Source organism: Dryas octopetala, chromosome 8, assembly GCF_963921425.1.
Source record: "Dryas octopetala chromosome 8, drDryOcto1.1, whole genome shotgun sequence".
NCBI lineage: Eukaryota > Viridiplantae > Streptophyta > Magnoliopsida > Rosales > Rosaceae > Dryas > Dryas octopetala.
In genome coordinates, this window is record NC_141373.1 from 15,073,361 (window position 1) to 15,191,042 (window position 117,682).

Consider the following 117,682-nt stretch of genomic DNA (forward strand, 5'->3'; position numbering starts at 1 on the left):
CCCTCACTCCTCCCTTCTCTCTCCCTAATCTCTTCTCTCTCCTCTCTCTCCCTCTCCCTCTCCCTCTCCCTCTCCCTCTCCCTCCCCGATCTCCTTCTCTTCCGGATCCCTCTCCTCCTCGGATCTCCTCTCCCTTCGGCGATGGCGACCTCTTTCTTCCCGATCTCTTCTATCCTTCCGGCGACGGCGGCCCTCTCTTCCTTCGGTCTCTGCCTCCCCTTTTTCCCTTCGATCTCTACGCCAAATTTCAGCGAAATTTTTACGAAAAATAACGGATATGTGATAAAATTTCGAACCCCAAAAAATTGAAAATTTCGCCGAAATTTCATTCCTTGATTACTACAACCGGATGAAGATGGACTATGAGGGTCGTGTGTGATGGGGATCAAGTTTCGAACATAGCCACCAACTCAATTAGAACACGACACAAGAGTAAAGAACAAGGCAATCTTGCCTACAGCTAAAATAGCTATTGTATTTCTTTAATTATTCATCAAAAACTAAATAGAATGACTACAAAGCACGATTTAAATAGCCTCTTAACCCTACGATATTAGGAAATTAGTAAAAGGAAAATAATAAAATAAAGATTACAATATTCTTAATTAAGAAAATAATAATTAAATATTGACTTTTGTCATAGGTCTTCTTTGGGCCATTTTGGGCTGATTTCGATCTTGATTAGGCCCATTTGCTCCTGCATCAAACTCCCCTGGTTGGAAAGAATTCGTCCTTGAATTCGAGCCATTGATTGGAGAGAATCCTAGCAAAATCTTCCATTGTAATAAAGTCATTCATGATTTGGTTTGCGATTGAAATCTTCCTTTCCAAATAAACAAATATTTGGAATATCTGACATTGCTCGAATTGCGAAATTTATTTCTGCCATTAAATCTCGCCACCAAAACTTTCCTTTCAGCACTTTTTATTTGATTGACAAGATCAACTAATTGCTTAGGCGTCTGCAAACTTAAAATATTGGTCCTAATAAAATCAATTGAGCGAAAGCTATCATCCTCTTGATTATTCTCCTCAATTTCTTGCACTTGAAAGTTATCATCACAAATCTTACACTCACCTTGTGCACAACAATCATATCTTGGAGGTAGATCTAAATTCAATAAAGCTACCTCTCCAAAATTATCCAAGTCATACTGAAAAACTTCACAACTAAAATTTGTGTAATAAGAGCTAACCGTTTTTCCTTCTTGATAATTGAAAATATGTTCAATTGAATGAAATCTTTCATCCAATTGAAACTTTACTTCTACTAGCTCACACTATGGAGCACAATGACAAAAATAACCAACATCTCCCTCCCCGTCGGAACCCTCAACATCTTGGCTTGGAGTTTTGATGCGAGTGACACACTGATGAAAAAGGGTAACATCTCCCTCCCCATTGGAACCCTTACCGTCTCGACGTTGAGCTTCGATGCGAGTGACACAAACCGTAAGTTGTTGGATCTTCCTTTTGATCTCTTCCATGTCATTATTAAAGTTATTACAAGCCTCCATTCAGAAACCTCCCCAATCATGTCTGTTGCCAGCCATGGAGTTCAGTACGTACTACTTGAACGCCACCAGACATCAACCTGGCTCTAATACCAATGATAGGGATCATATAGCTACCAACTCAATTAGAACATGACACAAGAGTAAAGAACAAAGCAATCATGCTTACAGCTAAATTAGCTATTGTATTTCTTTAATTATTCATAAAAAACTAAATAGAATGACTACAAAGCATGACTTAAATAGCGTCTTAACCTTACGATATTAGGAAATTAGTAAAAGGAAAATAATAAAATAAAGATTACAATATTCTTAATTAAGAAAATAATAATTAAAAGTTGACTTTTGTCATAGGTCTTCTTTGGTCCATTTTGGGCTGATTTCGATCTTGATTAGGCCCCTATGCTTCTGCATCAGTGTGCCGACTACTCACTGCCATGCTATAAGTGTTACTCTTTCACATGGTACCTTAACTTGGTTTACTGATATTGATGCCAACTCTCATGATGCTCCAAAGTTGGGTAATTTAACTACGTACCCCAAGGGAGTATGGTGGAAATGAAACTGTTGGTGGTGTCCGTGGTGGCATATGGTTGAAAATTAATCACATTGGTTATAGTTTTATTTGAAATCATTCTTCTTCTTTCGTTCAACGGATTTGCTTCATTGTCCTCAAACCCCATCATCGTCGCCTCTCTCTCCCATCTTACTGCTCTCTGCCTCTTTGTCTTCCTGCCGGCGGTTCCATACCCGAAACCGACTTCCACCAAGCGAAACCGACTGACACTGAAAATAGTCAGGAACCGATAACCAGCGGTACAGTGGTGAGTCTGTTTTGTGCCATTCTGTTGGTGGCGATTCGGTTGGCTGTTTCGGCCAATCGGTTCGGTTACCAAATCGAACTCACCCCTATTCCCAGCACCCCCCATTTTTTCTTTCTTTTTCCTTTTTTCCATCATTTTTCTTTCTCTCTCTCGTGACACACTCTCTTCCTTTTCTCTCTCACCAGCCACCATCTCCGGCTAGAACCTGCTTGTCCAGCGGCTGATGACGATGGGAACACCACCATTCTCTCCCTTTCTTCCTCATCTCTCTCCCCATAACCTTTGATTTTCTAGAAACTTAGCCAAAACTGACACCTAGCCCCGGACCCGATTGTGCAGTCGCGGTGGCGATCGGCGTTTCCGGCCGAGTTGAGACATTGGACCACCTGGGTTCTCTTCCCCAAGTCACGGTGAGTTCAACCATGCCTCTTCCCTACCCCGATTATCACCCAAGAAGGTGAATCGAAGAGATGAAGCCGACGATGATTTACTAATTAGTATGATGGCTTTTCTTTCTGTTTATCTTCTTTTTGCTTGTTTTCCATTGGTTTATAACTCATAAAAATTGTTATAAAAGCCATATTGTGAACTGAATCAATTGAATTTTAATTTGAAAAGCCACATTTGATATGAATTTTTATTTTTGATGACATCCTTTAACTGGTACCAAATCAAACTGATCTAGGCGGTTTCGGTTTGATTCGGATGCAAATCCTAAAAATGGCAATACCGAACCATTCTATCCCGGTTACCTATTTCGGTTTTGGGATTGGTAAGTGGTCCATACTGAACCATCTTGTACCGTGCCCAGCCCTAGTTTTGTGTTGTGAAATCGTCCTAATCTGACCCGAGTGAAACGGGTTGGGCGGGTTGGGCGCCAACTCCTAATTGATAAGCTTCATGTTCGTGATTGACCCGTCAGTGGCTAATAGTTTTTGCTTTACTCTAGCTACTTCTTCTTTCTTAATTATCATGTATATTATTTCTGATAATTCTTATAAATATACTATATGTATTACTTTATGCAATCCATGTTAAACTCTTGTAAACTGATCATTCTTCTATAAATATAATCAATACCTAAGCAATTCAATCATATTCAAACTCAAATTGTTGCGCAATCTTTTTTTTTTTTTTTTTTTTGGTGAACAAAGAAAAAAAACATGGCAATAACAATATAAATCTTTTCCTACTTTTTTTTTTCCTTGGCTAATAACATATTAAATCATGTCATACGCCTGCTACCATAACTAGCTAACACATGTTTCATGTTTGTGGCTTTTCCTTTTAGCTTTTACCAATGAAAATTTGCAAGTGGCTCCAAAAGTGTCTAATCTTTCTCAGGTTAGTATAAGCACATGATTATCACGTAGAATGTTTCTATAGAATATTGGAAAAGAAATCGCACTTAGTGGAATCAATTCTGGGTACTAAACACTACTTATAGATGCTGCCAAATGGTTTAGAAAGAAAAAAACACATACAGTAACCACTACATAAAGAAACTTTTTTTGTGACAATTCTTGTTGTATGATTTTATTAATATAATAATTAAGTAAATTTTTATTTTATAAATTATGTGCAAATAATATGTTTGGTGCAAAAATAAAAGAAACATTTTAGCTCACAACATATGTGGGTTAATCTAATTAAACACTACATGGGTAATAATAAATAGATAGAGTTAATATGGAATTATTTGCATGTTAATTCTAATCAACTTTGTTTAATCAGAATCGACATGCAAATAATTTAATGTTATTTAACTCTATCTGTTTATTAGTAACCATGTAGTGCTTAATTAGATTAACCCACGCACATATGTTGTGAGCTAAAATGTTCCTTTTATTTGTGCACCAAACATATCATTTGCACATAATTTAGGGGGTAAAGTGAGATTTGAAGTTATTTTCAGGGGGTGAAATAGTAAATAAGCTTTTATAAAATAAAAATTCAATTAATTATGACCCCCTGTGAATACTCCACTGGTATGAAAAGTTCTTAATTTTAGTTGAGTGCCCAATTCTCTAATAGATTGACCCACAATAATACCTACAATTTCTCCCAATTCGACCAAGTTGCCATGAGTAGGGCTCCGGCCATAACATAATCTACAGATCCAAAATATACTCTTACGAGTAGAGGGGGTTCGAATAGATATTGGTTGTGTTTGAAAGGTTATGAATCGATTGACAAGTCCAATCCCAATATCTTGATTTCAAATGGAAATGCATCATGGGCTTAAAAAAATCATATAAAATAATCCTATATTATTTATTTAAGGCTTATTTATTATTTCATCCCCTGAAAGTAATTTCTAGTTTAACTTTATCTCCTAAGGTTTATTTTGTATCACATTATCCCTTGAAATTAATTCTCGTGTATCACTTTGTCCACTTGCTATGTTTACAAACTTTGGAAATTAATTAAAAATAGCTTCAGACTCAGAAAAATACACATAAAATTCCTACGGACTCGTCTTGACTTACTAATTTACTATGAGGTCAAATTACCAATTTTTCATCCGAGTGTTTCCAGAAAATTAAAATACTCTATACTCTTTGGAAATTCATAGGATAATATCTCGAACTCTAAAAAATACGAGGTTTGCATCATTGGTCTTCTAAACAATAACACTAACTTTCTTGTGAACACTTGTTACCCAAAAGACCTCTCAGTCTTAGAAGAAAATAAATTTCCCTCTATAAAATAAATTTGAGAAAAATTCTAGAATTTCTGTAAAGTCTCAGAAGAATTCTCTAAAACAGTTTTTAGTAATTTTCCAAAATATTTTTGAGAATTAATCTGAGACTTTAAAAAAATTTTAGAAATTTTATAGAAGGAAATTTATTTTAATTTTCTATAAATAAATTTGGACTTCCCAAATTTTCTAGAAACTCTCAAAGGAAAAATTGGTAATTTGACCACATAGTAAATTAGAACTAGTCAATACGAGTTCGTAGGAAATTTTCATGTATTTTTCTGAGTTTGAAGCTATTTTTAATTAATTTTTAAAGTTTGTAAAAATAAGAAGTAGGCAAAGTGATACTCGAGAATTAGTTTCAGAAGGTAATGTGATACAAAATAAACCTTAAGGGGTAAAGTGAGACTTAAAGTTACTTTTAAGGACAAACTAGTAAATAAGCCTTTATTTAATGGTTCATACAATACAATTTAAGAAATAGTAAAATTAATCATTTTCTTAATATATATAATAACAGTTGAACAAATTTATCATGTTTGATACTTGTTTTATTTATCATTTGTATTAATTAGTCGTGCTATATATATATATATCAGTAGTGCTAGATATACCACATTTTTATACCATAATTTCATACCACCTTATGTGGCAACTTACATGACATTCATACATTGGATACTAAAAAATAAAAAGAAAAACCCAAAAAGAAAAAGAAAAACTCTGTCCAATAAAGTAATGACACGTGTAATGGTATAAGAATGTGGTATAAGAAATGTGGTAAGTATAGCATTATTCAATAGATATATATATAGCATTATACAAAAGAAAAGAAACTAATAATGAAAACCGGTGGTGTTATTTAATAGTAATAGCTAATAATGAAAAGAAAGCCCTTGGTTAAAGAATGCATATAGCATTATACAAAAGAGAACCACCAAAGGGAGAGTGAACTACGTGTCAAACTTGTGTTAAATCAAACAAGGTGTGGAAAGAGACATGTGCTGTTTCCTTCGACTTTATAGCAGCCAATAGCCCTTGTTTCTTTCTCTCACTCTCAATGAAACACAATTAAGCTAGCAACCAAAGACAAAGCCATCTACAAATATCTGCAAGAAAAAGAGCTTCTTTATTAGCTCTGTTTGCTATAGAATCCTACCTAGTATTGAAAGCAGCTGCGAGAGTTGAGTTGTGTATTAGCTTGTTGTGGAGAAGAGGATCATCTGAAGAGCTAAAGTAGAAGCTAGAGTATTTAATTAAACCAAAGGTATGTCTATATTCACAATCCCATACACTCTTTTTCAATATCTATCTGTGTCTCTTTCTCTCCCTTTGTTTCTGTTTCAGATGTGCAATACTTACTTTCCCAGTCACCTATATATTTTTTTTATATATTATATGCTATTTGGGGATTGGGTTCTGAATCTCTTATATACCTTTGTTTCTTTCTTTTTCTGTTAGTAAATTGGTAAGTTCAGAAAGCTTAGACTTCTTTCCCTTTTGGGAAGACAAGACAAGGAATAAAATTAACAAAACCTCCACTATCATTCTATCTAGAAACAACAATTATGTCAATCAAGGCAAAAGATCAATTTTAATTCTCAATATTCTTTTTTTTGGCCAGTAATTATCAATATTCTTAATTACTACACGACTCCAAATATTATTAGCTTTCTTTCTTCCAGTAAATCTCACTTCATTTTGTTAGAGGGTTTACATAAGGAAGGATTCTAGATGGAAAGTTTACTCTTTTTTTTTTTTGGTCGGATTTTTACTCCTATACTTAAAGTCAGAGTTCGAAACTCGCTCTCCTATTTAGTCTTCTTTAGAATAGTTATTGTTTGATTTAAAAACAAACAAATTAGTAATTTCAGAACTTTTTTTTATTTTCTGATAAAAAGTAATTGATTTTCTTGTTGGTTTTTAAATTAATTCTTCTTTTTTTACTAGCCAGGTAAGATCTACCAAACCTGGGTCAGTGAGAAGTGTGTGTGATGACTTAAGGTGATACTTGTAAAGCTTGCTTATGACAACACCACACTTCTATATCATTATTTTTAAGATTTTAAGCAAATTAATAATATTATCCAAACTACACTCCTCAGTCCTCACCATTTTAAATAAAAAATTCAATATATATGAATTAACCAGAACTAGATGCAGTTGCATCATTAACCATGGTGCCTCCTGTAACACAGTGGTTAATTATGATCTACTGGGTTGTACTCAGTCATGACTCTTGATTCATGAGTCATGAATAAGATGGACCACCCTAGCTCCTAGTTAATTTATTGCATAATATTTGTTTTACTTTTATTACCAAAATGTTGATATGGTGATCAACTAGACATACCAAGCATGGTAAACTGGTAACTGTGTGAGCTAGGGGTAGATGTTGTGCCAATTTTTTGTTTCTTTTTCAAAAAAGCCTCTGATGAAGTTTTTTATTTTTAGTTTTTATTATTGGCTAATGTATTACTCTATGAAAAAATGGTGGGTTGATAATTAAGGACAGGAGACTTGGTCTTTCTTAAAAAAATAGGATATGCATGTTGTTAAAACCGATTCATTAGGATATCCTCTTGCCATGCACCATTTGATTTTGTCGGTGTCTGCTGTTTTGTTCTTCATTGTGATGATTCTGGTCGCATATATGGATGTGATCGACCTAATAAAGTTTGTGGCTCACCTGTGCCCACTGGTACTATGAATATGACCAAAAGCATGTGACCCAGAAGTTGTTTTGTCCAAATGTAGCTTGCAGACAATATTTTCTAATAATAATCATAGGCTTAAAAACAATCAGACAGTTTCAGTTTGGGACCTTCTACTTACAGGAAACAGATTCCAATCACATGCTCATATATCATTTATGAAATTAATTTGCAAACTGATAATAAAATAGCATCATCATCATCATCATCATCATCATCATCATATATATTCTATAAGGTGATCTATATTGTTTTCCTGATCACAACCACTTGATTTTGGGATTTAAAATTTTAAGTATTTAGAAAAAAATATAAAATCATCACAAAGAATAAATTAAATAAAAATTTGAAAGAAAGTCATGTTAATCATAAAGACAGAATTATCTAACCCAAAATAAAAATATATTATAAGTTATAATCGATATGTTGTGATGTAATATAACCAATTTAATGTGTAAGGGTATTATTAGACGATGTATTTATATTAGTAGGGTATAATATTAATAATATCCACTTATATTATAACATATAGACTAATTATATCACGTGTCAATATTTCGATTATACAGAATAATTTTTCATATGTATAACACTATAACATGCATGTAGCGTAGTCATTTTCCATGTTGCAAACATACTTTGATTAACTAATTCATTAATTTTCAGAATCTAAATTTAGATAAATGCAAAACAATTGCCCATCCTTTATTAAATTTATATTATTGTCTTAGAATTTTCAAACATTAAAACCATACTAGGTTCAAGCTCGGAAAAAAAAAAAAAAACCAAGTGGGTCCATGTTGCCTCTTTTTCCGGCTTAGCATGATGCAGTGTTGTGTTGCCCGTTCCAAGGGAGGACCCTGTTCATTGAATCTTGATAATTTCGGACAAGAATAATTATTATTTTTATATATTAGTTTTATTAGGTTCTTGTAGCCAATAATAATTTCAACTAAAAAATTAATTTTCATGTTAAATTTTTTTAATAGATTAAATACACAATAACTCAATCAAAATATATTCCAATGTATTATTAAACCAAACTTTTACGAATGGTTAATTTATCATAATTTTATAAGAAAAATGATAGTTTGCTTTTAAATGTTAAAAATTGTGGAAACGAGTTGATTTATGTTTTGTAGAATAATTAAAGTTTCGAATTAACTAATATATGTCAAATGATAGGTCAAGATGGTCAATTATCACTCAATGCACCCACCAACATTTTTAAAATACTCTTAAAATAGTTATCATATGTTTATACAAAAAGGGATGAAATAACATTTTAAAACAATAATAAAATCACATCTTCGAAACAAATGGAGTTAAATGTTTAATATTCATTCTAAAAGTCTTAAAAGGAAGAGATTTCCAACCTTGTCAACTACAAAAAGTTTGTTGAAGTGAAACAATCAAACAAATGAGGTGCCTAAAATTGAGAATTTGGTTAAGATTGGCGTCTCACCTAAACATTAATAGTTTAATATAGTCTAATAGTTCTTCTCCTTCTTAAAGTTCTGACAAATTTATATTGAGTCATACCCCCTTCCTTTATTAGGTTTGGAATTTGGTGAATATACTTAAAAAATCTTAAAAGCAATCTAACCTTCATATAAATTGTTGCTGTTGTGGGGGCCTTAATTATCACATTAATCCAAAAATTCATTAATTTACTAATTAAAGATTAACATCTATATTAAAGCTTATGTAATGTAAGAGGTATGACATGTCAGAATGTAATCAATTCTAAGACCCAAGGCCGGTGGTGGCATAAATGACATCATTTGGTAGCTCCTCAAGTACTTACTCACTATTGGTCCCCAAAAGTACCACATTCATTAGCTTTCTTCCAATATTTTTTGTGTGAATCATTTTGTCTAAGCCATTAATAGTTAATAAATGTTTTTCTTTTGATTGGTAGTTAAAACACTTTTTGGCTCATAGCTAAGAATTAAGATTCAAAGCAAAACAAGAAGATAGTGGAGGAAAAGAAAGAGAGAGTAAAGGGCGGTTAGTGAAAGGTCCTCTTTGATTTAAAAATAAAAAGTTTCGAACCAATGAATACTCCTACAATTATTATAATAAATTTAACTTCTACTTTTGATTATTATTATTTTTTAATGTAATAAGAATGAAATATGTTCTTATCATGGTTTGACAAAAAACATTTTTGTAATAATAGTACAGCCGATCATAATACTATTTCTTTTTTATTTGAAATACATAATTTAGTCACCGTTTGAGGGTGGCAGCACATGTAGGCTGTGGTGGTGACACATAGTTTTAGTTTTTTTTTTTTTTTTTTTTTTTTTTTCTTATAAGAATGTAACATATTTTTAGTTAACGAGTGAATGGCGCCACTGTCACCGGCCTTGCCCCTTATATTATTTTAATTAGATTTTTGTACACCTATAACTACCTTATAAGGTTGTTGATAAAAAATTCAAATGAAAGTTTATACACAAAATAATACACGTTTTCAAAGCACAACAATTTATTTAATTAATTAACTAACAATTACATGAGAGTTTATAGGCACGAAAAGAACATTTGAGCGCATTACTTCAAATTTGATCAGATTAAAAAAAGTTTAGAATATGAATTTTCTTTACCATTATAAATTACGGAATGGGTTTTACTAAAAATTAAAAGTGAAGTTTTGCATGTCATCGTTGGTATTTATTATTTAGGATCTTTAGCTAAAATCGGTGATAAATTTGTTTTAATGAATCTGTGTACTTGACATGAAACTCGACTTACAAATATAAATTCTATAATTCATAAAACAAAAAAATTATAATTAATGGAGACACATCCACCCTAATTTCATGAGTAACAATAATACTTATAAACAATTATTTATTACTGCAGAATTAATTCTCGAACAATATATAGTATATACAATGCCTCCTATTTATTTAGTATATTTAGTGCCTCTTTTTCTTTTATTCTTTGGTCAATTTTAGCACCTCTTTTTTAAATATGAGCTTTTAACATTCCAAGATATTAGGTGTATTAATTTAACTTTTTTTTTTCGCCCATATGTAAAATGGAGTGATTTATGATTTATGATTTACTGTTTTATTTAAGCTCATTATTCTTTTTTTGGCCAAGATTTAAGCTCATCATTAAATAGTGTAAAACAGTATAGAATTCTATGAGTAGGGAGTTAAATTATCTCTAACAACCAAAATATTCATTAGCTGCAACTTTTTGTATATTGGAAGTCAAAGTATGCAAATTTACATGTCCAACCTTCAACTGCATTTTCAACTGTGCTGGCGGTAGTAGTCAGCCGGCTGCTTCTTCGGTCTTCATTTGCTTCTTCCTTCACAGTTAATTTGCCAATTCTCTCTCTCTCTCTCCCTCCAAACTCCAAAGCTTTTACTTCATAATTGTTCTTATTTTGTACTTTGCTATGGTATGCTTTCCAACCATGCCTTCACAGATGAAGCCCCACTCAAAGAACCCACAGCAGGTACTCTCTCTCTCTCTCTCTCTCTCTCTCTCTCTCTCTCTCTCTCTCTCTATATATATATATAAATATTATGGAGATGGGTCATTGTGTTTTTGGTTAATTTTGGGAAACTGAGGGGAACTTTGCAGAGGAGTTGGGCTGAAATGTGTTGTTTGGGTTGGTCGTGCCTACAGCTCTTCTGGCCCAGAGTGGTCGTCCGCAAATGGCTCAACATCTCCGCCCAAGAGTCCGATTACAGCGCCGACACCGACGACGAAGACGACTGTGATGCTAACTCCGACACCCAAGGTCCATCTTTTTCTTCTTTCAACCGCAACTTCCACATTTGTTTTTTAAAAAAATTAAAATTTGGATAGTTTGTTCTTTGTGCTGTGATGCTTTTGCTTTCGGTTTTTGGAGTATCCATTTGACTGCGAACTGGGTTTTTGATATGGTTTTGTTTTGTGAAGATTGTGGGATTTTTGTTCCTTGTTTTCTTATGGGAATTTGAGTTTTGATGGTTTATGTGGGTGTTTATAGTAGTGCAAAGGTGGGATTAGTTTTGGGCCTTAATTTTATGTTTTAAGGAATACCCTTTTGGGGTTTTAGCCTGACTGTAACGAGGGTCTTTGCAGAATTTGGTCAACAGGGAAGAGAATTAAGGTTTAAAGGTATCAAAGAAGAAGAAGATGGTGCTGAGGTTGATCCTAATGGTAATGTTTCAATGACATTTCTTTTCTTCATTTTTTTAATGATTCTTGAAGACTGATAACCCTGTGTTTGGTTGCACATGCATCAGTAAAATTTAGTTTGCAATGATGATGAAATTCGATCATATTATTTTGAGTCTTTGAAAAGGCCACCTGGTTTTTCTTCTTTTGTTAGTTTTTAACCAATGACTTTTAGACAATTTATGGCATTGTTTAGCCTCAGAGGTCATATGCATTTCCAGTTCTGATATAAGTCTATCGAGTCTTCTATTTTTGACCTTGTGCCATGAGATATTCCATATTCCAATATATTGCATTTTTCCATTCATTTTCATAATTGTTTTTGCTCCTTCTTTTTCCTTTTTTCTGGGTTAAGCAGATGTTCTTCCAAGGGTACGAAGACGAAAATCAGAGACTTTTAGGCAACAGTATATAAACACAAAGGAACTCAGGTTTGATGCCCCTCGTATTTATGTAATGTCAAAGTAAACCACAGTTTTACCAATTTTAATTGCTTCAAAGGCATGGTTTATCAGGCTGCATTGATCAAGCCTTTGATTTTGATCTTTTTTTTGGTGTTTTCAGAATATGTGTTGGGACATGGAATGTTGGAGGAGAAACTCCACCTGATGACCTGGATATTGATGGATGGCTAGATATCAATGAGCCAGCTGACTTGTATGTGCTTGGGTAAGAGCTACCTTTTTTTCCCCCCAGAATTTTCTTGAATTACTGATTATGCATTTAGGGATCCTATGCTGTTTCTGTCATGACCTATTTATTATATAAGTTATCGTGTTTTAATTAATGCTTTAGAAAATGCCTTACATCACTTGAATCAGATTTTATATCTGTCATACTTGTCCTTCATAATTTTTGTATAAAATCAAAATCCCGCATGCTTTTTTCTGCCCTCTTTAATATCCGGTACCACTTTGACCTGTATTGTCTGAATCTGTTGTTCATGTTTAAGAGTTCATCTTAGAAAAATGAAAAATGCATTATTTCCAGTCTTCAGGAGATTGTACCATTAAATGCTGGGAATATCTTTGGTGCTGAAGATAGCCGCCCAGTTACTAAGTGGGAAAACATTATTCGTGATGCACTGGATAGAGTTCGACCTGCGGCAAGCAAGATTAAATCCTTTAGCGATCCTCCATCTCCATCAAAGTATAAGCCATCTGATGATGTCCCTGATATAGAAGAGGAGATGTTACTTGAAACTGATAGTGATGTTGGTGAGGAAGTCCATCCTTTGGATGATGAGCCCAAAGATTTGGGTGACAGCAAGGGTGGACCAGTCACAAGCGAAATTGTGAATATTGATTCTCAAGTTTCAGACTTTACTGATAGTACAAAAACAGACATGCAAACTGGACAGAATTTAAAGAGGCAATTTTCTTCTTCAAAGAGATTAGATAGGTTATATTGCTTTCGGACGGATGATAGTTCATTAGACGAAGAAACTTCTGGTGCCCAATGTAATGGCAAGTTAACCAAAATGCTTAGTGGGTCTGAAAGGATTGGTTTGAGCTGGCCAGAGCCTCCTCTAGACTTGCTATCTCAGCACTTATTAGATAGACGAAATTCCTTTAGACCAACGAAGTCTTTCAAGTCCTCAAAATCTTTCATGTCCTCAAACTCTTTCAGAACATACAGTTCTTTCAAGTTAGCTGCAAATGATGTGGCACCAGAAATAGCTTTGCTTGCAGACATTGATCTTGAATCTCTCATGAAACAGAAAAGAAGATCATCATATGTAAGGATAGTAAGTAAGCAGATGGTTGGGATTTTCCTCACTGTATGGGTTCGCAGGAGCTTGCGTAAACATATTCAGAATGTAAAGGTGTCTACTGTTGGTGTTGGTGTTATGGGATACATTGGTAACAAGGTTTGTTTCTTTTTCCAAACTTTTATCTCTGTTTTTATGAATTCGTTTTCATCATCACCAGTGTTGTTAGTGGTAGACTAACATATGTAATTCTTGTCTTTGTTGGTAATTATCTGATAATCTCACAGTTAGTTTTGTGTTTGCTAACATAATCTCCAGTTAGTTCTGAAATTACATCTTATGATGCATTCTTCCACTGGTGTATTCTAACTTCTGTATGGCTATCACATAATTGATAACTATACAAGCCATGGGTAAACGTTAGAATAAGTCTGGGGAAGCTGTTCTTTCCTCACTTAGCTACTAATTTAATATACTATTGATGCCTGTCCAATATGTTTTGATTATGGATAAGCAATAATATGATGGATACAACTGATACACTGTTTACCTTACTGGGAAGGCAAATGCACTTTTTCTGTTGCCTATTCCTTGATATTACTACTAAAGTTGAAGTAAATGTCCCATGATAGGGCTTGTCCAGATCATACTGTCAATGAAACACATTTTAGGGGATCACTGATGGCTGCCGTTGGTGGTTATAAGCATTGAATTTTCCATTGAAGACTCATTCAAAAGATCCATTTCTGTTAGGTCCTTAAGGATCCACAATATCCATCTTTGTTATTTTTGCCTTACTTCAACATTTTCTTCTTTCATTGACAAATAACTTTTTTTCCCTTCCTTTAACACATGATCAAACCATCTCAGGCAACTCTCTCTCTCTCTGTCTCTACCCCCTCTTATTTTCAACTGGTGCCATCTCTGCCTTAGAATTTATACCTATACTCTCTATTCTATCTTTCCTCCTATTTCTGCTCATTTATCTCCCATCATCTCAACTACACTTGTTCTACAGGCAATTCGTACACTTCCAGAGGGCCACCAATACAACCCACTTAATTGCACATAGACTAGCTTTCATATCAAGTTTTGGCTCATTGAAGACTTCTTTTATTATTTCAAGTTCTCATGAAGATTGGTTCAGGTATTCTAGAATCAGTACTGTGGAAATAATGAAAGTTTGAAAATTGTAAGTTAGAAAGTGTATTTTGGTTAGTGACAAAAATTTACTAAAAGAGAACAGCTGCCAAGGGGAATCACCCAAGTACATAAGCCATAAGGTGTATAAAGAAAATTGCAAATAAATATTATGCCATATTAGGATCCATGAGATTCTGGGATTGGACAAGTGTTCAACACATGAACTTTTTATTCCTTTGATTTTTTTTATTTTTTTATTTTGTGTTAAGAGTGTTCAACATGTGAATTTTGTAGCTTTGTAACATTACTATGAATTGGTATTAACTTTTGTTCTGTCTAGCGACTTGTTCCTTTGATTTTAAACTTGTAAAATGTAATCAGCTATTTGATGTATGCCTTTCGTTATTTGCTGAATTCCTGAGTAGAACTCCTAGTTAAGAGGCTTACCCTCATTTTGCTCAGATGATTTGTTCAAATCTGGGGAAAGCAGATATTTCCCCTGACTTGGTATTAACTTTCGTTCTGTCTAGCGACTTGTTCCCCTGATTTGACATTAACAAGAGTAGATATTTCCCCTGATTTGGTATTAATATAACTTTGTAACATTAATATGATTTGTTATTAAGATAACTTTGTAACATTAATATGATTTGGTATTAACTTTTGTTCTGTCTAGCGACTTGTTCCTTTGATTCCAAACCTGTAAAATGCAATCATCTGTTTGATGTATGCTTTTTGTTATTTGCTGAATTTCTGGATAGAACTCCTTGTATGGAGGCGTGCCCTCATTTTGCTCAGATGAATTGTTCAAATCCAGGGGAATAATCCAATGTTGGACCCTTTTTCCCCATGTCTCATGCCTTGATGTTCTGCACTAGACTAGACAATGACTCCTAAAGTAATTTGTAATGGTGTGCAATATTACCTCCTTGTATTCATTTATTTGATACTAAGACAGTTCCTCAATTTTACCAGGGATCTGTATCTGTCAGCATGTCCATATATCAGACGCTTTTTTGTTTTGTGTGCACTCACCTGACATCAGGTGAGAAAGATGGAGATGAACTAAAGAGAAATGCTGATGTTCATGAAATACATCGGAGAACTCACTTTCATTCGTTTTCTGATATTGGGCTTGCCAAAAGTATTCTTGACCATGAGTGAGTATATGGTACCTAATCACATTATGCAGAACTGATGCATACTTCCTCTTCCTCTTTTTCCTCTAAGATTATGTCTTTTTTTTTTTTTCTTTCTTTTATGTTAATTCTTGATGGAATTATTTATTGCTCATAAATCATCAATTGTGGGGAGAAATTTCTGGTAATGTAAAGAATGAAGTGTTTGCATGATATATTGACTATTCTCCAGTCCTTCTCTTCTAATTTAAACTTCCACTAGCCTTGCCCACACTTGTGTGGGATCTCTCTCTCTCTCTCCTCTTCTCTTTATTTTTTGAGAGGCTTCTCTTCTCTTTCTTTATTTTGAAAAACATGGGAGTTACTTTAAATACTCAGAAAATAAAAGTAATCATCTAATCAGACTCTAGAAAGGTACTAAATAATTAGAAGTAGTTATTTCAAAATAAACCTGATGGATATTTAGAAATAAATGGATAAGGCATTCAATTAGTAGGAAGTGTGAGTCAAGAACCCAGCCTCTGTCTTTATATAAGTATTAGATTATTTGACATAATATTCTCCAAACAGAGGTTGTCCTATACCCCAGCATCTAATATCTTACAAATGCTATAATACATAAGTTATACATAATTTTGATATAGGGGGTTGCAAATCTTGACTTGGTCACATTCTACTTCAACAGATTCATAACAATAGTTGTATTTGCTATTATACTATACGTCCAATTTACGAGTGTTTCCAAGGCTTTACGTGCCTGTCTTTAAGAAATTACACTAATAGTATTTCCTTTCCTGCAGAAAAATAATTTGGTTAGGTGATCTAAATTATCGTATTAACTTGTCATATGAGAAAACACGCGAACTTATCTCCAAAAAGGAGTGGTCCAAGTTGGTTGAGAAGGACCAGGTACATTTCTATTTTTCTTTATATAGTTTGTCTATTTGAAATTAATTAATTTTTTATCGATATTATTTGTCAGACCAGTAGCACTCTACACATCTGTTGTTCTTGTCCCTGCTTATCTCGAACTACCATTTGATTTACTGTGAATTTGTATTGTCCATGCTTACGGATTCTAGGTCAATCTTTAAGAAAGACAGATAAGTTGAGCCAATTGGTTGTTATAAGGGTTGAAGGTGAATGGAAGCTCATCAACTCTTACAGTGCTTTACATACCCTCTCTCTCACTCTCTCACTATGTATATATACAGTATATATATATATATATATACATATGTATATTGGCAATCTAATGAGGATCTAAGTTGAGGGCCCAACTTGCAATGTGGTCCCATATAATCCGAACCGTCCATTTTTATAACTCTTTTTATGATTATCCCTACAAAAGATAGCCAAATCGAGAATCATTTAGTCATTTAATTGTAATTAAATATATAGACAAAATATGTACAAAATGTTAAAGAACTTAGTACAGGTGGAGCTTTTTTGCTTTTGCTTTTGTTTTTTTCTTTCTGAGATATAGGTTAAAAAGCTATTAATATTGCACCTAAAAGTTATGTACGAAATTGGTTTCTTCATTTACTTGTCATTTGTCAAGCTGTGCCTTTTGCTGAAGCAATCTAGCAAAACTTCGTTCTACACCAAAAAGAAAAATTTGTTTGTGTGTGTGTGTAGTGTCTAAGTAATGTATATGTATTTATAGACATGCACACACATGTGTGTATATATAAGTATTTATTTGCATGCTTACAATCATACAATGATGTGAAAGAATGTCATTTATTTGTTTTTATAATGCTAGGCATAATAATAATAATATTATTATTATATTTTGGGAAATATTTAGCAATGCTTTGAACTATGGCCATTGTTCCACTTTTGTCCCTAAACTTTTTTTTTTGGGTGCCAAATTGCCTCTTAAAATGTCCCTACTGTAAATTTTGTTAGATTTTCTATTAATAATTGTCATGTGCCAAGTACATGATCCTTTTTTTAGGCTGTAATAGTCCTTTTACATGTTTGAAAAAAAATCCATTCCTTTCTCTATCCTTTTTTTTCTTTCTTTTCTCTCCTCTCCCTTGAATAATTATCTGTACTTAACATATAAATTATTGACACATTAATTTACATTGTTTTTTTTATTTAATTTTTAGCATTTTAGTTTATATGATCATAATCCATCCTACAATTATATAGTATTGGTCCTATTGAATGTGCTGAAAGCAGAGGAGCATAATTTAAATGTTATGTAGTCTATTTATCATTGCCTACTTTTTTTGGTTAAGTTTTACATTATTTCCACGATGCAAATTTGACTTAGAAAATAATATTTTGGAACATCCGTGTCCTATATGCAATAAACTACAGAGTCAATGGCCCTTGCAGAAAAAATCTTATTATTGTTTTGATGAAGTTCCTAGAGAATGCCTAGGCAGTTGGGCCTTTTGGGGACTCATAGATTATAGATTTGTTTGAAGATGCAAGATGTAGCAAGATAGATCATCTTAAGTTCATGTGTTGCACTTGTAACTCTTTAGAATTATGGAATCATAAAACAAATTCTTACAATGTGATTCTAAACTAAATCCAATAGTGAGTCTCTTGAAACTTATAACTCCAATGTGTGTGACCGATTGTTCATCCATCCATTAACAGAGTTGCGTGTTTTACTGCAAATTTTGGGGATGGGACATTACGGTGGAGATTGAACCAATGAATGTTTCCTAATTGATTGAATTTTAGGCTTTCAGTAAAGTTAAATGGGATTCCAAACATAGCTATTAAGCACATTGTCATTTGTCCTAACAGCTTGCACGACAATTTAAAAAAGGTCGCCCTTTTGATGGATGGTCGGAGGGAGTTTTAAATTTTCCGCCAACATATAAATATCAGATTAATTCAGGGAAGTACTATGGAGAGGATCCAAAAGCTGGGAGGCGGACTCCAGCATGGTAGGCTTACGTTGATCTCCATATCTGATTGTTTATTTTTTACAAATGCACCATATGTTCATGTCTGTATTTCATAATCATGTGGGTTGTTCTGTTTCAATGAGTACTTTGCACATATCCACCAATTTTCAATTCAGGCTGATTTTTGAAGTAGTTTTCGGGTATGTTTTTCCTGTAACCTTAATATAGTTAGAATGTTTGGTAAACTAGTACTTTAGCTTGTGACGTTATAACACTCCACAAAAGATTTCTTGATTCCTTTCATCTATCTTGTTTCTATTAGCATCGCGAGAGCCCTTATTATTGGGTACACAGCATTGAGTGGGTGCTAGTGACATTTTCTCAGTAACACTGAACAGCCCTTCACATTATGTACATTGCAAACAAAAAGGGAGATGCTGATGATATGAAATGTTTATTATTGAATATAATAGAGTTTGGAAAAGAATGTAATTGAAACATCAAAAGCTTGCAAAATATTTGTAAGACTTGATGACAGCACCATCATATGGAATCTATTGTCCGGAAAATTCCTACTGTAGATGACATTTTGACATTGAGTACTTTTTATGTTCTCCAACATTGCTTAACTATGTACCTAAATCAACCAATGGGCTATACATCTTTTTCCTTTTCTTAAATAGTTTTGGCATTACAAGTGCATAAGACTTTCATATTTTTGGCATTTTTCCTGTAATTACATGGTGCTTTAAAATTCTTTGCTTCTGTAACGGTAATAGTTAAAGGTCTTCAAAGTTTTCTTTTGCTTTGAGATTTTGACCGTACATGGGTGGTAGGTTTAGCGTTCAATCGCTTGTAAAATTTTACCAAATATGCATGAGTAATAGTTATGGAGGACCTGCATTCTGAGAGTCCTCTAGAGACTTATTTAAACTTGAGAATTAACGTAATTTATTACCCAGTAACATTAGGGTTAACTTTGATATTATTTTTTATTATTTTCTCCCAATAAGAAAGAGTGCTTGAATTCTTTTTGATGTTCATGGTAATCTATAGCATTTACTCTCTTTTTATTTGTATAACAATTCCTTGTACACAATTTATTATAGTGTGCCCCCATTTTTCAGGTGTGACCGCATTCTTTCATATGGCCGAGGAATGAGGTTACTGAGTTATAGAAGGACAGAACTTAAACTTTCTGATCATCGACCAGTGACTGCCACATACATGGCTGAGGTTGAGGTCTTTTCACCTAGGAAGCTTCAGCGGGCCCTCACATTCACTGATGCAGAGATTGAAAATGAGGAAGTCATTAACGATATGAGAATTGATGTTGGAGTGAACTGCTTAAAATTGGAACAGGTGAGTACTTTTCTAGGTCTGAATTTTACTGTTACTAGTGAAAAATAATGGAATAGCTAAAGGTTTCAATCTTTCACCCTACCTAGTACCTAACCAACTTGCTTTCCTTGGTTTGACTTGAATTTGATCCTTTGGTTGAGTTGATATATGAGTTTTCTCAGTTAGAATTCATCCAAGTTAGATTTGCGAAGTTTTTGGGCTCAGGCCTTGTGTTTACACTCCAGTTCTTGTAAGAACTATTTATCCTGTCACTTATATTTTGGGTACTAGATTGAGCAACAACTATCATTTTGTTTATGTCCAGACTCACATAATTTCAATTTGTACACCACTAGATGTTTGATTAACACTTCATCTTTAAATACCTTTTACTTTCAGCCCCAAAATTACAATTAATTTCCAAAAATGGGGTTGGGAACTTGGAGCAAGAACAACCAATATATGCATTAATCAATAAAATGTTTGTGCTTCTATTCCTAAACTTGCTTCCTGATGCAGGATATATCCGATCGGGAGCGTTAATGGGAGGGCTAACATGCTGTGGGTGGGAGTTGCCTCAACTCCTGAAATTTTTTACATTACATTTACAGCTTAAATCCATTCTTTTCTCTGGTTGATTTGTCACCACTCAATAATGATGTATATTGCAGTTAGAGTGTAAATGTTATAGAGGTTTCTGCCAATTGGTCTATAGATTATTTAAGTTGAGTTGAGTCATAGAGCATTTGAATTTGTAAGTTGGCTTTGTACATGTGTGTATGTATTGTATGATCAACGTTCTTGAGGTTGAGAGAAGCTTTCTTTATTTGTATGGAAACATAATATATCTCAAATAACAATTTAATGTATCTTTTTAGATGGTTTTCCATGTTCAGATATATGTTGTTTATTCCTTGCTTTTTCATTTCCTATATCTTTTTCATTGGCCACAAAACAAGAATTTTAGGAGATGGAAATTGAAAATCAAAATGAAAAAGACACCCTCATAGAGATGAGAAATAACAGTCGTATGCTTAAGCAACAAAATCATTGTCATCCTGAAAGCTGTTTGAGCACCTAAAGCTTCCCCCCCTTTAAGAATTATTGTTTCATGCCTTCATCTTTCTCTGAAGATGACGCACCAGTTGCATTGGCTGCTTGCCTGCTTTAGTGGATTTTATCTTTTTCGGTCATTGGATTTTAAGAAACTCGATCCTTATAAGCATTTATACAAGACTTATAAGTTTTCAATGAGGGATAACACATTCTACATTGTTACACGCTCTCGCACGTGGTGTGGAGCACTTGTGGCCACTCGGCATAACACACGTGGGTGAACTTGTTCTGATACCATGAGAAAATTGAACTTTTCAACCCAAACCAATTGGCAATGTGTAAGGAGGCCCAAACCCTTATAAACACTTACACAAGACTTATAATTTTGCAATGTAGAACAACACACTCCACATTCTCAAAAATTCTATGAGTGAATATTGTTCATACAATCACACTTTTATATATACATCTTCATGTATACATTGGAGCTCTTTGCTACCACAGTGCCACTCTGTCTTAGTAATGAGTCTGGCTTGATCCCGCAGTTTTTTGGAGCTCATTGAGCTTTCTCTTCTGCCACTCTGTCTTTATTACTTGCTGGTTATACTCTGTTCTAAGTGTTTGTGAAAAATTCACAGTGCCTATTCAAACCCCTTACTAGGCACATTCCATAGTCTATCTTACACTTTCAAAAAATATACCAACGTTTAAAAAAGCAAGGGGGTACAAAAATACATAAGAAATTAAAGACTTTATTATGTATAACCATAACATTACATAAATAGATAAACAGACAACCAAATTACAAAAAGAAACATACAGACAACGTAAAATGCATAAGCATCTCGAAAATGTAAAATAAACTATAATAAATGGTTCAAGGCTTGTAATAATCACCTTACACGAAATCGAGAAAGATAGATACGAGGCCTTTCACTGTTATATAATATATATATATATATATATATATATACACATAGACGACAAAGCTTCAAGTGAAAATGTCTTCATTTTTTCAGGATATCTATCCCCGATCGACAATTTAATAAGCGGAACCGTCCATATTTAAGACCTCCTTCGAAGTTCATCCTTACAAAAAAAAAATCAGCCAAATTAGAAAATTGTTTAGCCATTTAATTAAAATTAATATCATTTCAATTTTATCTGGCAGATTGCATTTGTTTTCATAGTTTGGATGACCAAAAAAGGATAACACAAAAGTTACCGATTTGACTAATTTTTTATAAGAATAACCCTCAAGGAGAAACATAAAAAGTGGATGGTTATGATCATTGAATGATATTATTGGGTGATTCCCATAGATGATGTTCTCACTAATCTTAAAATAAAGGCATTCACACTTGAAGTTCCCTTTATTTATTCATCCTTAAGGGATAGAAATAGAAGATGGGGGTCCATAGAAGTGTCTTTCGATCGAGTGTATAGGTTGTTTTTTCCATGTCCACCAAGGAACCTCATAGTGAAAAAATGAAAGTGAAGCAGTTGGCAGAGGCGACATCGCAACAGTGACCTTTGCAATGGTGACGGTAGGCAAGCTAGGAAGAGAAGTCATCATGTTGCTGCTGCTAGACGTAGCAGGCTGTGTAGCTTGTGGTTTGTTTGGCAATTTAGGAAGAGGCTGTGTTAAGACATTGTGTAAAAGTGCCAAGATTGGCTTTGCAAATGATAGTAAAGGTGGCAAAGGCAAACCAGGAATATTTGGCAAAGCTGGAGTTGTTTGTAAAAGATTACGAGCTCCTTGGCTAACATCAATGCTGATCATAAACGTAAAAGCAATAAAGAAGCCTAACATTGAGCACTTGTACGAAGTGATCATATCTGAAAGAAACTCTTACAACTTTTGAATGTGGCAATAAGGCTAACAATGAGTTTTGTATATATAGGCTAAAAAGCAAGGGGTACAACATCTACTACTGGCCATTGATCATTGTCAATGGTTTCGAGAAAACTGGAAAATCCACTGTAATTTTTTTTTACATGTGTTAAACCTATTCTGTTTCTTATTTTTTTATGAGACCTTTACCCTTTTTTAATTATATATAATATTGCTAATTAGCTACAACAGAATTCCAATCAACAGTGTTTTTATTCAAAAATAATGTCTTAGTTTTTTTTTTTTGAATTGAGTGCCTTTATAAGTTAATTTTTTAAATTTAATCCTTAGATAATGATTTATTTTGGTGGCTTTTAAGGGCTTCAACTTCACATTTGTTATATAATATGAAAACTACACTTATTGCATAGGATTTGGATCCTCTACTAATCTTTTATGTGCCGATCTCATACTAATCAATTAAAATTACGTCGTTTCACAGTATAAACTCATAATCGGAAGCGTTCATTTTTTAGATCATCATTTGAAGACCATCTTTGCAAAATATCAACCAAATTCAAATTACTTTGGTTATGTATAACTGTTATGGAATAATCATACAATGAGTCTTACTGTTATCAAAACTATATGTTTATTTAATAAAAGTTACATGATTAAATGATTTTCGATTTATTCAAATTAGCAAAACCATATGTTTATTTTTATAACAATTACACCTATCAGATAATGCATAAACCAATATGTGATAATAATAGCAACTTACGTGTGTGTATAACCACAATTTTACACAATTTATTCAAGTTTTTAAAATATCAAACTTCTATTAGGTCCCTTTCTTAAATAGTTTTTTTTTCTTTACAAAAACTTATACTTTGAATTATGTCAATCACATTTTTTGTGCTTCTTGTTTAAAGAGTAGGAAAAATTATTGTATGTGATCGTGATACCATATATATTACATGCATGCTATCATTAATGTGTCACTAATCCTCATAAATTATAACATGTGCACAATTGGTAAGGGTATAATTTAGGGTTTAAGATTTTAGATATTAATGATTGTATATATATGTGCTATAATTTAAGTAAATTGATAACTCCTTGTCAACATGTTATATAGTGTTACGGTTACACACAATAATTGGTCAAAGAGTTGCAACAATACTTTGGCTCGGGATGGATTTATGAGTCTTTGTGCCACTTAGTTGTTTTTACTCTTTCTCCGATAATGATTTTGTAATTTAGTTTGGTTTGCAATTGACAATAAATACTCAATTCTATCTAATTTTTTCACAAGGTGTTGATGTGGCAGCACATGAAACGAACTACTATGAAAATTAAGACAAATTACAAGGGCCCACAGTATAATATCGGACCAAATTAAAGGGTAATGTGCGTGCATATATGTCTATGCTGCAACGTCAACACCCTGCGAAAAATTTAAAGTGCCAATACTACGAATGATGTGAGTAGAACTTTTGTAACAAAGCTGCCATCCTCCCTTGGTCTTTTTAAAAATGTTAAAGCTTCAACATTTCATAGTTATATATATATATATATATATATGATGTGTTAATTAATTCGGGAGCGTTTGTAATTCTCTTTCCCTCCAGATTCATACAAACAAAGATAAAAAAGTCATTGAGTTTCTGTTTGCCCTTATCAGCTGGTCTGTATAATCTAACTATCTAAGCCTAAGTAAGTGCAATCTTGGGGATGGATATATCAATTCCCAACGATACGCATTTATGCCTAACTAGTCTCTTCCATGAAGGGATATAACCAAGAGGACTGTTTGTGCCATCTTACAAGAGTAGAGGAGATGAGTTATGGGTATAGGAAGCAATTTGAAATAAAGTGATGAGTATGTTAAAGGTTCCTATTTCTTACTTAGTGCATATCACTGTCTTGGTCTCCGAGTTTTTTGGAGCTTTTTTAGGCTTCCTTTTCTGCGTCAACAATTTTTTTTTTTTTTTTTGTATGCGTGATTGAATTTCTAAAAATAGCTGTTGTTTATTACGAGGCTGAAAGACTCAATCAGAGCCAATGTGCTAGTGGCGCATCTTGCATCCCTATCAGCGGAAATTGGGTTAGCATGTTTGTTTTGGGCATGAAATTTGTCTTAGCAACGAGAAAAATCTAACCAAATCAAATTATCACATGTTTCCTCTCCGTGTCGAGTGAGAAAAGAAATAAAGGGCTATGTTTTAATTGCGATGAACACGTACTTCAAGTCCGGGCATCAGTGCAAGGAGCTATATATATATATATATATATGTGATTTTGACAGGACCGCCCCCGGATTCCACCCTGAAACCCGAAGAGGTCCTGCGGGAATCCAAATTCAAGGAAAATCCTACCGAAATTTCGGCAGAACCTCCCCTGAAAATGGACTAACCCAGAATTCTTATACCTGTAAAAAAAACACTTCTATACAGCAACCACCTCTACCACAACCAAATAGGATCTCAGACCCAACAATTTCACAGAAATCCAACTTAAACCTTAGGAGTTGTTATCAAAGCCACTAATCATTTACAATTCAAGGAAAGGAACTTCCACAAAATGGAAGTGATGCCTACAAGATCCGGGAATGGAAAATGGATGCTATGCCTCGACGCGTTTGGCTCGACCTCCACCAACGCTACTACCTGGGGGGACAATTTAAGACAAAACAAGAAAACGGTGAGATAGGCTCAGTGAGTGGACAGTTAAGTGGAGATGAAAATCAAAGATTTAAATATCTTTTCAGAAAAACCCTATTACACACGTTTAACTCTAAAACCTTAGAATGTCCTTTGAAATCCCCCAGTTTTTAAAACCATTTCTCAGTAAAATAATAAAATTTGAAGCTGAAAATCCAACTTTGAAAATCCAAGTTCTTAAACTGAAATTGATACTGTCAATCTATAAATAAATAACTTAAACTGAAAACTTTCTTCTCAAACATTCTCAATATACTGAAAAATTTATAAAACTGTTCAACTGAAACCGTCATACTTAAAAACCTTTTGTTGCCATAAACTCATCACTTAAAATACTTAATAGCTGAAAACACACACCAGTCAGTTACCCATAGAATCTGTCATACATGCGCAGAGCCGAGGATCTGTCATACGCATGCAGAGCCATAAATAATCTGTCATACATGCGCAGAGCCGAGAATCTGTCATACGCATGCAGAGCCACAAATTTCTGTCGTACGTGCACGCAGAGCGGCCCCCAAAGGGCGAAGCATCCCGACACACGGCCCAAAGCCTATATGTGCATCGTGATGGGTCCCAAAGACCTATTAAATCTGATAACCTGGAGGGTACTGCAAAGGTGGTTTGAAAACCATTTTTTATATTTCAATGCCACGCAAAATAATTTCTTAAAAATGAAAAGTCCCAATGAGATTCTCACACCTTTTGCTATCAACTCAAGGCTTTCTCAAAACTTTGAAATCAATTTCCTTTCTATAAATTCTTGTATAAATCACGTTTGAAATCGTATATCTCTATCGACTCTTAAAACCACATTTATTCGTCAATTTCGTATGAAAAATCATTTAATAAAACTTAAAGTAAGAACATTAGTCAAACTAACGGAAATGTAACTTTGAAAATCATAATCACTTATAACAAATTCAACCCCAAATTATTTTAACTCAAATAAAACTCGGGATAAGCAAATAAATTCAATCATAAAGTAAATAAAAATGTTTTTTAAAACAAAAGTCCACTCACAGTGATATCTCTAGCTTCGATCCTCCTCCGGGTCGTCTCGAGCCACGATCGTCTCGCCTAAAATCAATTCGAACGGAGGCCAGAGGTGGCCGGAATCGCCAAAGGAAAGGGGCGGCAGTGGGCTGGCTTTCGATCGCGGTTCGTGTCGCAGTGGTGGCTGGCCGACGCAAGGAGGTGCTGGGCTGTGTTGCCGCCGGGCGAGGAGTCGACTGGTGAGCTTGGGTCGTCGGAAAGGTGGCCGGAATTAGACTGGGCAGGCTGGGTTGGTCGCGTGCAGTGGAAGAGTCGCGAGAGAGGGAGAGAGAGAGAGAGAGATATATTAGTGGAGGGTGGCCGGCGCCTGGGGGAAGCTCGCCGGAGCCAGAGGCCGGCAAGGGTGGCCGCTGATGGTGAGGGGTGGGGGCTGGGTTGGCTGCGAGCAGGGGAGAGGGTGTGGAGGAGAGGGAAAACCGAGAGAGAGGGTGCGGGGAGAGAGAATAAATAGAGGGAGAGAGAGAGTTCTAGAGAGAGAAATTTCTAGAAAAATCTAGAGAGAGGAAATCTGATTTTTAAAACCCACTTTTATAAATTTACAACATTGCCCCTCACTTTAAACGCCTATATCTTTCAAACCGTAACTCGGATTGGCGCGTGCCGCGTGTCTATGAAATCGTGAGTTCGAAACCTAGCCAACGGACCCGAAGTCAAAATCAAAAACCCATTCATTTTAAAAGTCAACTTTTGGTCAAGCTTAAATTAAAATAAATAAATCAAAACTTTAAATCAAAACCCTTTTTATTTTTCCAAATAAATCTCAAAATCTTTAAAATACAATTCAACATCTCTTTAAAAAATCTCTTTAAAGCATAGTTAAATAAAAATTTAAATTTCTAGTGAAAGTTTGGGTCGGGTCGTTACAGATTTCGCCTTATTGGGAAGAAAGCTGCTTGTTAAGGACATGGACCTTAAGGACAAAGCTGCTTGTTAAGGGGGGAGGAATGTCACCTTGTTTTTAATTTTAATTTTTTTTAAGTTTATATAAGATAGACTTCTAGCTAGTTAGATATATAAGACTTGTGTTAGTTCTTATGAGTTGGAAGATAGGACTAGAGGAGTTGGACTTCTACTATTTTTACTGCAAGTTGGCGTAAAAATAGTACTTGGGTTAGTTCTTAACTTCTTATTAGTTGCATGTTTTTTCACTTTTTTCTCTTATTCAGTTGTAATTATCACATATTTAAATGTGTCAACTAAATAAATAAATAAAAGCAGATAATTAAGGAAAATAATTATGTGATATACGTTATTTGAGGTCATCAACCTTAATTACTAGGTTTACAGTACTCTATCTTTCAGTTTTTCAACATAAGTTCAAAGAAAAAGACGTACCACAAATTCCCAATAAGTACCACAAGCTACACAAACCCGATCAAGTAAGGATCTATATAAACCTTCCACCTTTTCTTCTTCCTTATCTTCAACCCTTCGAACTCTAGAAGTTTCTCTGAACCTCTCACTAAAGCTTTTCACACCATTCTTTTACTAAAACCCTTTTCTTTATTTGAACCTTGGATTCTCCGGAGCTTTAATTTAATCGTTTTGCGTGTCTTTGCACCAATTTTCTAAGAATCTAAGTTTCCTTTCACTTTTATTGGGTTTCCTTGTCTTCTTCACCAATTTATCTTCAAACATTCGAAGCGTTCTTCGCATTTTCTCGCACTTTCTTGGAGTCCAAACACTTTGATCAATAAGATGACTTCTTGGGATCCAACATCCATGGCAAGCTTTGATTCGGCCAAATTTGATCATGCTCTTAAGGAGGCTAGGCCATAGGCTTTCATACCACAGCCTACCATGAGGTGGCGAACTTCCAAGAGGCCGACGCCAACCACAATGGCACCAAAGCGCTCTCAACTAATTAATCGGCCTGCAAGCGACCACCACTCAAGCCAGGAGCACTTACTCTTAGCCCTCTCTTTCTTAATTCCATGTCGAATTAAATATTTGCTTGGCGGCTTAATATCACTTTTGGCCCCCAAAGTGGAAGCTAACTTCCACGTTACCCCTGTAAGTTTGATTGTCCTACTTTACCATCCATAACTAACTCTCGTGTCCCACTTCACCCTTTTCTTTTCATTTCGTCAACCAATCCGTTAAAATTGGTGACCTGACATGGACATTTTTGTCTTTTCATCCTATTTCGTCTTCTTGGACTAAAAAATTAATTAAAAATTCTTATATTTTAAACTTTTAATTTCATTAAAAGACAAAAAAATTAAAAACTACAAAAAAAAAAAAAAACCCTTAAAAACAGAAAAAACAAAAAAAAAACTGAAAAATTGAAAGACAAAAAGACTTACCCCCTCCACGCCCCACCCCACCCCACCCCACCCCACCCCAACTTATGGGCATGATCTCATGGAGATGGTGGTCAAATCCTTGCGGGTTGCCCACTAAGAAAACTTAACACCAGAATAGTATACCCAAGCCAAGTTCTAAGAGCTTAAGGAGTTAGATGAATTGAGATTGAAAGTCTTGGACAACTTGAAAATTCAAAAACAATCCGTATTAAGGGAGTACAATAAGAGAATGAAGGCCAAAAGTTTTGGAGAAGGCGACTTAGTACAGATGATTGACAATTTGGAAAGTGATTATCCACTGGGAAGGGATAGTTCATCGTGGTTAAGTTCTTGGGCAAAGGGGGTGTATCAATTAATGGATTATGACGGCCAGCTTCATGACGCTTTAATTAATGGCCTATGCTTAAAATGGTATTACCCAAAGGCTTGGGAATTGATGGAAAAAAAAATACATGAAAGTCATAATCATACGTATGAGAATAAAGTCGACCAATATATATATATCGGAAACCATTAAGACATCTAATTGTGATAGAATAAATAAACGAAAATATGAATTACAATAACACTTGAAATGATGGCCCTTTAATCAAATGGTTAAACGATTTCCGATTTATCTAATTTTTTGCAAGAATGATTCTTGTATATAGACTTAAAAAATAGACGGCTTCAATTATCGAATTACAATGCGGAGTGGATCCCACAAGTCATACCTCATCATGTTTAAATTGAGGTATACCTCAACGGAAGGGACCTGTATATATATATATATATATATAGTGCTTCTCTAGGGCGGACGCTCGCAGTTTTTTTCTGACAGATTTCCAGCACCGAGTGCTCGGCAGTGCCATTTTCTTCTTCTCCCGAGTGCTCGGCACTGATTTGTCGGCTTTATGTTAGATTTTAACTCCGAGATTTTATGATAACATAAAAGTTAAGCAATGAGTGTATTTACTTATACATAATGGCAATAACATAAACCGAAACATAAACAATAATGTAGTGAATATAGATATCAAGATAATAAAATGTACACCAAATTGAATATTAATCAGATGATCGATATGTTTATAACAATGAAACAAAAATTACGGCACAAAGATTAAATAAGATATAGTCCAATCATTAGGTTCTAGGAAACATACCTTAAGTCTAACGTAGTTATTACTGATTATTCGTCAGGGTCTCTCAGGGACAGATCCAGGATCCCCAACCTGGGGGGTTATGGTCAGGTGGAGCCCAGCGCTATGAAGCGGCGACGAAATTCTTTAGGGATCGGGCAGGTGATCGGCTCCGGTGGTGTGAGCTGGGTTAGTGGGTTAGGTCTGTGTGGTGTGGGTTTCAGGAAGTTTAATTAAGGAAGGGAATGAGAGTGACTGAGTGAGGGGCACACTGCACACACACACGAGTTAGTAAGTTCTTGAGAGTTTTTTTTTTTTTTTTTTTTTTTTTTTTTTTCTAGTTCCTAGCTCAAAACGACATGAACTTAAAAAAAAAAAAAAAAAAAGGGAAGAAGGCTAGCTATTGAACTAGTTTGGACCAGTCTGGCGGGGGCCGGCTTCTCTCAGCCTGAGAGAAGTGAGGCCGTGAGGGTCTCCGTCCAGAGAGGGGGGTGGACGTCCAGACACCTGGGGGGCCGCCGTCCAAAGAGATGGGATATTGTGGGCTTCTCGACTGGATATCGGAGGGTCGCCTAGTCCCTGGGGTCTCTTGTTCCACTTTTGTGCAGCTTCTCTTCTCTCTTCTCTTCCCTGTTTCAGCTTTCCTTTCCTTTGTCTAGTGACTCAAACTACTGCTACAAGGGGTTTTAAATAAGAGAAAAGTAATGATTAGATTCCCTAAAGAAATTGTGATTTATCAGCTCTAGTGGCTTCTTCACCACACATACTTTGCTCCCTCATTATTGGTTAGAAAAATATATGAACTCTTAGGCCTCGTTTGTTTCACATGACTGTCTTGGCATGGACTAAGCTAGCTAAGAACTGCCTTTATGTTTGCTGCAGTGCAGGACTAACAACCTGGATAATGAAAATAGTAATGTCCTATGTTTGGTAAAGTGCAGGACTAACAAGTTGGATAATAATTATTAAAATTTTAAACAAGTAACTGCTATTAAAAAAAAAACAAGCAACAATAAAAATTCCCAAAAGATGCATACTTCATTCTTCATCAAAGTTTCCAACATACAATTTTCGTATAGGCACAATTCCTATATCATAGAGGCTATCCAACCTAAAAACAATGGGTTGGGTTGCAGTAAGTAGAAGAAATGGGTTGGGTTGCTGTAGAAGATAAAACAGCCACATACCCATATTATCAATGTCAAGAAAACCCAAAAAAATGTTACATGCAAGATTACCAGTCGTTGCTACCCAGTTCTTCTCTCCCTTTCTCTTTCTCTCTCTCTCTCTCTCTCTCTCTCTCTCGTTCAGTTTAGATTAGTCAAACAAAGCATCTGTGTTTTTTTTTTTTTGTAAGTTTGCGTCTTAGGTAGTACAAGCCAAGGAGGTTCTTAGCTAAACCTCCAATTTCTTATGGGTTTCACTAAGCCCACCTATGAAGGCTCATTTAAGTTAGAGAGGATTCACTAAACCCCATTTTTTTAAATCTCAAGCTCACCAAACATGGGCTTAAGGTCTTAATTAAGCCAATCCCTGTTAAGAAGGTGAAACAAACAGGGCCTTAAGGCTCTTCCTAAACACCACGTGCACAAGTTGATCATTCATAAATTAAGTTTTATTTTTTAAAATTGATTAGCTTTATTTAGATAAATTTGGTGATCAATATCTAGTTTCATATATATAAATATACCCTTAAATACTAGTTATTTAAAGACTTTCAATTAATATTACAATTTAACTTTAATATAAATTGTTAGATAATATTAGTACTATTATTAATAATAAAAAACGGGTTGTTACACATTACTGGCGTAGAGCGCGTATTTGCAGACATGTTTTGGGGGCCAACATTTATTGCCCCAGAAGAGGAAAGGGCCGAAGAATCAGCGGCCCGCTAATACAAGTATAAGGAAATTAGTAAGCTTCCCAAGAATCCCAAAAGAGTTTAAGTGGTAAACAATGTGTGTACTTGAGGCTTAAGGTTGTGTTTAGACTGTTTTTTGGGAGAGACGCTTTTTAAGAGTCTTCGTTCTCAATTGTTCTTATTTCAAGTATTAATGCAATTGTTATTTCCTTTGCTTTCAATCTAAATGCTACATGCCATATTCATAGTTGTTTTTAATCTTGAAGTTAGTTTAGTTGGTGAAAGTCGCATTAAATTTCATTATACCATTGTCATTCATAGTTTTTTTGTTTTGCTTGAACAATTGCATCAACTTAATCACATACTCATTTCGATCAAAGCCAAAATTGACTTAACGGTGGCAAGCTCCGCACTCACATCTAAACAGACCAAAGTTTTACTTTCGGTCAATCTTAGCTAAAAATAAGTGAATAAATTCATAATAAAATTGTTTGCGGTTTGAGGTTTGATGCTAAAAAAAAAAATTAGCACAATACATTAAAATAAGAATTCACTTGATCAATAGTACAAATTGATGGACAATCTAACCATATAATTAATATTCTAACAAGAGAATCATATTTCTGATCACATAATAGATGATTAATGTGTACTTATTAAATTAGTTATTATGAGCAACGTACTATTTTAATTACTTAATTAACACATCAATAATCTATCGATATTTTTTTTCAAGTCCAAAACAAAAAAAATACTCTGATCAGCAGGTCTACTTGCAAAAATACAGTGACAGGTCGATCCACTTTAATGAGGCGAGATCTTCGCACCTTCATCGAGCACTCAGTACAACCCACCGAGCGCTCAGTAAATTGCTACTGTGCACTCGAAAATTGCCACTGTCAGATAGTGACAATCATTGTTATTATGCAACTGTAGCTATTTAAATTGTAAAAATACCCTATAAATTGCCACTATCTAGCAATGATAATGATTGTCACCGTGTGATAGTGGCAACTTGTCCATTTAAAAAAAAAAAAAAAAAAAAAAAAAAAAAACTCACCAAACACTCGGAACAAAAAACACGGAACAAAATATAATGTGAGCTTTATTTGTATAAAGTAAATTTATTTATCATTCTAATTTTTTAAATGAGTTTGTTTATTATTAAAGATTGTAAAATAAAGTTTAGGGTAATTTTCTTTATTTCGATTGTCACACAATAATCTACTTGAGAAGTTGAGAAAATATGATCAACTCTCCAGCTCCTAAGTGGCAGTAGCAGAGACTGACAGACTGTCCCAGCTCTCCCAGTTCTATCTATGGAAATTATAAGAGGCAGTATTTGCTGCTACGTGGCATAGTAGCAGACCGTTAACTGTAAATTTTTTTTTTTTTTTTCTCTTTTTGCCAACGGCATCTGTCCCTCTAAAGACATTCCCACAACCCATGCGAGAGTTTCCGCCCAAAAAGGCCAAAGAGTTTCCGACTTTTAGACTTGAACTTCACATATCCCTCAGAGTGCTTACAATGTTCCTTCTCAAGGTACTCCCCTAATTTCTTTCTTTTTTCTCGATTTCATATTAAAATTTCTATTAAATTTTGTGCTCTCATTTACTGATTTTTTTTTTTTTTTTTTTTCCCATTACAGGCATGGAGACAAACGGCCTTTGCAACTTATGGGTACCTGAATTTCACCAAGTCTGGTTTCATGTAATGTCCAACTCATATGCTTTTCTCTTTTTTTACTGGGATCATATTGATTGGAGGAAAGATCATAAATTTATTATTTATAGACTTATAGTACTCAGTAAAAGCTGTCAATTTACTTTTTTTCATCTTATCTAGAAAGTATATGCTCTTCAACTGATAGAAGCAAAACAGATAAGTTTTTCCATGGTAGATGCTCAATTTCACCTTTTCTTTTCATGATATAAATTGGGTTTTAAGGAAATTTCCAATACTTAATCATCAACAACAATGACTTTAAAGTGTATAAATGGGTATTTCTTTTGTTTTCTGTAAATCTTAAGGAACTTGATGGAAAATGTGAGATTCAAATACTGTATTTTGTTATTCTTTCTTCAGAAAATTTTGCTGTTGCGTTCACAAAATATGGAAGAATACTCACTTTTTCTCCATGTTTTTGGATTCTTTTTTTCTGCTCGATAATATGGTGTAGTTGGCTTAGATGTCATCACATTGCATTCATTCACAATTCACCATGTTAGAGACACAGATAAAAACTTGAAATTCATGGCAATAGTCTCTTTACATTCCGTACTAATGTTGTATTGAAATATATGCATTATAGAGAACATTCAAAGAAATTCAGATCAGAGGATATGGAAACACGAATAGAAGGAAAAAATTGCATTGTAACAGGAGCTAATTCAGGCATAGGTTATGCGACTGCCGAGGGACTTGCATCACGGTACTTTCTTGCTTTAGTTGTTGTTAGTTTTTTATATATTTAACTTCAGTTGTTATTGGCCAAAAAAAAAACTTCAGTTGTTAGAAATATACCTTAAGGAACTAATTATTTGCTTTTGTCTTATTTTCTTCTTTTATATAATGTTCTACTATTTTTCAGTGGGGCAACTGTCTATATGGTATGTCGAAATAAGGAGAGGGGTGAAGCTGCACAATGTAAAATTCAGTCTGAAACAGGAAACCAAAATGTTCATTTGGAGGTATATGACATCCTTTTTATTGTTTTAATTATTTATCAGGGTTCCTTTCAAGTGTTTTATTAATAGTCAATGCTAAATTCCAGGTTATATTCTATCAAATTCTAGGGTAGTTTAATTGCTAAGCAACAACCTTTAATTATAAACTTTTGGTCATAAATGGTTTAATATATTTTAGTTTGCAGGTCTGTGATCTCTCATCTGTTAGTGATGTCAAGTCATTTGCATCCAAGTTTTCCTCAAAGAATGTGCCAGTTCATGTATTGGTAAACTATCCATTCTTATTCTGCTAGAAACATGATCCGTAGTTAAACATGATCCTTTCTCTTTGAATAGTTTTCTGGTTTTTGTAGCATTTTGAATTAAAAAGAAAACCCATTACATTAGTTTGCAATTCGGTAGCCTACTTGTGCCCTTCTGCATAATTTTTAGAAATCTAATATGGCATTTCTGCTGCCTTCAGGTTAATAATGCTGGCCTACTTGAGCATAACAGAGTTACCACATCAGAAGGGTGTGTCCTTGATACCTGTACATACAACTTAGTTTCAGACATTCTATCTGTTCTCTCTTGGGGTTTACAAAATGTTAGTCTTTTTTTATTTCAAATGCCAGGTTTGAGTTGAACTTTGCTGTAAATGTGTTAGGCACCTATGCCATGACAGAACTGATGTTGCCATTGCTGGAGAAAGCTGCACCTGATGCACGGGTTGTTACTGTTTGTTCTGGTGGAATGTACACGGTACCCTTGACCAAAGATTTACAGGTAATTTCTTTTATAAAATTCTGGTTACCAGCATAATTGTTTATCCTACTTATCAAATTCCAAAATATATGTCTTAATGCAGTTTAGTGATGGCAACTTTAATGGGGTGGAGCAGTATGCTCGAAACAAGCGAATTCAGGTTTGATGATCTGTAAGAGATATGATAAGTTTGCAGTTTTTTAGTGGAGTTTTACTATTTTATGATGATGCTTCAGAAAATGCCAAGATACAATTACATCTACCGTATATTTAAGGGGGAGTAAAACTAATGCATCCAACATAGCAACAAGTCCAAGAAAATGCTTTTGAACAAAACTTTCTGATATAAATGTCACATACAATGATTGCGAATGCAGTGCTCAGCACTTTAGGCTTGATTTTTGTTTTCTGAATTTACTTTTGTCCATCATGCTGTACAGATTTGAAAATATCCATAGTAGTAGATGTTTTCTGAATTTTGGTCGGATTTAGTAGTTTTGTATTAAGTGTAGAAAATGGAAAGGCATTCTTAGTATTTTTCATGAACATGCTAAATACACCGTTGTCAGTAACTATATATGTTATATATGTCAAATACACCGTTGTCAGTAACTACAATCTTGACCGTAGAAAGAGATCGAATGGTTTAGGATTAACTACGTATTTTAGATCTTTACTAGACCTTATATATAATATGTTTAGAAGATGATATTCTTTGAAACTATTTTTTTCATTGACTTGATATTCCTGGCTCAAATCCAGGATGAGCGCTTGGATTTTGGTGGATTTCGCCATCAGGCTGTCCCTATAGGGACATAGATGATAATTTCAACAAACAGACATACCAGATAATATTATTGATTATGTTTTAATAAAATCTATGATCATGTACTTTTTCCTCCAAGAAACAGGAAAAAGGAAAAGGAAAAAAAACCACAATTCTGTTTTTAATTCCCATGATATAAAGTTTTGGTCTACAGGTACAATACTAGGTTTCTAGATAAATGTAACTGCATAACTAAAGAAACTTATAATGTGTATGTGGAGCCGTGTGCCTGTAGAAACTTTCAATATCAGTCGTACCATTTTAAGGTAGTTTGTGGAGCTAAGATTCTTGTTTTTCAGGTGGCATTAACTGAGAAATGGGCTGAAATAAACAAAAACAAGGGGATTGGGTTCTATTCGATGCACCCTGGTTGGGCTGAGACACCAGGGGTTGCCAAGAGTTTGCCAAGTTTCTCTAAAGCGTACGGAACTTATCCTCTTTTCACATTCCAAATTCTTCCATCTGTTATTTACATCTGCAATCTGTTTCTTTTTCCTTTTTCTTTCTATGCTTATTTCTTACTCTTAAATTTGCTGTAGTCTTTCGGGGAAACTTAGAACAAACGAGGAAGGCGCAGATACCATTATTTGGTTGGCTTTACAGCCAAAAGAAAAATTGGTGTCGGGTGCATTTTATTTTGATAGAGCAGAAGCACCTAAACACCTGATGTTTGCAGCTACCAGTGGCTCTCATGCTGCAATCAACTCCATTTTTGACAGTCTACATAGCTTTATGTAGTACCTCTTAATAATGTTTTTTTCTTTTGGCTAATCACCTCTTAATAATGTTTAAGAAACCTATATTGTGACTTTCTATGCTGGGAAATAATTCATGTAAATTTAGTACGAAAAGTTGGAGGGAAAGGAACATAGTTTACCTTTGAGTTTCTTTGCATCACCATGATAGCATCAGTTACTTTGTACCATGGTCGTTGCTAATATTTGGTTTTTTAATGATTTTTTTCCTTTTTAGTAATTGTTTAAAGACAATTATAGTAAGTTCGTTTAAAAGGTGTGTTGAGTAAGGTTTGGATGCAAGTAAAAGTTCCTTTTCAATTCAATAATTGATTGCTTGGGAGTTAATTATATGGCATGTGTTGCATTTGAGTAGAGTATAATAGAATTATTAATTAGCCCGGAACATAAAAGCATATTGTTATACATGAAAGATGAAACAGAGATAGGGAGTGTTTGAGTTGAGATCTTAACGAATTGCTAGGGAAGGAACTATCTGGGGGTCACAGACTAGCAAAGCCACATGTAAGGAGGATGAATTCAGCGCAGAAGATTATAATTACAATCATTTTAATGCTTTAATCATAAATATTGTGTTTGTCCATTCATTTGTGATCATAAATGACTAAATAGTTTTTATTTCAAATTTATTTTACAACCTTTGATAAATAAATTTACCTAAAAGTTGCAATGACAAAGAGGTTTACTTTTTGACAAATAAACCAACGTTATAACAAATTGTCATGTTTTTACGGTATCTAGCTATCAGTGTGCTTGTTTTTACGGTATTGAGCTATAGGCGTGCCTTCTTTTTTTTTTTTTTTTTTAATTGGGCAGATTGTCACTGTCAAATAGTGACAATTAGTAATAGTCATTTTTACATTATAACGCGGGTAGATGTGATTTCATAAACTTGAATTTTGTGTTTTATGTTGGTTTCATTAGTTTTTGACATGTTTATGTAAGAAAAAACATAATGTATATTTACAAGTATCATTTTTATGCAGTTTCAAATAGCCAATATTGTATAGTGGCAATTGCTGAGTGCTCAGTTCATTAAAATAGATTTGTCTGTCACCGTGTTTTACAGGTGGACCTTCCAATCATGCACTTTTTTGTTTTGGACTTTAAAAAAAACATTTTTGATTTTATTTGATTTTCTGCAGCCAATGTCAACATTTGGTCCGAATCATTTTCAGGCTTGATTAAATTAAGGACACTAATTGGGTCACCCCTCTCTCCAAAATTGCAATTTTGGTAATGCTAGCGCATGATCGGAACTGTTCACTATGTAGATTACTTAGTATAGATCATCTCTGCAAAAAATTAAGTTAATCGAAAATCGTTTGGTTATATAAATGTTGTTAATTAAATAGAAAAAATCAATGGTTTGGTTAAAAAATCACTCTTTAATTGAAAACCATCAATTTTTTCTACTTAATTGACAACAGTTATATAACCAAACAATTTCTGATTGATTTGATTTTTTACAGAGATGATCTTTAATTGATTATCTAATAAGTGAACGGTTCCGATCATACATTGGCATTGCTGAAATTGAAATTTGGGGGGATGGGGTGACCTTGGAATACCCCATGGGAGTGACCCAAATATTGTCCTAAAATTAATAGCAAGCCAAGTCTAAGTAGGCAAGAAGTGATTTGGCTCATTAGCATCTCTGATTCAACTCCAATATGTAACTGACCCTTTTGATATAATTAATGTCGTTCTTTAAAATATATAAGATTGTAAAAAAAAAAAAAAAAAACCTTGGAGCCTATATATTATAGTTTACTCTTCAACTATGATGCATTGGTCCACTTTTCTCAAACTTTTCATAGTTTCATCAAGTCATTGCTCTAGATCTTCCTCATGAAAAGTTGGATTTTTCCTAGTATTTCCCTGTTTACATGAAGTACGTAATTGCTTCTGGCATTATTTCTTGATATGAACTGTGAAGACAACAACAAAAAAGGAAACCCATCCTCCATGATATGCGGGTATTCAAGAAGAAGCTTAGGCAAACTTCATAGTTGAGACTGATAAAACACAAGGTTTGGGATGATTTTCTTATTTTTTATTCTTCTCATTTTGAGGAATTATATAGGAATACAGATATACAAGTATGGTAAGTCAACTACACAAATTAAGCTACACAATCCCACAAATCTCTCTCTTACAAATCTCTATAATATCTGCACAATTGACTCACTTCAACACTCCCCCTCAAGTAGGTGAGTGGATATCGCACATACCCAACTTGACTAGTGAGTCATTAAATACCCTGCTGGTCACTGCTTTAGTAAGTACATCTGCTAATTGATCTTCGGACTTCACAAATGAAAAGTTAACAATTCTAGCTTCAAGCAGCTTCTCTTTGATAAAATGTCTATCAATCTCCATGTGTTTAGTCCGATCATGCTGAATCGGGTTATGTGCAATGTCTATGGCTGACTTATTATCACAATATAAATTCATAGCAGTTCTTGGTTTTAAACCCAAGTCCCTGAGTAAGTTCCGTAGCCAGAGTAACTCACATACTCCAAGTGCCATACCTCTATACTCAGCTTCAGCACTTGACCTTGCTACTACTGGTTGCTTTTTACTTCTCCAAGTTACAAGATTACCACCGACAAAGGTGAAGTACCCGGAGGTAGACCTTCTATCGTCAGCCGAACCTGCCCAATCAGCATCAGTGTAGCCTTCAACCTTCAGGTGACCATGATTAGAGAATAATAGACCTTTGCTTGGAGCAGATTTCAAATATCTCAGTAAGCGCTCTACAGCATCCATGTGGGGTTTACGTGGGTCATGCATGAACTGACTCACCACACTTACTGCATATGCAATATCAGGTCTGGTATGAGATAAATAAATCAATTTTCCTACAAGCCTCTGGTATCTCCCTTTGTCAGTAGATGATGCACTCAAACGTACACTCAAATAGCTTGTGGTTCTGTTCAATAGGAGTATCAGCTGGTTTACACCCAAGCATCCTTGTTTCAGATAACAAATTCAGGACATATTTTCGTTGGGATAAAAAAATACCATGCTTCGATCGAGCCACTTCAATCCCAAGAAAATATTTCAAGTCTCCAAGTTGCTTCATCTCAAACTCAGAAGCTAAATACTGCTGTAAACTAGACATCTCCTCATGATCATCTCCTGTGACCACCATATCATCAACATAGATAATCAAAGCAGTGATTTTACCTCTTCTTTGCTTCAAGAACAAAGTATGATCTGAATTACTTTGTTTGTAGCCAAAATTCCTCATAGCTTTGGTGAACCTACCAAACCAAGGCCTTGGTGACTGCTTCAATCCATACAGAGCCTTCTTCAGTCTACACACCATTCCTGTGTCTGAATACTCTGATATTCCTGGAGGAGGATCCATATATACTTCTTCAGTAAGGTCTCCATGCAAGAAAACATTTTTGACATCAAACTGGAGAAGTGGCCAATTCTGATTGGCAGCTAACGATAAAAGCACTCTGACTGTATTCAGCTTGGCAACTGGTGCAAAAGTCTCTTGATAGTCAACACCATAAGACTGAGTGTACCCTTTTGCAACCAACCGAGCTTTGAACCTTTCAATGGATCCATCTGCTCTATGTTTCACTGCAAATACCCATCTACATCCTACGGTTCTCTTTCCCTTTGGTAGGGGAACAAGTTCCCAAGTCCCATTTTTCTTCAATGCTTCCATTTCCTCTGTCATCGCTTTGGTCCACCTAGAATCTGCTAGAGCATCCTGCAATTTACTAGGGATAGATGCAGAAGATAATTGATGTACATAAGATGCATATGACTTGGATAACCTATGGGATGAAACGTGATTATTAATTGGATATTTGACTTTGGCTTTAGGATCAGGTTCATACATAACAGGAGGAATACCTCGAGTACTACGAGGTGGAAGTTGATATTTTGGAGAATTAGACACAGAATCAAACAAATCAGAAGAAGAAGAAGAAGGTAAATCAGAAGAAGAAGGAGGTACCTCAAGAGGCACATCTGGAGGTGATTGTCCAAAGGCTAACGAAACTCCAAAACACTAGACGGAGTTCGATTAATGAGATAAACAGCAGAACTAAGGGCAGCACCCCACAGATAAGTAGGTACACGACCACCAATCAACAATGCTCGAGCAACTTCCAACAAGTGTCTATTTTTCCTCTCAGCAACCCCATTTTGTTAGGGAGTGTGAGAGCATGAAGTCTGATGAAGGACGCCATGAGAATCAAAAAAATCACGTAACTCGTGATTGACAAATTCACCTCCATTATCAGAACGAAGAATTTGGATACGAGACTGAAATTGAGTTTGAACCATGTGATAAAAAGACTTAATTGCAGCACAAGCATCAGATTTATATCGGAGAAACTGAACCCACACCATTCTGGTACAATCATCAATGAAAGTAATAAACCAACGCATACCATGAGTAGTAGGCAGTGGAGCGGGTCCCCAAACATCAGAATGAACGAGTTGGAAAGGAGCAGTAGCCCGATGATCACTTGGAGTAAACGAAGTACGGTGACTTTTAGCCATCACACAAGTTGCACACCGAAAGTCTGAAGCACTACAACCAATGAACAAGGAGGGAAATAACCGTCGAAAATAAGAAAACGAAGGATGGCCTAATCGGCGATGCCACAACCAAACCAGCTTTTTATTCTCCAAGACCTTGTCATCAACTAAATGAGCATATATGTCCAAAACGGCCTAAATTTCCATCACTGTCCAGATAATACAAGCCCCCTCTTCTAGTACCACTACTAATTCTCTCCTGTGTGCGGATGTCCTGAAAAAATACAATGAGTGGGAAAAAAAGTTGCAACACAATTGAGGGACTTGGTTAGTTGACTAACAGAAATAAGATTGCAATTTAGCGACGGAACAAAGAGCGTATTAGATAAAGACAAAGATGGAGACAAGGACACAGTACCGACTCCTACAACGGGAGAGGACACACCATTGGCATTAGTAATAAAATGTGGAGAAATAGGTTTTGACAAAGACTGAATCACATACTGATTATTAGTCATATGGTCAGAAGCACCAAAATCAATTATCCAAGCATTATCACATGTAAATTGAGGAGTACTCAAAGCAGAATTAGGTGTACCTGACGTGGCAACAAAGCCGGAAGTAGAGACCAAATTTTGACTAGGAACCGACGTCTCCACCTTAGAGTCAGATCCATTTGATTTAGAGTCACCCAGCATGTTCTGTTCACTTCTCTCTTCTGCCATATAAACAGAGGGAAATAGACAAGCAACCAACAGCACACAAAAAACTGAAAAAAAAATAGACACGCAACCAACAGAATGGGCTGCGACAGAGAAGTCAGTCATGGGTGCTGGGCTATGGCGGAATCGCAGGGGCAGAGAGATCGCGGTGGTACTGGGCTGGGCGACACACTCGAGTAGGTGGACGAGCTCGCGGCGGCTGAGCGATGCGCAGTCGCGAAGGAGCAGGGCACACTCGCGGTGGCGGTGACTGGGCAATGCGCGATGGCTGGGCGATGCGCAGTGGGTCACAGAGGAGCAGTGCGACACCCCTCGCGGCGGCTGGGCGACGCGCGGTCAGTCACGGCGCGCGGTCAGTCACGGACAATCGCGGTCAGTCCAAGCAATGTTTGGGATGATTTTCTTATTTTTTATTCTTCTCATTTTGAGGAATTATATAGGAATACAGATATACAAGTATGGTAAGTCAACTACACAAATTAAGCTACACAATCCCACAAATCTCTCTCTTACAAATCTCTATAATATCTGCACAATTGACTCACTTCAACAGAGACCTCGATCTCGTTTGATAAAAATCCAGTAAGGATGAGATGGAGAAACTAACGAAAACAAGAAAAAGAAGACCAACAAATTAGGATCAACCCAGCTCTTGTTTTTTTTTTTTTTTTTTTTTTTTTTGAAGTTTATGGTTCTTAAAACAAGATTTTACAGCAAAAAACGAAAAAGAAAGGGATCCCAAAAAGAAAAATTGATTTTACTTTTAGTTGCAGATTCATTGGGCTTATTATGAATATTTTTAACGTTTTTCACCAGCTTGTTATGTAGTAAATATTTGTGCTACTAATTTCAAACCTAGCATGGGTCTCTTGGAGGAAAGCTATGAAGGTATGTAATGTTTACTCCCTACCATGCTCTTTAAGCACAGATCACATTCCAGTTGACAACTTGGATGGAGGATACAACCTTACTTCTTGTCGACTCTAGTACCTTATATGGTTCAGATCATTTCTCCATGCAAGTCTATGCTATTGCTGATCTATTTTGCTATCTAGTATCTTTTGCTCTACTACTGGTTGTTGACTTGTATATATTCCGGACATTTGCCATTTGTCCTTAGGTTGGTTGTTTTTGTTGTATGTTCATCAAGGTTACTTTTGTCTTACTCGTAACATTGGGTGGTTGGTTTATTAATAAATAAATATTTTATTTAAACTATTTATTTTCGTTAGCAATAAAAACTCTTGTCCAACTTGTTTTACTAAAATTTAAAAGACTTAACTTATTTTGGAAATGTTTGGAATTATAATACTCGGTGTTATAGTTTTAAGTGTTCTCAAGTAAGGGCCCGTTTGGCACTGCTTTTTAGAAGCACTTTTATTTAGTAGCGCTTTTATCAGAAGCGCGTATGTTAAGAAGCACATATAAATTTTTATAAAACTTCTAAATTATTTATGCAAAAGCACTTGAAAGTGCTTCTTGAGAAAGCACCTGTCAGGTGCTTCTCAAAAAACCTCTTAGAAGTGCTTGCTTTTATAACTCAAAAGCACTTCTAATTATTTTTGCCAAACGTTATCAAAAGTGCTTTTACTAATTTGAAAGCGCTTTTGACAATTTTAAAAGCAGTGCCAAACGAGCCCTAAGTGTCGATGTGCATACCCTGATTTTGGAGCGTCACATCCACTTCAAAATGTCTCATATGGACTCTCAAATTATAGTAAGTGTAAGACAACTAACAAACATTTAAAGTTTTAAAAAAGTTAGGAATAGTCATGTGTATTGCACATCACACATGACCACTTTTTCAAGATAATTTTGGTCACTAAAGCCCTAAAACTTGAGAATTTCTTAGAGATTGGGGCTAATTTTCCAAGATTTCTCTACTTTTTTAGAGTTTAGCGAACAAAATAATGTGCAAAGCAGATGGCCAGTTATGTTAACTTTTCAAGCATCCATCGATTTCTTGTCTTCAATTGAATAACTTTTTATAATTTGAGAACAGGAATAAAGGAGACGTTTTAAGGTTTATGGGACCAACATGCCAATATGTGACAAATGGTCAAAATCAAGGTACGAAATGAAAATTTACTTGACTTTATAGGAAGCAAAAAAAGACTTTTTTCCACTTTCTTTTTTGAAGTTTTGGTTCCATTTTCATTCATTTTTCTTCTAAAGACGGAAATAAAGTTACCAAACCTTTGTTTTTCTTCCACAATTCCCGACAATAAAAATAGAAAATATTAACAGGACAATAGATAGGCGATACAAACACCCAACACCTCTCATTTGATGAGCACTTGTTGTACAAGTCATAACAACCAGAAGAAAGGAAAGGCATTATTTACAAGTCTCATCAGTTTTGAATATTATGCGCTCTCAACCGCATTGACAGCTACATTTTACATGAACATCACAAAGTAGTAACAATCACAATGCCCTTTACGTAGTATTAGTATATATGCTACAAAGCCATCATTGTTTTATCACCAGGATTCACCTGAAGAACCCAACAATGCTGGCTTTCTCAACCAGTACTGCTGGAACCTCTGCCTTGCATACTCCATGTAGTCAAAATCAATTTTGTTCACATGACCCTGTAAAAATCGGAAGTGAACTTATCTCTGTTATACACACAAACATGCGCTCGATTCGCATACACACGCTATTGCGAATAAAACTGCAATTGGAACTTGAAAGTAGAAATTATTACCGAAATTATTCCCCATAAGCCCCAAAAGAGATGGTTAGCCAAAGTGTATTTCTCTGCTTTGTCAACTAGCTGATCCACCTCAGCATCACTGGGTTCGTACCCTATATGGAATAACGGAGATGATGCAAATAAATTTCATAGTCACCAAAAGTTTTAAAGCAAACATTTAACTTAGAAGAATTTGATGAATTATTTATCAATTATTATCTGTTTTCTCAATACCCACAAACCTTCTATAAGTCAGACTGTAACAACCCTGATTAATTTAAAGAAACTAATTGGTGTCATTCAAAGTGGCATTATAATTGTCTCAGTCAAAGCAATGAGCCAATGAGCTTGTTAAAAAAAGAGAGACCTTTCTTCTTTGGAACTTTTCTAAGTCAGAGTGCTAAATGTCAAGCATGACTAATCTGAGCATTAAGCATGCACAAGCCAAGCCCAACCCTTGTAGAAATCTTCCCCACACAATGCTTAACCAATAAACGATTTCAGATACTATGAGCCATATTTGATAAGGTGAACGTGAAGCTCATATAAATTAATGTTACTGTAGGCTTGTAGTATCATAAATGAGAAACTTAAACAATTAAATATAAGAATAATGACCAATATCAATACCCAGATAGACATGTACCACACGCAATCAACAGAGAAATCAGGAAACTATTAGGCTAACCTGCAGAGCTCAGATATACAAGGACAAATTTCTGACGTTCCTCCAGACCTGATGCAATGGAGTCAAACAAAACCAAAATACTTAACTTTTAACCAAAAACACAAACGAAAAAGAAAATACTTAAGTCCATGCTTGTGACTTGATTGAACTCTACAAGTTAAAGTAGGAGAAAATGCAATGAAGAACAAATCATTAACAGATTATCAGTACCTGGATATTTACTGTAGTCCAAAATGTGAGGTGAGTCAGAATGGTAGTTTGCTACCATTTCACAGAAATGATTCGCAAGGTCATAAGCAACAGGATTGTAACTGGCATATTCATAATCCTGGAAAATTTAACATATTTGAGCAACCAAAATATATACAAATTATAATATAGTCTTTTGCAATACAGGTCAATAACATTTTTTTGCATATACTTCTATTTGACCAGAACATGAAAAAAATCCCAAAATGCTTGCATTTGATAGCTTGAATCATGCATATTGAAGATTGTTGTTTGCATGAGAGGCTAGAGAACTTGCATCAAATACTACATGGAACTAAGGCATGTCCAGAAATGTCATTGGTGAGGGATTGCTAAATCATGACATACATTCCGGAAAGGGAATATCGGCAACTTTCTGACTTCAAAAATAGATATCATTGATATCATGACCCAGACTAAACAGATGGGTTCATTTTTTAAAATAGAAATGGTCTATGTTCATAATGTATAAGTAACCTCCTAGATGTTCATCAAAACAGAACATAGGAGAGTAATGAGTCCCCTTTGGCTTCAACGTTCTGTTTTTTTTTTTTTAAACAATTAATACAGAAGGGACAATCCTGAAATTCTTCAGATTATTGATTCCTGGGTTCTGATTCTGTTCAAAAATCATTTACATTTTTTTTTTGGTTTATAAGTATTAAAGGTAGAAATGTCCACTCTACGACCTTTGTATATGTTTTCAACAATTCAAGAAGTTGGCAACATTGAGTTAATAGAAAAGCATACACTAAATTAGTCAGTGTTCAAGTTAAAACAATTAAACTCTTGCTCAATGAACTAAGGTGTTTGACTTTTCCGGCCATCATAGGTCACAAGTGGAATCACGTAGAAGGACGTTTCTTGTAAACTAGAAGTTTCCGTGATTATGTGGTATATACAAGTAGAAATATTAAACCAAACAAAGAAACATGAAGAAAACTGGTAGAGATCAATAACTTTAAAGACCACAGACACAGTTAACAAGAACGGAATAAGAAACTCACTATTATAGTGATTGATCTGGTCTCTTCATCCATCATTATGTTACCGTATTGCAGGTCATTGTGACAGAACCCAATTTCTTGATCGTCCAATGACAGTTGCTTCTCCAACATACTTATTTCCTCCTCTAAAGTATCCAAGCCAAATTCCTTTGTGTCTTTTGTTGAACACATAGTTTTGGCCTTACTAAGCCAGTTCCTGTGGAACAAAGGTAAACTGCATTTAAAATCTTCAATTCTCAGGGGAAACTTTTAACTTTCAAAATAAATAGATTACCTCACTCTATCCCAAAGGACTACATTTTTCGAACCAGGCATTTCAAGATTATGGAATTCTCTCAGCTTAGCTGCTATGATGGCAGATGTTTCAGGATCACGGAGGTCAGCAGCAGATAGTGTCTGAGAATTTAAAAGAAAAATAAAAGATGGTATGAGAAAACGATCTTCTCCAGTAGGTTATATGAAATAATTATGCTGAACCTCATATATTCTTTTCTGACAACTACTTACAGTTTATCTTCATTTTGAAGACAAATGAAGACTTCAGATCTAAACTAAAGCAGAAGAACAAACAAAATTGACTGTTATCAACTACTTTAGGAGGACTACACTGAACTTTTGCTTCACAAATTAGCTGAAGAAAATTGAATTATAAAATATTTCTTTTTTTGTTCTGCTCATATTATTTATCACATAAAGAAAGTGTAAGATCATTAAAGTCTAATTCAAATAAATTGATCCATAAGTTTTACAGCTCAAACATTCAGATAACTGAAAGGTGAAACAGGACCTATTGCATCTTCAGCTTCTATCAGGATAGCTATATGATAGGCTGTTCAATGTACCCAAAGTATAGTCCGGTAAATATAATTCTGTAAACTTAGGCCTAAGAGTAAGAGTTTAAATTGTCCTTTTTTCCCATTGGTATGAGTTTAATCTCTATTCAAAATCTTCACAATCTCATACATAATATTGACTGATTCAGAATGATTGTTCAAGTGATTAACAGCTTCGTCCTTTGACAAAGAAATATAAGAAATCAGATACCCTTACCATCAACAAAAAGCTAAAGTACCTCTTTTTTTGGCCATGAAAAAAAGAGAGATCATGATTATTTTGAAGTACCAGAAATTAGATACCCTTCTTTTAAAGTACCTCTTTAAAAGAAAGATCTAGATTATTTTGACCGTACTGCCTGGCCCTCGTTGGTCTCTGTACCATTCAATTCAGTCCCAAAGTGCATATCGGACCTTATTCTTTTTCTTATTATTGGCAAGCAATAATATCAGTATGCCACTAACTTTGAGACCCTTAAATTAACATGGGAGAGAGAGAGAGAGAGAATAAAGAAAAGTAGTGACAATTATTGCAGCTGTAGTGAAAGTAATAGTATTCCAAAGAATATCATCATTAAGGACTTAAAGTAATTCATTCAAAAAGTAGATAGTAATAGTATTATGAAAGAGAAATTTGGAAAACTAATCCAAATCGAAGTCAATTAAAAATTTTTAACCTCTTTTTTAAATTTTTAGAAATTTGACCCTCCAATAGTGCTCGAGCTCCCCTCGAGAAGTGCTTGAACACCCCTCGAGCACTACTCGATAGGGTTCGAGTACCATTCGAAGGGTTTCGAGCACTTCTCGAGGGGAGTTCGAGCACTACTTGAGGGTTAAAATTCTAAATTTTTTTAAAAAGGGTTAAAAAGTTTTTAATGGCAACCAAAATGGATTAGTTTTCCAAATTTCTAATTATGAAATGATAACCAAACATAACAGTTCACATACTCTGGCATGAATGAACTCCTCAACCCGTCCTTCTGCAAACCGCCCAAGAAGACGTGGCCCCTGACCATGCTTGGAAATGCACTCAAACGTCCTAATTTCATCTTCCCTATTAAAAAAGACTTCAACCCCTTCTCCATAAACCCGAACCAAAACTTTTCGAGAAGAATCACCGTTCCTTGCAGGCCAATTTATTTGATAAACCTCATTAGTCATTGCCCCCTTCAATGGGATGACCTGCAAGGCATTCAGATCATCTAAAACATCCCCCCATTGAGAAGCTATAGATAGAAGTACCTTCTTTAATTCCTCTGGAAGACAACCTTTAACAAGACCAATTTTCTTTATGGCCATCGTGTATCAATACAAACAGAGTTAATTGTTTGTACCAAAGCTTGACCTGCATAGCAAAGTGGAAACTATTAGCTTCTGTCTTATATTGTTTTTGAAATCTTATCAAAATGCTTAATTGGGTTTTTAACAACAGTTTGAAAGTTCCAAAGAAACTAAAAGAAATCAACGAATTGAGCGGATTAATTACAACTGATAGAACAAAAAAAAAAAAAAAAACTTTTCAACAATAAACTTACCCAAGTATCAAACAGAAGAATTCAAAGAGAACAAAATAAGCTCAAAGCTGAAATGTTCGTTTCTAGTACTATCTGAAATGCTGATTTGACTAAACCTTGCTCTATTAAGCAGTATTTTTCAGCATTTAAAAGATCAGAAAGCATATGAATATTGCAAAACCCAACTGAAAGAAAAGAAGTACTAGGAAATTGAAAGAGCCTTAAGGTCAATCTAACGTATAGAAGCAGAACTCACCCAAGAAGAACAAGCCTGGCAAAAAGTCCAAGAAAGCTGCAGGTGGATGCCAAACTCTGGACACTTATTTCAAGCAATCTTTGGAACTTATAGATTCTTTAAAGAATAAACAAAAAACCCCCCTTGGCCCAAAAGAAAGAAACAAATGAGTAAACAAACAAAACCCAGAACCCGTCAAACCAACTATATAATAGGGGTGGGGGTTGGATGAGAGAAAAAAGAATCTCAAGAAATATTAATTAAAACTTTTCTCAGGGAAAAAAAGTCCAAAAACAGACTTTTCCTTTTGCTTCTCTGCCAGAAGCAAAGTACAGCAAATACTGTTTGGGGTGGTTTCTGCTGTAAAAAAAACTAAAAATGGGGGCAAGCAGTTGGAAATTTGGAATCTTGGTGTGGGGTGTAGATTCTGAGTCAAATTTAGTGCCCAACTCCAGCTGACCAATTCTACATATAATAGAGAGAGAGAGAGAGAGAGAGAGAGAGAGAGAGAGAGAGAGTAAAAAGCAAGCAAGACGGTGAATATAACAAGTCAAAGTCTTGCGGGAATCGGGATTCGGGAATGAGACATTTGGATTACGTACAACGGCGAATTGTGCTGCCTGCAAGGCCCCGTCCATTTATGTGAAAGTGAGAGTTGACAAATGACAACACTACAACATCTCGATATTTAGTATTATTATTTTCTTTATTTTATATTATTATTTCGTTTATATTATTATTATTTAGGATTGTTTCATTGTCTGTGTTGAAAACGTGTGCCGATGTTGGTCGGAACATAATTGGTCAGAAAAGAGTTATCCGATAAGGCTTTCCACAATAAGGTTGAGATTTCGATGTTGATACTCATTTATTGGACTCAAGAATTAGTGAGTATAATGTTACATAAGTTTCAAAAGATAATGTGTATATAATAAATCTCACTAATTGTGATGTTAATAGTGAAATAGGCCCAGCCCACATGGGAAATCAGAGAGGAGAGAGAAAGAGGAGTTGTGGTGGCTGATGATGGAGTCTGAGTCCAATACATTTGGGCATTTTTGAGTTTCACTGACACGTAGAGGAGTTTGTCTTGATTCTTTGGGTTGATTGGTCTAAAATACTATGGAGGCCACTGATCACATATTAGCAACGTGTTGGGTTAATGTTTCATGACTTTCATCAAAGTTATTTTTTGACTGACTTTCAACTTTTCAAGTGATATAGGAGATGATGGTGTTATTGCATGACTGAAAATAGATCAAGTTGGCATATTTGTTTCAACGACCAAAAGATGTACAAAATCATACAGGTAGTTTTATTTATAACATTGGGAGATATGGTTTTTCTGAAATTAAAAAAAGAAAAATAAGAAAAAATAAAAGTGAAACAAGATGGTGCCATTAGTGCCATACATAAAGAGAGGTTCTAACTTTAGATATACACTTAGTAACAAAAGAAAAGCATGAATGCTGAAGAAGCCTAGAACTGATAATAAGTGTCTTCTGTAATTATACAAGAAAGTTTTTTTTTTTTTTTTCCATTTGTTTTTACAAGGAATGACAAATTCTTCTTGGCACTATGCGGTCAAAACCTTTGACATTCATCAACAGAAACATTGCATTGAATAGTAGAAATTCCTAAAATATTTTCTCCAACTGGACTATTGTGGCTGTGGCAGACTGGCTGGGACCTCTCCTCTCTCTACCTTCCAAGGTCCTCCATAAAACTTTGGCTTCATGAGAGGCACTTGGTGCCCAGGATGATCTTCCCAGTATTTCTCCTGCACAATACCGATGGGAATAATTTTTATAAGCCTTCAAAAACTGGTATGATAAGATATATCTCCATTGAACTTTGGATACAAATAAGTAGACATGTATATCCAGTCAAACCAGAATATCAAAAAGATGTATATATAAAACTACTCACAATAATTTCCTTAAAGGGAAATGAAGAGAGCTTGCACAAGGAATTAAGATTAAGATTGGTGATCATCATATATAAGCAAACAACAAGGTATTTGGAGATCATCAAAACATTTGCAAGGAATTAATGCAGATTTTACTTAAGACTGTTACAAATGAACAACAAGGTATTTGGTGGCATACGATAGCCTGACAGAAAGATGAGACCCCAATTCTTTGCCAATCACTCAATAGACTCAAAAGAAAAAGAAAAAAAAAATGAATGTTGATGGCAACACCAAGAAATCCTCTCTTCAGGGCATAACTGAAAAATAGGCATCTTCCCAACTCTGTTCCCCCATTCTCTTTGATTAATTTCAGAGATCAGACCATATTAGTCTATCTTCGGATTGCAGCTCTATGATTAAAAGGCAGATGACAACAACAATAGACCATTCACGGTGAAGTGAATGAGAGCTATTGATCCAATCAATAAAGTGTTGTATGCAATTAAGCATCAATGCTTCTCCTTTCAGCTCCAAACCTGTTGATAGGTCTCACACTTCTCTCAGCTGTACATACAATATGAATTCATACAATATATCTATATATATATATCTTCAAGATGGAGAAACAATGTCATAAGCATTGTATTAAATGACCTCTCCTAAACAATACATTGTCAAAAAAGAGTTTATAACAACTAACATTTGATTTTGAAAAAGATGATAAGCAACTTTTGAGGATAGAGCTCAATCAAACAGGTTTTACACTTAAAAAACATACATGCACCATTTGATATTGAAAAAGAAAAAAGAAACAGAAAATCCAACTTTCTCTTCCTTTAAGTACACCACCAGAACTAAGAACCCATAATAAATTTTTGGTCTAAATCAAACAAATTAACCCACAATATTAATAATTACAGTAATAATAGTAAACCAAAACAAAAAAAAGACCCAGCAAAGTGATTACCTTGTATAGGTGCTCAGTGATAGCAGCACCAATGACCCCAGTGTAGAAAGCAGCTGTATAAATAGTGACCAAGGGTGTAAACGATTTGGGCCTGGTGTAAGGCTCAACCATGTTCCAAACAATCATTCTTTCCCACTTTGTGTACACATAGTCTGCGTATTTCCTCCATAGATAGCTCGACATTTCCACCAGATTTTCTTGCTCAGCTAAAATCTAGAGAGGCGACGGTGGTGAGACTGAGAGAGGGAGGCAACGGCGAGAGAGAGAGAGAGCTGGAACCGCAGAGAGAGGGAGGGGCGGGGAGAGTAGGGAGTATGACCGTTTCAAATTCATCAAATTTTAAAATTTGTAAGGGTTTAATACTTTTGATTTAAGCTTAGGGGATGAAGTCCTATAATCTAGAGACTAAACATTAAAGTTTAAGCTGTGCAAAGTAATAAAAAAGTTATGACTGTTAGACAGTCACAGCTTTGTATAATCATGTTTTTTAAAATTAGTATATAAACTGAAATTTGGTATCTAAATTGAAATACATAAATGTTTTGGTAGTTAAAATGAAAAAACATTGCAATTTGATACCTAAAGTCAACGGACCTAATTTTAAACTCCCTAACCACCCAAAAAATTTGCCTAAACCCCACTCATCTAGAAACTCTCTCAAAACCCTCTATAACTTATAATCATAAATTATCCTTATGACACACTAACGCTCGCTGACGTCACTGTAACTGAATTTTGGTCAAACTGAATTTTTGTGAAACTGATTTTTTCAAAAACTTTTTTTTTTTGCTGAAACTCAATATTTCGCTAAAACTAAAATCAAATACTGAAACTGAATTTCAATTACACTGAAACTAAATTGAAGAAATTCAGTTACACTAAATTGAAGAATTCAATTACGAATTCACTTACTGAAACTAAATTAAGTGATAAACTAACTCACTAAAATTGAATTCAGTTTAACTAAATTCTTGAAACTGAATTAATAGTCAAAGTCTATATCGTCCTTCATCGTCACATGCGTCGCCTAATACGCGACAACCATCGTTCACATTCGCTGCTTAAAAATAGTTTAATTACGGTGTCACACTGCTTAAAAATTCTATTACACCTAAAATAAAATTCAATTTCACCTATACACTAAATAAAATAATTAGATAGTTACAGAACATTGGGCATTTTTTCAGTTATAACTCTGAACAAAAATCTTCAGAATTTTAATCCTCAAATCTTCAAATTGTAATTGAAAGTGAACAATAAAACAATTTCAATCGAAAAAACATGAAATAAGACACTATAATCAAAGCAACATACCTATTCAAACTGAAACTGAATACGAACCGAAACTGAATATAAACTGAAACTGAATATGAACTGAAAATTTCTCTAAAGCATATAATCAGAGATCAACAACAAAACATATTATTATAATCAAAGCAACAAACTTATTCAAACTGAAATTGAATACGAACCGAAACTGAATATAAACTGAAACTTTCTCTAAAGCATATAATCAAAGATCAACAACAAAACAACAAGCAAGCTAATTCTCACAATATGTTTGCTTATCCGTTCTACAGTATTTGTTAATATGGTCATATGGTTTATTAATAATAAGTTAATCATCTTATTATTAATAGAATTTCTTATATAGCTAAAACAACTCTCACAAATTGCAAACATTAATTAATTAATTTGCTGATCCAAATAACTACATCAAAATTTGTAAAACCACCATCACATGTTTCTTTTTCCTTACCATTTAGCTAGATGCATATAGTGAAGAAAATGTTCATCATGTGGCTTATATGATTATTTAGAGATCAGCTAGTACTATTCGATCTATTCATTTTCTTTGTTTTTTCTCTTGTAAAGATTTGGTTCATAAAGTGAACATCAATAACAGCACCATAATACAAACCAAAAGGCACATATATACAAATACAAAATGAAGACAACCAAAATGCAAATTGAAAAATGCTCAGATCATGAAAAAGTAAAATTACATTAACAATCAGATCCAAAAGACATAAATTTGAGGAACATGGAGAGAGAAAAAACAGAGGGAGAAAGAGAAGACACTAACAAGTATGGAGGCATTCAGAGATGGTAGTGGCCTGGCTGAAGAGCTTTTTGTAGAGAGGTTGACGTTGGAATTTTAAGCATTCAGAGATGCTTAGGCAGACTATACTAAAGCCATGTTGATCAAAGAGAACTAGAAGTAAACAAACAACATTTAACCAAAAAAAAAATTGAGAAAATAGAACAAATGCAACATAGTACTTACAGTCCACCTATCATGACAACAAACATGGTGGCTATGGCAAGACCTCCATTGGTGGCCGGAGAAGTTGCGGCCTTTGTGGCTTCGATCCGCCGCCGTGGCTAATCGGATGGAGAATCCGAGCACACCATCGTGCTCAGACGTCGAGAGGAAGAAGACTTGGGTGGTTCGGCATTCCAACTCAGCCAGAAAAGGCAGATCGCCAGCGAGCACCACTGATCGGAGTCGTGGCGATCTGGGCTGTTTGGGCATGATTTGGGGCGAGTGATTTTTTCTTGTTGGGTACAAGGTACTTTTTTCTTGTTGTAAAATTCATATGGGTATGTTTTTTAGGGTTTAGAGGTGATTTTTAAGGCTTGTAAGATGATGGAATTTAAAGTCAGAGTCGTTGGGTACAATTAGTCAGAATAAATTTAAAATTTTTCCTATGGATCAGATAGATTAATCCCATAATTTTTTAGATATTAATTAGTAAATAAATATGAATTTATCTCCTTGTCACCCATCAACCTTTTTAAAATTTGTAATTTCTCTTAACACACACCTCACATTACCAAATTACCTCTATTACATTCAAACTAATTTCTCTCACCAAATTGTCTCACTACACACCCACCCCACACTCCCAAACCACCACATAGTGATAGCCATTGTTAAAACTTAGAGATATGCCCTAACTTCAAATTTTTTTATTCAAATCTAATTCTAAGAGGTTTTTCTATCTAATTTCAATTATTAAATCTGTCACAACGCCCTTTTTTGCCTTTGCTATTTGAGATGATTTGGAATGCGGGTGTTTAGGGTTTAAGATTGAAATTTCATATTTGGGGGTGAACGGGTTGTTTGGTATTGGTATGCCGAACCAATTGGGTTCATTCGGCAAATTGGCTTCCAGATTAGTGGTCGGCGGGACAGAAATGAGAGAGAAAGGGAGAGATGAGAGGGAGGGAAAGAGATAGAGGCCATAGGGAAGGAGAAAGGGTGATAAAGAGAGAAGGGAAGGTTTTGTTCGGCATTGGTCTGCCGAACAAATTGGGTTCATTCGGCAGCAATCTATCAAATAGTTTCTGTTGGTTTAGGGTTGCCGACGTTTGTAACAAACCGGACCAAGATGGACATAATAGATAGAGAAAAGGAGAGAGGAGACAGAGGGAAGGAGAGTGCGAAGAGAGAGATGAGGAAGGAAGCTAGAGAGAGAAAGAGATAGGGGAAGGGGCAGGTTGAACTGTCGACAACCTTGCCGGCAATGAGGGTGGCTAAGGGTGGGGTGTTCTATTGGTTTTTTTTTTTCTTTTGTCTTTTAATGTTTTTTCATATTGGGTTAAATTTGTAATTTCAAAAATTCAAAAGAAAAAGTGTGTAGTGAGAGAGAGTGAGGTGTGCATATAGGATCACTCTTGTTTAGGGGTGGGCATAATAACTGGCGCACCGAAACACCAAACCAAACCAACCGAATAAAAATAAAAAATACACCGAGTTGACCAAAAAAGTCAACACCATAAAGAAAACCGAACCAAACTGTATATGGACGGTTCCGGTTCCGGTTTCATGCTCACTTTGCCCGAACCGCACCGTGTAATTTTAAAAAATATAATTATATATTTTTATGCACATTTTATATATTTTTGTACACATTTTATACATTTTTATACACATTTTATAGATTTTTATTTTAGACCCTAAAATATATTTTATATAACCCTATGAGTTTAAAATTATATATATAATAATGTTTTAGTATATAATTTTAGTTATATCTTATATAATAAAATTAGTATATTCTATTTCTATATACTCTATGGTCTATATAATAATGTTTTATGTATATAGAGTTATATATAAACTTAATACATAACTATATAGTTAGTAACTTAGTATATAGTTGTATACATATTACAGTAGTTATATATAACTATATAAGTAATATATAATTAGTATACTAGTATATACTATAGTTATACTCATTACTCTATAGTAGTTATATATATATATATACTATAGTAGTATATAGTTATACTCAGAGGGCCCTTCCAATAAGGGATCCCTCATTTAACACTAAATGAGGGATCCCTTATTGGAAGGGCCCTCGTTATACTCATTACTCTATAGTAGTTATATATAATCTTATATATAGTTATAACTTATAACTTAAGCATGTTGTATTTATTTTAAAATTTTAAGTTCTAAGCAAGTTAAGCAAAGTTCAAAATTGTATTTGTATTTGTTTAATTGGTAGAATGGTAGTTCAAAAATCCAATTGTGTGGCCAAAAAGTTCAAAAACCAAATGTGAGTACTAACAAAATAATTGGGCTTAGGCCTAAACCTTTGGGCCCAAAACCGTGCATGTTGCACCGAACCAAACCGTCCCTACAATGGTCTGGTTTGGTTTGGTTTTTCTCCACTTTGTCCGATTTACAGCACCGAATCGCACCGAGAGAACACTTCTAACGCGGTACATAGTTCTCGGGGTGAATTGAGCCGAACCGCACCGGGGTGCTTATTAAATTGTTAAATGAATGATTGCATTCATTTAAGGCATAAATTCAATTCAGACACATAACTATATACCTCATTTCAACGAGGTTCACAAACTTTAAAATATTTCAAATACACACCCGATCTATTATCTAAATTGAAAAATGATTTTCCGTCCATCAATCTGTTAAGGGATCCATTAAATGCCAACGTGGCTTTGCTGATTGAGATTACTTGGTGACGTAGCGCCAACTCAGCAGACCCTTCCAGCTAAATAAGCGACACATGTCCACCTAATCCCTGACACAGGCCCACAAAGTCATCACTTCTTCCCGCTCGTCGTCGAACGCTCTCCAAGAAAACCCATCCCTTTAGTCTGCCAAAAGCTCAAACTTAGATCTTAAAATCAAAATCAAACACTCAACTCTCTCCATCTTTACTCCTCTCTGAAGCTTCGAATATTTCTGCCTGAAAAGCCTGGGTTTTCTGCTGTTGGTGTGATGGCATGGTACCCACGCGGGAGACGAGATGGTCCATCTATATACAGTAAGTTTCAAGGTTTTTTGGACATATGTGGATGTTTAAATGGGTATTTTGGTTAGATAATTAAAGTGTAGATTTTAGTTAAATAAAATGGGATTAGGGTTAGATAATATGAGGATTATGATTTTAAATGGTCAATGTTTTTATTTTACAGAGGGATTTGGATGTTTGTGGAGGGTTTATTTTATAGATGTGGGTTTGTTTGTTAGTGGTATATAAAGTAACAATATTTTGTTTGTTTGGTAAGAAAGTGAATATGGTTGATGGTGTGTGTGCGTTGTTATTTAATAATACCCCATCCTCCCATAAAGTTGTGTTTTTGTGTTAAAGGCTTCTTTGAAAACAGCTAATATTCTGTATATGGTACCATAGATTCTAGACAATGATGTCAGGTGTTAAAAGTGAGATAGGTGATGAAATTAACACAAAGTTTATCTGTTTTGTAGGTGACCCTGGTTTGTTCTCCATACGAATGCTTCATGGGGGTCAAATACGGTCAAACTACTATGTGAATGGTAGTGTGTATTTCTTTGACTTCTGTGTATAAAGACAAAATTTCTCTAATAGAGATTGACAAAATGGCACAGTACTTAGGGTATGAGAATGAAATCATTAACTATTGGTATAAGTGAGGTGGAGGATTAATGTTGCTTAAGACAGATAATGATGTCAGAGACATGTGTGCCCTTATAGACTGGGAAGTTTCTGAGATGGATATTTTTTTAGAGCATGTGGCAGTAGACTCAGTTGAGTACTTAAGACATCAAGCAAGGTCCTCTGGAATTAATGTGGAAGCAAATAGTGAGGGAATTAATGCTAGTACAGTTATGGAGGGAGTTAATGATGGTACAATTAATGTGGATATTAATGAGAATGCTGAAGATACTGCTGTGGACTTAAATAACGTGGAGTCTACTCCTATGAAGGCTGCCCAAGCTTCTCAGGTTGATGACATTGCTACTACTCAAGTTTCTCAAATAGATGACACAATTGCTACTAACAAGGCTTCCAATAGAGGCAGACGATATGAGAGAATACCAGCTAGGAGACCATGTACCATAAGTGGTGGGAATAGAACAAGTGCAGTAAGAATGCCATCTACTAGGGCAAGTGTGGGAAGAAGACCAAGTACCAGAAGTGGTGGGATTAGAACATCACCTATAATAGATGATGAGGCTGTAATAACTGAGGAAGAATCAAGTGATAGTGATAGTGATAGTGATAGTGATAGTGATAGTGATGATGAAAATATTGACTGTGAATATGTGGATAGTGATTATCTCATGGATGATGAAGACTTTGAGACAAATGTTGACTATGCAGAGGAGGGGGTTGGATCAACATCTCAGCCAAGGAATGAGAATATTGTGGTGGATGAAGTCCAAGAACTGGAGGTTGAGGAAGAGGAGCGTGACATGGCTTCTGATGATTAGCTAAGAAGTGTGCATGGCTCTGATGAAGATGAAGATGAGAGCAACACTCACTGGCCAGAGTTCAACTCTGCCACAGACATGAAAGATCCTAGATTCGAGCTAGGGATGCTATTCAGTGACTGTGATGTGGTGAGAAAAGCTATCAGACAGTATGCAATCATAAATGAGAAGAATATTACATTCTGGAAAAAAGAGAGGTTTAGGGTGGGATGTTACTGTGATGGAGAGGAAGGTCAGGAAAGAATTTGTCCATGGGAAATGTATGTGGCAAGGAGAAATATACTCAATAGCACTATGCAGATCAAGATTTATGAGGCAGACCATATGTACTCAAGGGTTCATAGAACAAGAATGCTACTGTTGAGTGGTTGACTAGGATGTTTATTGACAGGATTTAGTCCAATCCAGACGTACCCCCCAAGTAAATCGTAGATGCTGCCTCTAGTGAGTTCAAGGTAGGAGTTTCAATAATGAAAGCTTACAAGGCCAAGATGAAGGCTCTAGAATAGATCCAAGGGACGCAAAGGGAACAATATGCTCTGTTATGGAACTACTGTGAAGAGTTGAAAAGGACCAATCCTGGAACTACATGCAAGATTCAAGCTGATAATTCAAGGTTTCAACGACTTTATGTGTGTTTGGGTGCTTGCAAACAAGGCTTCAAAGATGGATGCAGACCACTTATAGGGTTAGATGGTTGCCATTTAAAAGGGGTTTGTGGTGGGCAGTTACTTACAGTAGTGGGGATAGATGCCAACAATGAGACATGGGTTGTGGCATATGCTGTGGTTGAGATGAAGACTAGAGATTTATGGACTTGGTTCTTACAACTATTGGTTGAGGATTTGGCTATTGAGAACCAATTTGGGTGGACCTTTATATCAAACAAGTAGAAGGGCTTACCTGGAGCATTTGCAGATGTGGTCCCCAATAGTGAGCACAGATTTTGTGCTAGACACTTGTTCACTAATTTTAGAAGGTTACATAAGGGAAAGATTTTGAGTGACCTTTTATGGAAAGCTGCTAAGTCAACCACTGTACCACACTTTGGGCGTGCTATGGATGAGTTAAAGGTCTTAGACTTGGAGGCATGGAAATGGCTTGTTGAGAAACCACCATCACAATGGTCAAGGTCTCACTTTACCACATATGTCAAGTGTGACATCATCATGAACAATCTCTGTGAAGCTTTTAACCAAAACATCTTGCAGGCTAGGTATAAACCAATTATCACCATGCTTGAAATGATTAGGGGTTTGTTGATGAAAATGATTCAGATGAGGAGAACAAAGATGATGAAGTGGCCACATGCAATATGCCCTAAGATATTCAACAAAATTCAAGACAGAAAGGTTGAGGCAAGGGGGTTACCTGTGATATGGTCTGGAGGCCCAAAGTATCAAGTGAATGGTGGTGGAGGAGAACAATACATAGTCAATCTTGATCTACACACATGTGAATGTAGAAAGTGGGACTTAAGTGGGGTTCCTTGCAAACATGCAACTACTGCCATTTTCTATAAGGGAGGGAAGCCTGTAGAAGAGTATGTGGATCGATACAATAAGGTTGACACATACATGAGGTGTTATAACAATTTAATATTGCCAATGAATGGCCAATCTATGTGGGATAGGATTGAATTTATCCCATTGCTACCACCTTCATATTCCAGGCAACCTGGAAGGCCAAAGAAAGTGAGAAAGAAAGGTCCTGAGGAAAAAGATGATGAGACCAAGAAGACCAGGCTAGGCAAAAAAGGAATGGTGATCACATGCAGGCACTGTGGAAAGTCAGGGCATAATACTCGTACATGCCACAGGCAGAAACCACCAAAACCTCCTGGCAGGAAAGGAAGACCACCAAAAGTAGTAGCCCTACTTGAGCAAGTGTCACATGAAGTTGAAATCACTCAGGTAATTTCATTACATATATGCCTTGGTCAGTTGGGTTTGGTATTACATATTCACATGTCTAATAATAATTGTGTATTGTCCATGTCTATTTGAACTTGGCCCTAACAGGGAAGTCATGAACCTACTGCACCATTTAAGAGTACTACCAGGCACAAAGCATTAGGACCCAAGGCTAGATATAGAGTAAGTACAATGTTGACAATTTGAGCAATATAACAAATATTCAAGTATGTGGATATAGTTGACCTTCACATATATTGCAGGCTTTTCAACATACAAACCAAGGGGCTAATGGACATGGAAATGAAGTGGTTTCAAACTCTGGACTTGACATGGCTTTATCTAATGGAAATGAAATGGAGCCTACATATGGAAATGAAGGGGCTGGTGATATTACCAATGAATGAATATGCATGATCGTAGAGAGACGTGCTAGATTGTCATTTTGAACTTGGAATGTTTTTTGTGTGAGAAAGGCTTAATTAGTATTTGTGTTAGGCTACATAAAATGGTTATTTTGGAACAATTATTGGCTGGATGTATTTGCATTCTTGGAGAAATGCTCTAAGAATATGCATGCATGCAATTACATCCACTAATATAGGTATCTTATTATTCTAGAACTTGTTTAGGTAATGGACCACTGCCTATGCATATTGGATGTTATTTTGGTATTTGGAGAACTTAGAAGAATGTAATTCCATCACTTGATATATTATGGATGTTTATTTCAGTTTATCTTATCAATGCTTTTATTAATATTCACTTTGTTGAATGGGTTAAGGATGTCTACCTTCATTTTAAGCACTTTCAATTATTTGGAGTAGGATAGATATGACTACTTTTCTTGATTTCCTTTGTTTTATCTCATGTTACTTGTGACAACAAGCCTTTGCATTATGTTTTTTCATCATTTTTTCGCTATGGCATGGATTTAGGGTGAGATTAGGCTGTGGGGAGTTCTTCTTTGTTTTATCATTATTTATTGAGGAATTCAACAGGCTGCTTTAGTTTAAAAATCAAGGAAAATGATGAAGGCTTTAAGTGAAAGATAAATGATTCCTTTTTCTAAGGTTATAAATGCATTCTTCCAATCTTCAAATTAATGTCAAAGCAAACCACCTTTCTCTTATCTCCTTATTAATTCTAATAAATGAGGATAACACTTATATAGTCCTGTATAGCCCTTGAAAGAAAAATGACACTCAAAACCAGAAAATCCAGAGCAAGTTTAAAACAATTCAATTGCATTCAAAATGCTAGAATCCAATGTTAGAAGAGGTCCTAAGTTCCAATCTCCCCTCCTCCAGAAAAAAACAAAATGTTAACATTCCCCCATTGGGATCAAGAACTCCATTTACTCATAATCATCTCCACCCACGACAGAGGGAGAAAAAGACCCATATTCATATTATTTAAAAAAATCACAGCAGTATTATATTATCATCATCATCGAACCAAGTTTACACTATTATATTATCATCATCATCCCCCATGTATTACCATTGCAAAGATAATCCAAAACTTGCATCAAAGTCATTAATAATTTACCAAAATAGCCCCTCCATAATCCTTTTAGAAACACTAATTATATAGCCCAGAAATCACCATCCTTCTCAATAGCCCAGGGATCACCATCCGTGCTCGTTGACAAATGGGTGGGTCACACCAAACAAAAAAGTCACAATCTTCAACTTTCTGCAAATCAAGCCACTCACTATTCATACCATATAAAAACTTCCCAAATTTTCAAACCCAAGACTGAAAAGCCAACCCAAACTCGAAAAAGAAAAAGCCAAAATAAACCAAAACCACAGAAAAAAAAAACCCCCAAGTCTCGGAAAAACTCAAATAGCCACCACCACTTACCCAATAATTTTCACAGCCAAAAAACCGTCGGCAAGGATTCGTATCCGTCCATGCTGTAACCACCTGGCATCTCTTTCCACAATAACAGTTGGGGGCTTTCCTTGACAAAAACAGAGAATACAGAGGTAAAGAACAAAGACCATAGGGTGAGGGATTTAAATTCGACTTTGGGAAAAAATCTGATGTTTTTGGGAAGGGTCTATTGAGTTGGCGCCACGTCACTAAATAATCCTAATCAATAAAGCCACGCTGGCATTTAACGGATCCTTTAACAGATTGATGGACGAAAAATTATTTTTCAATTTAGATAATAGATCGGGTGTATATTTGAAATATTTTAAAGTTTGTGGACCTGATTGAAATAACGTATATAATTATGTGTCTAAATTGAATTTATACCTTCATTTAATGTTAATCTAAAAACAAGACGGATGAAGTATCATATCCAAAAAAGTCAATTTTTTTTTTTTTTTTCGAGGAATTTAAAGTTACCCTTATTCGTTTCACTTATATATTTTGTTAAAGAAAACTCTGCCTTTTGGGCTAGTTTTTAAGAAAAACTCTCGTCTCACTCCTGAGTCCTGGATCATCAATCACTGCTACACTGGGAAGGCAAAGCTCAAAGCCTTAAACATTAATGGACCTTGTTAAAAATCCTCCTCCACTGGCAGATTCACCCGGTATTTATTTATTTTCTTTCCTTTTCCTCCATTCTCTCACTTGATCGTATTCGTATGTCCCTGAGAACTCTGTCGTAAAATAAATAATGATCGCTTTCCTCTCTTTTTCCCAACTCAGTTTTCTCAGAAGCAAAATGGGGCTTGACGTGGTTCTATTTCATTACCTAAAGCTATTGAAATCTTGTTAATTATCATAAAAAAAAGGTTGCAATTTCAGCTAACCCAAAAAAAAAAAACAAAATATGAAAAAGGAAAGAGAGAATGTAAGAAATTTTCTGTGAGACTGTGAGTGTGAGCTTTTTTGTTTTGGTTGCTAGGGCTTCTTCTAGCAGTAATATCCTTTCAATCCTTATTCCAATGCAATGTATCTTTTTTTAATTAAAGTTTTACTTTTTTTTTTCTTTGGAGTTATGTGTTTCATTTTGCTTTTATTTATGATTTCACTTTACAGATTTACTAACCTGCAAGATGAGTAGCTTTCAGAAGGACCCAAGTGACTGTTTGGCAACAGTCAGAGGAGGAGAAGATACACCATTCGATTTTTTACGTGTTTTTTACGGTATGGATTATAATTTATTGATTAAACTTGTGCTAAGTAAGTTGCATATAGTAATTAATGAAACTTTTGGTGATATATGTTGTTGATTCTTGTCCACAATTTGTAAGTTTTTTTTTTCAGATTGATCAATCAAATTTTGTTTCTTTTCAAAAACGAAAAAGATTCTGTCTGAATTGTGGTACATGTTATAAGCCAATGACTTTTGCATGTGTTATTTTATTCTACTGTTTGCATAACGGAGTGGGATGAACTTTTATGAACTGGGAAAAAGTTGTTCTGCCATAACCAACCACTTGCAGGCTGCAGCTATGAGTTGGGTTGGAAAAGCTGAACACAAATTGTGGTCACCTTTGACTTTCTTCTCCTGGTTTTTGTTTATGGACTGGAAAAGAACTATTTTATAACTAAATACTTTTGTGAACAAATGAAAATGTGTTATAAGATGAAAATCTCAGGGGAAAAAGTTAGCATCTTTGGCTTTCTTATGATTTTTGCAGATGGTGTCATAGCTGGTGGTGCTGCTGGTGTTGTTGTAGAAGCAGCTTTATACCCAATCGACACAATAAAAACTCGATTACAGGCATGTAAATAATACTGAAAACCTTTTTTATTTATCTGTTCGATTATATTTGGACTGTCTTTTAGGGAAAAGGAAATATTTCATTCATATGATATATTGGGTTGCTTGTAATTTCTGGTAGAAGAGTCGTCTCCTTCATTTATATATTAATATGCAGTCACTGCCTGATGCTACTTTGCTGATTTTTTATTGGCTTAAATTATCAAACATGATGGAGTGACAAGATTGTTGCAATGCCACCATATGTGGCTAGATAGTCTTGACTCAAGTCCGATGATCTTCACGAATATTTCTTCTTATGGGTTCTTAATTTATTGGTTGAGTGTATTTTCAGGTGATATGGTACACTTTGCTCAACAACACCTATACCATTGCATATGGTTTCTACAGTTTTCTATTTAGGGAATGAATAGAGCTGTTTTATAATTGCATGGTTCACTACTTGTACATTTTCTTTTTATGTAATTCTTGGTCCTCATTACTGTTTTTAAAATTGTTGTCATTTTCTTTTGATGTGTCCCATTCAGGCTGCCCATGCTGGAGGGAAAATTATGTTGAATGGTCTATATTCTGGATTGGCTGGAAACCTTGCTGGTGTCTTACCGTAAGTACACCTTTTTATTTATTTATTTATTTATTTCAAAAAAATTGGGCAGGAAGTACACTTGGTTATCAGATAGGCATTTCCTCAACTTCCCTATACGTACATGCAGATTGTGTATTTTGGTGTTGTCATATTCCTTTGATGTGATCTTTAATGCCAAACCTAACTTTTGGGCCTAAGCCATCTGAAACCTTGAGCATGATAAACTAAACAAGCTTTACATGCATCAATATATTGTATCCAATTTTTCTAAATATGAGAGTTCATTTAAATTTCAAAACCAGCTATGCTTCTTTTCTTTTTTGCTTGCATGAGGATTTGAACATAAGATCTCTGCACTTACCCATCCCATGCCACTTCACCTAAGGTTCATGGGCCAAACATCCATTTTCCTTTACTTTTGATACATTATTTATTTTTCTGTGGAACCTATTAAGAAATTTTTAAAACAACATTCTTTCTTAACTTTTGTGTATAGATATTTGTTGTGATATTTATATTTTTTCCTTCTTTGCAGGGTGCATTATTGTTTTTTGTTCTTTGTTCTGTTTTTTTTTTTTTTTTTTTTTTTTTTTTTTTTTTTTTCTTTTTTTCTTTTGTTGCAAATTACTTTTCCTTATGAAGTTGTCTTCCTCCTGTAATTCAATGGGGGGTTTATTGAGTCTGCATCTTATTTTCTGGCTTGAAGAGTCATATTTGATTATTTACTTTTACATTTTGGCCTAATACATGAGAAAATCCTCCATATTATTGCTGTTGGCACAAGACTTCTGTCAATCATTCTCAATTCTGTGGACACTAACTGAGAAATAGCATTGCAAATGGAAATGAATAGTCATGAGGATTCGGTGCCCTTCTTTTTGTTTATAAACATTTACATGGTAATCATATGCATAGTTGAATCTAAATCTATGGCTTTTTTCCATTCAAACAAGCATCCAATCATGGGGAAATAGTGCCGATCATGAAAATACACATATATAGCAGTGTCTTGTTCCATTGGAACAAAATGCAGATTTTAATTTTGAGAAGTTATATTATAGGTTTTCAAGTTATTTCCACTATCCTGACTTATATTTTCTTATTGTGTGTCATGTGGTTGATGAATTTTCTTTTCTTTACAGGGCTTCAGCCATATTCATTGGTGTATATGAACCGACAAAGCAAAAACTGCTGAAGTCATTCCCAGAAAACCTTAGTGCTTTAGCTCATTTGGTATGCAACCTGCTTTTGCATTTATGTTGACAGAATTTTCTTGATGCTAGGAAAATGCTTCTTCAATAATGTAATAGTTATGTGCTGCACATATATGCAATGTCCTAGTAAACACATTCATCCTCCTTCATTTTCTCTTTTTTCCCCATTCCTCATTTGAATCCTCTCTCTCATTGTGGCATAAATTACTTCAAAGGGGGCACATGAGTGAAGGTTGTCTGATGAGGGTTTATTAACAAGCTACTAAAAGAGTTTTGTTTTATCACAGAAAAATTAATATAATCCTGTCATCGTGGCATAAATAACTTCACAGAGGTTAAAAATATTTATATTAGTAGCCTATGCAATGAGATCTGATACTCACCTTTCATGGATTAGCCTAAAAGGCACTAATGGGTGTTCTCATTAATGCTTAAGGAGACTGATGGTTTGGTAGTAAAACTATTTTGCCTCACTTAAACATCACCTCTCACTCTACTAGTGATGATAGGGAGAAGTTAACCTTCAATGTACTGGATGAGGCCATTGTTATTTTAAGAGGTATTCAGACTTCAATCAGACTGCAGGTGCTATTGGAGGTGCTGCTTCTTCTGTTGTACGAGTGCCAACAGAGGTAGTTAAGTTCAATATTTTTCAATTTTTAATTTTTTTTTCCTATTCTTTATTGCACTCTTGTGTTTGTTAACATTTCGTCTCTTTAGGTTGTCAAGACAAGGATGCAAACTGCACAATTTTCTTCAGCCCCAGATGCTGTGCGCCTTATTCTTGCTAAGGAGGGTTTCAAAGGTCTTTATGCGGTACATTACACTCACTGTTCTCCATTCTAAATTTCTCATCTGAGTCAACTTTTCAGTCTGATGTTTCACTGTTTAGTTTAACCTAACAAATATCTCCTCATAAAAAACAATGGATTACTTATTCTGAAATAAATTTCTGATGTTGTGACAGCAATTTTTACAATCAGATTATTGCGTTTTCTTTCATCATAAGCTATCTAGATTCTAGATACATTTATGCATGTGAAATTATTTGCTATTAATTTTTGAAATGTTTTTGGTGCTTATGCCTTGACCTCCTTTTGAGATTGCAGGGGTACGGGTCATTCCTGTTGCGAGATTTACCATTTGATGCCATTCAGTTTTGCATCTACGAGCAGCTTCGAATAGGATTTAAACTAGCGGTAGGAGAGGAGTATTTATATCATTATTGATGGAGATATTCTAGGAATTGGTGAAATAAATACAAATGTCCTTGTTCAAAATTGAAGCCTCATTTTCCATATAAAATATCAAACTTTAATTATTTATAACTCACAGCTAGAAGCCATTGGAATGCTGCCTACAAAGCTTTCTGCAGCTTCACTATTTCCTCTCAAATATATATATATATATATATTTTATCTGCATGGAATATATGGATCATACATAGATACATACAAACATGTGTGTATGTGTGTGCATGTGTCGGAAAATCATTTAAGGCAAAATTACATGTTGTCCTTCTAATTTGGACTCGATACCACTTTGGTCCCAATAGTTTCGATTTTTGCAATTCTACTCTTATAGTTTATTATGATTGCAATTGGGTTGAAAATAATATTTCCATTAATAGACTTTCATGTTGCTGCTCACAAAGGTTGCATATTACTTTTTTGCTGGTAAAGTGACTATAATAACCTTTCACATGCAACACGTGGCATTTTAAAAAAATTGACACGAAAAAGAATGCAGTGTAATCAGGTCCAAAGTACAAGGGCCAAAAATGTAATTGAGCCATGATTTAATTATGTTAACTCACAGCTAGAAGCCATCGAAATGCTGCCTAAATATGTTTCAGCAGTTTCATTTCTTCGACTAAAATATTTTGTTAGTTGACACGGGAATACTTGGATACATACTTACATGTGTATGCGTATGTGTGTGTTTGAGTGTGTCAGCGAGTGTGTGTTGGAAAAATGACTGAATTCTGTCTTTCCTGTAGGCACGAAGAGATCTGAATGACCCTGAGATTGCTATAATTGGTGCTTTTGCTGGTAACTTAAAATGCCATACAACTTCTGAATTTATCTTGGGTTCTTTAATTATTAACCATGCTGTCTGTAATTTGTTTCCTGTTATACTAAGATATTTATCTTGGGTTCTTTATGTATATATGAATGTATGTATACATTGATATATACATTATACATATACACGTAATTGTTGTATTTTAAAATTCTAGCCTGCCTCCTTGCATTGGGGTCTCTAAAGTAGCTCTGAGTCAAACTTTCTCTGTTTTCTCATTTAGGATTCACTACCTAGTCTGGCTACAAAATCAATGTGGCTAGCCATAGTCTTGACCTTCAACATATATAACTGTCAAAAATGCATACCATGAATACCATTCTAATGATAGGTTCCTAATCCAAAATTCTGATGTCTTCGTAGTTATATAAACAAACTTTTTGAAAGAAGAAAGAAATACAAAATTTGTAGTCAAGATATCATTTTGCACGTCGACATGTATTCTGTAATGAGTGCACCAATAAACTTCAGGCAGCATTTGTGTAACAGTAGAAACAGAAGATAAAATTGCAAAACCCCTTGTTGCAGCATTATTCTGTACAGCTCAAGGATGTGGACATTTATGTAAATGCAGTTAAATTCTCATACTGAGTGAAAAATGACTTCCTTTTTTTCATGGTTGTCACTTTCCAGATGGATAGTTTGATGTATAGCCCTCATTTGATCTGTTTGAATACCATACAGGCCTGAGGCCACTACCAGCATTTTTTTCTCAAGAAATGAAGCTGTGCATGTTTGCTTTGATTGCCCAAGATTTCTCATTTTACAACTACTTAGTACCTTATATGTGTTAAGTGAATCATGCATATATAATGCACTGTTTAAGAAAAGCTCTTCAGTCTACTTTGACTAACTTGCAGGTGCAATAACTGGAGCTGTAACTACCCCTCTTGATGTGATAAAAACGAGATTAATGGTTCAGGTAGTGATTCCTTCTTCCTCTTCTTCTTTTGGAGGAATTCTTTTATAAATATTTTCTTTCCATCATTTTCTCTTCTAAACCATTGCAGGGATCAGAAAACCAGTACCAAGGAATTTGTGATTGTGTTAGGACCATAATGAGAGAAGAAGGAAGTCCTGCTTTTTGGAAGGTTTGACCATTCCTTGTTTCTGTTCTACTTGATAATTGTCATGTCAAAGTGGAATTGTGTTTCTCTTCTCTTCTTTCATATTTGAGGCAACTAAAATGTATGCTAAGAAATTTGATTTCTTTTAGGGCTCTATTTTCTAGGATTTCGACGAACACCTCCCCTCTCAGTTCAAAAACATCATATATTTATTCATTATATTGAATTCTATTTGGTTTGCATTTTCTTTCCCTTCCCCCTTCTCATTTGTTCTTTTGTTATTTATTCCAATAACCAAAAAAATATTGCTTCCCAAATATTTGTACAATTTCAGCCAGTTATGAAAAACAAGAGTCCTTGACTTATAATGGCCTCACAACCTTCAAATGTACTTAAGAGGACAACATGACACTCACGCTGAGCATCGTGCGTTCAAACACTCATCCAGTTTCTGGTGCAAGTTGTGCAACTGCAACTGTACCAAAAAAAAAAAAAAGGCAATTTCGAAAAACTATAAAATAAACCAAAAAATGTGGTAAACCATGCTAAAACACATCCTCACACATCCAAATCACCTATAATAACCCAAAAATACCATTGTAATTGTACTTTTTAGCCATTGCAACTGCAATGGAAAAAAATTAAATAAACAAAGCGTTGCATGAGCGTTTGAGTGTGTGACAGAAAATTGAAAACCAACGTATTTTTGTCCTTAAAGTTATGCAATAATATCCTTATTGTCCTTATAGTTAGGAAATGAACTCTTAGTCCTTTTGGGTATTTTTTGAAGGTTTTCAGGGTCCTTTGAGTAGTTTGGGTGAAATTGCACTTTGGCCCCCCGAGTTATGACCTTTGAGATATTGCAATGTCAGACCTAAAGTATTGCAGACATTGCAACATGTTTACCTCCTTTAGGTCTTGGGTCAAGTGTGTCTATGTGTCATTGTGTTCTCCCTTTTCCTATTTCTTGGTTCTACAATGCGTTGCACCAATTTAAGAGTATGAGACTATTAGATATATGTTACCCCATTCTTCCCATGCCCTAGCACAGAAACGCACTACTACTCTCATAGCTTGTTAGAATATCAAATTAATTGTTGAATGCTATTTTTACTTTTTTAGTGCACTGTTGGTGCCTTGGAGGATCAAATGGAAAGGAAATATGCGAAAAAAATATATAATTTTCTATATTGACTTGAGGAAGCAAACATACTATTATTTGTAGGGAGGCGCCATTCACACTCCAGATTTGTCTTCCTACACTCTCTTCTTATTTTTATTATTTTAATATCTTTTCATTAATTTAATTTCTAACTCTATCCTTAACATCTTTCTCACATTCTAGAATTGTGGGTTTCATTGTTTACTTCATTTTTTTGCCTATGATACCTACATTCTCAACTGTGTGGAAGAGTTCATCTTTTTGTGATCTTTTTAACAGAATCCCTTTTGGTTTCTTCCATTTTCATCCACAATTGTTACTGGGAATGACTGAATGACCAATACCCATCATTAGAGCATACCACAGTAACCTCTGGCCCCACCACATTGAAATTTGAAACTCTTTAAACTGGCCAAATTTACACAACATTCAATCATGGTTTTATTATTTTGAAGTAATTAGTATGAACTAGAAGTTAATAGCCCAGCTCTGATTATATATCTCTGTATTAAGCAAATGAAGGTTAAGGCAAATGAATATACATAATATTCAATCTCGGTCTACAAGTTAATGGTGTCATATTGGGATAAAACAAATGAGCTCCTAAACCCAGATTCGACTCAGATTGGGATAATGGTGTCTGATTATTATTCCATTGTCGTTATTTGCATATGAGCTCCCAAACCCAGGTCAAAACAAATGAAGGGAGTAATTTCTGTATGTTGGGATATTTGAGTGGCCGAGATTATGATCCTCCATTGAAAACATTGCTTTGAATTGGAGGTATCATAGGCTAAAGAGAAAGGAACTAAACAATGAAACCACCGTTCTAGAAAGTGAAAAAGATGTTAGGGGTAATTTGGAAAATTAAATTAATAATAAAAAATATTAAAATAATAAAATTAAAAAGAGGAGTGCAGAAAGACAAATGAGGAGTGGGAATAGTGCCCCCCTTTTTGTATTGTGCAAGGCTAGTTCAATTGTTTCTTTGATTATATATTTGTAGAGAAAAACTTGCACTTTTAAAGTTCTGGCCTTCTGGCCAAATACAGTGAAACATTTGAAAACAATCATCTAAAACTCAATACTTAATATGGTATCTGCTAAAAAATTAAAACATATAGTATTTGCCTATGCAAAATACTAATGTCAAACATGCATAAAGAAGATTTCATCTTATGAATAGCTTGCAAAATGGTGAGCTTCTCTTCTGCCATTTGCTGCAGGGTATTGGGCCAAGGGTACTGTGGATAGGTATTGGAGGTTCAATTTTCTTTGGCGTTCTGGAAAGGGCAAAGCAAATACTCGAGCAAAGGCGCGCCAGGGATCAGGAGTCAACCTCTTCCAAGCGGCACTGACTTTATGCAATCCATAAAGATCGAGTTGTATTCCTATACAATCCTTACTTTTATAGTCTTTCTTTAGTATATGAAGTGTACGTTATGCATATATATTGAACTAATTAATTTAATAGAGGAAAAAAAAAATTGACAGAAGATATTAGATATCAGTCTGTGTTGTGGTTTCTGCACCTTGTTGCTTCTGCTTTGTGTTGTGGTCACTGTATTTTGCTAGGGTTTCCACTTTTATTCCCGTAGTTCCAATTTTGACAATACTACCCATGTGCTAACCTGATGTTGCAATTCGAGGACAATTTTAGAGTTCTCTATTTTCGTGATGTGCGCTCATTGAGGCTTTTTTCTGAGTGATTATATTAGTTGTTTGCTGAGATAGTGCCATTATCCTTGAAATGAGAATAATTTTGATTTTTGAGTGGTCGAATGACGTAAATTTTGTAAACCGAAAATAGATGAAATCCTAAACTTGTCCTCGAATTGTAACATTAAGTTCAGGACTATTATTGCTAAAATTAAAATTATAGGGACAAAAATGAAACCCCTAGCAAATTACCATGACCAAATTTGTCATTCGGCCTTTTTTCTATACAGCCTGAGTTGATAAGCTAATGTTCTATCATATTGCAACGTTTGTCATTAGTGATTGTTGCGGATTTGTTGACATGGCTCTGATACAGTGTCACAAATGAAACACCATTATGTTAGTTGAAATTTGTTTGGTGTTAGTAGCATTACTCAAATATGAATCTAAACCATCGGTTGGACAAACTGAAATGGTGTTCGATTGCTTAAATGGTGTTAGTAGCATTACTCAAACATGAATCTATAAACCGTCCAGTTGATGATCCTAACCCATAGAGAAGTTGATTGAGATTTATCATTGGACTATGACAGTAACTTACTCCCATGGAGAGTGCAATTATAAAATTCAGATCTCAATTCATCAATCAAAAACCCAAATCTATACTCAATACTTCTACAGGGCAAATGAATCACAATGTGTTTTGATTGTTCTAATTTTGTTTTTAAACATAATTTTATATTCATCCTAAATCTTGTTTGATAAATCTCGAATATTGCTCTTTTTAAACATACAAATGTTAAAAGAAAATAACATGGATAATATTATGAAGAAAAGCTTTTCAAATAAAAGGATGTAATTTGAAAATTTTGTGGAAAATGCTAGTTGCATTTATTTGTTAGTCCAAATAGCAAAATAAGAGAACAAAACATGGCACACGCTGCAAAAACAATTTAAACAATTCCACTTTTAAATTGCCGATTGATCCGCTACTAATGTTGATCATCTGTACAGCCATATATCATTTGACAATGTTACTGTGATTGTTGCTCGGTGCCAACTGAAAAATCGCGCAAAAATGATACTTATAACAAATGTACATTGTCTTTTTATTACACTTATTTGTGAAAATTAATACACTAACATAACACAAAAGTATAAGAAAAAGGAACTCAAATTTTATAATTTTTTATTAGTTAGTTGGAAAAAACATGCATGTTAATCAATCCACCAAGCAAAACTATTATTTTAAAATATTTGTTATTCGATTTATTTTAGGGTTTCGGATCTAGTATCCTACTGATCAAACTATTTTCAACTTTTTTTTTTCTTATTTCATTTATAGACACAATATAAAAGATTTCCCGGAAGGACACCAAACTGGGTTTAGTATTCTTTGGTGTCCATTTTCTCCCTCTGTGCTAATATAAAAGTCAAAACGATATCACAATTGTTATCATCATGGACTTTTACGTACCCATTCAAGAATCAAATGTTGAACTTCTTTCTTTAAACCCTGTAATTATCACGTTGGTTAAGACTTTAGCTAATATTTGTTAATTTGAAAAGTATGCATTATATTATATATGCAATGTATATTTCTGAAAGCTACCTCCTCGAATACCAACTTAAGCTTATGAAAAGTAGTTTCCGTGACAAACAAGGTATCAGAGTTTTGTTGATTTGAAAACTTTTACCAGTATAGATTAGAGTCATTAGACTATTCAAAGTCATCACATAAATATGCCAAAATTGACAAATAAATGGAAAACAAAACAAAGATGATATCAAACTCTATTTTGGTACTTATCTTTCTTTCATAAACAAATATTATTTTTCTTTCATAATCTTAAACCAAAGAAAGAGAAAAAAAACAAAAAGTGGTCTAGTATGTTAAATGGGAATTACGTGTTGCAGAGTTTCATGGCACAAATATATGTGTTGTAAGTCATTGATTTTATAAATGGAAAAATACATTTTTAGTCCATGTGTTTTACCTTGTAATCAGTTTTGGTCCTTGTGTTTTCAAAATTGCCAATTTGGTCCCTATGTTTATGTTTGCAAGCAATTTTAGTCCACCACCACCAAAATTATCCCTCTATTCCCTACCACCACCGACAGCAACACACCACCACCATCCTCACCCTCCCTTCATCCCTCTCTCCCCCATCAGCTTTTTTTTTTTCTCTCTCTCTCTCTCTATTGGGCATAATAGGTGAAATCCACCACAAACCCGCCTCCATAATTGGTGGTGGTAGACAAAAATTGCTTGCAAACATAAACACAGGGACCAAATTGACAATTTTGAAAACACAAGGATTAAAATTGATTGCAAGCTAAAACACAGGGACTAAAAATGCATTTTTTCCTTTTATAAATATAAAAAGGTTCATATTTGAGGACAATATTTTGTATCTATTAATCAAACTTGATATTATTGTTGTATGTAGGTCCTATATATATATCATATAAAAGTCATCTTTTATATATATAATTTTTCTCTAGGGCGGACGCATCTATCTCTTTTTTTGTTTTGTTTTTTTTTTGTTTTTACAGATTCTCGTCGTCTCGGTAGTGAATTTTATAATAATCGAGCGCTGCAACAAGCGCTCAGCACTGCTTCCTTCATCGATTTTTTAGGGTATTTCTCCGATGGTTCACCTCATATCCTCTTAAAGTATAGAATAAGGCTTGTGGAGACTGCATGTTAGGTTTTAATTCCGGGATAAAATCTAATATAAAACTGACAAACCAGTGCCGAGCGCTTGGGAGAAGAAGAAAATGACTGTACCAAGCGCTTGGCGCAAGAAATCCGTGAAAAAAAAAAATTTCGGGTGTCCTCTCTAGAGAAGGACTATATATATATATATAATTTACAAGGATTAAACTAATGTCCTCCAATATTAGTTCAAGTCGATCAGCACCAGAAAATTTTAACAAGTTGAGGAAATTCATTGATTTAACTAATATTGAAATGCCGGGAGGGGACATTTGCAAAGGTTTTAACTGTATCATTAAATTAACTTGATCAATTAATAAAAGAGGATGCCTCTGTTAATAAACTCTTAACCGCTCTGTTAATAATTTTTTCTAACCGCTCTGATAACAGTGGTATGATCAACCAGAAATCTCCCCACAGTTCCCCCTTTGGCACACAGATAATTTGTTATGATACTCAATCTGTACTCTTACATTATCCATTAAACTGTCGTAGAACCAGCTTTGACTAATAATGCGGATGATGTCAAGTGTTGACTGTTTCAGTTTCTTGCTTACCAAATATATATATATATATGGAGAATGATCCTTATATGACATCATATTTTTTATATAAGTTTTTTAATTGGGCCCACTCTATATAGAATTTTAATGATCCAAACCGTTTATTTTTTAAGACTTCATTAAGAGATCATCTTTGTAAAAAATTAAGTAAATCGAAAACCATTTAACATATAAAATTAAATGGTCAACATTTCAAGTGTTTATTTTGTTGACCATTTAATCTTTGTAGGTAAATGATTTCTCATTTACCTAATTTTTTGCAAGAATGATCCTTTAATGGAGACCTACAAAATAGACAGTTCGGATCGTTGAAATCCTATATGGAATGGGCCTTATTGAAAATTTGTGTCAAAAATAGAATGTCACAGATCCGCCCTCTATATATATATATATATATATATATATACTGTGGAATAGAGAATATTATATGTAACCGTCACATATATACCATAAATTTTTTATTATTGATCACATAAAATGAAAGTGAGACCTAAGATCTTATATAGGTGAGTTTAACTTTTATTAGAGAGATAGTTAGCAAAATATCGAATAATATTGTCCTATAAAAAATTTTTATATAGAAGATGCTATTTGCTCCAACTTTTTTTCTTACAACTTAAATGACACACATATATATATACACTGGACTCTACAAAAAGAATAATAAAACTTAAAAAAAAAAAAATTAAACCTGTAAAGTAAATTGATGACATGTAAGTTGAGAGACAAAAGTTGGGCAAAATAATTGGGGCATTAAGCACTTTCCAAATTTGTATATAAGAGTACGGTTGATGTTATTGGTATATATAACTTTCAAACTGTTAAACTAATTTATTTAATTTGTACTAAAAATTCCTTCACGTCCCTATAGCTAGATCAACAATATTAATTTTGAATCCGTCAAGCCTCATAACGTATAAAATTTGTCCTTCTTGTCCTCAAAATATATGTATATAAAGGCTCTATTAATTATATGTATGGAATAAGAGAACTAGGAAAGAACGAACTGAAAATGGCTAAGGCACAAAGCTCCTACTATGTGTTCCTCGCATTTTCTGTACTTGTTAATCTATTGTTGATCTTCAGATTGTATGTGGATGGAGAGTGGGAGCTGAGTTGGAGCAGAAGAGCAGCAGAAGAAGCTGAGCATGTGGCAGCCATACCATGCTCAGGGCATGGAAGAGCCTACTTGGATGGCTTGGTTCTTGATGGGAAGGAACCTGTTTGTGAGTGCAATTCTTGCTATGGAGGCCCAGACTGCTCTGAATTTTCAACTGGTTGTGCAGCAAATGCTGAAAGGTTCTCTCTCTCTCTCTCTCTCTCTCTCTCTCTCTCTCTCTCTCTCTCTCTCTCATGGTGCTAACCACTTTTTGGGCCTACTATATCACGTGATTTTATAATCCGAACCGTTTATTTTTTAGTTTTCTTTTCAAATATCAACCTTGCAAAAAATTAACTAAATAAATAGCCATTTGATTATCGTTACAATTATTTTAATATTTTATCAAAAAATTGTGTTCGTCTATTTATTTAACCACAATTAACTTATTAATAGTTGATTACTGATCAAGTTTTGTAGTGGACCCAAAAGAGTGATTAATTAGCACCGTAGAATCTTACTAACCAGTTAACTCTAAAGCGCTACTGTGAATATATGCTTATTTTTTTTGTGTGTTGATATTATGTTTATAATCAATGTGGTTTTTGTTACTTAAGCATGCATGGTTAATTAGTTTATTTTTTGACAATTTAAATTTTGGAATTCAACAGTTGTCTGACGTGGTATTAATATCAGAGCTCTTGTTGTAGGAAGCATCCCTCATCCCTCAATTATTTTAACTAATTTCCTGCACGAAGTCTCGTGGCAACATGCATATTGGTCATTTAAAAGTGCTTAATTAATTAATTAATTATCTTTCACATGTATAATGAGGTAGTACGCCAGGGAAAATGTTGGCTCAATATGCATTATTAATGTATACTAAGTATATACCATCCCATGACTCATGACTAATTTAATTATGTACGATCTATATGTTGCTAATTTGCAGTGGGGATCCATATTTCTTAGAGCCTTTTTGGAGGCAACATGCAGCTAAAAGTGCAGTTGTAGTATCAGGATGGCATCGAATGGGCTATACCTACTCTGATAGTTCTTACATCTCAGGAGAGCTTGAGAGGCACATTCGTAAATTACATGCCACTGTTGGTAATGCAATCACACAAGGAAGATACATTGTTTTTGGTGCTGGCTCAACCCAACTTCTCAATGCTGCAGTTCATGCACTGTCTTCCCTCAATTCCTCATATCCTTCAAGTGTTGTGGCTTCAATTCCTTATTACAAGGTCAGATCTCTTACTTCTGAAATTTACTAAATTTCATGCAACTTATTAACTAAACTCGGATCCGTGACATCCTATTTTTGATACAATTTTGACACAATATTTCAATGGGGCTTACTCTATATAGGATTTTAACGATGTCAACAATCTATTTTTTAGGTCTCCAAGGATTATTCTTGTAAAAAATTAAGTAAATCAGAAATCATTTACCTACAAAGATTAAATAGTCAACAAAATATAAACACTTGAAATGTTGACCATTTAATCTTTGTAGATAAATGATCTTCAATTTATCTAATTTTTTGCAAAGATAATTCTTTAATAGAGACCTATAAAATAGACGGTTCGGATCGTAAAAATTATATATATATGGAGTGGACCCTATTTAAATATTGTGTCAAAAATAGAATGACATGATCGAATCATTCTCCATGAACAAATGACACTAATAAAATTTGTTGCTTTACCACTATTTTTAAATGTCTAAGTTATTATAATGAGGGCAAACAATTGTTTTATATTCTAGCACTACTCTCGGTCGCAAGTTTGTCTTCTTCCACAGCTAGAGCTCCAACACATGCAATTAAACTCATATTAAGAGGATGCAATTGTAAGGATTCAAATTCAGAATTTGCTGCCTTGATACCATATATATAAAATTTGTTGGCTTATTACTCTTCCCATGGCCGGAACTACTTGAAAGACCCACTTTTGCACACCCGTCAAAAAAATTCAGCTCATCCCACTTTCAAGTTATCTCCCTCACTAGTAGTGACGGAGCTACTTGAAATTAAGGCTGGCTGGACTATAGTCCGGCTTAGACAAGAAAAAAAGAACAAAAACAAAATAAGAAACCAATATTCCTAAGTATTATTATTCTAAGCCAAAATTCCACAGTCCACAAGAAAAATTCAGCACATTTGACTTTCACGTAAGCTAATAAATGCTTTATATATATATTAACATGGTCTGATGTTGAACTTTTACAGCTTTACAAAACGCAAACAGAATTTTACCGATCAATGGACTATAAGTTTGAAGGAGATGCATCCTTAATATTGCAGAACATTTCAAATGTTATTGAGTTTGTAACCTCACCAAACAATCCCGATGGGTATCTGAATGTGGCAGTTCTTCATGGACCCAATTCCAAGGCAATTTATGATCGGGTGTATTATTGGCCACATTTTACAGCCATTCCAACTCGAGCAGATGATGATCTCATGATATTTTCACTTTCCAAGCTCACTGGCCATGCTGGTACTCGATTTGGGTACGTAACAACCAAACTATCATTTTATTCTTGCACTTCTTTTGACTTGGGAAAACTCAAGGTCGCCCAAGTAGGTAGTAGGTCCTACCTTCGTGAGAGATATTTATCCGATACTTAGAAAAAAAAATATTAATAATAATTATTGGTACAAATATTTTTGTTTTTACAAAATTTATTAAATTCTAGAGACCAAAATGGAATACAAATTTAAGGGTATTAGAGAAATTTGGGGGGAGTATGATATTTGACAATTATACACCTAAAATGATCAAATACTTGACATGTAATTAACCATCTTTAATGGAAGAATAAACAGGCAATATATATATATATATATATATCAATGACCTTAATTTCAAAATACTAATTAATAAAAGTTTTGGGGCAAAGTGAGTCATTATAACAAAATGTTAACATTATTATTTGTCTTAGTTATCGAGTTGAATCATGTAATCCTATTTCGATGCTACATTGTCGTGGCTTGTGCAGGTGGGCAGTGATAAAGGATGAATCTGTGTACCAAAGAATGATGGAGTATATGAGCATAAGTATTATGGGTGTTTCTCGTGATGCACAATTAAGAGCTTTGAAGCTTCTAAATGTAGTCGTTGAAGGGGGAGGAAAGGAAATATTTGAATTCGGATACAACACTATGAAGAATCGCTGGGAAAAATTGAGCAACACCCTTTCTGTGTCAAACCGCTTTACTCTACAGAAAATCGCACCACAATACTGTTCCTTTTTCAAGAAAACTAGAAGACCTTCACCAGGTAACATCCTCACTTTTTTTTTTTTTTTCAAGAGAATAAAGGAATAACATTGTTAGGCTCACTCTCCAATATAGTCTAATGATCTAAACTATGTGACTTATATTCCATTTAATTAAAAATCATTCAAGTGAAAAATTAATTAAATTAGAAATCGTTTTTCATTTTATTATGATCACGATAATTTCAATGTCTTACAAATATTGCATTCAATCTTCTGGTTATTTAACCATAACTAGATGATTAAATTATTTCCAATTTCATCAATTTGATATTCTCATATGCTGGTATATATTGCTTGTACTCATATGATCGATAAAGTTGTCAATTTGCATTACTTATGGTTTTATCTCAAGTAATATAGAATTGTTAGAATACCTGTTCACGAACGCAACTACTAAATTAAAGGTTTAATATACTTGGGGCTCAAACGAGCTTAGCTAGTTCCGAAAATTAGCCTATTTGTTATATAAACAAGGGGATACATTGAATGTAGAATTAGAGTTTGGTACAATAGTTTATAAAAAATACTATTTATCCCAACTTTCCCCTCAATATAAAACAAAAAATATTAATAATGAAGGTTTAAAAAACCCATTACACTTAAAAGATTTTTTTCTTTGAACTTGTATGTATTATTTCTTAATTATATATATTGGTGTATCAACATTTCTAACCAGAAATCTCCCCACAGTTCCCCCTTTGGCACACATATAATTTGTTATGATACTCAATCTGTACTCTTACATTATCCATTAAACTGTCGTAGAACCAGCTTTGACTAATAATGCGGATGATGTCAAGTGTTGACTGTTTCAGTTTCTTGCTTACCAAATATATATATATATATATGGAGAATGATCCATATATGACATTATATTTTTTATATAAGTTTTTCAATGGGGCCCACTCTATATAGAATTTTAATGATCCAAACCGTTTATTTTTTAAGACTCCATTAAGAGATCATCTTTGTAAAAATTAAGTAAATCGAAAATCATTTAACATATAAAATTAAATGGTCAACATTTCAAGTGTTTATTTTGTTGACCATTTAATCTTTGTAGGTAAATGATTTCTCATTTACCTAATTTTTTGCAAGAATGATCCTTTAATGGAGACCTACAAAATAGACAGTTCGGATCGTTGAAATCTTATATGGAGTGGGCCCTATTAAAAATTTGTGTCAAAAATAGAATGTCACAGATCCGCCCCCTATATATATATTGTGGAATAGATAATATTATATGTAACCGTCACATATATACCATAAATTTTTTATTATTGATCACATAAAATGAAACTGAGACCTAAGATCTTATATAGGTGAGTTTAACTTTTATTAGAGAGATAGTTAGCAAAATATCGAATAATATTGTCCTATAAAAAATTTTTATATAGAAGATGCTATTTGCTCCAACTTTTTTTCTTACAACTTAAATGACATATATATATATATACTGGACTCTACAAAAAGAATAATAAAACTTAAGAAAGAAAAAATTAAACCTGTAAAGTAAATTGATGACATGTAAGTTGAGAGACAAAAGTTGGGCAAAATAATTGGGGCATTAAGCACTTTCCAAATTTGTATATAAGAGTACGGTTGATGTTATTGGTATATATAACTTTCAAACTGTTAACTAATTTATTTAATTTGTACTAAAATTTCCTTCACGTCCCTATAGCTAGATCAACAATATTAATTTTGAATCCGTCAAGCCTCATAACGTATAAAATTTGTCCTTCTTGTCCTCAAAATATATGTATATAAAGGCTCTATTAATTATATGCATGGAATAAGAGAACTAGGAAAGAACGAACTGAAAATGGCCAAGGCACAAAGCTCCTACTATGTGTTCCTCGCATTTTCTGTAGTTGTTAATCTATTGTTGATCTTCAGATTGTATGTGGATGGAGAGTGGGAGCTGAGTTGGAGTAGAAGAGCAGCAGAAGAAGCTGAGCATGTGGCAGCCATACCATGCTCAGGGCATGGAAGAGCCTACTTGGATGGCTTGGTTCTTGATGGGAAGGAACCTGTTTGTGAGTGCAATTCTTGCTATGGAGGCCCAGACTGCTCTGAATTTTCAACTGGTTGTGCAGCAAATGCTGAAAGGTTCTCTCTCTCTCTCTCTCTCTCTCTCTCTCTCTCTCTCTCTCTCTCTCTCTCTCTCTCTCTCTCTCTCTCTCATGGTGCTAACCACTTTTTGGGCCTACTATACTACGTAATTTCATAATCTGAACCGTTTTTTTTTTAGTTATCTTTTCAAATATTAACCTTGCAAAAAATCAACTAAATAAAAAATTATTTAGCTATTTGATTATCGTTACAATTATTTTAATATTTTATCAAAAAATTGTATTCGTCTATTTATTTGATCACAATTAACTTATTAATAGTTGATTACTGATCAAGTTTTGTAGTGGACTCAAAAGAGTGATTAATTAGCACCGTAGAATCTTACTAACCAGTTAACTCTAAAGCGTTACTGTGAATATATGCTTATTTTTTGTGTGTGTTGATATTATGTTTATAATCAATGTGGTTTTTGTTACTTAAGCATGCATGGTTAATTAGTTTATTTTTTGACAATTTAAATTTTGGAATTCAACAGTTGTCTGACGTGGTATTAATATCAGAGTTCTTGTTGTAGGAAGCATCCCTCATCCCTCAATTATTTTAACTAATTTCCTGCACGAAGTCTCGTGGCAACATGCATATTGGTCATTTAAAAGTGCTTAATTAATTAATTAATTATCTTTTCACATGTGTAATGGGGTAGTACGCCAGGGAAAATGTTGGCTTAATATGCATTATTAATGTATACTGAATATATACCATCCCATGACTCATGACTAATTTAATTATGTACGTATGATCTATATGTTGCTAATTTGCAGTGGGGATCCATATTTCTTGGAGCCTTTTTGGAGGCAACATGCAGCTAAAAGTGCAGTTGTAGTATCAGGATGGCATCGAATGGGCTATACCTACTCTGATAGTTCTTACATCTCAGGAGAGCTTGAGAGGCACATTCGTAAATTACATGCCACTGTTGGTAATGCAATCACACAAGGAAGATACATTGTTTTTGGTGCTGGCTCAACCCAACTTCTCAATGCTGCAGTTCATGCACTGTCTTCCCTCAATTCCTCATATCCTTCAAGTGTTGTGGCTTCAATTCCTTATTACAAGGTCAGATCTCTTACTTCTGAAATTTACTAAATTTCATGCAACTTATTAACTAAACTCGGATCCGTGACATCCTATTTTTGACACAATATTTCAATGGGGTTTACTCTATATAGGATTTCAACGATCTCAACAGTCTATTTTTTAGGTCTCCAAGGATTATCCTTGTAAAAAATTAAGTAAATCGGAAACCATTTACCTACAAAGATTAAATAGTCAACAAAATATAAACACTTGAAATGTTGACCATTTAATATTTGTAGGTAAATGATTTTCAATTTATTTAATTTTTTGCAAATATAGTCTTTTAATTGAGACTTAAAAAATAAACGGTTCGGATCGTAAAAATTATATATATATATATATATGGAGTGGACCCTATTTAAATATTGTGTCAAAAATAGAATGACATGGATCATTCTCCATGAACAAATACCACTAATAAAATTTGTTGCTTTACCACTATTTTTAAAGGTCTAAGTTATTATACTGAGGGCAAACAATTGTTTTATATTCTAGCACTACTCTTGGTCGCAAGTAGGTCTTCTTCCACCGCTAGAGCTCAAACACATGCAATTAAACTCATATTAAGAGGATGCAATTGTAAGGATTCAAATTCAGAATTTGCTGCCTTGATACCATATATATAAAATTTGTTGGCTTATTACTCTTCCCATGGCCGGAACTACTTGAAAGACCCACTTTTTCACACCCCTCAAAAAAATTCAGCTCATCCCACTTTCAAGTTATTTCCCTCACTAGTAGTGATGGCGCTACTTGAAAGGCTGGCTGGACTATAGTCCGGCTTAGACAAGAAAAAAAGAACAAAAACAAAATAAGAAACCAATATTCCTAAGTATTATTATTCTAAGCCAAAATTCCACGGTCCACAAGAAAAATTCAGCACATTTGACTTTCACGTAAGCTAATAAATGCTTTATATATATATATTAACATGGTCTGATGTTGAACTTTTACAGCTTTACAAAACGCAAACAGAATTTTACCGATCAATGGACTATAAGTTTGAAGGAGATGCATCCTTAATATTGCAGAACATTTCAAATGTTATTGAGTTTGTAACCTCACCAAACAATCCCGATGGGTATCTGAATGAGGCAGTTCTTCATGGACCCAATTCCAAGGCAATTTATGATCGGGTGTATTATTGGCCACATTTTACAGCCATTCCAACTCCAGCAGATGATGATCTCATGATATTTTCACTTTCCAAGCTCACTGGCCATGCTGGTACTAGATTTGGGTACGTAACAACCAAACTATCATTTTATTCAATTCTTGCACTTCTTTTGACTTGGGAAAACTGAAGGTCGCCCAAGTAGGTAGGTCCTACCTTCGTGAAAGATATTTATCCAACAAGACAAGAGAGGTTTCAAGTTTGAATCCCGACACCATCTTAGATAACAAAATATTAATAATAATTATTGGTATGAATAGTTTTGTTTTTACAAAATTTATTAAATTCTAGAGACCAAAATGGAATACAAATATTTAAGGGTATTAGAGAAATTTGGGTGGGGGGGGGGGGGGGGGGGGGTTATGATATATGACAATTAGACACCTAAAATGATCAAATACTTGACATGTAACCATCTTTAATGGAAGAATAAACAGGCAATATATATATATATATATATATATATCAATGACCTTAACTTCAAAATACTAATTAATAAAAGTTTTGGGGCAAAGTGAGTCATTATAACAAAATGTTAACATTATTATTTGAATCCTTTCAAATTTTTTGCATCGATTTTCTTGGATTAGAAATTCGAATCGGGACATTTGAGAGTAAAGCTCCAATGCTCGCGCGTGTTCCACACTACACAAATGTCGTAGTTGTGGAAGCCAAATCAAAATCGAAGAACCCATTTATTTTAAACTTTTGTCTTAGTTATCGAGTACAATCATGTAATCCTATTTCGATGCTACATTGTTGTGGCTTGTGCAGGTGGGCAGTGATAAAGGATGAATCTGTGTACCAAAGAATGATGGAGTATATGAGCATAAGTATTATGGGTGTTTCTCGTGATGCACAATTAAGAGCTTTGAAGGGGGAGGAAAGGAAATATTTGAATTCGGATACAACACTATGAGGATTCGCTGGGAAAAATTGAGCAACACCCTCTCTGCGTCAAACCGCTTTACTCTACAAAAAATCGCACCACAATACTGTTCCTTTTTCAAGAAAACTAGAAGACCTTCACCAGGTAACATCCTCACTTTTTTTAAGAGAATAAATGAATAACATTGTTAGGCTCACTCCGCAATGTGGTCTAATGATTTGAAGTTTTGAACTATCGATCTGAATTATATTCCATTTAATTAAGAATCATTCAAGCGAAAAATCAATTAAATTAGAAATTATTTTTCATTTTATTATGATCACCATACTTTCAATGTCTTACAAATATTGCATTCTTTTGGTTATTTAATCATAACTAAATGATTAAATGATTTCCAATTTCATCAATCAGATATGTTCATTTTCTAGTATATATCGCTTGTACTCCTATGATTGATAAAGTTGTCAATTTGCATTACTTATGGTTTTATCTCAAGTAATATAGAATTGTTAGAATACCATTATTCACGAACGCAACTTTTAAATTAAAGGGTTAATATACTTTGGGGCTCAAACGAGCTTAGTTCCGAAAATTAGCCTATTTGGAATATAAACAAGGGGATACATTAATTGAATGTAGAATTAGAATTTGGTACAATAGTTTATAAAAAATACTATTTATCCCAACTTTCCCCTCAATATAAAACAAAAATTATTAATAATGAAGGTTTAAAAAACCCATTACACTTAAAAGATTTTTTTCTTTGAACTTGTATGTATTATTTCTTAATTATATACATTGGTGTATCAACATTTCACAAGAATATTTATTTTTGGATTTAAAGGATTCCTTTAGATATTTTATTTATTTATTTATGTAACAACCTGAGTGTTGGAACGCTATTATAATTGTCAATTAGTAATTAACAACGTGTTATTGAGTGAGAGTCACAATAAGTTTTTTTTTTTTTTTAAAGATTTTTAAGGTTATTTTTCTTTTGAACTTGTGTGTTGTAATTTCTTATAATCTAGTGGTAAAAACCATGTAGATGACTATTGTTTTGTATATTTGTCGGTTGTAACTACATGGACAATTACAAACTGAACACTAAACATTAGACAAATCTATCTGAACAGGGGATATGGTATGTGTTGTAGTGTTGTTCTATTTTGTGAATGGACAACGTACTCTCCCATTTTGTCCTCATCAATTATTAACCTTAAATTTTATATACCAATTTTATTATTGTGAATGGCAGCTTATGCATGGGTGAAGTGCGAGAGGGAAGAGGATAAAGATTGCTATGAAGTCCTGAAAGAAGCCAAAGTCAATGGGCGCAGAGGTAGCGATTTTGCTGCCGAAGATCGTTATGTACGTCTCAGCCTCATAAGGAGCCAAGATGATTTTGACATATTGCTTCACCGACTCAACCAATTGGTCTCCGCACAGAACGATTTGTTAGAGCTCAAGAAGCCATTGATGAACGATAGCTCATCAAGAAGGAGTCTTGTCCTTTGAATTCACTACTCACTAGCTACTCAAATAAAGAAGCCTCATTTCTTGGTTTTAGTTCTTTAAATATTAAACACCTCTATATTCTTTTACGTTCAAATTTAGGAGGTGTAGAGTCATTCTACATTGCAACATTTTGAAAGCTAGGATACTATAAAGTCTGGAATTTTATTTTTTCAAGGGGCAAAGTCACGTAAGTGAAAATTTTGAGTTATCTAACTGTTTGTGCCAAACTCTCTATTGAGCAGAATAACAAGTCACATAGACTCAACAATAAGTCATATGGGCTCGAACGGGGACCCATTCGATAGCTTAGGTCCAAGCCTAATGGACCAAGTCGCGATTTATGCTCGAACCCCCAAAATGTGCTCTGACCACCAACGCATTCTTGGACCCCCTAACTTGTGCTCAGACTCCTGACATGAGCTCAGAACCCGACTCATGCTCGGTTTCCTGACTAAGGCTCAGAGTCCCGACACTGGCCTGTGTATGGGCACCGCCGCTGGCGCTCGACATTCTCCCTTGCTCGCCTATGGTCAACCACATTTTACCTACATTGGAGCCCCTCCACACATATAGCTAGGTTGCATGGAAGGAGCCTTCACCCGCGGGTGTTCCCTCCCCCTGGGTGACATGTGGCGCCTCCTCATGCAAAGAGTGTTGCAAGGGACGCATGTCAACATTGAATTAGTTTGCTTTCTCCCCAAATTAAACTAATGACGTCACCATGAATAGTACTGTAAAAGGAAGTCGCTGCCATTATTGAACTAGGCTTATGCATACGCTTTACTAGTTGGACTTACATGAGAGATTGACAAACTCTCTAAGCTATCATGAGATAAAAAGAAAGGACCACTTAGCTATTGTGACTGAAAACGTTTTCTCTAATGAGTTTTGATCAATCAGTGATCATTCGCCAATTGATTGACCACCAAACACTGTGGGCTATTAGCACTTTATACCAGACAATAGTTGATTAATTTCGAACTTGTAATGATTCTGATTGGTTTCATACATGCGTAGGTTCTTTAAATTTTTTAAATTATAAGGAAATATGTTAGGATTTCTTTTGGTCTTGCACATGCATAGGTTCCCAACAATTTTGAATATATTGAAATTTTTTTTTAAGAGTCGAAGCAAATTCATTGAAAAAAAATTAAGAGAGTTTGTCCCATAAAACTTATTACTGTGCATACATAAAAGGTTTGTTTAAAGAAATAATAATTTATTTGAAGAAAGTTCCTCAATTTGACTTCTCATAAAATAAATTATAGCATCAATGTGAATTTTTTATATATTCTCTTGCGCATGCCATTGTAAATTATAGTCACACATAGCTTATAAATATTGTAAATTAAATTAAATATTGGGTTCAATATGGGAAAAATTAAGTGTTTCAAGTTACATACATTGATGAATAAAAAGTTGATTCTAATTAACAAACTTATGAAATATATACCATGATGAACTTATTGCACAAACAAACATTGATATTTTGGCACGTATTTTATGCTTCACTAAAACTTGTTCAAATGGTAGATACAAAAAACCTTATACAAACAATATTTTCGTCCTAGGTTTCAAACATCAATCTTATTAGGTTTCAAACACCAATCTTATTAAGACCAGTTAGTTTTCAATTGCATGCCCATGTTCAATGGTATAGTGGTTGTGTTTAGTTTGTCTTTGTATTTGTCTTGTTTCACTAGAGTCAATATTTGGTATGATTTTATAAATGACATGCATGTTTGTATGGACAAGTCAAAGATGGATAAGTCATGGATGTATGCGGATAGAAGATCAAGGGCATATGAGTTAGGGATTCAAGAATTCTTCAAGTTTGCATTACAGCATGCTAGAAACCCAAACCTCATTCATTGTCCTTGCCAAAAATGTGGAAATATGAGACAATTTGGGATTGGAGTTATAAGGGATCATCTATATTTTAATGGAGTTGACCAAAGTTACCAAAATTGGATATGGCACGGAGAAGTTTCTAGTACATTTGCGAATGCAGCTAGAAGTGTGGAGGAACAAGAATATAATTTTGTCTCCGAAATAGTGGATATGGGAGATAATGAAGAGGAAGAATTTTCAAATGATTCTAACGATTTCATTAATTTGGTTGGGGATGGCGATGAACCTTTGTATCCTGGTTGTGATAAATTCACTAAGTTGGAAACACTGGTAAGATTGTACAATTTGAAAGCGAAGCATGGATTGAGTGATGCAAGTTTCACTGACTACTTGATTGCCTTTGGAGATTTTCTTCCATCAGGTAATAACATACCCACATCTATGTACAAGGCAAAGAAGATTTTGTGTGCTTTAGGGATGGACTATGAGAAAATACATGCATGCCCTAATGACTGCATCTTGTATAGAAATGAGTATACGGATGAGATTAATTGCCCTAACTGTAGTGTGTCAAGGTGGAAGTTAAGTAGGTATTCAACTGTTAAGGAGGGGGTGCCTACGAAAATGTTGTGATACTTTCCCATTATCCCAAGGGATAAACAGTTGAATTAAAAAACTTGGAGGTACTTGCCCTATCTGAATTTTTTTGTTACCCTTGGAGGTAATTAAAAAACTTCATAAGGATATATTAAGCTCAAGGGATAAACACATACAAGCTAAAATTGGAGAATCATCAAACCTTGAAGGATGCTGCATATAAGGTTCTTGTATTCCTTTTTGTATTGTGATAATACTAATATGCTAACCATAAGTTTGCAGTTTATTATTATTAATTTTTTTTTTCATGTATAAATCTAGATTCAATTAATCTAAAAGCACTAAAACCAAGTAAATTTGATTTTTTCATGCTAGGGCATACTAACTCCTTTACACTAAATGTATATTGGCTTCTATTTCTTCCAATATGACTTTAATTCTATATAATTTGATTTTTTCCTTTATGACAAGGCAATCCGAATATGGTTATGGCACTAGCTGAGAATAAAGTAGATAGGCAAAGAAAGTGGCAGCAGAGGTAAGTTTATTATTTTCTGCTTCATATGAATGAGTACTGACTGGAGATATCTTAGGCATACTTGTATAAAAGTGTTTGGTTTTGATTTTTTTATTTTCAAATTTTGTAGGATCCAAATATGGCAGTCTTAATTAGCAACTGAGTCTTTTTTTTTTTTGGTTTGCTAAATATGGTTCATAAGTTGGTTGCAGAACATATTATGATACCATGATGTTCTAGTTGATTCCCTGTTTAGCAATTCTAGTGATGACATTAATTTGTGTGCCCACCCAAATATACTCACTCAAGATATTGGCTTTGGGCTGCTTATTGGTCTCGTTCATCATTTGGTGAGGTAGTATTGCTTTCGTTCTTTTCCCTTTCTTGTCTTTCAGTGAATTTTTTTTTTCCATTCATCTAATACATATTGTTTACCTTTTCTCTAAATTTGAAGCTTTTGCTGACAGGAAAATATAGCATGTGAATCATTACATTTGAACTGGTTCATCTTTGTGAGTATCAATCTGCTATTGTTACTCTTAAGTTTCACATTGTTTAAATTCTGTAAATATATATACAAAATTATCAAGGATTATAATAGTGTTTTCAATTCTTCTATTTAGAGCTTGCATATGACTTTCCTATTGCTTTGTACTGCATTGGTATCCTATTAGCTTTGTTTTGATTGTAGTTGGCAGTAAGAAGCTGACAGATATGGATGCATATGCTTGTGACTTAGGGGGCTCAAGTTGGAAGGAAGTACAGGTGTTATGTTAAGCTAGGTGTTTTTTTTTTTTTTTTTTTTTTTTTTTTTTTTTTGTGCCTCTTCTTTTATGCTAGTTTGACTGAATGTATTTTTTGTACAACTGATCACACTTATGGAACCTATCATGTAATATAATCTTACATATATATATGAAGTATCTTTTGGTTTAATTTTGAGCATGAGCGTGCATTGGTATATTATAACTAAGTGCTGTATTGCAATGGTTTTCAATAGAAACCGATGTACCAAAGCATTATATACATCAAAATCAAATTGAAATTATTATCTTACACAACGGTTAAATGGTTAAAACCATTGTACTAAGTGTCGTCCTACAACGGTTTTTAATAGAAACCGATGTACCAAAACATTATATACATCAAAAGCAAATTGAAATTATTATCTTACACAACGGTTATTATACATCAATCGTTGTCTTAATGGCAATTTCACCTTATGTTTATACTTAAAATAGTTGTAAAATACATGCATTAGGGTATAAAAACTGTTGTCTCATCTATTAGTACACATCGGTCTTTAAATAAAAACTGATGTCTAGATAGGTACGCAACAACGGTATCTCCTAAACCATTAGTTTTTAAGGGTGTATATACAACGGTTTTAAATTAAAACCATTGTGTAAATGTTTACAAGACAACAGATACTAACCATTGCCTATTGGTACCCCAATAGACGTCGGTCGATTAGACGACGGTATTTGGGCACACTAGACAACGGTTTTTACCCGTTGTCTATTAGCTTTTTTGTAGTAGTGCATGCACCAATGATCAACTAAGAAATAAAGAAAATTAAAACACATTAATGGGGTAGGATTTGGTTTGATGAAGGCAAATATTCTGCTTTAATTTCCATGCATGCATCAATCCTTCAATCATCACTATATTTTGGTTTCTATTGAAATCATCATAAGACTCCTGAATCCTTGACAAGATAATGGCATCACGAAAATTTCAATTTGTCATCCTTCTTCTTTCTCTTTCTCGATCTTGATTTGTTTGCTCAAAACTTAGGAACAATCTCTCTCTCTCTCTCTCTCTCTCTCTCTCTCTCTCCTTATATTAACTTCTTTAATATAACAAATGTGCCAATTTGGTTTTGTTAACTTTGATGGTGTTTGATGCAGGAACCAATGATGTTCCTAGTGCTTGTGACTGGGCTGGTGGTCCATGCAAGACCAAGGCAGCCAAAACCCCGCACCCTACAATCAGCCGCGCCACCGCCATCCACATTAATTTTTACAAAGTCTTGTGCCGGCCATTCCCATCTCTGACCATGCTGCAAAGGGACATTGATAGTGAGGGAAGCACAATTAGCAGCTCGAAAGTCCGCAGCCTGTTGAGTTAGTCTAGAAAAGGAGCTCAGAGCCGGCTCATGCACATCATTGTGGACAAACTCATTTCGCAAAGCCCAGATACAAAAATTGCCAATTCTTCCATGCACAACACCCACTGTGCATATTGAAAAAAGTCCACCACGGTTCCACCCATTGGCCAACCAACGACATCCCTGAAAACAGAGTATTGCCAGATGTCCTTCGCAAACTTACAACTCCAAATCGCATGCATAATTGTCTTAGGTTTCCTGCACCGAGGGCAGTGAGGGTGTTGAGCAATCCTGCGTTGAAAAAGAGGAGCAAAACATGGGAGAATATTATGGTAGCAGCGCCATAAGAACAATTTGATTATAGCCATTAATCCACTGCCAGATCCACCGCCTAAACCACCGCCTTCAAAAGAACTTCTCACCTAGCCTTCGAAAGAAAAGTTTCATTCCAGCCATTAATCCACTGCCAGATCTGGTCTTTAACCGATTGGAATAATTTCTTCTTTTCCCTCCCAGCCACCTTAGGAAGCCCCATATATTTTTCATGACAAGCAACAACTGGAACCCCCAGAACCTGGGAAGAAATGATACGAATGAGAGAATCAATATTCTTACTAAAACATATAGCAAACTTTGTAAAATTTACTTGTTGGGCGGAAAACTGTGCATAAATCTATAGAATCCGTCTTACTTCATGGGCTGCATGTGTAGTAGCATCCAAAAATAGAAGGCTATCGTCCGCATAAAAAAGATGAGTGATAATTTTGAGTTTAGATCATATAAATTTTAGTTAGTCCCCCACCCTCCAACCAAAAAACACTAAGTCTACATGAGCATTAAGCTTCAGTTTGAGTTCCCTTGGAAAATATGATTTTTTTTTGTTTTTTTGTTTTTAAAGAAAAATAACCCAAACATTGAGGCTTTGTTTTTTAAGTGGGGGTAATTGTGGGGTTTTTGACCTTACTCCCCCTACTCTCTTTATTTATATTAGCATCTTGCCATGCGCTCCGCATGTGTCAATTTGTATTTCTACTTTGTTTGTTTTTTATTTTATTTTTATTTTGTTCTTATTGTTATTCTTACCACTCTCTCCACGTTTTAAGGTAGTGGGCCAGTGGGGTGTGTTTTTTATTTTTTAAATTTTATTTTAATTGTTGTATTTTACAACTATACCCTCATTTATTAGGTTGTTTTAAAATGACTATTTTGTTGAATAAAAGGTATTTTAGGCAATACTATTTTTGGTGAAGCCTCTAACACCAAACTCTTCTCCTGAATCAAATAAGAAATTACCATAAACCATCATAAGAAATCAAATCCCTAAATCAAATGTTAGCTAGATATATGGTCACCAGTGCTCCCTATGTATTGGTTGGCCACTCGAGGAGTTGTCGTTTCTCTTCCTCGACTCAAATCTTCCAATGGTGCATCAAAGAATGAAACTTTTTTTGTTTCTCTTTTGTGCTCTCAAATGCATGTTTCTGTAGAGAAACTACTTTTCTGATATACTATTGTGTGTAAAAGAGTATCATACCATTCCCTTTTTGTATGAGATTTGAACGTGGGATGAATACTTATCTATTCCCACATTCTTGTTTATCCTCTTATTTATCTTTGATTTTCAATTTTAATTTTGTGTTTAGTTGTTAGGTAGTTTTTTTACAATTTTGGTCTTTTTAATATAATTAGCTTGTTTCAAAATTGAATTTAAAAAAGGATATTTATGCCAATTCAAAAATTGGCGAAGCCGATACAAGATGAGAATAAAAGTTGTATACCTAAACTTAAGCTTTAACATCGTTGGTGTTGCAATTGGTGAAGCCCAAATTTTTAATACTATTCACACAAAAGTAGAAGAGGCCCAAACAACGTCGAAAAGCTCAGCTTATTTTTCCTTGGCAATTTGACACAGAGTTTTCAGAAAAAAACTGTGATAAAGGAAAAGGAGTCACCTGAAAACAGTTTCAGAGACAAAGAAATAGAGAAAGAGGGAGATAGAGCGAAGATGATGACAAACGCAGCCTCAGCTTCAAGCCCTCTGTGCTTTAACAATAGCGTATCAAAAACCCAAGCGCCGATTTTACCCATTCTGAAGAGCACTGGTCCTAATAGGAGTAGCACTGGTATCAGTTGTGATAGAAGAATAAAAGGCGTGGGTGCGATTAAGGCCTTGAAAAGCTCGTCGCCTACAAGACAGACCTTGTCAAGCAATTGGGATTTCTACTCAGCAACTACTTCAGCTCCACGGGTTCCCAGATTCGAAGAGCTCGATACCACCAATATGCTTCTGCGTCAGAGAATTATTTTTCTGGGTTCTCAGGTTTTTCCTCTCTCTTTCTCTCTTTATTCGTGAGTATTTTCTTTTTGTTTGATTTGTTTTCCTATATATCAATATTTTCTGGTTTTCATGCTTCAGCATTGAATTTTTTGACATGGGTTTTTTCTGTTTCTTGTTAATTTGCACTCTTTCCTGTTTGTTGAAAGTTCATAGTAAGTGAAAATTTTGAATGGATTACTCTGTGTGTGTGTGTGGTGTTTGTTTGTTTATTGATTTTTCTTCTTGTGAGATGACTAAATTCATAAAAAGGAAAGATTGCTTTGCTAAACTTTGCTTCTTTTGTCACTGATGATGGGCAGGTAGATGACATGACAGCGGATTTGATCATAAGCCAACTTCTATTTCTAGATGCTGAAGACCCAAAAAAAGACATTAAATTGTTTATCAATTCCCCTGGTGGCTCTGTTACTGCTGGTAGGTTTAAAAATATATTCAATATGTTTGATCCTGGCTCCTCTATTTATTGTTCGTTGTTCTTACACTTCCTTGATCTTGGAGCTAACAAAATTTACAACTGAACTACATATTTTTATTACATAATAGGTAAACCAATTTACATTTGTAATGAAATGTGAAGTATGGGTGTGCAAGATAAATAGTAAACAGGGAAAACAGCATGCCATGAAGCCATGCTTTGGTATCAAGCACAAAGGTCATGATTATCCATTGTTGTTGCAACATGCTGCATGAATAAAAACTAAGAAGAGAGCACTGTAAGAATTTTTATCCATGTAAAGCAAGTAATATATGGAATTGAGTAAGCTTTGATGTATGTTCTACTTGCATGTATCTATTGATCAATTTGGTTATAACTCTTGGGTTGAGCTTTACTAGGTTTGATGCTTTGGCTATCAACAGCAACTTTGAAAAATGTCTCCACATGGTAAGTTCAGGTTGTGGTACCTTTATCACCATCTCTGAACATGTCAAACTTGGATGGATATATGGTTAGCTTAGGTCAATGTTGAAACCAGCTTGGTGGATTTGCAAACCTTAAAGTTACAGGTTACTCCAAGCTTTTTGAATATCATCAATGAAAATCGTTTAGGGAAGTTGAATCAACTGTATTCTTGTGTTAACTTTTCAGATGACTGAGAACCTAATCTTTTTCAGTAATAGGCCGCTTTAGTACCAGCTAAGCTTGATAGTACAGCAATGTTGGGTGATAGAGAAATAACATTTTAATAAAATGAGTTTAGCTGAAATGCATATGTTATGAAACTTATGATGGTGTGACAAATTACCAGGAAAGTAAACAGTTAGGAATTAGAAATTTCATTTTAGGGTGGAGGTAGCACTGATTGAAGAGAAGATAGTAATTGAAGATGATTCATTCATGTGCATGGAAGAACCTAGACTGCACCAGCACTAAAGATTGAGTTTATTCAAGTTGATGCAGTAATGGGAACGGATATGATTATTAGAGAACACTCCAAGTAGTTCTTGGAACAATTCTTATAGGCAAACCACTTTCTTATTTCCCTGGGGGGATAACAGCTCAGGTACGTTGATTTTTTCCCAAACCAGCCTTTTAGTAACTACACAAATATTCAAATAGAACATGGGTTCTGATGGAAAAATCTTGTAAAGTCTATCAAATTCCCCACCCTAAAAGGTCTTAGCTCTATCAAGCAGAAAAAGAAAGGAAAAAAGAAAACCCTTATCTTAACAGTGTTAGAGTACAAGTGCTCCTAGGACTTCACTCATCTTTATAGATAGGTATCACAGAACCGGAATATGTAAGGTTCAATTCTTCGTGTGGATAAGAATAGGACACACTTTCTAGAGAAAATTTAATATGTTTGAATTCACCTCCTTGGTGTTGTACTAAATGCCTTCTAGACTGCAAATAGATCCTGACCTGATCACCAACTTCATGTTCTGGCTCTTTAATTCATTTCTCATTATCATTTGTTAGTTAAGTCAATACTTAAAGGTGTGAGTTGTAGTTTTGGTTTTTTGGGCGTGTTGGGAGAGGCGGAGAGGGAAACCGGTCATGGTAAACTAAAAGTGGTGCAGAAGCATTTCAAACTGTGTGTACATGAAATCATACGGCCATGCACAAAAATTAAATTATGTGAATGTCTTCTAATCCTATCCTATCAAAAAAATAATACATATATATATATATATATATATATATATAGATATATGATGTGAATGCCTTTTAGATGCAGAAAGCATTCACATCAAATCCAAGCAACAACTTAAGTGCCCTTGTCTGCATTTGTTTAAGTTAGGATTGTGGATATGGGTGATGCAGACTTATGATGATTCAGTTGGGAATATTGATTGAAGTGAAAGAAACTGAAGAGAGTTCAATGGGAAGAGAATCAATTATGGTTCTATGTGTGATTGTTGATTTTGGTTATGGCCTATAGAATCAATCATTTTCCAGAATGAAGAAATAGAGTGATTGCATGCTTCATAAAATTTTCTTTGACTTTGATTTTAGAACTTTCTACTATTTTTTTCTCTTAAATTTTCTGCCATATGATAGTTCCATGAGAGTATAGGGTGATATGTATGACTTATCCAAAAGAAGGCATTATTATAACATTTTGCTAATGTGTGAATACATTTTTGTGTGCGTTTGGAAGATAACTTTTGACTGTGTGATCGTTTGTAGGATTCTCAATTTCCGTTTTATTTAATTTTCACTTCTTCTACTTGGGATATGACAAACACACTTAAAAGAATTGGCCCCTTTTGAAGTTGAGGCTCTCTTTAAATGCAGCAGCAACTTCATAATTAAACCTAGGTTATGAATAGTTCTGCTTCTCTAATTTCTTTAATTATTAATTCTTTTCATTTTCCAATTTTGTATTGAATCAACATCCATAATCTTTTTTATATAACTCAGTTGAGAACTTCGAGGATGTGTGTGCATGGTCATTGATTCTGCAAAACCATTTAACTAGCACCAACTTTGAAATACTGGGACAGAAATTGAACGAGCACAAATTTCATACTAGGATTTGTATTAGATTCTTTCTTAATTTTTCTAATTTTCCAAGAAACTTTTATGTTGAAGCTGCAGGATCTTCTCTGAATTTTGCCAACTCATTTGAGGAACTTCAAGGATGCGTCATGCATAGTCTTTAGTTTCTACAAATCACTTAAATAGCACCTAGCCCTGAGGAAGGAGGATTTTGTTTAGTAGATAGCTTGCTTAGTGAAATTGATGTATGGGTATAGAATTTTGAAATTTTGCAATCCAACTCTTCCTAGTGTCCTGACCACAAGAGAGGCTTTGCAAATCTGTAATTGCCCGAGTTAGAAGTAAATGGTACAAAAGATTTATGTAGGTGATGCAAGTTATTAAGCAGGGGCTGGCTAGCATTTGATTTTAGATGGGCCAAACTGAATTTTGTTTATTTAGTAGAAATTTTTAGCAATGCACATATGGCTGGGGAACATCATCAACCTTATCCCTCAACTGCATATTCTTTAAGAAAAAAAAAAAACTGAAAAAAGAAGAAGATGATAATAAAACAAGAAATAGACGTGCAAAGGATATACAAAGAAAGAGGAAAATAGATGATTGGCGAGGGTAGAATGGGTCTTTCCGGAAATGCATAAGGCATATTCTATTCAAAAGCAAAAACTGAGAAAACAAAAATCAAAGCATAAACAAATATGTGATGCAAATATGAAGAAAGAGAAACAAAGTTGATTAGTGTGAGGGACAAGGATTTGTATGGTTTGATTTTGGGTGTTTCATTTCGAGTCCACATGGTTCATTGATCTGAAAGTCTATCTCTTTATCAATTACTATACTTTTTTATATTTGTGAACAGTTATTATGCATTTTGAATGACATTGAGAGTGAGAAATTAACCGTGTGGGAAGGGAAGGAGTAAGGCAGAGGGCTGACTGGGGTAATATCAGTGAAAAGAGTGAACGAGGTTATGACTTTTTGTTGGATCAAAGTTTTTTTTTTACTAAAAAGTTGGTCTCTTTCTTCTTTGTTCTTACCAGTTTGCGGCTGCATGTAGGAATGGGGATATATGATGCAATGAAAATGTGTAAAGCAGATGTTTCAACTGTTTGCCTGGGGCTTGCTGCTTCTATGGGTGCATTTCTCCTTGCTTCTGGTACAAAAGGAAAGAGGTTCTGCATGCCCAATGCAAGAGTGATGATCCATCAACCTCTTGGAACTGCTGGAGGCAAAGTAAGTGCTTGTTTTCTGGTTATCTTTGTGGATTTTCATCTTCAATGATGGTAGTTGTAAATCCTAATTACATGTCTATTTCATGCATTATTGATTATTTTAAACTTTCCTAAAGTATCATTCAAAATTTCATGTTTTAAAGTGAATTTCAGGTGATTCTGTAATTTTTACCAATATTTCCGTAAATCTGCTTTTCCACGTTACTATTTTTTATCCTTGGTTCCTTTGAATGTATTAATATTAGTGCTATTTTGTGTTTCTGGTATTCAGTTATTAATAATCATTTAAATTTTTGGGATGAATTTTAAAACATAGCTCACCTGAGGCTGAGCTATGGTTTGAGGCATGGTCTCAGAGTGTAGTTCAAACATCTTTCATGACTTTTCAAAAAGAATTTCAAGACATATGGAGAACGAGACAATTCTTATTGCTACTTAGAGTGAGATGTAAAACCGTTGATATAATATTCGGACAGAGAGTCAACTAATTTGTCCTAGAAATTAGCACTAGAAATTAGCTACATCAAATTCTGGTGATTAGCTTTCAAATAAGATGTCAGCCTTAACATCCTATATCAACAACACCTCCCCCTCAAGCTAGAGAGTAGATGTCAACTGCTCCCAGTTTGCTACAAATAGAACTGAGACGAGATCTGAGAAGAGATCTTAGCGAGACAAGAAACGAGAAGAGATCTCAGCAAGACAAGAACTGAGACATGATCCAAGATGAAATCTCAGCGAGAGACAAGTACTGAGACGAGATCTCAACAAGACAAGAACGGAGATGAGAATATTTAATGATATCCATTGCATAGTAGCGACAGATAAATTGTCTACACTTTTATTTTTGAAAAAGAATATCAAGACACTGGGGGAAGAATATAACTCTTATTGCTATTTAGAGTGACATATGTACACTGTTTATATAATATTCAGACAGAGAGTCAATTAATTAGCCTTAAAAATTAGCTAAATCAAATGCTAGTGATTAGCCTTCAAATAAGCTGTTAGCCTTAACACATGCTAATAGCCTACCAACAGTAACTTCATTGCATAGTTTGACTTTTATAAGAATGCACGGTTGCCTTTTTATTTGAGATTTGTAACTTTCTGTTTTACAGTTGTAATTTATACATTTTTATTTTATATGGCAATATAGGATTAACCACTGTAAGGGGAAATCTATCTATCTTTGAGGTTACCGGAATTCAATGATCTGTTCATTCTTTATATGTTCTCTTGGAGATGGTTTCATCCTATTAGAACTTCCACGGCAATGTGTAATTATTTGACAGATGTTAGTGGAAAGAGCTGTATTTAAGAATAGCCTGACTTGTTTACTTTTTGTTATACGTTTATCTTGTTCCCATCAAAATCTCACGTCGTTAGGTGGTAGCATTTCCTACCTGAGTCTGGCTAGGTGCTTGTATACACTTGTCTTTGGCTCTCTTCTTTCTATTGAATAGGATTCACTTGTTATTTGTAGCCCTCTGTCCCCAAGTAAGAATGTAACTAGATAAGAGAATGGCACACCATTTTCATGCCTATGTATGCTTTGTCATGCTTATGAGAGATTTCCTCTATCTGCTAATTTTTTTTTTCTTTTTTACCCCTTTGAGAAATAAAGTACAATTAAAAGGGTGTGCATCCCAAGTACAGGGAGCATAAAGGGGTTTAAAAACAAATTAAAAATGTAAAGAAGGAACAAAATCAATATAATAAAAAAAGTGCTTGGTTAGGTGCTTGTATACACTTGTCTTTGGCTCTCTTCTTTTTATTGAATAGGTTTCACTTGTTATTTGTAGCCCTCTGTCCCCAAGTAAGATTATCTGTGCCAGTAAGTGATACATGAAGAATCTAACTAGATAAGAGAATGGCTCACCATTTTCATGCCTATGTATGCTTTGTCATGCTTACGAGAGATTTCCTCTATCTGTTAATTTATTTTTTTTCTTTTTTACCCCTTTGAGAAATAAAGTACAATTAAAAGGGTGTGCATCCCGAGTACACAGGGAGCATAAAGGGGTTTAAAAACAAATTAAAAATATAAAGAAGAAACAAAATCAATATAATAAAAAAAGTGGGACAAAAACGTCATCCAAGAGAACAGAAAATTCCAAAAAGTAGCCTTAATATCAAACACTGTTTCTTACAAAAGTTTCTCTGCCTCCATAAACACCAGAAAACACAAACAAATAGCATACCTAATGTCCCTTTCCTACATAACCTACAACCAAGATCCCAAAAGTGCCATAACAGCCCACAGAAAAACCCATGTTAGATCAGCAATGAGAAAACAGAACTCCACAAACCCCTTGCTGTACGACAATGCAGTAAAAGATGTTTAAAGATTCCATAGAACCTTAACACATACATCACCAACTAACAAACACTCCTCCCTTCTAGTAAATTATCGTTCATCTAAATTTTCCAATGAGCAGCTGTCCAAACAACAAAGCCACTCTAGGAGGAACCTTCAAACACCAAATTCCCTGCCAAAGGAAACAGGAATTCTTCAAACCCCAAAAGTACCCAGCAAAAGGATTTCACTCTAAAGTTCTGGCCACTAGCTATTCTCCACTTGCTAGAATCCTCCCCAGTCCATGCCATCTCTATAGCTAGAATTTCTCTTGCGGTTGGTGGTTTTGATAAAATGCTTAATAATGTTTTGTTTGACTAGTAAAGTCCTCGTGCTCCAGAAAAAAAGTCAAGCTCTCCCGGATTTTGCAGTTTGTTTACAAGTTCACATGCTTAGTGGATGACCATTTATTGCTTTGTTGTGAGCCTTTGGACCTGTGAGTAGTGAGTCCTCATGTTTGCTCTGCTAGGAGTCAGTTTGGATCAGCCCTGGTTGCATTGATGTTTCTCTCCCTGGTGCAACAAAAAATATTAAAGCAGAATGCCCATTTCTTGCTTTGTTGTGAGGATTTGGCTTGTGAGTGGTGAGCTTTTCCCCTTGCTCTAGTTAATCAGGTGATGCCTCGACCATAGAGTGGAAAATATCAAGGTGTTGAACATTTTCGTCTATAAATATATGGTTATTGTTTCCATAATTTTAGATGTCTATTCAAATAAAAAATAAAAAGATGTATTATACCAGCACAGATACTTTCATATATATGGTTATACCAGAAAAGGTATGCTCAGATGTTTGTGGATGTATAGATTAAAAAAATACAAAGATATATTGGCATGTCCTCATATTTGTTATTTTGGAAGTTGACATGTCGAACATAATGTGTACATGTTGATAGACAACACTCGTGTCCATATTCTCAATTCATAGTATACAGATCATGACATTCTAATTATGGTGGATACAAGGTTCTTGTCGCCAAAATGGTTATTGTTGGGTCAGCTAAAGCCCTTGTCTGGTTTTCATTTTGTTACATTTTAGACTTCTAATTGAAGGTTTGCTTTTTTCCCGTGGGTAACTTTAAATACTGGATTGTCTGTTAACCCTGTACTTTTGTTTTCTTTGCTATCCACGCTCAGTATTTTTATTCATTGAAATGTAGGGAGAAACAGTTTCGCTTAAAGTAATTTTCAAGTACGCACTATTTGTAAGCGGAATGACTTTTGTTAGTTGTTCAACTTAGGTAGCCTTGTGTTGTGATAAGTATTTTTATATTGCCATTTTTTCCCCTCTGAGGGCTGATGAGTGCATTAGTTGTTTCCAAATCTAACTATAATACATTGGTTGACTTTCCTCCTCCATCAAAGAAAAGTGTACTTGAAATCAATTTTCATCAAGTCATACAAAGTAATCTATGTCTTAGATTATGTATCTGACGAGTTCTGGTGTCTTTAACGATGGTTAAACTTTTGGATTTAACGCATACATTAATTATGTCATGGAGGAGTTCAGTCGCTCTTTTTTGTTTTTTCCTTCTTCTTCCTGGCTAGAACACATGCAATGTTGAAAATAAAACTAGAAAAATACTAATTTTTGTTCACAAGGCTGACACATTTATTGGTGGTTCATAATCATGACTTACCTTTTCATTTTTACATGTGACTCCAGGCAACAGAAATGGGTATACGAATTAGAGAAATGGTGTACCACAAGATTAAATTGAACAAAATATTGTCAAGAATCACAGGAAAGCCTGAAGAGCAGGTTAGGCATTAATTACTATTTCTTTCATTGTCAATATTACAAGTTTATTTTTATTTTATTAAAAATATTTTGCTATTTCAGCTTGAAATGGACACAGACCGTGATAATTTCATGAATCCTTGGGAAGCTAAGGATTATGGGTTAATTGATGTAGTTATTGATGATGGGAAGCCAGGCTTAGTTGCACCAATTGGAGATTCCACACCTCCACCCAGAACAAAAGTGTGGGATATGTGGAAAGTTGAAGGTAGCAAGAAAGCAAGAAATAATAGGCCTCAGAGTATAAAATTTTGGATAATGGAAATAAAGAGAGTGAGGGAAGCGACAATGAGAGAGGTGCCGAGAGGTAAAAGGAATCACCTGCTGCTCTATGAGACATGAGGTAGAGACTCGTCTGTTTTTTTTTTTTTTTTCCTTTGGTTAATTTTCTTTTTGGTCCATTTGGTCCATTTTGTGCATTGGATGAAACCAAACCCATGCTCTATCCTAATTCTAACAATTTCTCCTAGTTTATTTGACTATGTTGTACTGTTCACCTGTCAGGATAGTCTTGTTCTGTAAATTACTTGTAATTAAAGCTCTGTTAGGGGATTTTCATATTTCTCATTTGTACCGGTTGGGAAGGGCACTGAATTTGCTTTCTGGCCCCTTATCTTATCATTGCCTTATACACCTGTATCTGTAGAGTTGGCTAAGGAAAAGGGGTTTCAGTAAAATATTTGGCCAGAGGATTCAATCATGGGTTAGTTGTAGTCATGTCCTTTCATATTCCCTTGGTTAATTTTTTTGGGTCCATTAGATGAAAATCAATGTTTTAGGCATCAATGTTTTTGACCTGTTTTAAATTTATGAAAATCAAGGAATTATTACACTCTCAAACTAACTCTTAAAGGAAGCAGCAGGTCATTGTAGCTTCACTTGACTTTTTGGGTTTAGAGATTGATATTCATGCCATCACATTCATCTTGTTTTTGAATGTTTTCAGGCAAGAACAATTATGTGCAAATGAAAAAGAGCATGAACAATAAACCCAACTAAATACAGCTAACAGCTGCAACAAACAAACCAGTTTTTCGACTAAAGGAATAAATCCAGTTATTTCTTGGCCAAAAGAAAAAAAACGGATGAAAGAATCCAAATTCATAAGCAAAATAAGGTGTATAAACAAAATAACAGAGGTGAGAGACATCCAGTAACCAATCACCAAACCAGAAGTAGAGAGCTCTAAGCTCTCGGAACCATAACAAAGCACCAGCACCAGCAGGACCAAAGCAATGCACACTCAGGAGAGCTCCAAAGCCTCCAATAAAAATCACACTTTTCTTTATTTCCTTGTTTTTCTTGTCTTTTTTTTTTTCTTTTTTTTTTTCTTTTGCTACCAGACAGAAAATCACACTTGCAACACAAGACAATTACACGCAAATAAACATAAGCATAAACACTTGGAATGCACCCTTAACACACCAGTAACACAAATCACACAAGCATTTCCCAAACACAGTGACATACTAAGTTCCCAAATACAGGTACATGCCTTCTGGACTTGTCCCTTGAGGCGGCAGCTTGCAAGCTTATCCCAAACCAGTGAAGATCCGAGTTCAACATGCTGAAGGTGGAACAATGAATTGTGAGAACAAGTAACTAATAATGCCTAAGGTAAAATCTGTTAAGAGAGAAATTTCATATTGATTTTAAAATGGATGCCCAATCATTTTTTAGACAGGATGACGTGATTCTATACATGTCCTATAAAGATACTATATAAGAAGCACATCATCCTATACCCATTCGCCAAAAAAAAAAAAAGTATGGATCATCCTCAAGGGAGAAATATATACTTACAGTGAAATCAATAAATGTCCTCTAGCAATATTTCACTGACAATTTCATATAAATATGAGAAGTAATGACTGAATTATGAGAGTTATTATTATTGAGTTGATATTGATACGCATGTATAGGAACTAAAATGAATAAGTGTTTGTTGTGATAGTGTATTGACTAATGGATCAGTGTGCATTGTGAATTGTGATAGTGTCCTTGCATAGTGGACGCTAGCTAGCTTCAAGAAACTGAAATGACCAAAGAAGTTGTTGGCTGAAAAAATTAAAAACTTACAATTGCTTTTTAATTATATATCATCGTTCTCATCCACCTCGTCGTTATCATCATCATCATCATTATCATTGTCACCCACTGCATACTTATTATGATAAAAAGCATCTTCACTGTCTCTGTTAATTATCTTTAATCTTTCTAGTTCAGGGGAAATCTTCAACTTGAGGCAGCCAGTTACGGATAAAGTTTGTAAGGATGGGAATTCGACCAAGCAATTTTCTGAGCAAAAGCCTTCCAGACTTGGTAGAGAACCAAGGCTCAAATGCTGCAATCGGCTGAAAGAAATCTCATTTCCTGCATCTTCTTCGTTGCTTGCCACTATTCCTTTCATTCTATTACAACACAGAATTTTCATTCTTGTGAGTTGCATTAAACTTTTGGCTATCGAATATGTTGTTAAATATTCCAATCCGTGACAACCAAATACTTGCAAAGTTGTTAGATTCTTGAATGATATTGCGGATGACTCTACAATCTTTAATCTGGGACAATCTTCCACCTTTAGAAATTCCAAGCTTGCAAAAACTGGGCCTGCTGCTTGGGAGTTCCAACTCCCTACATGAACCAACTTGTGCATATTAAAAAGCACCAAAAATCTTACACGTGGAACGGTGATCCCCCCCCCAACTGCATGTATTTCCTCGTTTTCGTCATTGACAAATATTTCTTTGGACCAACCAAAGAAAAGAAGTGTTTCAAGATTATGCAATTTCTGAAGGAAAATAGCTGCTTGCTTGGAGAAGGATGCATTAAATTGAAAAGATTTTAGTTTGCTCAGGAACTCTGCTATGGGTGGCCCATTCCAAATCTCTATGGGGCGCCCTAATGCCAATCGTTCCAAGTTGGGGAATGAATCCTGAAGTAAAATATCAAACGTGTGGATGTTAAATAGCATATAGAGTAAGATATATTAATTTTTACCTCAAAAGTTTTGAGATGAATATATTTCTAAATGACATTTTTTTTTTTTTTTTTTTGATATTTAGGGGGAGGGGAATTGAACTTGGGTGTAGAGGGGCAAATTCTACGACCCTTCCAATTGGACAACCCACCAAATGTACCAAATGACTTAAAAACAGTGCTAGCTTTTTTGATATATACACACACATATATATATAAAAATATTTAGATATTTTCAAGTCTTTATGCATGTGAGTGCGAATTTCATTTTTTGAACAAGATTGAATAATTGCATAAATAATTTAGTTGTACATGACGGAAAAATAACAAAAACAGGATGATATATAGCTGTGGGAAAACTAATATTTCTACCCTGTAATATTGTTTTCATGGATATGTTTAAGAAAATTTGAAAAAAATAATGAACCAAGTGATCATTTTAATGAATAAATAATTTAGTACTTATCAGAAAAAATATTTAACAAAGGAAATACATAAATTTCATATAAGACAAATGTGTAGATGTGCTCTTACCTTCTCAATTAGAAAGAAAGATTCTTTAGCCAGAGACAAACCATTTCGATCATGTTCTTCCTGAAAGATTGAAAGTTCCGTGGCAAATATTTCCACTTTATCACAATGATATATTCCCAAGTATTTGAGTACCGGCCACTTGGTAGTATGCATTCCCGAACAAAAACTCCTAAGTTTGGACATATATTGAAATCTCAAAAATGTTACTTTTGGGAACTCAAACTCGAGAGTTGTTTCTAGTCCCATTTCCCTTGCCACGATTTCCTCCACTTCATCACAATTCGACACATTCAGCTTTTGTAGCTGAGAAAGACAGCTGGCCACTGTAGCTGGAAAAATATTTTTTAACCTTGAGCACTCACTTATGACTATTGAATCAAGATTTTGACAGTTGAAAAATTGATCAGTGTCTAGAGCATTCAATCCTCCAATGATAGGCACAAAGATATTTATTAGATTGTTGCAACTAGAAACTTCAACTGTTCTGAGTTTGCAAAACGAGTATGGAGCAAGTTGATTGTGCCATATTGTCGTCAATTTACTTAGGCCCTTGATTACCAATATCTCCAAGCAAAGAAATCTTACCTGCACATATATTCATCTCATGGACTTTAAAACAAAAAAGAATATTTTTAGGAAATATGGAAATAGAATGATGAAAGAAAGAAATTCAGAGATATACGTTACCTTTTCATTAAAAAGAGAGTATTGTATAGTAATCTCAATATCAATGTTCTCCTTGGAGTCCCTCTTTTCCATTTCTTTGCAGATTGTAGTATTTTTACTCGTAGGGTCAATGATGAATGCCCCTAGCTTAGGACAATCTACTAATTCCAATTTCTTCAAGGACAAAAATTCAATATAACTTATTGTGCAAAATCTAGTAAGGTTTGGAAGATTATTTAATCTCAAACCTTCTAGATTACGAAACATATCATCCATATTTTCTTCACCGTATTTTTTTGTTGATACTATCTCTTCCATGAATTCACATGCAGATATCTCAAGATGTTTGAGGTTTGCTAGACTTTTAGCCATAGAAGATGACAACAAGAATCTTGAATCACCATCTCCATGCAGACTCAAGGTTGCTAGATTGGGCAACACAACCTGTAGTACAATTCATGATACTGTACAAAGTTAATTATTACGCATATATATTACAAATATGTAGACTTTTGTAATATCATGTATTAAATATGGTAGTAAAAGGCAAATATGCATGACACACAAACTAAACCTACTAGATAGGTACTATAGCATCCTGATTCTCTGATCCGATACTATATATGTTTTTGTACGGTAAGAGATTTGAAGGTGAATTGCTCATCTAATAATCAAGCGAAACTAATTTGAACTTCACATATCAAATAAGGCATAAACTAATTAGTTTATGCCAATATAAGAAGGATATATTGGTGCCATATATTAATTACAAACTTGATATATATTTAATTATATTCAATGTTTTTAAATGACCAAACAGAAAAATGCAACAACTAGCAATCAAGATTTGGTGTGGCCAAATTCTACCTATATATATATATATATATATATCTATTTTTGTTTTGAAGTTATACATAGGAATTAAAACTCTTAAAATGATGGATATTAGGAAATATATACGTCTTAATATGTATCTCCAATTGAAATTCAAAATTTAGAAAATTAAATAAATTATTTTTTAAATTATTAAACCACTTAAGTGATAGCAGTACGAAGCCCTTCTTTCCCCTTTTGGATCTATTTACCTTTTATAGTTTATACCAAGCCCTCCCTTTTTTACTGATACTGTTTTTTTTTTTTTTTTTAATCTTGGGGAGGGGATATTTGAACTTGGGATCTCTTCCACATTGAAAAGAGAAATTCAACTAGATCACAAGCTAGTTGGTGTACTAATATTATGTTTATATTTATACCACATCGTTTACAACTAAAATATATGTAGGGAAACATAATCTTTGAAAAGCATAAGTACCTTTTAGTTTGCTTAAAATAAAGAATTTGTAATTCCCTGGCCAAAAAAAAGAATTTGTAATTCAAAGAATGAAATTAGAATGTGCAAGCAAAGGACTTTCATTTCTTCAGTAAATAAATTATTTTCTCCACGTACGCTCAAAGGTCACAAATAAATTAATGCAATACAGCAATCATGCATTAATTTGTAAGAAAAAGACAATAACATATCCTAAATGAAAGAAAAGCACGACAAAATAAAACATTGAACGTACCTTCGTATTAATGATATATGTAAAATTAAGATTGTTTTGGAGATGGAGATGCTCCAGTTTCTGAAAATCTTCACTATCTAATTGATAGACAATGTCATTAACACCCTCTGCCCCATCCAAGTACAAATCTTCACATCTCTTCAACAACATTTTTAGACCAGCTTTGTCTAATTTATTGTTGCTAGTGAGCTTGAGCTTTAGTCTGTTGAGAGTCGTTTTGTTCATTGGACCCCACACATCTCCGATAAAGATTTGGTATCTTTCTAACCTATCAGAGAACAAGTTTTCTGGAAGAGTGTTAGCATCTGGAATACATATTTCTAATGCTGTTAGCTGAGACAAGTGTTTCAGCTCTGAAATGCTGGCATTACTTCTTTCATTGACTACTTCGGCCTCCCATTTGTTAAAACTGTTTCTCAAGCTCAAGTCTTCTAGTCTTTGCAAGCTTGATATAACATTAGGTGAAATCACTTCAAGTTTAGAGGAATTGGACAAATCCAACAACCGCAATTGAGTCAATTGCCCTATTTCTTTGGGCAAATGTTCAAGCTCGGAATCCATAAAGCTAAGAATTTGTAAGTTTGTTAATTGTCCAACTAGAGCTATGTCTCCCAACAAGCATCCATCTAAACACAACGTCTGAAGATTCTTTAGAAACTGAAAAGATGAAGGCAGAGACGGAAAATGACGATTGGTTAAATCCAACACTTTGAGTTTTTTCATTTCTTTAAAAAAGTTGCATGAGATTTCCATTGAGTCATCATCTTTCCTACAAAAGCGTAACATTTCTAGTTCTTGGCATTCCAAAACTTCAGGAAGCATGGGTATATTGCCATAAAGCAAAGAGATCTTAGTGCACTTTTTCAAGAAATTCTTATTTGGCCATTTTTTCAATTCACCTCCATATTCGATTGATAAGACATGTTGAACTCTGAATGCAATCCGGTTAGCAACATCGCGTACAAGATCATGCATTCTGACACCGAGATTATTATTAGTGGGCAACAAGAGACAAGAATCTTTAAGTTTTTCAACCATTGAATGTAACGCATCCCATGCTGCTTCCACTGTATCCATACTTTTAAACAAATCCAAACCCATACCATATTTCAACAAGTCGTTCAAATAGATATAGTTCCCCCGTATAACACTTATTCCACAAAGCAAGAACAATGGCTTAAGCTCCCTATCATCCAATTGGTCGTAACTCCACTCTAGAGCCTTGTATGCTCTTTCTGTCAATTCTTCTTCTTTGTCGAACTCTTTTAGTCTTCTCAAGGCATCATTCCATGCATGTGGCTTGTTTCTATTTTTTAAAGCCCTTGCAACTGTGACAACTAAAACTGGCAAGCCTCCACATTTTTGGGCTACTTTGGTTGCTACTTCTTGTATTGCGGGATGTTTAACTACATCCCCTGACATCTTCTCAAATAAACGCCAAGTTTCTTCTTCGTTTAAAACTTGCAAAGGAAACTCTTGTTGTGTGCCCATATCAGAGGATAATACATTTCGAATTCTAGATGTTAACAATATTTTGCAAGTCGCCAAACGGGGAAGTCCCAGAGACTCCAAATCAATTTTTTCCAGAACGTCATCTAAAATTACAAGAATATTTTTGCCTTTTACCCTTTCACATAAACGAGCTCTTAAAGGTATACTCGCATCCTTAGGAACGTCCAGACCTAACTGTTGAGCAATCTCTTGTTGAATTCTTTCCAAGTTTGAATTTTTCACATCTAGAACCATGACCACATCATCAAATAACTTTGTATCTGCTTTTGCTTGCCTATAAACTTCTTTGACGAGTGTTGTCTTGCCCACACCCCCAATACCGTACAACCCAATCATGTCAGCAGTAGGATTTCTCAGTTCATCCATGATGTTCTTCAGAATTAGATCCCTTGAATGAAAGGCCTCGTAATCTTTGGTAGATACGGTCCAGACCTCTTGTGGGGAAACATCGCTTGCAATATTGGTAAAATCTCTTTTTGCAAAATTGAGTTCAACAACCCTGCGTACCAATTTTGTTGATTTCCTGCTTAGCTGATAACGGAGCTTCAGATTAGGACAAAATCCATGGAGACACTTCATCTTTCCTTGGCCTTCAGCTTCAAAGATCCGGTTTGCCTCTCCAATGATCTTTTCCACATCTTCCAACCAGTTGTTGACGTCGGCTCCAACTTTTCTACCTTTTCTTTCTTCTTCAACAATCTTACGCTGCAAATTCACTCTGTCAGCAGCCAAGTCGCGCACTTGACTCTGTAGATTCTGGAAGTTGCTTTTGTAGTGAAACAGATAACCCACTTGGCGTCCAACTGGTTCAACAGTGTACTCGGCAATTTTTCCAACAATCCCAGTACCAATTGCAATAAGACACTCCATATATTCAAGAAGAGGATGACAACAAAGCTGCAATGAGATTCGAATACTGTTGATAAAGTCTATTACTTGTGTGGTAAGGTAGGATGGAATACTGCCTTCGATATATATTTCAATTGTTTGGGAAATTTGCAATATATATATAATTATATATGTGTATATAATTCAATTGTTTGGAATTGGATGTAGTTCGAAAATTATATAATATAAAAAAATAGAAAACATAGCAATTAATGAAATCAAGCAAGAAAATTAAAGGCCGTACCTTATCTCTCTTGTGGTTAATTATGATTGAATGATCGAAGCTAGTAACTGCTCTTCAAATTCCTTCGCGAACTTAGAATGAACAGAGTGCGAGCTTAAAGAACTGAGAGCGGGTAACCTTTTTTTTTTTTTTTTTTTTTCCTTAATTATAAGGTTCTTTTGTAGACAAATGCAAAGTAAACTTAAACAAACAGAAGGTGGAAATAACAGGCAGAGTAGAAATGCAGGAAATATAAGTGCTTTTTTTTTTTTTTTTTGATGGGTTGGTTTTCTTAATAAATTTGAAAAGTACGAACGTAGAGAACAAACAATGAACAGAGTGCGAGTTTAAAGAACTGAGAGCGGGTAACTTTTTTTTTTTCCTTAAGTATAAGGTTCTTTTGTAGACAAATGCAAAGTAAACTTTTTTTTTTTTTTTTGGCCAATAAATGCAAAGTAAACTTAAACAAACAGAAGGTGGAAATAACAGGCAGAGTAGGAATGCAGGAAATATAAGTGCTTTTTTTTTTTTCTTTTTTTTGTTTTTTTTGTTTTCTTTTATGGGTTGGTTTTCTTAATAAATTTGAAAAGTACGAACGTAGAGAACAAACAATGAAAACAGGAAGTAAAAGCAAAAGAAGAAGGTTGCTGCAACGTCGAACAAACTGCAATCAAGTGAGCAGAGAGAAGGTACTTAAATTAGAGGAAAAACTAATTAATGAAAACATTATTCAATTAATTAATGAAATCTAGTTCATGCTTAATAAGGATCAATATATATATATATATATATATATATCAGTTGTTCTTAAATTCTGCAGTAGCTAGTTACGTACCTTGGCTTAGAGCACAGGAGGAAGAATGTCGATCAAGATGGAGATTCAATGCCTGAGTATTGACTTCAAGTCTTCGACTTCAATTATTTAGACAACGACTTCAACTCCAACATTATTACAAAGTTTATTTATTTAAATAAGCATGTGTATTATTTTATCGAAGGCATCTTTAGGGTGTATTATTTTATCGAAAGGCATCTTTAGGGTGTATTATTTTATGAAAGGCATCTTTAGGGTGTATTATTTTATGGAAGGCATCTTTAGGGTGTATTATTTTATCAAAAGGCATCTTTAGGGTGTATTATTTTATGGAAGGCATCTTTAGGGTGTATTATTTTATCGAAAGGCATCTTTAGGGTGTATTATTTTATGAAAGGCATCTTTAGGGTGTATTATACTATTTTTTAGATGCTACCTAACCTAATCATTTTGTCACCACTGCTACCAGCTTCTTCCGTAGATAATAATATAAAGGAAAATTTTCTAAAATAATCCTTTTAAATACCAAACTTACTTTTTTTACTCTCAGCTCTAAAACTATTTTTTTTTTTACTCTTTTGACACTTTTTAGAACAAAACAGTTGGCATATGGTCAACATGTTAATACTCCGACCAAAAAATTGATTTTAACATAAATGTACAAAAAAAATTTGACATTATTAAAATTTTAAAGTCTCAATCCAAATATTTTTTTTTTTTGTTGGTCAATAATGAATACAAGCATTAAGGAGATGGTCTAAGCTTTCATTATGAGCTTCCATTAGGAAAATTTTATGAAATAACTCATTTTAATACCGAACTTACTTTTTTGACTCTCACTTCAAAATTAATCTTTTTTTTTTTTTTTAACTCTTTTGACACTTTTGAGACCAAACTACCTTATATATATTGTGTCAACACAATTTTTCAAAATTCCTCTCACAAACCCTCTCTCTCTCTCTCTCTCTCTCTCTCTCTCTCTCTCTCTCTCTCTCTCTCCTTCTGGCCGACGACGTCAAGAATCCAAAACCAGAGCACGAAGACCCTGATGGCTCTGGGCATGACGCTGCATCAGTTGCCAAGCAACCACCTAATGTCGGTAGAGCGACCAATGATCAGATTTTCAAGTGGGGTTTTGTAATCTCCATTCTTGGCTTGGATTTTTCCAAATTGAATATGCAATCTTCATTCTAGGTTTTCAACAAACTAAATCAGATCCGTAATTTCTGGGATTTTAGTTTACTTGGGCTTCAAATTGGCTTGGAGTTTTGATTTTATATAGAGAAACTTCCATTTAGGTCTTTTAATTTAACAATTTACTGAATAAAGCCTTATGACTTTTAAAATTCTAACTAAAGTCCAATAATATTGTAACTATTCCATATTACATAATATTAGTCCATTAGTTTCAATGTTTTCACACATACTAGGTGCCAAGTCCTTAGCGGTCATTTTTGAGTGTTCGGTAGTGTATTTTTACTTCTTCTCAAACCCTGGTTTGTTGGCTTTATATTAGGTTTTAATTCTAAGATTTTGGGTTCCGCCTAAAATCTCAGAGTTAAAACCTAACATGCAGCCTCCATAAACCTCATTCTATACCCTAGGAAGGCATGTGATGAACCCGTACCTATACCCTCAAAAAATACAAAAATAATGACATATTTCTTTGACAAGGCAATGGTCAAAGGGCTTTATTTAGAAAAACTAAGAACTTTATTTGGGAAAAAAAAGTCATAAGGTTTTTTTCTAAATAAGAAATGTTAGAAGAACTAAACTCTAATTTTCCCTTTTATATATTACCATTTGAGATAAGGCACGAGAATCCTTATTCAATATTAATACAAGTTGCTCATTAATTTTAGAGATAATTAGGCTTAGGTCATTTAGAAAAACAGTTTTTAGATGGAGACCAAGGATGTTTTAAAATTTATAAGAAAATCCTTTTAATTCATAATAAAGTTCTTCCCTGATTTGAAGGGTATTTCCCCTTATTTGAAGGGTATTTCCCCTCCTAGAGTAGAATGGATTTTGTAAAGGCTGCATGTTAGGTTTTAATTCAGAGATTTTGGGCGGAGTCCAAAATCTTGGAGTTAATACCTAACATAAAGCCGTCAAAAAAGAAAAATAAAAGGACATTACCAACAAATGTGGTAGTGCCTTATTTGTTCATGTCCAGCTCTTATACTTTGAATCTTATTTATTTTAGTAAAAAGACATCTTCCATATTTCCTTAATCAAATTTGAGATAACTTTGGTGACTACTATTATTCTTTTTATTAGCAATTATCGTCTATAAGTTTTAAACTTAGGACCACTTCTGATAAAAGGAAAACTGAGTATACGTCATCCATTCATTAGACTAAATGGTCATTTACTTAGTGGCTACTATTATTGACCCACAATGGAGCCCCTCTCTCTCTCTCTCTCTCTCTCTCTCTCTCTCTCTCTCTCTCTCTTTTCTTTTAATAATTTTTATTTGTTGAGATGAATAAGTTTTTTTTTTGAAAAAATTGTTAAAGTCTCAATCTCAAGTAAGTTTTAGGGTGTCCGTTAAATCACAATATGTATACTAATTTTATGAAAATGAAGTTGGAGTGATTGATGTTCTGCCCACTGATTAATCAATATTAGACTATCGATCGGAACCAAGAGTATTTTCTTTTCCCATTGTGTAACAGTTAAATTCAGACAAAAACAAAAAAGGTTGAATTTGTAATTTTTTTTTTCCACTGTGGAGTACATGAGTAGTTGAATTTGGAGATAGACATGAGATGTAATTCAAAATGAAAAGGGTTACAGTCATGGGAAGTGATGAGCTAGGCATGGGATGCACGCGCCCTTCTGAATTATTTATGATCCAATTTACCAATTTTCCTTGGGAGGCAACACTCCAAAAAGTAATCTGTAGATTCTGCACTCCACTCTTTTTTTTCTTAATTTTTAAATTTATTTAACAATTTTAATTGCCAAAACTGATGATGGGCTTGGGCTGGGATGCTGCAAATCAGGTTTTGAATCATTTATCCAAAAAGAACATGCAACGATAAATTCTTTTATATTGAAGAGGTAAAGTGGCACTTGTAGAAAGAAGCATTGAATTTCTTCACAACCCCACTAGATCTTCATAAGAAATTACATATATCGTCTCCTGCCGTCAAATAAACGATCTAAATAATGAACAAAAATAATTATACAATTCTTGTCAACAATTACAAGTTCAAAAATCAAGTTGTATCCATCTCTTGATCTGACCACCTTAATGGAGTTGAAACGAGCAATATTGAACCTTGTAAACTTTCAATAATCTTGAGGGGATTCAATTTTCATTGAATATCTTCAGAAGAAAAATAAAAAACTGGAAATACAACCTTGAATTGAGATTGAAGAAGAAACAAACGGATGAGCTAAAAGATTCATGAAGGACAATTTTGGTAATTGACTTCATAATACATAATTAAAACAATTAAAAAATAAAAGGTTTTGGGAGTGCCAATAGCACCTCCCTTTTCATTTCCCTCATTTTCTATCCTCTTTTTCTCTTTTTATCAGCTAGCTCATTTTCATTCCCTCCATTTTTCTCTTCTTTTCATCTAATTTCATTCATGCAGGGCCGTAGCTGAGAGTTTGGGTCCTCGAAGCGGACCATAAAAGTTGGGCCCTTGACCCTCAATGTACATTCAATTTTTATTCATTTAGTAAATACTCATAGAAACCATTATAATAACTCAAAATTAAAGTTTTAACATAACCAAATAAAAAAAATGTAAAAAAAAAAAATTATAATTGCATACAAAAAATCAGTTCAACATTACTCGTCTCGCATTTTTAGTTGCAAAAGTACTAATTAAGCTTACATAATCAAGCTTTTCTATTATGTTATTTTCAATGGATAACATATCTAAGGTAAGATTTGATCAACTTCAACTTTGAAAAAAGTAAATGAGCATCTTCTTTTCTAAATAGATGGGCCTTTTTTTAATAGGCTTAATTATCGATTTACTACCCAAAACTGTAACTCATTCCCACTTTGCCACCTGAAAGTTTTTTTGTCCCAGATTACCACCTGTAACTTACATCTGTATCCCATTTTACCTTGTTCTGTCAAAAATTCCGTTAAAAATGATGACTTGGCCATTAATGCTGATGTGGCGCGCTGGATGTGAGTCACGTGTCACATCTTTTCTTATATTTTCTTTTTTTTTTTTCCTATTTTTTTAAACTTTGAAAATTAATTAAAAATAGCTCCGAACTTAGAAAAATACACGGAAAATTCCTATTGACTTGTCTTGACTAATACTAATTTACTATGGGGTCAAAATGCCAATTTTCCCTCTAAAAATTTCCAAAAAATTTGGAAAGTCCAAATTTATTTCTAGAAAATTAAAATACTCTAGATCACTCTTTGGAAATTCATAGGATAATCTCCCAAACTCCAAAAAATATGAGGCTTGCACAAAACTAACAATACCTTTCTCGTGAATACTTGCTACCCAAAAGACCTTTCGGTCTTAGAGGAAAATAAATTTCCTATAAAATAAATTCTAGAAAAATTCTAGAATTTATGTAAAGTCTCGAAATAATTATCTAAAATAGGCTTTTTGTAATTTCCAAAATATTTTAGAGAATTTGTCCAAGAGTTTACGAAAATTCTAGAATTTTTTCTAGAATTTATTTAATAGAGGGAATTTATTTTAATTTTTTAGAAATAAATTTGGACTTTCTAATTTTTTTGGAAATTTTTAGAGGGCAATTGGTAATTTAACCTAATAGTAAATTAGTGCTAGTCAAGACGAGTCCGTAGGAATTTTCTGTGTATTTTTCTGAGTTCGGAGCTATTTTTAATTAATTTTTAAAGTTTATAAAAATAAAAAAATAAAAAAAATCCGAAAATAAAAGCAAAGATGTGACACGTGGCGCACATCCAGCGCGCCACGTCAGCATTAACTGGCAGGTCATCATTTTAACAGAATTGTTGACGGAACAAGGTAAAATGGGACACGGATGTAAGTTACACATGGTAATCTGGGACAAAAAAACTTTCAGGTGGCAAAGTGGGAATGAGTTACAGTTTTTGAGTGGTAAATCGATAATTAAGCCTTTTTTAATAATGGATGGGCATTTTATACTTCATCACATAACAATTTCTCCAATTTCAAGACAAAATCTATCTCTTGGAATGCGAAGTTAGTTCCTATCCCTGTTATAGATAAATTTTTTTTTGAGTTTCTTTATAGTGCTAAGTGTGTTTATGTTCCGAGAGATTAATTGTGATCTTGTTGCATATTATTTAGCACAGTTTGCATAGAGTTGCAGTTCTATTCAAGTATGGAATAATGGGTTCCATCTTGGCTATAACACTACAACAAAATCTAGCAAAGGCAACCCATTTTCTTTTTTTAGTAGGAATAGATGCAACTGCCACTGTTGTTAGTTTGTATTGCCCATTGCCACCATGCAGTCACCATAGAGCATGTTGGAGGTTGGTGTTGGGGTGGCAAGGGAGCTAAGCCCACCCACATGTAAGAATGGTGGAAGAATTTGACAAAAACTGTCATGACAATCTGACAAGGCAGCTGCTCACTAATGCTGCAGTTAGTTGGTTTTTTCCCTTCACCATTAGATGTAAGGTTGTTGTATTGGTGTTAGAATTTATATCATTAAAAAATGTCTCCATGAATGTTGGTGACTAATTAATTAATTAGAATTCAAAATACATTTTTCCA

General features: G+C 34.4%; 7 protein-coding genes, 1 long non-coding RNA gene and 4 pseudogenes across 16 annotated transcripts; 7 read left to right on the forward strand and 5 right to left on the reverse strand.

The window, feature by feature from the left end:
• Nucleotides 1–637: 637 nt before the first annotated feature.
• On the reverse strand, nt 638–1,517 carry LOC147277533 (uncharacterized; annotated as a pseudogene).
• Nucleotides 1,518–6,114: 4,597 nt separating this feature from the next.
• Nucleotides 6,115–21,046, forward strand: LOC147277534 (type IV inositol polyphosphate 5-phosphatase 3-like). 4 transcript variants are annotated; one of them, XM_086253195.1, is made up of 12 exons: nt 6,115–6,306; nt 11,202–11,231; nt 11,405–11,519; nt 11,846–11,923; nt 12,300–12,372; nt 12,506–12,610; nt 12,932–13,811; nt 15,771–15,955; nt 16,735–16,843; nt 18,707–18,849; nt 19,938–20,172; nt 20,671–21,046. In XM_086253195.1, the coding sequence occupies exons 2-12, from the start codon at nt 11,202–11,204 to the stop codon at nt 20,692–20,694; spliced, it is 1,977 nt and encodes a 658-aa protein (XP_086109321.1). In that variant the 5' UTR covers nt 6,115–6,306; the 3' UTR covers nt 20,695–21,046. The 4 variants fall into 4 exon arrangements, with proteins under 4 accessions (XP_086109321.1, XP_086109322.1, XP_086109320.1 ...); XM_086253196.1 differs by lacking the exon at nt 6,115–6,306 and adding an exon at nt 10,669–11,088; XM_086253194.1 differs by lacking the exon at nt 6,115–6,306 and having other exon boundaries at nt 11,095–11,231.
• Nucleotides 21,047–25,554: 4,508 nt separating this feature from the next.
• Nucleotides 25,555–27,096, reverse strand: LOC147277535 (uncharacterized). Its single transcript, XR_015124062.1, has 2 exons — nt 26,791–27,096; nt 25,555–25,713 (listed from the first exon to the last, which is right to left on the reverse strand). It is a non-coding gene; the product is annotated as an uncharacterized LOC147277535 (long non-coding RNA).
• A 6,419-nt stretch (nt 27,097–33,515) lies between these two features.
• Nucleotides 33,516–37,254, forward strand: LOC147277536 (NAD(P)-binding Rossmann-fold superfamily protein). 2 transcript variants are annotated; one of them, XM_086253983.1, is made up of 10 exons: nt 33,518–33,656; nt 33,763–33,824; nt 34,426–34,545; nt 34,705–34,804; nt 34,987–35,067; nt 35,265–35,314; nt 35,416–35,566; nt 35,649–35,705; nt 36,671–36,792; nt 36,911–37,254. In XM_086253983.1, the coding sequence occupies exons 1-10, from the start codon at nt 33,561–33,563 to the stop codon at nt 37,107–37,109; spliced, it is 1,038 nt and encodes a 345-aa protein (XP_086110109.1). In that variant the 5' UTR covers nt 33,518–33,560; the 3' UTR covers nt 37,110–37,254. The 2 variants fall into 2 exon arrangements, with proteins under 2 accessions (XP_086110110.1, XP_086110109.1); XM_086253984.1 differs by lacking the exon at nt 34,987–35,067 and having other exon boundaries at nt 33,516–33,656.
• Nucleotides 37,255–44,618: 7,364 nt separating this feature from the next.
• Nucleotides 44,619–50,018, reverse strand: LOC147277537 (putative choline kinase 1). Of its 2 annotated transcripts, none has more exons than XM_086253264.1 (8): nt 49,606–50,018; nt 48,784–49,180; nt 47,277–47,398; nt 47,003–47,198; nt 45,957–46,074; nt 45,747–45,794; nt 45,071–45,171; nt 44,619–44,954 (listed from the first exon to the last, which is right to left on the reverse strand). In XM_086253264.1, the coding sequence occupies exons 2-8, from the start codon at nt 49,132–49,134 to the stop codon at nt 44,844–44,846; spliced, it is 1,047 nt and encodes a 348-aa protein (XP_086109390.1). In that variant the 5' UTR covers nt 49,135–49,180; nt 49,606–50,018; the 3' UTR covers nt 44,619–44,843. The 2 variants fall into 2 exon arrangements, with proteins under 2 accessions (XP_086109390.1, XP_086109391.1); XM_086253265.1 differs by lacking the exon at nt 49,606–50,018 and adding an exon at nt 49,371–49,532.
• Nucleotides 50,019–51,244: 1,226 nt separating this feature from the next.
• On the reverse strand, nt 51,245–52,646 carry LOC147277538 (uncharacterized protein At4g29660-like). The gene is made up of 2 exons (XM_086255659.1): nt 52,464–52,646; nt 51,245–51,364 (listed from the first exon to the last, which is right to left on the reverse strand). Exons 1-2 carry the CDS (start codon nt 52,644–52,646, stop codon nt 51,245–51,247), a joined length of 303 nt encoding a protein of 100 aa, XP_086111785.1.
• A 5,764-nt stretch (nt 52,647–58,410) lies between these two features.
• Nucleotides 58,411–61,519, forward strand: LOC147277539 (uncharacterized; annotated as a pseudogene).
• Nucleotides 61,520–63,548: 2,029 nt separating this feature from the next.
• LOC147277540 (S-adenosylmethionine carrier 1, chloroplastic/mitochondrial-like) lies at nt 63,549–72,276 on the forward strand. Its single transcript, XM_086254404.1, has 12 exons — nt 63,549–63,661; nt 64,113–64,220; nt 64,718–64,800; nt 65,328–65,404; nt 66,529–66,619; nt 67,179–67,232; nt 67,321–67,416; nt 67,710–67,799; nt 68,600–68,651; nt 69,543–69,604; nt 69,693–69,773; nt 72,138–72,276. Exons 1-12 carry the CDS (start codon nt 63,619–63,621, stop codon nt 72,267–72,269), a joined length of 969 nt encoding a protein of 322 aa, XP_086110530.1. The 5' UTR covers nt 63,549–63,618; the 3' UTR covers nt 72,270–72,276.
• A 4,571-nt stretch (nt 72,277–76,847) lies between these two features.
• Nucleotides 76,848–82,244, forward strand: LOC147277541 (tryptophan aminotransferase-related protein 4-like). The gene is made up of 5 exons (XM_086253698.1): nt 76,848–77,151; nt 77,904–78,198; nt 79,185–79,468; nt 79,958–80,238; nt 82,139–82,244. Exons 1-5 carry the CDS (start codon nt 76,865–76,867, stop codon nt 82,165–82,167), a joined length of 1,176 nt encoding a protein of 391 aa, XP_086109824.1. The 5' UTR covers nt 76,848–76,864; the 3' UTR covers nt 82,168–82,244.
• LOC147277542 (tryptophan aminotransferase-related protein 4-like) lies at nt 82,065–87,116 on the forward strand (annotated as a pseudogene). Its single transcript, XR_015123811.1, has 5 exons — nt 82,065–82,351; nt 83,137–83,431; nt 84,409–84,692; nt 85,401–85,659; nt 86,774–87,116. The product of XR_015123811.1 is annotated as a tryptophan aminotransferase-related protein 4-like (transcript).
• Nucleotides 87,117–93,996: 6,880 nt separating this feature from the next.
• Nucleotides 93,997–103,113, forward strand: LOC147277543 (ATP-dependent Clp protease proteolytic subunit 3, chloroplastic-like; annotated as a pseudogene). Its single transcript, XR_015123749.1, has 5 exons — nt 93,997–94,428; nt 94,746–94,860; nt 98,445–98,620; nt 102,644–102,739; nt 102,821–103,113. The product of XR_015123749.1 is annotated as an ATP-dependent Clp protease proteolytic subunit 3, chloroplastic-like (transcript).
• Nucleotides 103,114–103,864: 751 nt separating this feature from the next.
• On the reverse strand, nt 103,865–111,971 carry LOC147277544 (disease resistance protein At4g27190-like). Of its 2 annotated transcripts, none has more exons than XM_086252878.1 (6): nt 111,167–111,971; nt 108,523–110,931; nt 106,979–107,401; nt 106,292–106,876; nt 104,858–105,713; nt 103,865–104,345 (listed from the first exon to the last, which is right to left on the reverse strand). In XM_086252878.1, exons 2-5 carry the CDS (start codon nt 110,902–110,904, stop codon nt 104,871–104,873), a joined length of 4,233 nt encoding a protein of 1,410 aa, XP_086109004.1. In that variant the 5' UTR covers nt 110,905–110,931; nt 111,167–111,971; the 3' UTR covers nt 103,865–104,345; nt 104,858–104,870. The 2 variants fall into 2 exon arrangements, with proteins under 2 accessions (XP_086109004.1, XP_086109005.1); XM_086252879.1 differs by having other exon boundaries at nt 108,523–110,950.
• Nucleotides 111,972–117,682: the final 5,711 nt, after the last annotated feature.

What these genes read in the sequence shown, in the direction of transcription:
- LOC147277537 (XM_086253264.1), bottom strand. Translation starts at nt 49,134, where the DNA reads ATGGCCATAAAGAAAATTGGTCTTGTTAAAGGTTGTCTTCCAGAGGAA. An exon ending in AGGAGTTCATTCATGCCAGA is followed by an intron (nt 47,399 to 48,783) that starts GTATGTGAACTG and finishes TTAAATTCTCAG; the next exon opens with ACACTATCTGCTGCTGACCT. An exon ending in GGACTACAGTAAATATCCAG is followed by an intron (nt 45,795 to 45,956) that starts GTACTGATAATC and finishes CCATTGCATCAG; the next exon opens with GTCTGGAGGAACGTCAGAAA.
- LOC147277541 (XM_086253698.1), top strand. Translation starts at nt 76,865, where the DNA reads ATGGCTAAGGCACAAAGCTCCTACTATGTGTTCCTCGCATTTTCTGTA. An exon ending in CTTCAATTCCTTATTACAAG is followed by an intron (nt 78,199 to 79,184) that starts GTCAGATCTCTT and finishes GAACTTTTACAG; the next exon opens with CTTTACAAAACGCAAACAGA. An exon ending in AACTAGAAGACCTTCACCAG is followed by an intron (nt 80,239 to 82,138) that starts GTAACATCCTCA and finishes GTTGATCTTCAG; the next exon opens with ATTGTATGTGGATGGAGAGT.
- LOC147277540 (XM_086254404.1), top strand. Translation starts at nt 63,619, where the DNA reads ATGGACCTTGTTAAAAATCCTCCTCCACTGGCAGATTCACCCG. An exon ending in TATAATTGGTGCTTTTGCTG is followed by an intron (nt 68,652 to 69,542) that starts GTAACTTAAAAT and finishes ACTAACTTGCAG; the next exon opens with GTGCAATAACTGGAGCTGTA. An exon ending in GAAGTCCTGCTTTTTGGAAG is followed by an intron (nt 69,774 to 72,137) that starts GTTTGACCATTC and finishes CATTTGCTGCAG; the next exon opens with GGTATTGGGCCAAGGGTACT.
- LOC147277538 (XM_086255659.1), bottom strand. Translation starts at nt 52,646, where the DNA reads ATGTCGAGCTATCTATGGAGGAAATACGCAGACTATGTGTACACAAAG. An exon ending in TCACTGAGCACCTATACAAG is followed by an intron (nt 51,365 to 52,463) that starts GTAATCACTTTG and finishes GGTATTGTGCAG; the next exon opens with GAGAAATACTGGGAAGATCA.
- LOC147277544 (XM_086252878.1), bottom strand. Translation starts at nt 110,904, where the DNA reads ATGGAGTGTCTTATTGCAATTGGTACTGGGATTGTTGGAAAAATTGCC. An exon ending in CATATATCATTAATACGAAG is followed by an intron (nt 107,402 to 108,522) that starts GTACGTTCAATG and finishes ATTGTACTACAG; the next exon opens with GTTGTGTTGCCCAATCTAGC. An exon ending in ACTCTCTTTTTAATGAAAAG is followed by an intron (nt 106,877 to 106,978) that starts GTAACGTATATC and finishes ATATATGTGCAG; the next exon opens with GTAAGATTTCTTTGCTTGGA.
- LOC147277534 (XM_086253194.1), top strand. Translation starts at nt 11,172, where the DNA reads ATGGTATGCTTTCCAACCATGCCTTCACAGATGAAGCCCCACTCAAAG. An exon ending in ACTCAAAGAACCCACAGCAG is followed by an intron (nt 11,232 to 11,404) that starts GTACTCTCTCTC and finishes TCGTGCCTACAG; the next exon opens with CTCTTCTGGCCCAGAGTGGT. An exon ending in AAAAGTATTCTTGACCATGA is followed by an intron (nt 15,956 to 16,734) that starts GTGAGTATATGG and finishes CCTTTCCTGCAG; the next exon opens with AAAAATAATTTGGTTAGGTG.
- LOC147277536 (XM_086253983.1), top strand. Translation starts at nt 33,561, where the DNA reads ATGCGAGAGTTTCCGCCCAAAAAGGCCAAAGAGTTTCCGACTTTTAGA. An exon ending in AGAGTTACCACATCAGAAGG is followed by an intron (nt 35,315 to 35,415) that starts GTGTGTCCTTGA and finishes TTCAAATGCCAG; the next exon opens with GTTTGAGTTGAACTTTGCTG. An exon ending in CTCGAAACAAGCGAATTCAG is followed by an intron (nt 35,706 to 36,670) that starts GTTTGATGATCT and finishes CTTGTTTTTCAG; the next exon opens with GTGGCATTAACTGAGAAATG.